General features: G+C 37.5%; 3 protein-coding genes across 4 annotated transcripts; 2 read left to right on the top strand and 1 right to left on the bottom strand.

The window, feature by feature from the left end:
* Positions 1-44,811: 44,811 nt before the first annotated feature.
* Positions 44,812-132,849, bottom strand: CDC73 (cell division cycle 73). The gene is made up of 17 exons (XM_087726226.1): positions 132,650-132,849; positions 125,098-125,203; positions 123,437-123,506; positions 121,732-121,794; positions 121,587-121,639; positions 120,877-120,965; positions 119,137-119,353; positions 113,318-113,416; positions 112,576-112,654; positions 106,907-106,971; positions 64,076-64,133; positions 60,074-60,109; positions 59,794-59,881; positions 53,550-53,711; positions 51,284-51,384; positions 47,472-47,613; positions 44,812-45,709 (listed from the first exon to the last, which is right to left on the bottom strand). Exons 1-17 carry the CDS (start codon positions 132,778-132,780, stop codon positions 45,673-45,675), a joined length of 1,596 nt encoding a protein of 531 aa, XP_087582352.1. The 5' UTR covers positions 132,781-132,849; the 3' UTR covers positions 44,812-45,672.
* On the top strand, positions 83,338-91,375 carry B3GALT2 (beta-1,3-galactosyltransferase 2). The gene is made up of 2 exons (XM_014076391.2): positions 83,338-84,031; positions 88,185-91,375. The coding sequence occupies exon 2, from the start codon at positions 88,313-88,315 to the stop codon at positions 89,582-89,584; it is 1,272 nt and encodes a 423-aa protein (XP_013931866.1). The 5' UTR covers positions 83,338-84,031; positions 88,185-88,312; the 3' UTR covers positions 89,585-91,375.
* A 316-nt stretch (positions 132,850-133,165) lies between the features above and the next one.
* On the top strand, positions 133,166-137,988 carry GLRX2 (glutaredoxin 2). 2 transcript variants are annotated; one of them, XM_087726225.1, is made up of 4 exons: positions 133,166-133,225; positions 134,640-134,703; positions 135,594-135,770; positions 136,996-137,988. In XM_087726225.1, exons 2-4 carry the CDS (start codon positions 134,641-134,643, stop codon positions 137,131-137,133), a joined length of 378 nt encoding a protein of 125 aa, XP_087582351.1. In that variant the 5' UTR covers positions 133,166-133,225; position 134,640; the 3' UTR covers positions 137,134-137,988. The 2 variants fall into 2 exon arrangements, with proteins under 2 accessions (XP_087582351.1, XP_087582350.1); XM_087726224.1 differs by lacking the exon at positions 133,166-133,225 and adding an exon at positions 133,322-133,407.
* Positions 137,989-144,179: the final 6,191 nt, after the last annotated feature.

Below are 144,179 nucleotides of genomic sequence, written 5' to 3'. Positions count from 1 at the left end.
TTCTCCAGATGTTGCTACGTTTTACCAGACCATAACAGAAGAAGATACGATGTAGTAGGACTTGCAGTTCAGTGATACCTGAACTACAATATTTTTTTGTTTGTTTGTTTGTTTGTCAAACATGTACAAGATAGCAGGTATAAGTATGAACACGAACATGAAGAAAGGAAATGAATACAAATAAATGGGGACAGTAGGACAGGAACGGTAGGCACACTGGTGCTCTTATGCCCGCCCCCTTTACGGATCTCTTAGGAATGGGGTGAGGTCCACGGTGGACAGTTTAAGGTTGAAGCTGTGAAGGTTTGAGGCTATCTCAGGAACCGCCTTCCTCTGACCAGACTCACTGCCTTGTTCATTCCAGAGGAAAGGTCCTACTTCAGCTGCCGTTGGCCAAAGAATTTCCCATTGGTGGAGTCCGGTACCAAAAACCTGACTTTTTCGGTTGGCCTGCGGTCCCGAGAGAGGGCTGCTACATTGGAGCTGGCTGACAAGGTAGAGAAGATTCTCATCCTCTGGCTGCTTGTCATCTTAGTTCTTAACTTTTAATCTTTCTATTTTAAGTTTGTTTTTTTGCCCTTTTTAACTTTTTATTATATTGCCCCAGAGTTGCTGTATTACTGAGATGGGTGGCATAGAAATTTATTAAATAAATAAAAACCACCCAAAGGGCCAGAGGAATTGTTGAAAGGGAGTGGGGGAAAGCAAACTTTATCATAGCATCTTGTGTAAACCCAGCATGGTAAAGGGATACATTGGCAGAAAGGATTGGAGGGGGTGAAATAGGGTGTTACTTTCTTCAGGAAGAAGTTAGAAAGAACTCTTCGTTTTCCATGCTAAACTCCAGTTCAGGTCATTGGCAAGAGTCCTAATTTTGCAACTATGAGCAAAGACCAACCTCCTCCCTCATGGACTTATAGATATACTTCCATAACATCAAAAGATTATAGCAACAATTGCAAAGGTCTCCATGATTGTTAATCACCATCAACCGCAGCCTTTAACAATTTGCTCCTCCCTTCCATGCTGGAGGTAGGGTGAAACAAACAACTTAAGCATCTGGTGTTATGTCTTTGAATAATGCACCAAAAAAGTCAGTCTTTTATTTTGTCACTTCCTTTCCTCTTAAGGAGGTCCATGGAAGAAAAGGGATGCTTAGGATGCAAATGTCTCTGAGTCAATCATTATCCCAAAAGCATGGGAAACCTTTGCCATATGAAGTTAATAATCAGACCAATAATCAAATTAGTGATTGTTTCTCTTTTTCTGCTCAGGACTCTTCAAAATAATTGCCCAGTTGTTTTACACAAAAAGGAAATCTGGACATATGGTGTAGGATACCAACATTTTGAAGATCTAATTTTAACAAAGAGGAGAGAAGTATGGTGCTACTTTCATCAGGAAGAGGTTAGTAAGAGTGTAGAAAGAACGATGCCATCCTTATTCCTAGTCTATGCCAGAAGGAAATAGTTATTTTTAATCTCAGTGGTCATGGCTAGCATTTTATCTGTGGTAAAGAAACTAAATTGAAAAAAAACACCCTTGTTTGGTTAATTGTAGTTGGTTGGAATTAGACTAATCAAATTGAAACCAATCCTTTGGACGTGTTAGTCCTTGCTTGAATTCTATGATTTCTTATGAAGTGGAAGCTTTATTAAATTCTACAGGATTTATTATTTATTAAATTCATATAAAGTTACTGATCAAGTCATGGATAATTTCTGTTTTAATTTTACTAGGAGCTAATCACAGCAGATTTGATTAGATTTGAGTCCTGATTACCCGCATACGTCCCTGAAGTTTTCTTGGTAAAATTTTGCAAGTGGTTTATCCTTGCCTCCCTGCTAGGGCTGAGAGAGAGTGACTGGATCAGGTGATCAGCTGGGTTTGTGAGTAAGATGGGAGGAGAACTCATTATTCAGTCTCTTGCCTAGTTGATACCTTAATGTATACACTACACTGGTTCTCTGGATAGAAACTGCATAGAAACTCTCTATCTCTGGATAAAAACCGCTCAGCTATAAAACACTAAAGTGATCGTTTTGAATCAGCTCAATACTGTTTTATACACTTCCATGTGTGTCTATATTTTATCTCAGGATAGTTTGTGCTAAGAGCAATCATTATGTTGGGAATGCATTGGCAGGGTAAGGCACAACTTTCTTTTTTAAAGGGATATCCAAAGGATTTTATATGATGGCAAATAATTGAGGACAAAAAGGATGGGATTAGCCGTTGCAATGAGATTTAAGTACTTGCCTTCCCTGGTACAACACTACCTAAACAAGGAGTGAAGAAAAGTATTATTAATTGCAAGAATAGAGAATAATATGCTTTTCTCTGATCGTAATTATACTTTTTTTTAAAATCTCTTGGCATGTTTTTGCTTTTCTGAATGTCAGGAACGCTACATGGATTAAAGGATTGTACATTTGTATGATAAAAAAGAATTGGATAAATTAAAAATGACAAAAGAGCAGCATGTTGTTACTAGATCTAGAGTGTCCTTCACATTTCATTTACTGAGAGGTTGGTAGTTTTGGAAGAAGATAAAAGAGAGAGAGAGAGAGAGAGAGAGAGAGGGAGGGAGGGAGGGAGGGAGGGAGGGAGGGAGGGAGGGAGGGAGGGACAAGGAGGGAGAGGGAGAGAATATTCTTACAAATCAAATAGCACCCCTTTGAGTACCTAAAACTCATCTATGGTTTTAACACCCTGCAAGGCACAAGTAAATAACACTGGGGAACATATTAACTACTTAATACTTAACTACTTAAAGAAGAATTGGATTAGATGCAATTGTGCATTCCTCCTTTTTTCCCCATTGTTCTAAGAAGGCCCTCCTTTCTTTATAAGGACCGTGAGACTTTCACTATAACAAAGAACAAAACAGATGCAAAACACAGGAAAAGTAAACTTTTCTTCTTTGATGTACAAAATGTGTCATTGTTAATTAGCAAACAACCGAGATAGTTTTTATTGTGGTTTGTAATGGGGAACAACACGATGCAGGGAAGAAAAAGGATGCGTTATTCCCACCAGAGACAATACCCCGGGAGCATCGTGATAATATTTTTCTTTCTTAGAGAACCCCAAAATTCAAGAGTTGCCTTTCTCACCTCTGCTTGCTTCATTTCTGTTGCTTGCTAGCATTTTGAACATACTGTTTGAAACAGGACATTTGGGGAATGACCTTAAAAATCAATTTTACTTAAATAGGCTGGCATTAGCTAGGGGATAATTTTTCAATTCAGTTTAGCGTGAACGCCAACCCAAAGTAAATCCCAGGGGAGATAAGAGAAACCTCAAGGATCCGTCTTTATAGGTCAGCCAAAGATAATACTAAAAATCCAGCAAACTGCTGCTTACATTAAGATAAGAACAAAGATATCATAATGTCAGAAGTAGACTCTCAAGATTATTAAAGTTAACTCTGATGAATTAACAGATGTTACCAAGGGAAAGTAGCCCATACTTGAAGAGATTGGATGTAATATAGTACCAACATTCCCCTGATTATGGCAAATGCATGTTTTTTATGGCTGACCTCAAGGTTTTGTGGTCTACTGAGACAAAAGTCATTGTATAATCAATGAAGCCCAACTATACATATTTTGGAATTCCCTTGACTGTTCCATTATTTATTAGATGTTTGCAATCTGGTTGTGAGAATCCCTGCCTATTCTGAACCTAGCTCTTAGATTCCGGCAGTTTTTACTCCATGAATTGTATGTATGTATGTATGTATGTATGTATGTATGTATGTATGTATGTATGTATGTATGTATGTATATGTATATGTATATGTATATGTATATGTATACGTATACGTATACGTATATTTATGGAATATACATGTGTGTGTGTGTGTGTGTGCATGTATGTATGTATGTATGTCTCTTGATTGCTGCTTTGCTTTTCGTACCTGTTTTACAGCCCATTTCTTCAACTGCAGTTCGAAACATGATGGTGTTGAATGAAGAGACTTATGATCCCTGCTGAAAGCTCCAACCATTGTACCATCCCTGTGATCAAGTAATCAAAGTTTAGGTGCTTGGCAGCATACCTGTCCTTAGCACAGCATTCCCCCCCCCACACACACAGACACACACATAGTAGCATTGACAAGTTAAGTCACTGGTGCAGTATGTGGGTTTCTTCCCTGGTCTGCCACTCATGAGAGACCTGGGCTTCCTCTCTACCCTAGAAGTCTGACTGGCTTTGGCTACTAGGCCCAATGGTGTGCCGAAACCTGCCCAGGCTAGAAGGCCTTGGACTGCTGAGCCCATTGGTACACAGGCCTCCTCCCTGCCCTGCCACTCATGAGAGACTGGGGCCTCCTCCCTGCCCTGCATGCATGTATGGGGCTGCTACAGCAGAAGGCCTTGGCCAGCATAGCCCACCAGTGCCCAGAAACTTGACACAAGCTTACAGTCAACTAGGCCAATCTGCATACTGGCCTTCTTCCTATTCCTGAGAGGCCAGGGACTTCTCCCAGTCCCACCTGGAAGGCCTTGGCTGGGTAGATCCACCCTGTGTAGGCCTTCTCTCTGCTCTACCATGCCTGGGTTCCCTTACCTTTCTCTTTTCCTGTAGCTGCTCCACACAATGCGGAGCACAGCTAGAAAACTAGCAAAAAACAGCATTCTTCAAGTTTAAGAGGGGTCTCTCCAGTCCTGAGGAAGACTGCTGTCACTAGCTTTCTAGTTGTGACTTGCTGGATGCACCTGTTAGCAGTTACAGAGAAAGGGAAAGGTAAGTTGACTTGTGAGTGGTGGGCGGGGGAGAAGGCCCAGGCCTCTTGGGTGTGAAGGAGCATGGAAAAGCTGGCCTCGTGACCCACAGTTTTCTGCATGCCAGTGGGCATTGGGCGGGCCAAGGCCTTCCCCACCTCCTGATCACCCTTAAAGATCTGCTTGGTTGCGTAACAACCTGTCTGGTTGCTTAATGGCTGTAATGGGGTTGCAGTTGGAGTGGAGTTGAGATTACAGTCATTAACCCAAACTGTCCCACAGCTTTCTGGGTGCAACAAATCATGTCCATAATTCCAAGCTCAGTGCAGCCATAGGTCAAGCACCACCTGTAATAGTTTCTGTATCACCTTTTTTGAAATTCCGTATCCCCCAACTTAAGTCCTTATGGAATTATGTTGAAACTGTTAGCATTCCTAAAGAGGAAGATGATAGCATTATGCATCCACTAACTACCAAAATGATAAGAATGAAGAAATTACATCATGCTAACAGATTAAAATCACTTAGTACTATTGTAATTAATATCCCACTTATCCACTCATGGAATTGAGAATGGGACAGGGCACAGGAAAGGGCAATCCTAAAATCTGCATTGGAATCCCTTGCTGGTTAAAAAGTAGTCCTCTATTGGATCAAAAAAGGAGAGAGTATCCTTCTCGGTTAAAAGCAGGCTTTCCTAATGACAGACCTAATGACATCGGTTTTCCCAGACCTTCAAGTCAGAGCAAGTTCAAATGCATTAGCACTTAACTGCAGAAGTCCCCAAACCACCGGATGTCATTTTTAATTAGGTCTGCTACTGTGTCACTTGTCTCTCCAGTTGAAAAGGGAGAACTTGAACTCCATTTCATGTACTTTTTTTCAGGTTTTATATTTTTGAACCAGGGGTGAAATTCAGCAGGTTCTTAACAGGTTCTGGAGAACCGGTAGCAGAAATGTTGAGTAGTTTGGAGAACTGGAAAATGCCACCTCTGGATGGCCCCAGAGTGGGGTGGGAATGGGGATTTTGCCGTATCCTTCCCCTGCCACACCCACCAAGTCATGCCCACAGAACCGGTAGTAAAAAAAAATTGAATTTCACCACTGTTTTGAACCCATAGGCCTTTGGTAGTGCAGCTGCCACAAGAACTATAAGATTATTACTTACCAGCTCCAGATTCAGAGGCAGAAATAATAAGTCTTAATCTTGGGGGACATTACTGGTGGAAATAATTTGTGAATATTCTCTGAGAAAACATCCAAGTTTATTTGAATTTTTTTCAACAGGCAAAATTTCTAACAAGGTCAATAAAACCCATGGGGCTCAGCCAAGGATTACTTTATAGACAAGAGTTAAATCACATATTAGAATTGTATAGAACACCATAGTAAAGTTAAAATTTGAAATAGAGATCAGATCAAGTGCTGGGGAAAGATTAGGGTGCTGTATTATAATACTTCATCTATTTTGTTTTGTAATTTAGAGCAGTGTTTTTCAACCTTGGCAACTTGAAGATGTCTGGACTTCAACTCCCAGAATTCCCCAGCCAGCGAATGCTGGCTGGGGAATTCTGGGAGTTGAAGTCCAGACATCTTCAAGTTGCCAAGGTTGAAAAACACTGATTTAGAGCATACAGGAGACTTTAGAATCTTTATCAAGAAAAGAAAGAGAAGTGGCACAGGGGATTTTATTCTGGGGATATTTTGTTTAATTATTTATTTTTATTCTGGGTAGCTCACAGGGTTAAAATATAGTTTGGCCAACCTTGCTTGATTTGATTCTTTTATATAGAAATGGACTGTTGTAAAACACTTCGAATGTGTAGGCGAAAGCAAAACTATGAAAACGGATGACTTTGAAGGGAAAAGGGGACTGGTAACATAAAACAGGCTGCTATCTTTTCTGGAAGTCTAAAGGTGATCTCTGGATGAGTGTAATAAAGAACAAATTTATGGTATTTATGGTATTCCAAGGGAAAATGGAAATTCAGAAACGTGAAGACACCAGAATGGCCTCCAGAGAAAGGTGACTCCCTCACCTTACGTAATGTACTATTCTTGGTATGAGGGTAATTTCTATTACTTTCAAAATTTTATCGTGTGTTCTTGAAAGGTATATAACCTGTGTAGACTTTGGGTCTTTTCAACATTTCTCTGGCCAGGAGCCCAATAATCACTGTAGGCCTGCTATAAACTATACTTTGTCACAATATCTCCAGGTGCTTTGGTTCCTTATTTAGTGAGCTTTTTTTCCAACCACAGTCCCTTCTGGGGGAAAAAAATCAGGTACCAACAATAGGGTGACCAGACGTACCGATTTCAGCGGGACAAGGACGGAGCCAAGGTGGTGCAGTGCTTAAATGCAGCACTGCAGGCTACTGCTAGATCAGCAGGTTAGCGGTTCAAATCTCACCGGCTCAGGGTTGACTCAGCCTTCCATCCTTCCGAGGTGGGTAAAATGAGGACCCAGATTGTTGGGGGCAATATGCTGACTCTCTGTAAACCGCTTAGAGAGGGCTGAAAGGCCTATGAAGCGGTATATAAGTCCACTGCTATTGCTATTGCTATTGCTATTCCCGCCTCCCTCCGCCTTTTGAAAAAGGCCCGATCATTTTCTGGCTTAAATGTGGAAAGCCCGGTGGATTTGCTTAAGGCAGTGTTTCCCAACCTTGTCAACTTGAAGATGTCCGGACTTCAACTCCCAGAATTCCCCAGCCAGCGAATGCTGGCTGGGGAATTCTGGGAGTTGAAGTCCGGACATCTTCAAGTTGACAAGGTTGGGAAACACTGCCTTAAGGAATCCTAACCGGGGCAAGACAAAAGAGACACCCTGTCTAAATTCCCTCTCTCTCTGTCTCTCAGTACTTTCCCTGAAGACATAATTAAAACGTTAAAGCAACAAAACGGACCTCCCTTCCCCTCCCCCCACCGTGCCGCTTTTTTACCTCATAAGGAAAAACATGGCCTAGTACCATAGAGCCGCAGGAAATGGCTAGAGGGGTCGCCAGTGTTACTTCCCGGATTTTCCGGAGGGGAGGGGCACGGAGGTTGGAGGACTCTCCAAAATGGTGGGGAAGCTCCAATTTGCTCAGTTCTGGTAAGTGAGGTGGGTTTTTTTTTCTTTTATTTCTTTAATGCATTTTAAAGTGATGTAGGTTTTTTAAAATGTGCAGCTGCTGTTTTTTTTTTACTCAAAACAATATGTGTAACACTCTGATGTGCCGTGGAAAAATCATTTAAAAAAAAAAAACCCTGAAAGAACAAAAGGGTTTTTTTTTTTTAAGGGTATTTTCCTGATCAAAACTATAATTGTTTCTGCGTGACGCCCTTAATCACAAATGGCTGTTGCTCCGTATAAAATTTTTAATCAAGGCCCCCCCCCCCCCCAAGTCAAAGGTGTCCCTCTTTACCAATCTGAAAATCTGGTCACCTTAACCCAGTGTTTCTCAACCTTGGCGACTTGAAGATGTCCGGACTTCAACTCCCAGAATTCCCCAGCCAGCAAATGCTGGCTGGGGAATTCTGGGAGTTGAAGTCCGGACATCTTCAAGTTGCCAAGGTTGAGAAACACTGCCTTAACCAACAATCTCTTAGAACAAATGGCATACTGGAAATTTTGAGAGCAACTTGTGGGCACATGCACAACGTTGTAGTTATAGTGATTGTCTTGGGCAATCACAAACTCTCCTGTACCAGAATCTAAGCAAATACTGTGATTGGGCTGTCGGCATCTGCCATTTTTTTTTTTTGAAGAATATCTTTGAGTCGATGTAGAGCACAGATACAGGGGTACCTATGTTATTAGTGAAATACAAATTGAAGAGATTGGAGATCTCCTTAACCGCATGTTTCCAATTCATGCTTTCTACTCATTTTTTTTAGAGAGAAAAAATATTTGCTGGAGCAAGATGTTTCACATTCCCCCAGTGAAGATGCTAACAGGAACATTACTGCCACTCTCTATGTGATGAAAATCCAGGCCTCAAACAATTATGAGAGCATTGAGTTTGGTAGTTCACTGATGGAAACACTGAATGGTTTTCAACTATCTAATTTAGGTAGATTAAGATTTATTGGCATTCACTGAGAGATGTGTAGTTTTGGTTTAAGTGCCAAGCCTAACTTCTAAGATTGAGGCCCTTAATTTATTTTATCCTTGAATTGCTCTGGCTTCTTTTTCCTCCAGAATCCGATTATAGTAACCCAAACTATATCATATATATTCAGAGTGCTCTTTACATATACTAAAATATATCAGAGTATGGCAACAATAATAATGAAAACACTGTATACAAGCCAGACCCAAAAAGTGAAATCCATTTGCAAGCAATGGTTTTACCTCCCATTGCATATTTATACGATAATATTCACCTACGCCATAAAAATTGATTGGCTGCAACTCTGGATGCAGATAGGTATCCATTGAAAGAATAAATTGCTGCTTATAAGCCTTCCTAAACATGGCTAGATTTGAATTGAGATTTGTATATTACAGTTCCCAGCATGCTTGGTGATCGTGTTAACAAGAGGTTACCTCAACAAGGCCACCATAAAATACTTAATCAGGTCTGAAAATCAGGCAGTTTGTTACAAGTTAGAAGAACACCAATTTTATACCCTTGCCTGTTTTTTCCAACTCTCACTGAGTTTTGATTTATAGTTGAGCACTTTGTGTTATAACATAAATAAGCCAATCACAGACACGTTCAGGCATCATGATGAATACACAGCATTTAAATGTATTGTAGGAACTTTAGATCATTATTTTCACTCCCAAAGAAAAAGGTAGTTTTCTTTGCCTCCAAATGAATAATTAATAGAATAAATTATTATTTATTTGAATGATTTATGAAAGCTATTAACCTCCTGAGTTGGAAGAACCCTTAAAATCACCAGTATAATCAAACGATAGATGAACAAGAAGGCTGAATACAACAGTTAAAATCAAATAGCCTTGTTATTTAGCTATCAAATTCGCTAGATGACCTTGAGCTAGTCACTATATATTTCAAGACTGTGGCAGGAATAAAATGATTGAGGTTTTCCGGAATCACATATTTTGCCTTGAAGGAAAATCAGGGCATAAATTTAAATAAGCTATCAACAATGTGTCTATAGAACCATGTTCAGCTATTATTATCCTTTGAGAAGCAATCTAGTAAGTTTTACAGCCAAGGGAAGCTTTCAGATGGAGTGATCCCAGGTCCAATATTATAAATACTAAGCCACTTTTCCTCTACATTTATCTCCACCGTGAGCTTTCAAGGTCCTTTTTAATGCAAACATTTGTGGTGAGGAAGAGAGCAGGGCCTTCCCATGTCCAATTGTCCATGTCCTCATTCATTAATTCTAAATTAATTCAGTCATTGAGAAACACTTGCGTTTTTTTTAAAAAAAATCTGTATATTTTCTCCTTCAATTTGATAGAAATAAACTCCCCCCCCCCTTTCCCCATAAAAAAGAAAACAATCCAAATAAATAGGATGCTATATTGTGATAACAACCTAAATCATGAGGCATGTATGAGAATCCAATATTTTCTTCCACATACATTTTTCTTGTATTTTGAGTTCTCGTGGTTTCATGAAATCCCAAGGGAAGATGTCCTGAGACATCTTGAGCCAGTTTGGTTTAGTGATTAAGGCACCAGACTAGAAAGCCAGAGACTATGAGTTCAAGTCCCACTTTAGTCATGAAAACTGGCTGGATGACCATGGGCCAGTTATTCTCTCTCAGCCTAATTCACCTCACAGGATTGTTATTGTGAAAATAGGAGGAGAAAGAGTTATGTGTAAAAATAATAAAGGCAGGACATAAATTAAATATATAAATTCTTCTCTTGGGGCCTTTCTGTTTTCACAACAAGAAGCATGGGAATCCAAAACCTATAGAATAATGGGGAAAAAATGTAACACATAACAGCCTTATTACTATAATGTACCGTAGGTTCACAATTGCAACTGAAATGAATTTGGAGGTAATTCTAAAGTAGTCCAGGAATGAGTGGGATGGGGAAACAGATACTTCTTTAGTGAGCAAAGGGAAACTGAGCAACTTTTGGGCAAGTGGATTACTTACTCATTTCTAACTGCAAAAAACACTACTCAATACCTGTTATAAGTGACCAATGGGGGGAAAAAAAGACTCATTTAACTTCACCTATGCTAGTATCTTGCCAAACAAACTGAGATTTGTTTCCTCGGGTTTCTGAATGGGGCTCCACGATGCTCCTAAATAGCTATTTTACTGTGTCAAGGTTGCTATCTGTTTTCACCGCATACTCATTTCCTCTACTGGTTCAAGGAAAGACGAGTATTTGCACAAAGAAGAAGATTGTACAGGTTTCTCAAGCTACTTTCTTTTTGCGTAGCAATTCATCCATAGTTTTATCTGACTCCTCCACTTTCTTATCTGCTCCATGTTGTAGTAATTTAATCCTCTTCAGGCCACATTAGTTTTAAAAACATGGGCATAGTGCCAGGCTGGTGCTTAATGGTCTGACAGCTGTAGAGAATCCCAACATTTCTAATCTTGGATATCTGGATTATTTATCTTCTCCCATTCCTATGAGTTCTTTCACTTCCTCTCATTTATTCTGGTTAAAGTGAATTTCCATAAAAATGATGTTCACCTCTTGTTTCTACATTAATAGCTGCCTGCTTCCATAGACATAGACATACACACACACAATATTAAAAGATCCAATCTTTTCTCCCCATTTTTCATATCACACATGTATTTTCATATCACGCATTTAGATGAATGCTTCAAAAGTTTCATCTGGTCAAAGGCTATAGGACCCTAATTCCCAAAGTGACTCCAAAATACTAGGAACACTGCAAACAAATAGTAAAAGTATACAATGCAAATATGTTACTTTATTTGAAATGTTTTCTCCCATCTAGAGCCAAAACAAAAAAATAAACAAAATTCTTGCCTATATTTTAAATGTAAAATGTTTTTTTAAACATCGTTATTCCATCGTTGCAAGATTAAAATGCTGTTTTTAAAATAATAAAGTCCAACTTCCCCCCTCTTAATATGTAAAACTTATTACATAACTTATTTTAATCCAGTTAATTAATTTTCCACTTCCTCCAGCATCACAAGTATAAATATAAACATCTGGAAATAGTAGGATCACCCTTAATTTGGCACTCTCCAGATGCATCATTACTCCCAACTAAAATAACCATATTAGCTGAAAATTCTGGAATTTTTACCTGTAGGAAAGAACTGAGAAAAAGAGCTCCAGGAGAGGAGAGGATAAATCCCAAACTTCTCATACCATCCGGATGAAGGAAGTGATTGGCAGGACCACCAAGGCATGAGCCCCATGGCCTTACCCAATCGAGGAAATCCATGTGTCCAGGATCTCTTGTGTAAAATGATTGTATCCTAGCTCACACCACCGAAATGACTGATTCTATTTTATTTAACCCAAGACAAGAGATATACAGGTCTTCTCATCCATTCTCATTTTCATTACCTAACATTATTTGATTGCTTTTATGGGTTTTTGAGTAACATAAGTCTAAATTGAAAAGGAACTTTCACATTCTCAGTATTTTTTGCTGACTTTAAGTCAATCTTCCCTGACCTGCTACATATTTCATTTATCGGAATTCCCAGCAGCTTGGCAGAAGGCTGAGATTTTATGACCTGTAGGACTGAAATCCAAAACATCTGGAGGGCTTCAGAAGGCTGATCAATATAATATAATATAATGCAATATAATTTATTCTTAAATAGAAACAGAAACAGTTGCACTGTCTGACCTTAGGAAGCAGAAATCATGCTTATTAATGTTTAATTGCAACCATGTTGAGCATCTTATACACAACTATTTCCTTTCTCCTAGGCAAAAATGCAGTGGCACTATGCTATATGAGTAATGCTTAAAAGATGGAGATCCTTTTAGCAAAAAATATCCTCACTTGAGATCCTCTAATGCTTGAGGCTGTGTGTGTATAAAAAGTGTACAAATACTTTTAGTCACAACTGCTGGCCATTTTATGTGTGATTACAAAACTAGATTATGAAACTCATGTAGTTTTTCAAGGCCTTGAACACAAATCTGAAGATGGGCTGATTTGTAAATAAATTATCAGTTTACATGTTTGCTATCTCAAATCGGTTAGAGGTGCTGGATATTTTCAAGGTGCTTTCCCCTGTGTCCCATTCACAACACCAACAAGAGCACCTAGGACAGTGTTTCTCAACCTTGGCAACTTGAAGATGTTGCATTCGCTGGCTGGGGAATTCTGGGAGTTGAAGTCCAGACATTTTCAAGTTGCCATGGTTGAGAAACACTGACCTAGGAGAAACTGTTTGCAGGTTTAAAAATCAGTGTTATTTTATTGTCCTCTTGGACGGTTGGCAATGGAATATACAAGGTGGCGCAGTGGTTAAATGCAGCACTGCAGGCTACTTCAGCTGACTGCAGTTCTGCAGTTCGGCTGTTCAAATCTCACTGGCTCAGGGTTGACTCAGCCTTCCATCTTTCTGAGGTGGGTAAAATGAGGACCCGGATTGTTGTTGGGGGGGCGATATGCTGACTCTGTAAACCGCTTAGAGAGGGCTGAAAGCCCTATGAAGCGGTATATAAGTCTAACTGCTATTGCTATTGCTATTGCTACAACTTGCTCTACAATAAAGGCATTTGGAACGAGAGAGAAAAATTAAATTCCTCCCAGTATCTTGTAAAGCAAATCGGTATTGTTTCTGGCTCAAATTTCAAATTTCTGAGTTAAGTAAGACAATGTGTGAGCGTGCAGGATATAAACAGAAGCAAATCTAATAAAGGAAAAGAGAAGAGTTTCCAAGCTGAATTAAGTAGAGATATAGCACACTAGAATTGCCTTTTCTATGTGATGGTTGATCATGAGGAAGTTTATGAAAAAGTAATTGCATATATATATATATATATATATATATATATATATATATATATATATATATATATATATATATATATATATATATATATATATATATATATATATATATATATATATATATATATATATATATATACTTAAAGTCACAACCCCTGGTATGCCCAAGTGTGGGAGGAAGGTCACACTTCCACTCTCTGTCATTAGGCTCGTCACAAGAGTCCATCCAGACAGAAACCCAATATTTTTACTGTTGCCTTTGTTATATTTGTGTTTTTATTTGTGCTGATAAATAAATAAAGGAAGACTAGTATAGATCTATTTCAAGCTATTTAGCTCTCATCAGCTAGCCATATCCTTACTGGGATTCGAACCTGTGCTCTATTGCCTCCCAGGCAGGGAGTTAACCATTTGAGCTATTTGAGCTATATATATATATATATATATATATATATATATATATATATATATATATATATATATATATATATATATATATATATATATATATATATATATATATATATATATATATATATATATATATATATATATATATATATATATATATATATATATATATATATATATATATATATATATATACTTTCCTCCTCTGGATCTTTCTATGAATATTGGGATGACGGACCTTTCATAATCTTAATCCAAGTCACTCAACAGCCTCTTTACATAAATATTTATCAAACATTAGTTTGTTTATATAGACAATCTACATTCCAATAAACAAAACATGAACGTGAGAGCCAGTGGCTGAAAAAAGCTGAGTGCCATGTAAGGACACTGACAGGGGATTCTGCTGGGAGTCAATTCTTCACTGCAGCCTAAGCTGCTTGTCTCCCATGCTGGAAGAAATCAAAAGTGTGTCTCCTGCTCAGTGTAAAGCTTGACTCAAGCATGAGCTTCTGAGGTTGGGGATTCTTCATTGGCTTAACAGGGCACTAAAGAATCAACTGGATTTGTTGTTGTTGTTGTTGTTGTTGTTGTTGTTAGTTTAATGGCAACCACCAACTAGCAGAGAACATAACTGCCTGGCACCCAATTTGAAATAGCTGCCCAGGGCAGAAATCAGCTGGTGGAAGGAAAGGGCCATGCCAGGCACAGTGGCTCATCCGAGATGGGTCTGCTGATAGATTTGAATGAAGAACTGAAAATCATCTGTTCTCAAGGGCTTAAGTCAGTTCAGGTTGGAAAATAGCATTGCAGAAATAGTTTGTTAGGGCTATCGTGTGTGTGTGTGTGTGTGTGTGTGTGTGTGTGTGTGTGTGTAACTTCTCAGTCAATTCCATAGTTTTGAAATTTCCAATACAGTAGGTTTTTTTTCATCCAAGCACTAACCCTGTCTGATTCTGCCTACCTTCTGAGATCAGCCAAAGTTTCTCTATGCTTTCACTAGACAAAAACCTCTTTTCTGTTCAACCACTAATAAATTGTCTTCCAAGTACGACATTGAAAATTACTCTCTAGCTTTGCTAATAGAAAGAGGTGCCCACTGGGGTTGGGGGGGGGGGGTTGAGGCGGGATAAGAAAGTGAAATAATGAAAGTAGTCTCACTTCACTGTAATGCAGGGTCCACCCTTCTATCGCTGTTGCACACATGTGTGTATGAAGGGTGGGGGGGGGGGTGAGGCTTCCACTGATGCTTTGGGTCCCGTGGATGTTTTTGACTGTTAAAATTTCCCCTCCTGTTTTCTCTGAAGTCAGGAGAGGCTGCACTGCAGGAGTGATAAGAAACAGATTGAAGACAAATGGCTTTTATATCTGGAAGCCTGGGAGTTACCACCCTTCGCTTTATTCCTAAACCTTCCATGAAACCTGTTTATCAACTCTTAAGAAATGCACTGGGTCTGCTAGCATAAAGCTGACTCTGACACATGGATGGAACATCTGGACTAATTGGTTCTGCTTCTTTCCGATCTCCTGGTCTTTCTAAATTGGGGCTGTTGAAGAAATATAGACAACTCAAGCACCACATACTCCTTCATGTCGTTATATTTGGTCTTCCCAAATCTACCATCCGACCGTGGATTTTGGTTGTTATTTTCTGAGTCGTGAGACGCCTGTTCCCAATGTGGGAGGCATGAAAGCAAGAAGTCAATGAAACTGGGACTAATTATCAAATGCAGATGGAATCAAGAATGGAACAATTGTCTCCAAGGCTCTTCTGGGAGCAAAGGAAGCTGTCGTGGTTCTGAAAAATGAAAGCCTAGTGGATGGGCAGCCAGGCTGACAAACAATCCTCTCAGCACTTTATGAGCTAAACAATTTCTACTTTTTTTAAAACAAAAATCTGCAACAGGCATTCATGTGGTTTTCATTACTTGCCAACTGCTGTGCAAATTGTCAACTGTTTGCCTGTCACCTTTTGCAGCTTAAACTTCAGTGGTCAGAATGAATATATATATATATATATATTGTTGTACCTCTGAAAATATATATATACATGTGTGTGTGTGTGTGTGTGTGTGTGTGGTGTTGTATTTGTGCTGATAAATAAATAAAGGGAGACTAGTATAGATCTATTTCAAGCTATTTAGCTCTCATCAGCTAGCCATACCCTTACTGGGATTCGAACCTGGGCTGTATTGCATCTTAGGCAAACGTCTTAGCCATTAAGCCGATCTCTAAGCCGATTGCAGCATTATCCACATGGTGGCACTTAAAATGGCCACCGCAGTGAGACCTTGCTGTCGGAGGTTTCAAAGTGGCCTCCGTGCCTTCCTACGAGGCTCTGGAGGCTCCGCTGCTCATCGAGGTCTCCGAAAGTCCAGTGGCTGAATTTAAGGAAGCCACGCAACCTCCACGAATCCAGAGGATCCCTCTGCTCCCTGAGACTAGCCCAGTCAGGGGATTCCCCTTGATCAGGAGGGCACCGTAGGCTGCCTCTCTATTACTCCTAACGATTTTAGAATTTCAGATGTCCAATTTTGTCAAGTTTAAGCTTTGTCCATAGACTGATACTAATTCAGAAGTAGAGCCAAGGAAATTACTTCTTCACTTAGACCAGGCAGAGTTAAATTGGGCCAAGAATTTTTAGTATTTTTAGTATTTTATTGTCACTTATAGGCCGCCCTTTTCCCTGAGGGGACTCAGGGCGGCTTACAACTCAAAGAAAGCAATAGCAAAAGCAGTTAGACTTATATACCGCTTCATAGGGCTTTCAGCCCTCTCTAAGCGGTTTACAGAGTCAGCATTTTGCCCCCAACAATCTGGGTCCTCATTTCACCCACCTCGGAAGGATGGAAGGCTGAGTCAACCTTGAGCCTGGTAGGATTTGAACTGCCAAACTGCAGCTAACAGTCAGCTGAAGTGGCCTGCAGTGCTGCCTTTAACCACTGCGCCACACTGAAGTGTGGCTTCAGAATCATTGACTCAGCCTCTCAACCAATCAGGCCATGAGAAAACCCACCCCTGAGCCACCCTGATGGATCCATGGAGAATAGGATCAGGTTTTGCAAACCCTTTTCAATAAAGTTGGGAGATTTAAAAAAAAAAACATTCTTGATATACTGAGTGGAGAAAAAAGAAACCTCATTACATTTCATGCAACTGGGAAGGGGGAAATTAACTACGTCGCATTTCTTACATGTTTTATTATTTTTATTTATTTATTTGTACCCCACTTGTATTGTTTTTACAAATAAGTCAAGGCAGCAAACAAATCCAACACAGCTTCATCCTCCTGTCTTTCCCACAACAACAACAACAACCTTGTGATGTGAATTGGGCTGAGAGAAGAGAGAGAGACTGGCCCAACGTCACCCAGCCGACTTTCACAGCTAAGGCAGGACTAGAACTCACTGCCTCCCACTTTCTAATCTGGTGCCTTAACCCTTAGGCCACACAGGCTCTCGTTCTTCTCCCTCAGTGGAAGACTGCCAAAGCCTATCAGATGAAACTTATTTTCCCATGTATACTTTTCAATGGATTTTTTGATCCTGACCCCAGTGGCAGAACTTGGCACGGGAATCTCCGTGGCAGCTGACTCCGTGTGTGCAAAAGTTGGAAATGGGTCGATATTGTTGGGGAGGGGGCAGGATTCTGATCAGGCAGCTCGGAGCGAGTGCTCTGGGGGTGACTGAGCGGTGCTTATGTCAGTGGTAAACTGACAAGTGATCATTTTAAAGTTGCCTGAAAAGAGTGTCATCTCGGAAGACCTTTCCTGCGAGACTGATGTAATATGACAGGAAAAGGAACTTTTGTCCTCTGACAGATTTCTTAGCAAAGTTTCCATATGAAATGAGCTTGCAAATGCTGATCCTCATCTCCCAAAGTCAGAGTTCAGAGACAGTTGCAAATAAATTCACCAGCCTTTCCTGGCCTCGCAAAGAGTTTCACTGAATAAACTAAACCAGTGTTTCTCAACCTTGGCAACTTGAAGATGTCCGGACTTCAACTGCCAGAATTCCCCAGCCAGCGAATGCTGGCTGGGGAATTCTGGGAGTTGAAGTCCGGACATCTTCAAGTTGCCAAGGTTGAGAAACACTGAACTAAACCATAATCAATATTTTTTAAACAAAGAAAAAAACAAGCAAAAGCCAGATCTGGATCTCTTACTGTCATCTAATGCAGACGTTTTAAGCAAATGCATACAAATCTTCACAAATGACTTTGCTGGTAAATTAGCAATAGCACTTAGACATATATACCGCTTCACAAGGCTTTACAGCCCTCTCTAAGCGGTTTACAGAGTCAGCATATTGCCCCCAACAATCTGGATCCTCATTTTACCCACCTCGGAAGGATGGAAGGCCGAATCAACCTTGAGCCAGTAAGAATCGAACTGCTGAGAGTCGGCAGAATTAGCCTGCGATGCTGCATTCTAACCACTGCGCCACCACAGGTCTTCAGAGAAAAAATCAGAGACAATTAATCTACTCCCAAGAAACTGAATTTGTCTTAAGTGTTTGTTTTGCTTCACATCCATAATCTACGTGCAGAGAAAACTAGTTTCTTTGCTTTTCTAGAATAATCTTATGTCATTGATAGGGATTATAGAGAAGAGCCGAGGTGGCGCAGTGGTTAGGGTGCAGTACTGCAGGCCACTTCCACTGACTGTTATCTGCAGTTCAGCGGTTCTAATCTCACTGGCTCAAGGTTGACTCAGCCTTCCATCCTTCCGAGGTGGGTGAAATGAGGACCCGGATTGTTGTTGGGGGCGATATGCTGACTCTGTAAACCGCTTAGAGAGGGCTGAAAACCCTATGAAGCGGTATATAAGTCTAACTGCTATTGCTATTGCTATTATAAGGAAATATGCTAGAAATATTGCTGGAGTAAATTCTCATGTTTCACTGCTAGTAGAATGAATGCCAGATAGAATGAAGCCTGCCATCGTTTGTCATTCCTCAGAGGAAAGGAAAAGAACAACAGTGACAACAAAGAAAGATTGCACTTCCTTAAAATTTAAGTGTGTAGCCAGTTAGATTGTACCCATAATTGACAATTTATAAAGCATGCAAAACAGAGGTGGGTTCCTACCAGTTCGCACCTATTTGGTAGAACCGGTTCGTCAAATCTACCGAACCGTTTAGAAGAGGCTCCACCAGTGGACCCGGAAAGCAGGCCACACCTACAGAAGAGGCTCCAACAATTTTTGAAACCCACCACTGCTAAAGGGTTAGAGGTGCAAGGATCTTGTAACTTGACAGCTTTAAGACTTGCATGCTTCAATGCCAGAGTTTCTGAATAGCTACTTGGACCGACCTAAGTACTAATTCATAATTTCATATCCGGTCACATGGGCGGCAAGCCACTCCCATCCGGTCACATGGGTGGCAAGCCACTCCCACAAAGGAGGCCACACCCACAGAGTGGGTTCCAACAATTTTTGAAACCCACCACTGATGCAAAATATAAAGATAAGGACAGAGGAACAACTTATCTGTTCTTACTTAGATAAGGCCGTGGTTAAAGAATATTGAGAAATCATGAATGTTAATATAATCATTTTTCTAATAGTCTCTGCAGCCTTTCAATATAATCCCCAGGAAAATATCAGGAGGAACATCTTTTTCTTTTTCTTTTTAGCTTTGGAAAAACAAGCTACCAGTAAGGTAGCAGAGTGATGGATCTGTGGCTAGGAGGGAAACAAGGGCAAAAATATCTTTAGAGATTCGCTAACGGAGTTCAAGTCAAGTTCAACTTTGTAGAACTTGTGTATATAAACCCAATGACTTTTTCCAAGATGCTTCCTTTAATGCTCCTTCGGACCAACCTTGCTTCTAAAACAGCTAAGGTAGGCTAGGGATTTCCATACAATTGGATGAATTCTCTGCAATATACCTGCAGGGTGGATGGAGGGAGGGAGGGAGGGAGGGAGGGAGGAAGGATATTCACACATATCTGATTATTAATCATATTGAACCCAAATAAAGCAGAATAGATGATCATGCAAAAAATGGAGACCCATGATTAAAACAACAGAGAAATACTTGAGAGACCGCCTGCTGCCAATTACCTCCAACAGACCGATTAGATCCCACAGATTAGGCCTCCTCCGAATTCCATCCACTGGCCAATGCCGATTGGCTACCACCCGGAGGAGGGCCTTCTCTGTGGCTGCTCCGGCCCTCTGGAACGAGCTCCCCGTGGAGATTCGGACCCTCACCACCCTCCAGGCTTTCCGCAAAGCCCTTAAAACCTGGCTGTTCCGACAGGCCTGGGGCTGATGAGTTCCTGTCCCCACTCGAATGGTGTGCCTGTTGAGTTGTTTTTAAAATTGTGGTATTGTTTGTCTATGTCTTTCCCCCCCCCCCTATTTGTATCCCTTATTCCCCCCACCCCTGACTTGAGTCCCTTCTGGGAAAAGGGCGGCATAGAAATATAATCAATTCAATTCAATTCAATTCAATTTTTCCAAGATGCTTCCTTTAATGCTCCTTCGTACCAACCTCACTTCTAAAACAGCTAAGGTTGGCTAGGGATTTCCATACAATTGGATGAATTCTCTGCAATATACCTGCAGGGTGGATGGATGGATGGATGGATGGATGGATGGATGGATGGAGGGAGGGAGGAAGGAAGGAAGGGAGGAAGGGAGGGAGGAAGGATATTCACACATATCTGATTATTAATCATATTGAACCCAAATAAAGCAGAATAGATGATCATGCAAAAAATGGAGACCCATGATTAAAACAACAGAGAAATATCAAGTTCAGCTATCCAGCTTCCGTTTGAAAAGCTCCAATGGAACAAAACGTTAATTGATAGACATACATGCCCATTGTGCTCTTTCCTTCCAGGATAGCAAATGCGGTATGGTATCTGTGGCATAGAATGTGGTGGCATAGAAAACGCGGTTATAAGTAGGGTAGAAAAAAGGGAGCAAGGAGTAGCATGCTCATTGTGTTGAGGCAATCAACCCCTTTTGCCGATGCACGAGTGTGTAGCTCCGTTTCTTACATTTGCAAAGGCAGATCAGAGGTTTGCCCTGAGGCCTTAACTTGAAAAAAGAATGTTAACAAGCATATTACAGTGATGTGTCCATGTGGAAGATAAGATAGGTAGATAATAATCAGAGAGCATTCCTGTCTGAATATTTCTTCCATCAGTCTAAAGACTGGTTGTAAGGTTCAGGTGTGTTGAGGGAAACTGAAATAGGCAGATAAGGATATGAATCTGGACTGTGTAAATGTCACATTTGCTGATGGATTCCCTAGAGCAGTGTTTCTCAACCTTGGCAACTCGAAGATGTCCGGACTTCAACTCCCAGAATTCCCCAGCCAGCGAATGCTGGCTGGGGAATTCTGGGAGTTGAAGTCCGGACATCTTCAAGTTGCCAAGGTTGAGAAACACTGCCCTAGAGATCTTCTCAACTAATAGATTTGCCTTAGAGACTTTCAAGTTCCCTCTATCTAACATGCAGATCAGTGGTGGGTTCCAGATCCCATTGCAACTGGTACGGTCACAACGGGGCCCGGCGTCCTCCACATGAATGCGTGTGGTGCGTGCGCACAAAGCGGGGGCGCATGTGTTGTACCTCCACAAGCCTCTGCGATGCTCCAGCTGCTTGGCAGAGCATCGTGCAGGTGCTGTATGCACCATGCGCATGCGCGGAAGTGCTGAAGGCTTTAAAGGACAGGTAAGGAGTTCAGGCGGGTGGGTGGGCCTAGTAAAAGTTCTGTCTTAATATGGAGTTTGCATCTTTTTTCTTAAAAAAAAGAAAAGAAAGAAATGGCAACTTTACTATCCTTGTCTAGTTTCCTGCCGTGCCACGTCCGTTGCCTTCTTTTAACCCCCTCAAATGAGATGATAGTCCTCCTCAGATAAAGTCTACCCTCTTTCAAAACATGTTTTGCAAATATTAAGAATCCTTGGCTGCCAAAAGTCACCGTTGCTGACACTCCAGATGGTTCATTTGTGTCTTTATGCATGAATGGGCATTTGTAGATTTGTTTTTAACAAGATGCACAGAATGTAGAAATGGGTCAGAATTTGCCCTGCTGGAGTGGAGTGGAATATAAAAGCTCGTTTTTATCACAGTTGTAATGGATTCAATGACAATCCCGCTTCCCTCCCAGTGTATTTTGGTGATAGGGTTGTATCAGATGTGGGTCTAGTGAGAAACAGAGCAGCCCAAGTGGGTGAGGAATCCCAGATTAACTTTGGCTTTTGGCTTTGTGTGTGTTTCTTGTCTCTCCAGGCCACTTGGCAGATGCTGGCCCACCCACTTCTCCTGGCCTTAATGTGCAGGCAAGTTTGTTATGCCTCCCAGTTCAATGTGCCAGGCAGGGAGAGACTTCACTGTTATGCTCTCACCACAGGCAGACTTAGCGGCAGAGAGATGATCCATGGGAACAGATTTCATTTCTTCTGCAACTAGCCAAAAAGCGGAGCACATTGGCAATGCTGCAAAGGACCAGCACTTGGAGACAAATACAGCATGTCCAGCTGATAGTTTATCTGAATATGGAGTCTGCTCTTGTACTCAGGGCTCAAGTCCCCATTTGAGCAAGGACTTTAATCTTCAAAATTCTGCCATCGTAGTATCACCTCCTCTCAAGGAGTACCTTTCCCAGACCTTAGCCTCCATCCCTTTTCTACAGCAATATACTGTTAAAGCAGCCGTAAAGTGAGATTTTGACATTAAGTGTGAAACCTACTGGGTCAGGCTGGACAGCCTCTTAGAACCCCTTTACTTCTATATTAAAAGCCACATAGACAAGAGTTGGAACTTGCAATAGAAACAGGAAGCCTGTGCCTAACCACAAGATGTCAAAATCTATGTTAAAAGTCCAAGGTTCAATTAAAGTTCGTTAATGACACGTACTCCACAAGCAAAAGGAGAAGTCAGACCCTCATCTCCTTATAAGGCTTCTCTCCCCAAGGTAACCATTAAGAAATGAGTTAAGTATTTCCGTGTTGCAATGCTTTTGAGAATGTATAAGAATGTGTGCTTCGATAAATAAGGTTGTTCAGAACTTGCAATGCTAAGCCATGGGCTAGTTTTCTGAACCTGGCTGCCAAATAAACTTTTCCTGTATCCTGAGAAGTCCAACGCCTGTCATTTTCTGCAACACTGTGAGAAGGAATATTTCTCCACCTTAGAAAATGTCCATCCTATTTATCAATAGATGTTCCACCTAAGATCGATTGTGCTTTCTGTGACAAGTGTCTGCAGCAGCTGAGAGAATCTGTAGACTTCTGAAGAGAGGCATGGGATATGTGGAAGCGCATGTGAAAAAGGGCTCTTGTTGAGGATGAGAATGAAGCTTCATATAGTTCATTTTCTTTAGCAACCTGTCTCAGCAACATGTCTCCATCCTGCTAAATGCCACAGCCTTTCCCCGTTATTTGCATCCTAGCAACTGGTAAACAGGGGGAATGTTGCCTATAACATTTTGTCATCTATACCTGTATTTTACACATCAGTTACACAGCAACGTTTTCTTCTGCTTTCCCCCCAACTTGTCACATTCAATTTGATGAAAAAGAAATAGCTTCTTTAAAAAAAAAAAAATGGAGAAAAACTATTAGCCTTTCAGAAGGTATTGAAGACCTGACTATTTGCCCAGGTCTTTGGGTCAGGTGGTGAGATGATGTTATTGATGGGCTTCTTCTGCGAATGGGGTTATTGTTTACTTTTGGGGCACCCAAAGTTTGATGACATGGGTTTCTCAGTTTTTTTAACCGTAAGTTGCTCAAAGTTATATGGGTGAGATGAGTGGCTGTATCAGCTAAAAGAAAATAGCAATAGTAATAGCATTTAGTCTTATATACTATTCCACAGCACTTTACGGTGTTCTCTGTGTGGTTTACAATGTAATCTTATTTGCATATTGTTCCCAACAATCTGGGTCTTCATTTTACCCATCTCAGAAGAATAAAAGGCTGAGTCAACCCTTCAGCCCCATCAGGATCGACCTCCAGGCTGTGGGTAGAGTTTGCCTGCAATGCTGCACTTAACCACTGCTCCACCAGGCAACTAAAGAATAATAATAATAAGTAAATATATATTTTGAGTGCTTGGTATATGGGTTTCTTGCAGTTACCTTGGTTATAGGATGAGAATTGTCTTAGAATAGCCTATATTCACCACAGGCCATCTTCCTTTATAGGAAAGGGAAGGTGGGAATAATTTCCTTGGGGTTGTTACTCTTCCTAAAAATAAGAATCAGAGATAACTATAGTGGCTAAATGTAATGGAGTAATGGAGATCAATATTAAACTTTCCACCACTTCATAACTCTAAAAATAACATATAAATAACACAACCAGGCAAAATTCTAAAGCTCTCTGAAATTGGGACAGAAAAAAACTCTTTTATTTAGTAGGTAGCAGGGTGGGGGGTGGGGGGGAACCTTTCCAGAAATTCCAGACAGATCCAAGCCCAACTTTGGGGTGGAGACGCCGACATCTCTTCCGATTGCTAAAAAGATACAGATTTCCCCCATTTGAACTTAACTCCTGGTGACAACCTGGATGTGGCAATGCAATTTTTTTTTAGCAATACAGAAGTGCTTTATTATTACCTTCTTCTGGGAGATTTTTTTATTTACTTTTAACGTCTTAAAAGTAGACTAATCCAACAAAAACCTTGAAATTCTGCCTCCCATTTCACAAGAATTACTTTCGCCCCAGATAGGGAAAGAAGTTAATGAAAGAACCTTTTTTTTGGTTATATCTAAATGGCCAAACTATCATTTTTTTTCTGTGAAAGAGTCATTAATGCTCATTTATACAAATATTTACTAGCTATCTTGGAGACAACTAGTTACCTGACAGGATCTACCAAACCAGGTGACAAAAGGACCAACTACAATACTGAGATACTGATGATAACATCTTTAGAGAAAGCTGAAGTTTTGTCTTAAAAAAAGCAAGAACAGTTGTTTTATGCCCAATATCTCTTGAGATAAGGGTATCAGAAAGTGTATGTTTCAATCACAAGTATTAGGGCCAAACATTCTAATTGTTATTGATGTTGAGAAAAACACTGAGTTATGTTCCTTCTCTTGACATATATCTAACATATATTATCAGTTAAGTTCTGAGTGCTCCCTGTCACTTACTCTCTCTCTCACATATACACACACTTTATTAGCTCTTCATATCTCCGAGTGAAAATATTTGGAAAGTCCCCTTGCCTCTCACTTGTTTGCATATGCTAATTCCTTTGAAGATTGGACGTTTAAACAATTATAGTCTAATAAAAATGGAGGTATAAGGGTAACATGTATAAATATCTGAGTTAAAATACTATGGCAGAAGATATAAGATTGTTTTGTTATTGGAAAGATACAGGTTGATAGATGGAAGAATGTAACTTAAAACTAGTTAAACTTAGTGAAATTTAGTGATAATAGATATAATTAAATAATTGATAATGATAATAATGTATACAGTGTGTAGTGTTATGATAAGTAATAATTGGATATGAATATTGAATGGTACCCCTGAAAGGAAGATTAGAAATCCTTTTGGATTATATACAAAAGTTAATAAAAAAGAATTAAGTGAGATACAGTTAAGTTTTGATTATTAGGGGGGAAATGTTATGATACAGGATATAGTCAAATAAAGGAGGGATAATGATGACAACCTATATACATATATATGAGTATAATGTAAGGAAACTAGATGAAAATTGCCAACAGCGATTTGGAAAGGAGGATTAGAAAAAATTGTTATTAAATATTATGGATGCTTAGCTAGAATAGGACATAGGGATTCAGTGTTATTGGAGGATTTTAGAAATATTAAATGAAATGCCAGTATGTGGTTATGTATTAAATCTTGGTATATTTTATGATGAAGGACGTTTAAATAATTATAGTCAAATAAAAATGGAGGTTTAAGGGTAACATGTATAAATATTTGAGTTAAAATACTTGAGTTAATATGAATTATGCTTGATGACTGTGGAAGAGATGCACGAAAACCTTCTGTAACCAGCTGATACACTTTCTACAGTATGTAAAGAAGGAAGATTTTATGTGTTGTGTTTGTTTTAAAAATAAAAATAAATTCTATTTTAAAAAAAAGATTGGGGCCCTTTATCATCTCTTGATACGGCAAGCTAATGTTGACAACAAGATGCTTATCAGTGTTTTTTGATTACAGCATGCACATAACTGCTCTTTCATAGGAAATAAATTTTGTGTAAATCAGGTGCACGGGAAGCAAAGATGATATGATCCTGCACTTAAACTGTCAAAAGCTATTTTCATTTTTTTAAATATCCACACAAATAGCACTAGATAGCTGGGAGGCACACCTAAGCCCTGTTTTAGTGAAAGATGCTTTCCCACAATTTGAATATATGACTCTTCCTTCAAGAAACAAACTTCTCCCAAACTTGCTAGAATTTGCACATCCAGCATTTTGTGAGTGGAATTTTTTAGCTAGATGGGAACCATAAAAATAAGAGGGCCCTATTGGGGATGGCCAATCCTCTTACTTGGCTTCTCAGTTTTCCCAACTGTAATTTCAACCCCATCTTCATCCATGGTTTGTCAAACTAATGAAATTTGCAGATAGGTTTATCAAATAGTTATGTATATATACATTTTCTCTGGAGCTCAAAAGGGAAGCTTTACTTTTGCAAGGTTTGAATGAATTACCCTTTTGAAACTGCTTCGCATAGCTAACCGACTCAGTAAATGGCATTGCCCCACTTTACCACACCTGGAAGTTGCAGTAGCCAGAAGAGAGTGGTGTACATTTTCTGCATTTGGAAATCCCTGACAAGGCCTTGAATTATGCAAAATTTTCTATGTGAGGAAAGTCTGTTGTTCGCCTGGTATGAAGTTGCTCGTCAAGGCAAAATGTAGCTTCCATTTTGTGGCATTCTGTATGCAAATTCCTTGTATACATTTCATTTTGAAAACAATTCCCCCCCCCTCCCAGCATATTTTGTGACTTTAAGCATTTTTTATGTGCATTTGTTTCATCAATGCATTTTTATGCATGAAAGAATACTTACACACTGCAAAACTCTGAAAAATACAGCTCAACCTCGTTTGAGTTTGCACATTGATTCAGAAGTGTGAACTGAGGAAAGAGAGGGAGGGAGGGAGAGGGAAGCATGCAAATTTCTTCCATTTTTGAACCACCTTAGAGAGAGGGTGCTAAATGAATATCTCACATGTAACAGCCGCAAAATAAAGTCAGGAACACAAACATCATCTGCATTTTTTCATGCATCTTCCAGGATTTCTGTTAAAATAAATGTATTTCAAGTTGGGCATCCCACCTATCATTTCTTTTATCAAAGCCAGCTTTGCCATCAAGAATACTCCAAGCTGCACAAAGTATGCAAATATCTGTATTACTGCACAAAATGTATTTTCTACAAAAGATCCCTCCATAAACACAAACACACAAATATGTGACAGAGAAGGTGATTATCGGCACAACTGCCCTCACTTTTTCATCTTTTGCCTCCAGGAGTTGTGAACGCTCCAACACTGGAAGTTTTTAAGAAGAGATTGGATAACCACTTGTCTGAATTGGTGTTACACTTGTCTGTAATTCCTGCCTAAACAGGGAGTTGGAATAGAAGACTTCCAAGGTCCCTTCCAACTCTGTTTTTTGTTAATTTTATTGCAGCCTTGATGTGACAGAGGAAGAAAGGCCAAGAATTCACATCTATTCTCCTGTTCATTTCTAACCAAGTGGGTGGAAGGAAAATCTGTTTAGGGTTCCGTGAATTATTCTTAAGTACAATTAACTCCCACAGATTCTAAACAGAATTACAAGAGATAATGAAATAGTATAAATACATCTCCTACTTTTTAAGGGTGGAAGTCAAGCAGGAAGCAATCTGTTTTTACTGAGAATATGAGAAGTGAGGTTCCCCCCCCCCAGTTGAAATGCTCTCCACCCATCCATGAATTGGTAGAAAACTATACCTGCATGAAATTTGCTTGCACTTTTGCCAATAGTTATCTTGCCTATATTCCTTTTGTTTCAAGTTACTGCCAGTCACCTGTCTTTCTCCAAGTGTAATGAGTGGCATTTTGCCAACACTGTAACCAATTCTCACATTTAGAACCATAAGCACAATTGTGACTTTACTGATTGACCATTTCACTTGACCATCTAATTGCCCATCCCAATTGTAATTAATAAATGGGGACAACCTGTGTTCTATTTTTCAATGATCTATTAAGTAAAGATACATCTCTCATGTTTAGATATTTTCTTTTATCTTCATGATCTTCACTTTGCTGATTGCCGCTGATGTTTATCTTCTAATCAGATTTCAACAATAACCTTCAATTTAAAAATTGACGTAAGATATTCAGCTATGTAAAACTAATGAAATGTTGAAAATTCTTACCTAATAACTTCAGTCTTGTCTAATCCTATTATGATTGTAAGTAGACAATCACTGTATATAACAAGATAGGCAAGGACACTACATTATCACTGTAGCATATAATAGAAATTTGAAAGCCTACTAGAGTTTCCCTCGGTCCCTTTTGTCATAAAGTGAATCAAGGGAAGTTTATTATGAGTTTCTTTCTTATGTTCCCTCCTTTCCGAGAACTGAATTCTCATTTACCTTTTCTTACTGGTTGTTCTACTCTTGTATTTTGCCAACATTTCCCTTACACTCTTCTACAAGCGTGTACAAACGGACCTATCCAATAAGATGCAGTTCAGTGGTGAGAAAAGTAAGATCCTGCACTTGGGCAGGAAAAACCAAATACACAGGGGCAGAATAAATAGGCACTGCCTGGTCAACAATCGTACCTGTGGAGGGAGGGATATACATTAGGCTAGACACGATGTGTTAGATCTCAATGCAATGTGACTTCACATGTATACTGTTTTTCTCTAATTTTTCTCTTTAAAAATAGGATAAGCCAAATACATTAACATATAGTGGAAATACACCGAGGGGAGGAGGAGTAGGAAAGAAGAAAGATGGGGAGAGAGGGATGGGAGAGAGGGTGGGGGGAAGGCGAAAGGGAAGGGGGGGAGCGGATCTGGAGAGAGGAGTGGTAGAGGGCGAGGGGAAGTAGGGTAGAGGGGGATGATGGAGGGAAGATAGAAAGTTGGAGGGTGGTGGAAGAAAGAGGTGTATGGAGGACGGAAGAGGTATATTGGGCTTTTATTTTCTGGGGCATTGTCGACAAGAGGAATTGATGCAATTACTGTTTAATACTGTATGGGGTATACATGTGAGTGTATGAAAATGAAAATAAAATATACTAAAACTAAAAAAAAAACTAAAAAAACAATAGTACCTGTGAAAGAGATCTAGATGTCCTGATGGACCATTGCTTAAGTGCAAATCAGCAGTGGGCTGAAAAAGTGGAAGAGCATCAAGATTGTGGGAAGTGATAGTACTGCTCTATACTGCAGTAGTGAGGCCATATTTGGGAAACTGTGTCCAGTTCTGGTCACCATGATACAAAAACAGATACCGAGAAAGAAATAATGCAGAGAAGAGCATCAAAGATGATAAGGGCTCCAGAGGCTGAATCATATGATGAATGGTTTAAGGGAACTAGCTATGTTTGTTTAACCTAACAAAGAGAAGGCGGCTAAGGGAAGACATGTTAACCATCTCCAATATTTGACAGGTGTCACAAGGAAGAAAAGGTTGATCCACAGCACTTGATGGTAGAACAACAAGCAAATGGATGGAAACTCATCAGAAGGAGATCCAACTTGGAAAAAAGGAGGAATTTCCCGACAGTGAGAAAGATTAATCAATGGAATAGTTTGCCTCCTGGAGTTATGGATGCCCGATTGCTTTGTTTTCAAGAAAAGATTAAGCAACCATTTGTCCAGGATACTATAAAGACTCCCGCCTTGGCCAGCGGGTTGAACTAAAAGATCTTTAGGGTCCCTTCCAGTCCTGCAATTCTATGATTTGTGTTTTCTTTTTCAACATTGTCTTATTTTTTGCTCTTCTCTTATTTCTCTTTGCAAAAATGTTTAATGAAATATAATAAAAATCACAAAAGAATCTGACAGTCAATCTACCCCAGCAGGAATGTGATATACTCCTTTTGAAACTTGCCTTTCTGCATTGTAGCCTTTTGTTCCTCTCCTTCATATTTACTGTCTTTCTGTTCATTAAATCTAAATATCCTAAGGTTTATTCAATGGCTAAGAAACATTTTGGATTTTCATTGGCCTATTTCTTTTTGCCACTAGGTAATTTGATTCCTATTATTTATTAGAGAACAAGTATGTGGTTAATAATCAGCATCTGATAGCTGTGGAAGCATTAAATAGTGCCAGACAGAGAATTTCTGCATTTTTTTGGCTAATGGTTCTCATTCAATTTTAGACAAGACAATTTGCTGTAGAATTTTTTTCAAGGGGGAAAAGAGCTTCAGAGAAATCCTCGTGGGTATTATTAACTGTCTTGTAATTGAATTACAAGATGGCCAAAGAACATGTGTTAATGTCCATCTTTCATTACATACCTATCTCTCGGCAAGGCGACTCCCTCCTCAGTTCCTGGTGTTAATTAAATCTCCAGGGACACTATCAAACATACAGTCCTTTCATTGGCCTTGTTCCCTTGCGGTGCTATTGTTATAATTAAAGGAGAGCCCCAGCTTTCAAAATTGCTGAAGCATTCCTCCTTCTGAAAACCATGTATGGTCAGCTTATTCATTAAATACAATTTTGCTCATCTCGTTTATTGTTTTTCAAAACAATTCTGTGCCTTGATTTCCACAGGGATAATTGTCAGCATCGTGTGTACAGGATTGAAATCTCAGCCAGCCAGCCAGATAAATAAATGCCAGATTCTGAAGTCAGACGGGTTAGCACTGACATTCAATGATCCCACCATCTGTGATCAGGACTCATAAAGATATAAAAAACCAGCCAAGTTCAAATCTTTTTAAATTTTAAATTTCATTCCTACCCAAAGCTCCTAACAAAGGCTTACTAAAAATGATTGTTAAAGTTCCTCTCGCCATCAATTTCACAACTTCACAGTTGTAAGGGAGACATACAAATGTATGTTTTAAAGATGTCCAGGTTTCAAACTATCTGGCATGTGAATTCAGGTAGTTTCAGCAAAGGCGTTCAGACATGCCACGGGGAATACACAGCAGGGATTGTTTGCAAGCTTCCTCTCATACAATGGTAATTGCATTATGGTGAGGGCAATGGGAGAAAAAAGCCACCTGAGTTGCTATTATATCATACGTGTGCTGACAGTAATGAATTTGGATTGAAATGTCTCTTTCACTGATAGCTATTCATCCTTTTTCTTCTCATATAAAGAGGCGAAAGGATACCATTTGGTGAATTAAGCCCCAAAGGTATACAACCACCTCAGCAGGAGCGAAATTAATCTCACACATCCATTATCCACCAGTCATCTCTGGCTTCCTATTTATTAACAGTAAATTACATCAACCAGCCTGATACAATACTCCCTTGATCTCCATAATTAACTATAAAGTGAATCCTCCCTCCCAATATATTCCTCCCGTATTATTAGGCTCCCCAAAAGCTCAGTTGAAAAACATAAACACACATACGGATCCCAGATTATTCCTCAACCCTTTTTTGAACCATTTGGTACCCTGAAAATGTCTGAAGATCCCCATAAGTTTTTAAACCCTGCTCAGACTGGTTGAGAAAAACTTGAGTATTGATAAAACTCCTCACTTTACTTGCGTGTTCCCTGGAGAAAGCTGGAGGAAACCCTACAATATATCAGCATGAAATTATTCCAATTATTCCAGGGATATATTTCTTTCCCAATGAAATAGCTAGCTCCATTCATGAGGCATAGGGCAAATCCACTTTTCATTTCATGGGGCAGTGGCAGTAACATGACATTTGAACACCCTTGAGAATAACGGTTTATTCAGGCTCAGAAAATTGTATGAGTATAAAATATAGAAAGGACTGTTCTCTTCTAATCCCAACCGAAAACATGTTTTCATCACCTGGCAACAGATGTGATGACAAGACAATTACAGAAACTATTGCAGGGAATATTCAGGAGAGGGACCATGTAGTGAGACACTTGAACTTTTTCAGTTGGAAGGCAGGAAATTGCACAGGACACTATTTCTATGCTATGGAAACAAGGGTGACTTTTTACTACATTTTACTGCTGATTTCCTTTTATGCTTTTGCTTCATTACTTCCTGACCAACAGGATTTGCCTCGGATGTAGTTTAATTCAGCCACATGCCATGGGTGAAATGCCTTGCAATCTTCTTTGTGTTGTTACTACACTTAACCTCTGTGGAGAACATGCTGTTATGCTGTTATTATGTTCTTATTTTTCATGTGTAGTCAGTCCATAACACCTGATAGAATGGTTTGCTCAAACCCAGATTGGATCAAACATTAGCCAGCATTAGTTTTCTTGAAACATTCTCTGTGAGGAGTTTATTTGTAATCTTTAAGCGTGTCTTCATGTTCAGCTCATGCATATTTTGTGTTTTGCCAATTTATAACATATAGGAATCAGCTCGGCATAGTGTTGCCTTGAACTTGGTACCCAACAGCCTATTAAGATTTGTAATGTTTTTGGAAAGGCAAAGGCTAAAAAATAAACATCTATTCTCAAAGGAGGTGAACAGAGGAGTCAGTCCAAAGTCTTCTCTGCCTTCCAGTCAAGTAAAAAGAGATAAGGAACAAATGAATTGTGCTTTAATGCTTAGATTTATTTGGTTATATATTGAGTTTAGGGACATTCATTATTTATTTTTGTCCCTTATCACTCCCTTTTAATTGTAAGCCGCCAAAAGTCTTTAGGATTCAGGCAGACACACACAAACACACACACACACACATGCACACACACCCTGTTTTCCTGAAAATAAGACCTCCCCGGATAATAAGCCCAATCAGGCTGTTGAGCACATGTGCTAAAAGAAGCCCTACCCCCAAAATAAGCCCTCCCTGAAAACATTTAAGCGCATGTGCAGCTCGTCCTCTGCATTTCCACTGGTTGGTTGCACAAGCAAAATGAGGTGAGGCGAGGCCGGAGGAGGAAAGGGAGGGGGGAACATGCATCATGCACCCCACATGGCTGATCCCGCAACCCCAGCCACTGCGCTCTTTCTATCCCGCTAATGGCGGCCACAAAAAGAGCAGCGGGCAGCCACAAGGTGACCATGCTCACCACCTCCTGCACCTCATAAATAATAAGACCGCCCCCAAAATAAGGCCAAGCGTTTACTTCCGGAGCCAAAAGAAAACAAGACCCTGTTTTATTTCCAGGGAAACACGGTATATAGATAATTAAGCACCACAACACAAATCATATTTCTCTGGAACACCTTAATTACAACTTTTCGCTCAGTCAGCTATACTGAATTCCTGAAATTAGCTTTATTCCTGATTTCCCAAAAATTATTAGTTATCTTCAGAGTTTCAGTTGCTCTTCATAGCTAAGAGCTATTTGTGAAAAATGAAGAAACGACTGGATGTAGCGTGTGCATCCCTGAATTTTAATTCTGAGGGGAACTATGGATATTCAAAGCTTTTTCCTTCCCCACAAAACTCAGAAAGAATGTATCACTGATTCATTTCATTCATTCATTCCTTTTATCCCATCTTTCTATCTCAAAGATACTCAAGACTGTTAATCGTAAGCCACATTAAGATCTTTGGAAAGTTGCATTCATTTTTTTTTTTTTTAGTGTGACTAATATGTTGTTCCAGTCCAGCAGTATCTGATAGATATATAGTGCTTTAAATTTTGGTCCATTGATTGTGATACTCTTGGGGAAAAGGTTATTTTGTTTTAGTTTTATTTTACACAATTGTTACCTCCCCCCCCCAATATTGTTTTATATTGATGTTTAATTTAGATAGGAATTATATACCACTTAGAATGCTAAATACCAAGCCCGTAGAACAAAAAATCACTAGCTAACAAATGTTAGAGATGCTTGGAAAGCATCATCTAAAGCGATGGGCCTTTGGACAAGGAATTGACTTCCAGATCAGCAAGATCAGCCAAGTAGCTGCGTACTCAAATGCTACATAACATTTGTTATCTCCACAAAGAGGAAAGTCTTTCAAATTGTGGTTATTCCTTCCATATGTATGTGGGTCCTAAGATCAGTATTAAATGTACCTCAAATAACTGGAGAAATTTCACATGCAAATTCGCTGCTCCATCCTTAGCAAGACTGTGTTCTCCAACCTGTAAATTTTGGATGGCACGGTGCCTATCAGCATTGGGTTCTTGATAATCAGAGCCCAGGTGACATGGGTGAGACACATCATTAAAATGGATGATCACCATATTCCTCGCCAGTTGGTCTTTTGTTTACTTTGGTCAAGGAAGAGACCATGAGGTTGTCAATGCAAGTGCTAGAAAGATGCTGTGAAAGAAACCTTGTGCCACTGTGACATCCATCCAAGGGAAGGAGAAGCTGTGGGTGCTGACAGAACCTGCTGGTAAGCCAAGTCCTATGAAGTCTCTACTACAGTGTTTCTCAACCTTGGCGACTTTAAGTCCTGTGGACTTCAACTCCCAGAATTCCCCAGCCAGCGAGAGCTGGCTGGGGGATTCTGGGAGTTGAAGTCCACAGGACTTAAAGTCGCCAAGGTTGAGAAACACTGCTCTACTAGTTCTGAAGACAGACTGTGACAAAAACTGTTAGAAAACCATGAGTAGTGTCACAAAATATAACACTACAACAGTAACTACGGAATTCAAATGCCCCCATTGTGCTAGAGTCCAGACTTCCATGTTGGGATTCTAGAACCACTTCCGTGTCCGCAGATGAACTGCACAATAGCATGCCTTCTTCAAATCCAAAGGATTACCATGAATACTTCAGTTCCTAGAGAAAATGTGGAGTGAATATTCACCCAACACAAATAGGATTATCACCAGATGTACCGCTATCACTTGCATTAATTGGCTCAGTTGAAGAATTAACAGAAACACCCAGCTTAGCAGAAGGCAAGGACTAGAAAGAGGCTGCCATTCCAAATAATGCTGCAGTATCAATTAAAGGTTTTATGACTTCCACTATTGCACAAGAAAAGCAATTACGATGAGCTGCCTCTAAAAGCACAGCATTAATTTACTTTTCCCTTGAAAATGCTATTCCATGGGACAGCTCTTGCATTTAAAATTGCAAAAAATAATTTAGCTGATCCTGAATTGGTGGGTGAGGATACTACTTTAAATAGTTTTTCATATGGTTTTTGTACCAGATATGCATGGCTTTGCTAAATGACTATTAGTAAGAGATAGTCAACTAATAAATATGATTGGAAGATCCTGATAAGTATACTCATAACTAAAACTATGCCATTAAATAAAAAAAACCACCCTACTGCAGGGTTAAGCTTAAATACTGAACACTCTATGATTTCCGTGCTCAACAAGACAGCTGAGTAAATCTAAATAATATTTAAATAAGCTTTGACACTGAACAAGAATGAATTCTTTTTCCCATCAACCCCCCAAGAAAAGAAAACCAGCACCTTCCTTGAAAGTTGTGTGGGTGAGAAAAATATATGTGCCTATCCTACTTCACTGGCTGTATTTACATATACTTATTTATGGAAATAACTCAATTTCCAGGTTCCTGAATTACTAAATGGTTAGCGAATTAATCCCATTACTTAGTTCAAACTACATTGAATTCTATACTAACTAAATAAAATAAATCAATCTATCTCTCCCTCCCTCCATATACATATATATATATATATTATTTATCAGCACAAATAAAACATATATATGTGTGTGTGTGTGTGTGTGTTTGTGCGTGTGTATGAATGTATATATGTATGTGTGTATATATATATATGTATGTGTGTGTGTGTGTGTGTATGTGTGTGTGTGTATATATATATATATATATATATATATATATATATATATATATATATATATGTATACACACACACACATACACACACACACACACACACACACACACACACACACACACACATATATATATATATATATTGCACAGGTATTGCCTGTGTGATTAAATTGAATGTTCTTTTACTAATGCAACATTGGATGAAGCTTTCTATAACTATGAATTTTGACTGACGCAGGTTCTAGGGTTCTAATTTTTCAGAAATTGTTTCCGCTAAAGACCCTTAAAATTTTAAGAACCCAGAAGCAGGATTGATATTTCTGTTAAATATCTGAAATGACTTTTTATCCTTCCTGAGCTACAATGTACCAACCCCATTAGATAAACCAGATCAAGAAACCAGTTGCACGGGATAGCTAAAACTACTTTGATTTTTATTGAGATTGGCTACTATAACAGAAGCTTGCAATTCTGTGTTATATCTCCTTTCCCCTATAATTTAGTGCAGCTGCTCCCACCTTTTGGGCATCAGGGACGGGTTCCGTGGAGAAAGGTTTTTCCATGGACCAGAGGTGTGCGTGGTTTTCTGGGCTTTCTGTATCTTGAAGACGGGGCTTTGCTGTTTGCGTGGACTGGTTTCTGGAATGCCGCAGACAGGTGCCAATCCCTGGACCTGGTGTTGGGGAATCAGGGAAGTTCTGTTTGAGCAGCTTCTGAAAGTTCTCTGAATATTTTAGTTTTAACACATATTGGCCCATTACCCTAACAAATGTTATATCCCTTGTTGCTTTGGCAATAAAGCTTGTATCCTCTACAAGATCCTCTACACCAGGGCCCCCCAAACTCTTCACATCATTGATGACTTCCTGAAGTTTCAGATTGTTCATTATTTGAAAATAATAAATACTATTTTAACTATTACTAATACTATTACTAATTAATAAAACAAATAATACAAATAGACAAACATCTACCACATAACAGGCTTAAGGATCCTTGATCAGAAAGACAAAGTCTGGATAGTGAATATTGCAGCCTCTAGAGACAGCAAAACGGAGGGAAATGAACGAGTGAAAACGGGTGCAAAGACCTGTAAATAGAATGACTGTGGCAAAAGAAAGCAAAGGTAGCACCAATAGGAATTAGGTGCCTTGGGTGCAATCCCAAAACATCTGGAGCATCACTTGAACACCGTCAACATTGAGAAATTCACCATCAATCAGTTGCAAAAGACAATTTTACTTGGAACAGTTTACATCTTCCGATGGTGCCTTTAACATCATCAAACAACAACATCTGCTCATCACAGGTGCTACAGAAGAGCTCAGTGGGTGGATAATTCAGACACAGCAATGTTTCAAGTTATGATGGCCTTGAAAAGTCCGCTTTATGGCGCATAAAGCACTGCTAGCCACTGAAAAATGTGCTGTGCCTTCGCAGTCAAACGACTGGATTTTGGGTGCTTAACAACATGCTTCCATTTACAACTGGTTGCCAAACACTCCAGAATCATTTTGCAAAAGGATTTCCCCTCTGTGCCTGGAGGAAATCCCTCGGTGGGCCAAAGGAACATTTGAGAGCGAAATGGCTGCCAGGGGCTGATATTTTCTCTGCTTAATGACCTGGGATCAGTTAATGATTTAATGATCACAACTAGGAGTGCCCAGATTCTGTTTGTTGAGAAAAGCAGTTAGGTGGGTCTCTCACATAATGACTTTTGTTCAAGGATTGAGATTCCAGTATCAATTGTAGTCATCAGTACAGGACTATCTGTCCATAAACTTTAAATCCCAAAAGAAGTTACATGAAACCACAATTGCCTCAAGCTACTGCAATCATTTTTTTTGGATATTTTGTTTCTCAAACAACTTTATTTCACATTTTTCATACCATGCTCTTATTTCTTTTCGGCTATTCCACCTCAGCCTCTTGAGGTCTTGAGTTATTGCAAATTTTAAAGGAGACTTCAGGGTTTCAATCACAGTAAACCTCAAGATGTTAACATTCTAGCAGGACGTCAAAGCTAGGGGTAAATCCACACATTTCCTTGAACGCTCAGCCACATTGACAGCTGCAATCTTGGTCGTATTAAGCTCATTTAAGCACCATTGATTTCAATGGGAGAGGTTAGAAGAGGTTTGTGTTAACTTATTAAAAGAAAGTAACATATGTTCTGATCCCCACCTAGCCCGTTCAAAAACTACAGCCAAACAGAACTTCAAAGGAAATATTTTTATCAGTCCCGGCTTTTGCTGGTTGTGAGCCCAAAATAAACATAGATAAATTCTCTGGCAAAAAGTTAAACAGCAAATGCAAAAACAAACTCTTACAGCAAACCACGTTGGTTTCTTTGAATCATGAACGAACAGGGAACTTTGACTAGAACAGGAACGGAATGGAATAGAAAGGAATGTTGACTTCTGCAACTAGGGTGTGGCACCATCAGTCTTTTATCCACAGGAGGAGATCCTTAACGAGCCACAGCTGCTCGTTATCCTCTCCTGTGAGCATCCTGAAACCACTCACAGGAGGTTTCTGTGTCAGAGTCTGATAGCAGCTCCAAAGGGCCCCTACCGAGCCACAACAAACATCTATCTCCAAAATAGCAGTAAATTATGATGTGATTTATATTTTTAATACACACACACAACACCCAGCTAATGTTATTTCATATCAAGTTGCACTAAAAATAAATGGAAGAAACGAGGAGTAACTGAAATGCAAGCTATTGAAGATGAACAGAGCAGTGATTTTTCTGGTGCTGGATTGTGATATTCTAAAACACAAGCAACTATAAGAGCTGGATTTGTGCACCTTATGTTTCCATTTTTAAAAAAAAAAAACTTCTCTTTTGACTGAATCTTATCTTTTGTGCTTTTATTTTCTATATGGCTTTTATTATATTGTTTAATTTAATGCAGTGCTTATTATACTACTGTCACTGGCTTCATAGCAGCCACTTTAGAAATTGTGCAGAGGGATTTTTAAGTTGCAGGATGAAAGGCAGAATGTATACGTACTGAATATCTTAACCTAACAAAAGGAAAGGTATCTCTTCTGTTTATTGGAATAACCAGTGAAGGCTTTTAGCTGATACAAAAAACACCCAGTGAAAATGAAGTCTTGCAATTGCATATTCCCCTTGGAATATGATTAATTTCTCTTCCATTTATGGATTAAAATATTATTTGAACTAATTTGTAAGCATTATTTTGATGAATTTAAACTACCGTATCACGGAACTATTGCTTGGCGAACAGTTGTTTTTACCGTATTGATTGACTGTATATATGTTCTATTTCTTTACAATTTCTTTACAACTTGTTATAGGAGGAAAACCAACATTATAAAATGTGAACAGAGGATTCACTTCTGTTTCTGGTTCTGGCTACTTTTGGAGTAACATTGTCTTTTGAGGCAAAGTAAACAGCCAGGGGAGGGGAAAAAATTCTAATCACCGCTGATGGCTGCAATTTTTAATGAAATCTGCAGTGTTCATTATAAGGGCATTAGAATAGCCGGAATTTGACATCTACCAAATCTGATTTACATGGTATAATTTGCACCATTGACAATTGCCACTAGCATACTGGGTGAACTTTAACCCTGCTAGGCCAACAATTCCTCCAAGCAGGGGTATTTAATTTTTCATGAACACATTGCCTTAATAAAGTGCTTGGCATTAGTTATAGCTTCTGAATTAAAATGAGCACAGCCCCACATTAAATTTTAAAATCACCATCTAAGCCATTAATTTTAGGCAGCTTCTGTTTTGTGTACAGAGAGAGTTAGCGAGTGGAGAAATATTTCACTGGGCAAGAGCCTGGGAAGCTGTGCCATAAAATTTGGTTTTCGGTTGCAACAGAGAACAATCCTTGTGTTTTATGCATTGGTTGAACTGGAGAGGGATATCAAAGGCAAAATGGCTATTTGCGTGAACTGACAATGACATCATTCTTGAACCCATGTTTGCAATTCTTCATTCCTTATGGACTTGTAGCGATTTCAATGTATATACATTCTACATTCCTACAAGAATATAAAAAAATAAGAATAAAGACAGGTGTCTAAACTCAAAAGATTTCTTGACACGGATAAATGCTGTTTGGAGACTATATAGTTCAACTGATTACATGTCATCAAGTCAGCACCACCTCTTAGCGACTACATAGATTACCCCCATGGTGATTGATTCCCTAACCTGACCCCCATCAGATCTTTCAACAGAAGCTCAAGCGAAGCCCAAGACCTGGTACAGAAGTCTTCCCAAACTCTGCAAATAAACATCGCTTGACTCATCTATGGGAAATCCTTGGGTGACAATGGCAATTTGGAGTAAAGATTGCGGTCACTAAGCAGTTAGGTCACAAAGCACGTTGTGTGATCTCATCCCCTAGTGATGACAATTCCCGCCGTCCCAATTGCTACGGCTATTTGTTATTTATTACATTTATTTGCCGCCTATCTAGCCATGGGGCTACTCTAGGTGGTTTACAGTAACAAAAAAAAAGAAGAAAAATGAAGAGTGTAAACAAAAATAATAATACAACAATAATGACCAAGGAGCATAATGAGAACAATGCATCAATATGATAAGCAAAAAGATGGCTGGGTGAAGATCTGGGGCTGGAGCGGGTGGGTGTGGAAGGTGGAAGGTCTACCATCAATCTAGCCAGCCACAGCCAGCATGGGATTCTTTCCTCTGGTCCCAATTGGCAGAGCCAGCTCTTTCGGCTCTTGCAGGACTCCAGGATGGCACATTTTACCATTCTGCATAACATCCGGATGCACATTTGCACCTTGGGTTGTAACCCAGCATTGGTTGGGGTGCACATTTTGTTACATACTGTTTTGGAGCTGGCCTTTCCTCCCTCCCTTCCGTGCGTTATATACCCGTAGGTAGTAGAAACCACAGGCCGATCTCCTAATTTTGGCGAAGTAAATTTAATACGATCTGTGTGTTCTACTAAACTGATCAATATTTCTGTAGAGAAATTAATTCATTTACATTGAATACATAAAATACCTTTCAGGTAAACCTCTAAAATATCCATAAAACTGAATTCCATAGCACACACACCCCCTTTTTTTCCTCTTTCACCTAGTGGAACGTTGGAAAGAAATGATGTGGAGAAAATTGTGTGTCCTGACTACTGATCAGCTGGGTAACTTTCCAAAAAAGAGAAAATGGCAACAAAAGTGGTATGATGGGAGAAGTGAGCAAAGCAACAGCCAAATTTAAAAAAAAAAATGAGACTTGAGACTATGGAGAAAAACACAGCCAGGGGCTTGGAAAGTGGCTGGCAGTTCCAGCTTACCTACCTCTCCAAATCCTGGTGATGTTACGCACAGTGAGGAATTTCAGCTTGCCTTCTGCTTCCAGTTGTTCATATACACACCAATATATCAGATGCGTCACAAGGGGAAAGCAGAAAGACCACACACACACACACACACACAACTTAGTAAACAGAAGATGCTTCCCATTATAGTTATCGCTGGGCAAGAGTTAAAAAAAGAATTCTAGAAATGTTTTGTGTGTTTCCCCCCCTTTGTCGAATTTTTACAGAACAGTGATCCCTACAGAGATTTCTGTGAGAATCAGTTGCATCACACCACTTACAATTTAGAAGTGTAACAAAACCAGGTGTGTAAAATTGAACATTTAAGATTGGAAATTTGTCCTGATCTCAACTACTGATAGGTGTATTATCAATCTATAAGCTGAAATTTAAATAAAAACGGGCCTTGTTGGATGGGATTTTTATGTCATTGATAAGTCATATTAGAATTTGGAATATTTTTAAATTGGAGAGGACAAGTGGGAACTTTATGGGTTCATATGAAGGAAAGGCTTGAATGTGGATTTTGTATGTTTCTTCTTTTGGAACCAGAACCAGAAAAGATTGAAAGACTAAAAGAACTTCAGATAACTCAGCCAAATGAGTCCGACTGGGAACTCCTGTCCAGGGCACAAAATGAAAACTCTTCTATGGAAATATGAAGGGTCTCAAAGCTCTGGGATTGGCCTGGGGGTGGCTGAGAGAGTAAGAGAGACGATTCTATCTCCGTACCACTTGTGTACTTCCTTCGTAGTTCTATTTAATTCCTGTTAATTTTAATGTTTCCAATTGTTTATATTAGTCTCTTTATTGTATTGTAAGATGCCAATCAAGCACAGTAATCCCACGGTCATTGAACCGAGTTTTGGTGCTTTTGGCAGTGTGGGCAGCTGGAAAATGAAATCAGCATCCCCATAATGCTCATCTGCGGAAGGAAGCATGAAGTGCTCCAAAATCTCCTGGTAGATGGCTGCGTTGACCCTGGTCTTAATGAAACACAGAGGTCCTGTTGCTCCTTGGTCCAAAGTCTTCTTTTCTGATGAGAGAAACTTTTGCCAAAAGCACCAAAACCTGGTTCAGTGACTGTGGGATTACTGTGCTTGATTGGCCAGCAAACTCACCTGACCTGAACCCCATAGAGAATCTATGGGGCATTGCCAAGAGACAGATGAGAGACATGAGACCGAACAATGCAGAAGAGCTGAAGGCCGCTGTTGAAGCATCCTGGTCTTCCGTAATACCTCAGCAGTGTCACAAGGTGATCGCTTTCGTACCACACCGCATTGAGGCAGTAATTGCTGCAAAAGGGGCCCAAACCAAGAACTGAATACATATGCATGCTTTTACTTTTCAGAAGTCCGATATTGTTCTTTGTACAATCCGTGTTGTATTGATTGCATGTAATATTCTCATTTTCTGAAATGGTGGATTTGGGGTTTTATTAGCTGTACGCCATAATCATCACAATTATGACACATCACGGCTTGAACTATCCTGCTTTGCATGTAATGAGTCTTATCTCATATATTAGTTTCACCTTTTAAATTGCTTTACTGAAATAAATGAACTTTTGCACGATATTCTAATTTTTCGAGTTTCACTTGTAAGTGCTATTGCTATTTGTGTGAAGAACCTCTCCCACCTTATTTTACTTTTTAATGATTTTTTAATAATGAAGAACAATTTCCAACAAATGTAGAACTACGTTAACACATTTAACCTATGATAACCTACCTGCATGAATAACTGGCTTACTGCATCAAAGGATTGGTATTGATTGCAACTGCACAACATTATTTCATATCACATGGGCCACTACACACACACACACACACACACACACACATTTCAGTGCGTGGCAAAGGCTATCACTCATTCTCAAAGAGAGAGAGAGAAATTAAAGGAAGAATGTATAATAGCCTGATCTGAATCAGCTATTTGTTTTATACTAACTGAAATAATAGGAAAATAGGGGCTATGAACAAATTCAATTGTAAGCAGGCTTCTCCCATCATAATTTATGTCAAGAGAAAAAGTCCCCTCTTGTGCACGCGCAGACATTTATTTGCTATGGGAGGGTACGTATGGTCCTACCGGATTAAATTAAGGGTTCATCCATTGTGGCATTCAGATTCTAACTAGGAGCCATCAGGTATCTCTTTAAGAAATTCATACAGCATAAAGCTTTCTAGTTCTCAGAGTCAGAACAAGCTTGAATTATGTCTCTCCTTAGCTACAATAGTTAATTGAACTATGCTATCACCTCATCTTCTAATACTGATTCCTGTGTACTTATTACAGCGTGCATTATATGCAACAAGGCTTTGCACCTGAGTAGTTTTGAATAGAGACTTAGGAGTTACACCTGCCACTTCTTTCTCAAAAACAGTGAGATTAAATGACTCATGGGTGTGTACTGTTTACCCTATTCATCCTGCTCACAAGCTACAGAAGTAGAAGTGATTCTTAGATGGATCTGCCTTTCCAATGAAGTAACACACTACTTCACACGGTAAGATCCAACAGCACTCTGAAAAATAACATCTTTAAACTATAGCCTTTTGAATTTCTATCCACAGGAGTGACAGTTTTTCAAATTACAGTTGTATGAAATGTTAAAACCATCACATTATAGTTTTTTCCACATTGTACAACTGTTTTTATTGTACTCCAACATTTAAAGATAAGAGCAATTTTAGTTCTTCATAGTGCTAAAAAAGTGTTGGAAGATTCAGTATTAAATTTGATTTCTGAAGCCCCCTTTTATATTGAAGACATGTTGCATTCCTGTTGTAGTACACCTATCTAGTTTTGTAGTGATTTACTTTCAAAAATACTATTACTGTGGATTCTCATAACAGAAAAACCTTCCTGAAAAGCTGAAAACTTTATTCTTGCCGTAACTACAATAAAATTGAAATCACAGTCTCAGTGTACCAGAAATAAATATGAAAAAAATTCAGAATATCCTAAAAATCATTAGAAGGAAAAAATTTAAAAAGTTCACATTTCATTAGGAAATGTTACATGATAAACCATTGAGAGAATGATCTAAAGCAAAACTAAAGAAGAATATATAGAATATTTTACTTTAGTCAGATGCTCAGCATAAAAACATGGTTCAACCCCCCCCCCCCAACTCCAAATTATTTCACCCCCCCCTCCAAATCCAGGTCAAAGTAAACAATTAGGTTAATTCTGTCTGTGGACTCGTATGCAGCATTCTGCAACTATATTATAAAATACAAACACACAGAAATAACATTTTCTTACTCTCTTGTGCTCCTTCCTTGATCAAGTAAAACATGTTCTTTGGTTACTGATTTTTTTTAATGGAAATGCTGAGCAGTCGTTATTGTAATGGGCGAGAATCTACATTTTCCCTGCAATTGAGATATTACATTGAGCAAGATCCTGCCTTATAACCAGATTTACAACCTGAGAAGGAAAGTTCCTGCTGCATCTTCTTTTTATACCAGTGCTAAATCTGGAAAGAAACATGTTGATAATGATTGGGTGTACAGTAAAATGTGCTCCTTCTATGGAGTCACGTCTGGTTCTCATAGAGTTAAAATAATGTAGTAATACCAATGGTAAAAACCAGTTAACTTCTGGGATTAGAAGAATAGATTTTGCCAATTCTGATTTTTAAAAATCCCAGTTGCCCCAAATAGAATGTGTATACAGCATTTCATATATACTTCAAAATGGGGGTCATAAGACGACACAATTTAAAAAAAATATTTGCATGGAAAATGTTGCACTTCAAATGTACTCATAATGACTCTTTTTACAGTTTTGGTAAATTATCATCATAAGAAAAGTTTTCTTTTTCCCTTTCCCTTTTTTTTCAAAGACAGAAAGAATATACAATATACATATACAGGTTGACAATCTGTTTAAGCTAAAGCAATCTTCCCTTAGCTCAGTTCCTAGAGTTCTTTAGACTAGAAGATAATACCAATAAAAACAAAATGTTTTTCACGAATGAAACAATAAATCAAAGAACCAAGAACTATGCTTAGAAGCGAAGTAGTTTAGAACATCCATCTCTATTTCTATATATACATACACATATAAGTTTGTAACCTTCCATGAAAATCAACCTATATTCTATTGAACAAAAAAGTAATTGTAAAAAGTTTGCTAATTTAACAAAATGGGAAAGAAATGGCTGCTATCAAAATATACAATTTGAATTGCAGGCTAAAAGGCTTATTATGTTATTAAAAAATAGTTTTAAGCAAAATCCCTTGCTTGTTATAGAGAAGAACTCTTGGCTTTCATTGTAACGTGGTGATCCAACAACGTTTTATAAAAGGTTGAATTATGACTTCTTCTTTCTCTCTAATAATCTTCTTCACAAATGCTGACAGGGGATTTTCTTTCCTTTCTGGATCACAAGAGTTTTCAAAATGAAATGGCAGTCTAGAATTCAGAATCTTAAGTGGGATTTATGCTTGACCATATACCTGCAACGTAAAGGAGAGAAAATCCATATTACCAGTCGCTGCTGCCTACATAAGTTTGCAAATTGAAGCATGAATTTTCAAAAGGTAAAAAATGATCTATACAATTCAAAACACAATTCAATTAAAATGATAAAATCAAGAAAGTATGTCCATTTGTGCGAGGAAAGAAGCAATATAATTACATTTAAGTATCATCCATTTTGAAAACCAGTTTTGTATAGTGACTAAGGCATCAGGCTAGAAACCAAGAGTGTCTACCAGTCCCTTTCTCTCAGCCCTAAGAAAACAAGCAAACAGCTTCTGAAAAACCTTGCAAAGAAAATTATAGGGACTCATCCAAGCTGAGAATCGGACACAATTGAAAAGAAGAAAAAAAAAATCTTCATGCTTCCTAGCATATTGTTTAGAAATGCTTTGTTGAACTTTCTACAACAGAAGACTTTTATTTCCCAACAAATTTATTTTTAATTTCCATTTAACTTCATAACTTCTATTGTTTTTATTGGTGGTCTACTTATTTAATAATATCTGTACAGTACTTCAACCAATAATCTCAAAGTGGTTAATAAACTAGAGACTGACTACAACTACCTGGCACAAAAACAATGTACCCATTTGTCACTTAAATGAAATTGCACCTGGGTCTCTAGGAAGGGAAATCTAGTATTCAACTTACAATCACCTTTGTGAGACCAATCTTAATGGCTAAACAAATTCATCAAAGAGATATAGATAGACTGGGATTCTCTGGATTAAAATTATTTTTGGGAAAGGACGGGGAACTAGTATTATGTTTTCCAAAACTAGTCAAACTAGTGTACATTTGTTTTTATCATGACATTTTTTTATATTAAGGGGGAAAACATAGGAGAGTTTTGTATATAGAGTATGATGGAGTGGAGATCCACTATTTTTAAAAATGGAAACTCAATATAATGCACTTGTAAGTAACCTGATAAAGCAGGCAGCATTCTAGAGCAGTCCTTATGCTATACTAACTTATTAATGAAATGTATACACATAGTGAATTAATTCATAATATGTATTGCAAATGACATTAAAAAAGGACTAAGGGAGAAAATCAATTTTAAAGTAGACTGTTAGAAGTTACAAAATATTCAAAAATATTGAAATTTATTTCTTTATTACGTAACTCATCTCGCTCTGCAAAATAACTCTGGGAGGTTAATATATTATATAAAATATATAATAATTTATATAATTTAAATTTATACAGGATTAAAAAATCCAATGTGTCATTTTTATTTTATATATGTATAAAGTCACCTGACACCATAATGAATCTGGGTTGCAATAAAACACAGTTTATAAAGACTTTTCTTATCTGAATAGTGATTCCTGATCTTTAGATAACAATACAGTTGTATTAAGGGACGCAGTAGCTCAGTGGCTAAGATGCTGAGCTTGTCGATCAGAAGGTTGGTAGTTCAGTGTTTTGAATCCCTAGCGCCGTGTAACGGAGTGAGCTCCCGTTACTTGTCCCAGCTTCTGCCAACCTAGCAGTCCAAAAACACGTAAAAAATACCAGTAGAAAAATAGGAAACACCCTTGGTGGGAAGGTAACAGTGTTCTGTGCACCGTTTAGTCATGCTGGCCACATGACCACGGGGACGTCTTCAGACAGTGCTGGTTCTTCGGGTTAGAAACAGAAATGAGCAATGCCCCTAGAGCCGGAAACGACTAGCGCGCATGCGCGAGGGAACCGTACAGTTGTATCTTTCCCTTTCAAATGGATCTTTACCTGTCCAATGTTTCCCAGAAACGCAGGAAGACTGGTCTGTCCAAGTGCCGTTTATGATAACTGAGTTCTAAAAGTGTCACATCCCATTTCTGGACGTTTGGATCTAGGCGAACCTCATCATACTTAAGATGAAAGGCTTTAACTGTATGAGAGAGAAGGCAGAAAAATGAACCAATAATTTCCCAAACCCAAATATATTTTTAAGAATTACGACAGAGTAAATAGGACACCGTGCTGGTATCACTTGAGAATGCAACCAGACTTGAATAGAAGTTCCATTTATGTAACATGGACATTTCTGGCTATCTCAATGTCTGTGACTTCCATTTCACTTGAATCCTGATAGTTCATTGTAGCCCACAGAGGAATACTTTACACATGGTTCCAAAGGCCAGCTTGATGTAAAGGGTGACACAGAGGAATAAGATATTCAAAGCTTAAGCTTACCTACTTAATGGTTAAGCTATTAATTTCTGAGAAGATAAAATTTGTCTCCAACAGATTAAAAATAAAACAAAAGGCCCCTACTCTTTGTGAAATAGTCCCAACTCCAATTCCTACATCTGGGTTTTTAGAATTGTCTGTTTGCTTCTTACGGGATTATTCTTTGTGGCTTATTTTTATTTCATCTTTTCATAAAGCAGAATTCCTTTGTTTTTTGGGTTGTCTTTTATCATGACATTTGTTACAGGCAGTTGAGATTTTTACCTGGAAGTAGAAGTTACATGCTCACCTGCTCAACTGTGGACAACATTTTAGTCAATCAAATTCTAAACATTTTTATTAACTGAATTATTAATTGATGAATCAAACATAATCAGAGGTTGTTTGCCTCTGCTGCTTTAGATGAACATCTTAACTACCAAGGGAAACATAGGAATTGATCATGTAATTTCTTCATCTTCATTGATGATCAATTACATGATCAATTCCTATGTTTCCCTTGGTAATTAAGATGTTCATCTAAGAGCAGGAGGAGCAAGGTCCACTCTTAACTATGCAAATTTACTGTATTTTTTCGGAGTATAAGATGCACCAAGATTTTAAAGAAGCAAATTTAAAAAAGTTTTTGCACTCTGAAGACCTCCCCCAAAAGGGCCATGAATAGTCTTTAGGAGGCTTGTAGAATGCTTCGGGGAGGGGGGGGGGAGCAAAAAACGGCATATTTTTTTGTCAAAAAAGGGCATGCATAGCCTTTAGGAGGCTTATAGAGTGTTCCTGGTGGTGGTAGTGGGGAATTGAGCAAAAAAAATGGCCCATTTTTTGCTCATTTCTGCCCTCCCCAGCCCCCAGGAGCACTCTGAAAGCCTCCTAAAGGCTATGCACAGTCATTTTAGTGAAGGGGGGGGGTGTTGGGAGGCAAAAAATGCTGTATTCAGTGTATAAGACGCACCCAAATTTTCAGCCTCTTTTTTGAGGGAAAAAGGTGCGTCTTATACTCCAAAAATACGGTATTAACTGACTTTGAGTTAGTTACTTTCTCTCAGCCCAACTTGCTTCATAGGATTGTTTTAATAAAATTTTGGGATACATGCTACGAATGCAACCTTGAGCATCTAAGAAATTTTAAAAAAAACTAACACTAATATACATCAACAGTATAAAGACTCCTAATTTGCATGGCTATATTTCACATTCTCATATAACCAATTGAGAACTATTGGTACAGAAAACAGCAACGTCAATCAAGAAACATTTGAATAATATGGTTATAATCCAAAGGTGGAGGAAGAAATAGTCAAAGATTGCCAGGCTCTTCCTTCCCGTAATGGGAGTGTTCTGAGTAGAATGGTGCTTACAGAGCTCCCACAACTGACATTTGTGAGATGGATCCAACCCAAATGGGAAAATGTATTAAATGGCAAAACGCACTACAGTATATTACTTGTGAATTCAAACCATCAAGACGAAGTATTTCATTATATATACTGTACATATACTGTGTACACACACACACACACACACACACACACACACACCACCTGGGAGCATTATATCTGGTAGCAGATATAGGAAAAGTGGTTTTTTTTCCATTCAAAATTTAAATTAAATATATCAACTTTATGTATTAAGAATATTCTAAGTGATTTTGTTAAAAGTCTAATCTCATATTCTAGACACCAGTTTTCCTTTAAAAAGGAAGTACATTAAATATACTTACAGTATATTACCTATATCTAAATGGCGAATGTATGCACTTAACAAATAAATCTACGAATATCAAAAAGATATTCTCAGTACGGAACGTTTTGTGAATAAGAATCCATCCACAAAAGTGATCTTCAAGTTCAATGGACTTGCATTAACATGTGATTGTGACTAGACCTTTAAAATGGCATTCAAATAAAACATTTATGTTGGTTAAAATGCCAAAATATAAAAGTTTCCATTCCAAATGTTAACTTCCTCACAAACATCTGTGGACTAATGGGATAAAATAAATTATTTTTATAGGAGCACACAGTGCAGAGTCCACAAATGGAGGGATTAAAGATCAAAAGCTGCAGACCTCTGGCCTAGGAGAGGATTTTGGCTACCATAAATGCTGATGTGAGATACTGCAGATGAGATCTACTGAAAGAGTTGTACCATGCATTTAGACTTCTTGCATCTCATTGTAATCCTTGCAAAGTTAAAAGTCTATAAAAGCAGATTTTCATAGTTAAGAATTTAATGCTCATGTTTAAATCGTATTTCCTGGGATGAGTAGAAGATTGTATAGAACTAAGAAAGTTTGTTGGGATTCAGAATGCCCTTTGATATTGTAATTCAGTTTCAAATGACTCCGAGAAATAAAGGAGAAGGCAGGTAACAAGGTAGAGACTTGCATTTTGTGAAGAAATATGAAAAGGGTATATTATAATTAATAACAATGTCAACTGTTGGGTTAAAAAAATGAAAACCTGAAGCTTCAAGGTTAGATTTGATGATTGTCTTATGACTGATGTAGAGTTGGGGTTCTTCATGATTGCTCATGAATCCTTTCTACCTATTGTATAATTCTTTGGCCATCTACAGTTGAGGGTCTTCCATGTTTGATTCTTTTAGGGTATTTCAATAAAGAAATTTTGTTTGAGATCTCCACTGCTTTGGTTCCTCTTTCAGGGGATTGCTTTTTTTAAATGATTTCCTCTTCTTTTTCTTATTTTTTAAAGATGTCAGTCTACAATAAATCTTGTAATTTGATATAGGTAAACATGCTTTAAAACCCTTCATATTAGAAAGAAGCAGTTTATCTTTATTAACATTTGATTTCATTTTTGAAGGTCAAGAGCTACACATTTCTAGCAGCAAACCTACGAACTGGTTTGGAGATAATATTTACATTATTATCATTTCAACCTTCTGTGTTCCTGTTTCCAAGAATGATTTCTTGCGTTATGATAAGCAGTGGGAAAACCCCACAGAGGTTACTTACATCTTGGTTCTTTTTCCAGTTCTTAGCCTGACTTCTCAATTCTCAATCTGACTGGTTCTATTGCATTCAATAGCTAGGTTAAAATTCAAGGTCAGTCATAGATGCTTCCCAGATGGCTCTGGGCCAGTCTCTCTGAGCCCAATTTACCTCACAATGTTTTTAAAGGAGGGTCATGTACACTTCCTTGCACTCATAGAAGTAAGGTACAATATAAACACAATAAATAAATTAATAGAAGCTGGACTGCAAGCTGGGTTTGCTAACTAACTGAATATTTAATGAGACCACATCAGCTTTGACAGTAGCACCAGACTTTAACATCAAGACATAATAAAATAAAGATAATTTATGAATGAATACACTGCATAAAATTACATCTAAGTAAAAACCTTACTTTTTGCAAAAATATCCACAGGTGATCCGTCAGGTAGTAACCATGGCCAGCCCTTGAATTGCCAGGCGGGACCCTGGACAAACACAGCCACAACCCGATCCCTAAAATACAGATATAAAGAGAGAGAGAGAGTGAAGCACTCAGGTTTCAGTCACAAAAAACTTCAGTAATGGATTAAGAGAAAGAACAAAACTATTACCCTAGAAACATTAAAAAAATTTTTGTTACTGTTTCAAACAAAAATGTTTTGTTCATAATTAAGTGTACTTATTCAAAGGTATCCTCGTTTTTTGTTACATTTGAGAATATTAAAGATTAAACTACTGGCTCAATACCTTCTTTGAAACCAGAAAACAAACAAAAAACCTCCCACAGATAAATTTATAATCTTAATTCAGATGATAAATAAATTGTTTTCTTTTTTTTGTGAATCACTTTGAAATATTTTTCCTTGATGGCTAGAATAAAAATATTATAGGTAAATCATTACGAAAAGAAAGTATTGAGTAGTGAAATGATGAGCAGAAAACTACTTTTTTGGAGCTACTGGAAAAACGCAATGCAATGTATTCTGTAATTTGGGGAAAGAGAACTCAACTTTCCTTTTGCCAGTTAGCTGAGAATTGCAGTTCAGGGACAGGTTCTACTAACTCAAAGAAAGCCAAAAAATGCCATATTACTTGTAAATATTTTTCCCCATATATTTAAGCTAGATTCCTATAAAGCTCAGAGTTTAACTCTGCAATTCTTTACCATGCTTTTAACTTAGCCATGTTCCAGTTGATGTTCACCAAGGTTCCAAGTATAAGAAATCAGTATTATAGGAAGTTCTTCACTTACAACCATAATTAGGAATGGAAACTAAGTGGTGTAAGTGAATGGTGCCCAATTTTATGACTCTTTTTTATCATTAAGTGAATCATACAGTGAATAAGCATATTTGGCTTCCCTCATTGACTTTGTCAGAAGCCCACTGGGAAGGTCACAAATGGTGATCACATGATTCTGGGTCACTGGGTCATAAATCTCTGCTGAAGATGTTACCTAACCTGATAATGAAACATCTGGAAACCAATCCACAAGCCTGGAGTCTTGTGGCCTGCCAGCTGCCAGCGGAGCTGGCGGCAGACTCGGATGATGAGAAGGTTGGGGAAGAACTTGGCTCAGTTCTGGAGCCTCTGGAAGGCTCTGGTGGATGCTCAGCATCTGGAGACAGAGATAGAGCCAGGGCCATCCGGTATTTCCCAGCCCCCAGAGAGGCTGCTGCCTTTGGAGTCAGGAATGAGTGAGGGGGAGGAACAGCTGGGGCCTGTTCCAGAGACGCAGAGCAAACAGGAAAGGTGAACAACAGAGGACAAGGAGTCAACTCAGGAAACAAAAGAAACGTGGATGCTGGATGGCCCCTCCCTGCCTCGGGAATAAATAGAAGGAAGGGGAGTGGGTCTTAGCAGACAATAGCAATAGCACTTAGACTTAGATACCACTTCACAGTGTTTTTACAGCCCTCTCTAAGCAGTTTTGCAAGGTCAGCATATTTCCCCCAGCAATCTGAGTCCTCATTTTACCCACCCCGGAAGGATGGAAGGCTGAGCCAACCTTGAGCCAAGGGGAATCGAACTGCCGAACTGCAGTTAGCAGTCAGCTGAAGTAGCCTGCTGTGCTGCACTATAACCACTGGGCCATCTTGGCTCAGACAACCGTTGGCTTTTCTGGAGATGTTGCTCATTGTGTTTCGTGGGACGAAGACGGCCTTGCCAGGACCGAGGTCTGTTCATTGGAACTGACTTAACTTGCATCCCAGCCTTGGAATTATCGTGACAAGCTGATAAGACCAATGGCTTCAGGGCTTTTGCCTGGACTTTAAGGCCTTTAATTCAAAAGCGGCTTTTCCCTGTGTGGAGTCTGATTCTTGTTTCTGCGAAGGCCGGGACACAACACGGAGAACGAGCATTCACCATCATCCTACACTCGAGCCACAGATATTCACCACTATTGCTTGTGTCGTAAACACATGCTCTTTGCCAAATGCCCGAATTTTGGTCACGTGACCACAGGGATGCTGTGATGGTCATTTATGTGAGGACTGAATTCAAATGACCTTTCAGCACCATTGTAACTGTGAACAAATTATGCCTGTAAGGAGGTAGCAGATGGCTCTGTATCAAAAGTAAAACAATGACTAAGAATACATTACTTGCAACTGTGTTGATTTTAGATTTGGTTGCGGAAGACAACACCAATTGCAACAAAACGCTCTCTCTCTTACCAGTCTTGAGGCATGAGTTTAAGGGGCTGATCAACTACACGATACGGCACCGTGACACTGACTGTGGTTCCACCAGGCTGCATTTGGTCTTTCCTTCTTTGTATTAAAGTCTCGTTCTCTCGCTGACAGCCTTGCTTTTTCTTTTCATCGGATGGCACAAACCTTAAAAATAGAGATGGTGAAAGAATTAATACTGTAGACTGGCACTGACTTTATATAGTCAAAGTAAAAACAGAGAGTAGTTCAGGAGGCGGATTGTACTGATCTATAAAACGATTTTGATTTCTGATTTTTTTAATAAAAAAAAATATCCCTTGATCAGTATTGAAGAAATCAAGTAACATCATTCCAATTATCTATAAGTGGCGATGTTGAGTCTCCTGGAGCATAAACCATTAAGAAGTTAAACAGGTAGGCTTCGACTTACAGCCATCCATTTAGCAACCCTTCAAAGTTGCAACAGCATTAAAAAAAGTGGAATATGGTTTATGGAAATAGAATGAATATGATTCTACTAAGATCATTATTAATATAAATCTTAATTATATGTGTGCTATGAAGAAAAATACAACCTCCTACTGCCAAACATATATTTATATAAGTGCAACAATGCTAATGATTAAACACTACATTTAAACAATGAAACGCATTGCATTTGTTTGCTTTTGACAGTAATAAATAGCTTCTCCTTAGAGACAGTCAATAGTAACATAATCATAACTAAATGCCCTGTTAATTTCCATCAGTTTAACTAAAGAAATTGAATTTATCAGCTAATGCTTGTGGTCTGCTGCGGAAGTTTCCAAACAAATATGAAGTTAAAATAAGAAAACCACACACTCTAGACTGACAAGCATTTTCAATATGAAATAAATAAAATAGGTTTTGATAGACCGGTATAATACAAATAAAATCATGCTACTGAAATAGGAAAACAAAAACCTAAAATGTTGTAAGATCATTTTAACATGTATTTATATTTAGGGAGCAAGCATGCCATCATATGAGAAGAAACCTCTTTTTGAAAGACTTCCTTTTTTCCTAATCACCTTCAAGATATCTTAGTATTTCCATGGCAATGCAACTGAAAGGCTTCTTTGTGCAAATAATGGAAGGGAGAGCAAATGAGAGTTCAGCAAGTGGTTTCATATTTTGTTAGTTTCTCTGTTTTGCACAAACTCTTTTAAATGTTTGTAAAAGATTGCTGGTGAAACTGGAAAAAACAGTAGAAGGAATATTGAACATAAGTAAAGAGTATAAGAAAGGAGTTCATTGGTGAATGGAAGTTAATTACAAAAAGCCCAGCAAGACAAAATTCAAATTGTTTAAAAAGACTCTTCCTTCACCAGCTTACTAATAATTAAGGACTCAAAATTCTATCAGTTTTCAACCTTCTATATTTTATTCCTAATCCTGACAGTAAAACCCCCAGATAGAATTCTTTATAATTCTTGTTCCCTTGTTGGAGCCCTACTGTGAAGATCCAACAATTATCCAATGAAACATTTAATGCTTTCAATGAAAAATTGTTATTTCTTCCTTTAATTATTCTTTGCCAAATACACAGAATAATAGGCACAGGTTATAGGAATGAAATGGAAAATAGCAAGAGAGATTAGGAAGGGATGTCGGATCCACAATAAAATAGAATGTGGACTTAAATAAATGAATGAAAATTACTTGAACAGACGATCAATCATGATTATACTGCACACCAACTTCTCTTCCAACAGAGTAAGATTCCTCAATATCTCAAATCTTTAATAACAAAATATGGTACACTTATAGGATGATAGAGGGACAGTTTAACAGTAAACAATCAATACAGCTTCATGAGATGCAAAAAAAAAGTGTAAAAAAGATTAACAGCAAATTCTGCTTGAACTTTTGAGTTGCTTACTTTCCAACAACCAATATCTGTTATAGATACTGAAAAACATCTAAAAGGCAAAATATGATTGATTACTTTACTGTTTCTAAAGAGATAAAACATCAAACTAATGATGGAGGCAAGGGGCCAGATCCCTCTATATTGAGGCAAAATAATAATGAGAAGGAGTGATTTAGAGTAGAAAAGGGCCAAGGATGAACATTTAACTCTTTTCCACAGCTGCTTTTCCCTAACAATTCATTCTGCCATGTCCCATACTCTGCTGAACTAAAATTCAAACCCATGTTTGTTACCAAGGTATCAGCCAAAAACCCAGATAAAAGAAAAATACATAATAAAGTATACTTAAGCTTCCTGTAGAACTTTCATATCCTACAATTTTAAACCTTATAAAGGTTTTTTAAAAACTGATAAATCAACAATTCTGTTGCTCATCTAAATAAATAAAATAAAGCACAAATAGAAAAAAATGATGTGGTACAGAAAGTAGTAATTATAAAATGACACTGTATAGTACTTCGTTACCATTTATTTTATTCAGATCGCTAGACTACACTATTGGAGAACTATTACTGTTAGGTAAGCTCCCCGTTGGGAGAGCGAGTACATTCAGAGAAGCCTTGTGAGAGTTGTGTTGGAGAACACACAAACCAGCATAAAGAGACACTGCAGTTTAAATAGGCTTTTCCTTTTGTGGAAATAGAGGTATCAGAGTCCATCAAACAAGTCATACACGGATAAGACAGTCAGTCATCAACGTCTTTCAGTTAAGGGATAATCCAAATAACATAGTCCAGTATCCATATAATCAGTCCGGTACACAAAGTTTGCTAGCAGTTGCAAAACTTACAATAGCTCACGGCACTCAGATCAGATCAGCCAGTATCTAACAAAACAGAGAGCTAACAGTCATTCTGGCTCCCTCTTATGGCCGATTGAGGAAAATCAGCAACCAATCACATTTTACGGTATGCTTTAAAGAAACAGGTATAGCATTGTTACATGATTTATTGCCAACCCAACCATTAGAAATATATTCCTAACAATTACATCATTGATGGTGGAAATGTCTGTGCGTCTTATAGAGCGAATATTCCGGATTTGGGGGGGGCGCGAGGTTGGTGTGGTGCCGATCAGCTGTTCTAGGCGACGGGAATTGCCACCGCTGCCCATTCGCGGCAATTGGCAGCGAAAGGGTGGTGGCGAACGGGCTGCGGTGGTAAACAGGCCATGGCGGCGGCAAACGGGCAGAAGAAGCAGATTTTTTCCTTGTTTTTCTCCTCTACAGCTAATGTGCGTCTTATACTCCAGTACGTCTTATAGTCCAAAAATATGGTATATCTATTCTTCTTTTAAAAACCTGGAAAAAATGAGCAATCTCAAGTTTTGAATGAATTGGGGTGGGGGGAAAGAAACAGGACCAGGGAACACCTTCACTATTCTCTCCGATTATATGCGATTCCTGAAACACATATAAGGAATAATTGAGGCGGGATATGTCTGTACTGAAGAAAGTTTTCGTTTGATTATAATTCCTGTTTTTACAAAGTCAGAATTTCCCTTCACCAGCTAATTAGAGCTTCAAGCCATTACAATTCAAGCAAGGTCACCAGTCACTGTTGCAACTGAAAAGGTAAAAGGATAGTTGTCTTATTTTTTCTTTTAATTAATGTGTTGGCATTCATGGTGGGAGATTTATCTATAACGTGGCATTGTAACAATAAATATGGACTGTTACACCACATTGTCAACATTAAATTAATATCTTGCTTGTCCTCCAAAACTCAGTCAATGAACTTGTACGCCTCCCTCAATTTTACATTCACAATTCCATAGGTCAGCCAATACAATTTTTTGGCACATCGTATTGTAATTTAGATCTGAAAATCATAGAGCATCAGCACAGAATATATGGAGCACTTATTTGTGTTGTTGGATTTATCACTAGCTCACTGAGATGATTTAGGGAGAAAGCATTTGCATAATGCTGGTAAAGCAGGTAAGAATGAAGACCTGACTATATTCAGTACTGGAGTGCTACATATTCAATTTTTAGAGTCTCAGGAACGTCCCTCACGTATACCACTTCAATGCTGGCCTTGCATGGTTTATTAATAATGGTTAAATATGCATAGCATGTTCTTTGAAAAATAAGGAGAAATCAGTTCAAATCTAATGGCTCCTGTGCTTAATAAGGGAACTATCTGCTAAACATAGAAAAACATTATGCAGCCAAGAAACAACTGACTGTCCAAGAAGAGGACACCCTAGAGAACAATTGACTTCAAAAATAAATCCTTATTTCTGTTCAATTCTGAGTGCATTTCTTCATTTGTTTTGTTGAGATGCAATTTTCATTTACAATAAAACAGTTGTTATAAAATGGCATCTACTTCATTTGCATTTATGTATTGATTTAGCAGCTGTCTCTCATGAGTGGCTGTGGGTGGATTACAATAAAATAAAGTGAGAAAGTGGCAAAAAAGTGACAAGCAACAGGGAGAAAGCAGGACTATTTAACTCATTTTTTTGCATCTGTCTTTACACAAAGGGATAAAACAGTCCAACCTATCAAAAACAGCACCACAAAAATCAGATTAGGAACACAAACTGAAATAGGGAAGAAAATGGTAAGTGAGCACCTGTCTACCCTAGACGAGTTCAAATCACCAGGACCGGATGGATTACAACCCAGGGTTCTGAAGAAACTGGCAGACGAGATCTCAGAACCACTGAACTATATCTTTCAGAGATCCCGGAGCACCGGGGAACTACCAGAGGACTGGAAAAGAGCTGATGTGGTTCCCATCTTCAAAAAAGGAAGAAATATAGATCCAGGAAACTATAGACCTATCAGCCTGACCTCAATACCAGGAAAGATTCTGGAAAAGATAATCAAGCAACGAATTAGCCAACACCTAGAAGTAAACAAAGTAATAGCCAAAGGCCAACATGGGTTTGTCAAAAACAGATCATGCCAGACTAATCTTATTGCGTTCTTTGACAAAGTGACAAAATCAGTGGACCAGAGGAATGCCATCGATATAGTTTACTTGGACTTCAGTAAGGCATTTGATGAGGTAGACCATATCCTACTACTAGATAAAGTAGAAGAATGTGGGTTAGACAGCATCACCACCAGGTGGATTCATAACTGGCTGACCAACTGCACTCAACATGGAGGGAAGCATGCAGTGGAGTACCCCAAGGCTCTGTTTTAGGCCCAGTACTCTTCAACATTTTCAACAATGATTTGGATGAGGGGATAAATGGGGAACTTATCAAATCTGCAGATGACACCAAGCTGGCAGGAATAGCCAACACTCCAGAAGACAGGCTTAAGATACAGAAGGATCTTGACAAACTTGAACATTGGGCACTATCTAATAAAATGAAATTCAATGGTGAAAAGAGTAAGCTTCTACATTTAGGCAAGAAAAATGAAATGCACAGGTATAGTATAGGTGGTACCTTACTCAATAGTAGTAACTGTGAAAGGGATCTTGGAGTCCTAGTGGACAACCATTTAAATATGAGCCAGCCATGTGCATCAGCTGCCAAAAAAGCCAACACAATTCTAAGCTACATTCAGTTTTGGTCACCATGATGTAGAAAAGATGTGGAGACTCTAGAAAGAGTGCAGAGAAGAACAACCAAGAGGATTAGGGGACTGGAGACTAAAACATATGAAGAACGGTTGCAGGAACTGGGTCTGTCTCGTTTAATGAAAAGAAGGACTAGGGGAGGCATAGCAGTGTTCCAATATCTCAGGGGCTGCCACAAAGAAGAGCTTCATAAATATGAAGAAAGGCAAAGGATGAATTCTATCATATTCCTGGGGCCACAGGCTTGGATTGGATTTCCAGGCCTTGCAAAAGGCCAGCTGAGTGGAGGCTGACTTAATCTCAAATGGAATGATGTTTTATAAGGCGGGCACCACAGCAGAAAAGGTCCTCCTGCAGGGCCTCGCCAGCTGAAGTTCCTTAGCTGATGGTTAAAAATAAGGAGAAACAATCCTGTAAGTAGCCCAAGTGCCAAGCCATGGAAACTTTGATCAGCACCTTGATTTCTACTGAGAAGCATACTGGAAGCCAATGAAGAGGATGGCACAGTGGTATTGCATATGCTGAAAAACGGATATCTCTGCAACCTTATGTACAATATGTTGCAATAATCTAAACTAGAGATTACAAGGAAGGGCCTGAGTGGACCCCGAGCAAAGCCTCTAATCTAGGAATGTTGCAAGTGACGCACAACCCAAAACTCCACAAAGGCCATACTAGTTAAGGCTGCCAACATGCTTCATTTATCCTTGAAAAGAGACTTTACCCTGTGTATTTTTTAGTTACTTACTTGAGATCCTGCAAAAGGTCTTTTGCGTTAAGCATAGTAATTAATGAAGTGGTAGCTGCTGGAATAATGATAATTGGTGTTCGAGATCCTATAGAAAGATACATATTTTTAAAGCAAATAAAAGGCAATTTTCATCATCATCACAAACTTTTCAAGCTCTGGCTGAACATTTATACTAAAATACGAATTTAAATGCTTATTAATAAATTTATGACAAATCCATAATGGAAGATGTCAATTTGGTAAGATGAAAACAGCTGTAAAATTGAAAACAACTCACCTTTTTTTTGATTTGGAGGAGGTCTTGCTTGAGAAACTACAGGGGGGGGGGGAAAAGCACAGAATAGATGCATTAAGTTTTGAATTAATGAAATTTCCCTCTTTGTTAATGCTCTCTGCACTTTCAAAGCATATAATTCCAGTGCTTAATATTTCAGAGACAAAAAGGAGCATGGGTATTAAATGCCTTGGATCCCTGAAGGCTTCGGTGTGGAAGAGTTGCAAGTAAAAAACATATTACTAACAAAAATAACAATATTGTGTTGTTAGATTAACTAAATTACCTGAAAAATTAGCAATCACCCTTTAAATCTATTTTGTATATAAGAATATAAGAATATCCTTTCTTTTCAACTACCAAATGCAAGGGACCTTTGCTTCAGTCAGGACTCAACTATCAGTTTTGATTCTTGCATCTCATTTGGCTAAATTACTAACAATGGATGAATATGATAAAAGGGATCTTAAGATGGGGTTTCAGAACTATAAGAACAGTACAGGTAGTCCTTAACTTACAACCATTCAAAAATACACTGGCACCAGAAAAAAGTAACTTACGACCAGTACTTAACCTTATGACAACTGCAGCATCTCCACAATCATGGGATCAAAATTTGGATCAGTGTCAATGGGCATGCATTTATTATTGTTCAAGCATCCTGATTGTCATGTGATCACCATTTGTGATCACCTTTCCAAGTGGCTTCTTTGGCAAGCAAAGTCAATGGAGCAAGCCAGGTTCACTTAATGACGTGATTCGCTAAACAACCATGGCAAAAAAAGGTAGCAAAATCAGGCACAACTCACTTTACAAATGCCCTTGCTTAGCAATGGAAATTCTGGTCCTAATTGTGATGTAATTCAAGGATTACCTGTGTCTTCTTTTGTTTCAAAATGTTCAAGCTAATGACCAAAAAGCAATGTGTGTTAAGTGAACATTTGAATAGTCCTTGCTGAGTAAGCAGAGGCTGCTTCAGATACATTAGGAAAGATACAATTCAATCAGTTTTAAAAGAGTAAATTAAGGGAACAAATTAGGCAAACAAAGAGGAGTTTAGCAGCAAAATTTAGTCCTATGATAACCAATAGGGAATAAGAATAAGAAAGAATAATAAAAAAAAACTTTTTACTAGTTGTGTCTTAAGAAACAGATGTGAAGACTGACTGAACTCTGCAGACAAAACTTACTAGAAAACTGTAAAAAAAGGATCGAAAGGACAAAACTGAAGCTTGAGATTGACAGAAACATCACCAAGATGCCTTTTTACTTTGAACAAATTTAGCACCAAGGACAAATAAACTGTAATCAAAAATAGTGAAGAAATTTGTTGATTGTCTGGCTGAGCTTTGATGGGCTCGGTGATTGGAAGGGGGCAAATGCACCCTCAGTTTTCTAACTGTATCTCATTGTTTCATTAGATCAGTGTTTCTCAACCTTGGGAACTTGAAGATGTCCGGACTTCAACTCCCAGAATTCTAGGAATTGAAGTCCGGACATCTTCAAGTTCCCAAGGTTGAGAAACACTGCATTAGATAACTTTAGTAGTAGTAGTAGTAGTAGTAGTAGTAGTAGTAGTAGTAGTAGTAGTAGTAGTAGTAGTAGTAGTAGTAGTATACAAGTTGATACATATTAATTTAAGCAAAAACATTGGAGAAATTAAAGCATGGAGTTCTGATTAGCAAGCTAGCAAAGTATGGGTCTGACAAAATGGCAATTAAATGAATGCACGGATTAATCAACAGTTTGACATCTAGCAGGAGTGAAGTATCAAAAAAGATGCCACAGATTTCAGCCCTGGCCCCTCTATTATTGCAGTGGTAGGACAAAGTTAATTAAATTTATGGTTGACCCAAACTGATGATAGGTGACTCTAGAAAATAAAAAATAATATAAAAATGAATGTAATAAGCTTGAAAAATAGACTAGAAGTATTGGGATTGTGTGCTGGCCTTTCCAATACAATGTAATAATTTTACATCCAAGGTTTGTGGATCAGATCATACTGACTTCAAATACTTTGTGGCCTACCAGACTGTGTTAAAATTCATATTTAAAAATGATAGGGAATAAATAGATGAAAATACTAAGTAAATGTAAGCATCTTTTTCCCCTAGAGAACCCCTGAGGGAAAGCTCCAGGTGCCTTCTGGCGTTTTATTTCTTTGTGTCCCACATTATGGAAGGTGGATCTTGATATGGGCTTGCTTTTGTCCTGATGAAGCCTTCTGCAGAGCTGTCCGTTAATATGTGTGAAATCGCATTTGGCAGTGTGACCTCATGTGCGGCAGTTATCCAAAAATTATCCAGATGCATTTCAGTTCTTGCTATTTCCACTCTCTTCATATCATTGCTTGTCAGTTCCAAGCACATTCTTATTCTCAACAGCCCTGGTGAGATAACTATGACAGGCAGGATGACCTTTCTAAGCACTGGCACAAAACTGCAGAGATAACAAAACCAGTAAAAAACCCCAACATTATTATGCTACTTCAAATACATCAATATTCCGCTCTGAAATCAGCTTTAGAAGAAAGTTTAGCAACACATTCTAAATACTTTAGAATGGAAGCATAAATATTTTTTAGTGATGGCTATTTAACCAGCAGTTTTTTTTTCTTTATTACTGGAAAAAATCCTGCAAGTACTTTTATTTATGAAAGTTGAAGAGAGAGTGTTTTGCTTTTTGTTTTTAATTGGGGCTGTGCCATTGAGACATTATAGAACTCATATAGAACTCTATTTTATTTTGTTTTTTAGCCTTTATATTAGATTACTTTTTAATAATCAATTAAAGGCATATTCTACACAAATGATGATAAACCTGAAGCCAGATAGTCATTATTCAGCCTTTGAAGTACTTATACGATATTCATTATTAAAGTATATAATGTATTACATACATCAAGCACTATCTTCTGAAATGCACCACAAGAAATGAAATACAGTGGGATCATATAAATATTACTAGTATTGAGAGGTGATTAAGCTTTTTCCAGAATATGATCACATTATACTTTTTGCTAGGTTAACACACCACTTCTTAAAATCCCGGATACTGCAGGCTAACAAACAATAATATGATATGGTAGAGAACCCTACCGTGTTTCCCGAAAATAAGACTGGGTCTTATTTTCTTTTGACCCCTGAAAAAAATGGCTAGGTCCTTTTTTGGGGGGGGGGGAGGAACCGCCCCCTTGTGCCTCCTTGCCTGACAATGTTACCAAGAGCTTGGTCAATCTCCAAGAAGTGTGGCAATTGTGGCTGCAAAAGCGGCAGGAGCCCCCATGTGCCTCCGCAAAGCAGCTGGTCCGCTGTGGACTCCTGCAGCTGGCTCCAAGAAGCACGGGCCTTTTGTAGCTCCAATCTGCAGGCGCCCTCCCTCTCTTGGATCCTGCCCTTCATCTACTGTCACCCAACACAGCTGTGGGTGGGGGAGGATGGGTGGTTGGGAGCCGCTTATCGCTCCTCTCTTGCTCTTTGCCAAACCTTGCCTGTCTTCTCCCTGACCCCAAAAACCTTGTGTTGTGGCTGCCTTGGGGGAGAGGAGAGACGTGTGTGTGTGAGAAAGAGAGAGAGAGAGTGCTGATCCAACCTTGGAGTTATCCATGGCTGGTGGCTCTCTCTCTCTCCCACTCCCACACACAGACACAGACAGGTCGCTAACCCCCCCTCCCCCCCTCACAAGGCAGCCACATTCGTCCACTAACCTGCTTTTTAGCTCTGGTTCTCCGCTGCATGTGCAAGACTAGAAAAGTAGTCTGTGCGACTATGGTAAAAAAAATATATCAGAAATTCAGACCTTCCAACTTCTCACCCTCCCCCCCCACCCTCAAAAAAAAAAATCTTGCAAAGTTGGAAGGTTTTCTGCCATAGTTTTTTTTTTTCCCCACAGCAAGTCAGAGTGACTTTGAAGATTGGTTTGCATTTCTGACATAGTGGTTTTTTTTAAATAAAGAGTTTATCTTTCACACTAGAAGAGCATAGATGAGCCTATTCCTTTTACCTGGCCTTGCCACAGGCTGCGCTGCTGGGGTCTGGGTCTTTCGCGCTGAAGCTCCCTCCTATGTAGAAAGAGAAGACACATGTATACGTTAACAAAGGTACTTCACAAGAGCATCATATTAAAAATAATTTAAAAAAAGATCCAATATTTTTTCAGCAACCCATTTATTAAATCTAGTTTGAAAGCCAGAAATATATTGCTTTTGATTGGTAGAAAAGTAGGCTAAAGAAATTCAAAAACTGTGAAGATGATTAATGAAATATTGTATGGTACTACTCTTTTTAACTAGAGATGGATAATATCCACATCAGTTTTATGAAATTTATGTATTTGTATCCCTCCTTTATTATCTTTATAAATACCTCAAGGTGGCAAACACATCCAACACAGCTTCCTCCTATTCCCCATAACAACAGCCCTGTGAGGTATGCTGGGCTGAGAGAAAGTGACTAGCTCAAAATTACTCAGCCGGTTTTCATGGCTAAGACCATGAAATAATTTTATTCTCAACTAGTGCTAGAATTTTTTTTTTAAAAAAACCACCACCCTCTTTATTTTTTGTATTAAAATGTTTAAGAACAGGATTGCCCCATGTATTTACTATCACAACTGCTAAGTGTTTTAGGGTATAATCCAGCATTGAAAAGCTTCTGTCTGACAAGCTATAATTAGTTATTCGATGGAAATCCAAGGGAGGAAAGAAGGAACCGGATAGAAAGGTTGGAGATCTGTAAAGGCGGAGGGACAGCAGAGCTGACGGCCATACATACATTTTGGCATAAAGCAAGGACAAAACTTGGGATGATGATATACCGTCCCTAAAAAGCATTTTCAGACTCTTCCCACTTTGCCTCTGTGGTAAATGGGATACATTCCAACACGGAACCTCTGGCTTTAATGTAGGATAATCCATCAAGATGTCTACATCTATTCGATGGTCACAACACTCAAACCCAAGAAAATCCTTGGTTTTGCTCTAAATCTTTCATGTAATTTATTAGAAAATGAAGAAAATTTTTAATATATAGGGGGAGAGTCTAAATTGGTTTCTAAATGTGATAAATAAAATTAGGGGCTATAAAGAAATACATAAGAGATCAGATTTTCTATGAGAATTACTAGGTGATCAATTCCTTTATACTTCTTTGCTGTGTATCTTTAAAATAAACTGTAAGCTTATTAAAATTACTTAAGCTTATTTAGAAAACATGATGTATATTTTAGGCAAATTTGTATTAAGGAACCAGAAAAAATAAATTAAACCATATTAAAAGCATTTGTAACTTTAATGAGGGAAGAGAGAAGAGAGAAGCTAAGTTTGTAACTGATGTAAAGAAGATTGGAAGTCACTTCTTTATACAACTTTATTTTTCTATTTCTTAATTACTTTTTCTTAATTTCCCACCTTACATTTTCCTTTTTTATTGTTCTTTAATCTTACTTGATATTGCTCACGTTTATCTTTTATCTGTGTGAACACTTATAATTCAAATTATATATAAACAAACATTTGCGCGATATACATTTAGCATTTGGTGAGAAAATGCTCTTTCATTAAATTATACAGTAATTATTTTCTTCTTACTTATGTTATGCCAAGTGGTCCAAAGCTTATGGGATCACAGGGCCACTTGAAGAATGCATTTTAGTGCCAAAGTCAATAAACAGAAGAAAGAATACAAATATATATATGGTATATATGGTATAATTCATTGAATTCTTTTCTAAAAAATTCAAGTCACTGATAGAATGGCATCTAATCGATTTTATTTTCTTTCCCCTCCTCCAATTTATCCCCAAAAGCTAAGAGATTGTGGAGGGTGGGGTATTCAGGAAGATCAGGAGCAGGGATGAGGATAAAACCCATTGTTCAAGTTTAAGTGTGTGGTCCACAAGGTCTCTTCCCCATAAAACAGCATTAAAAGCAGGAAAAGAGAAGGTCCTTAGTTATGACAACCTTGAAGGAGATTTACAGAGATAACTAGATTAGCCTGTTAGGTATTGCCATGGTTTAAATTGTATCAAAAGCTATGAAGACAAGCGATGCAAGAAAAGCTAATGTCACATTCCAAGTTTGAAGAAAAGCACCTAATGTTATCTCTCACATTCCCTAAATTTCTTTAAACAGTGATTACAGCATGTTTTATTATTTGCATAGATTATGTAGCAATATAGTTTCAGATAGACTGTTTGAGAAATAGTGTTTGGAAACATGCATGCATGCATATTCCCTAAGTATTATGCTTTAGCAGTTGCCAATGTGCTCCATTTCTTGTCATTTCAACCAGCTGCAAATTTCTTATTTGTGCATGGCAAATACAGACAGGAATTCTGCCTGCCTGCCTGTTTAATTTGTATGCTGCTGTAATCTCCAAGGTATTTATCTTCAAAAAAATTGCAAATACAAATTGGTTATTCCCCAAACACCTTCTGGAAATGTTCCTTTTTAAACAATTTCCAGAATGTCCTCCAATCCTACACCAGTCTAACACAATAAGGGGGATATCCATAAAATAGAGGGCAACACCAAAAACAGAGCAGGAATTATGGCACATGTGCTTATATGTCTATGAAGGTTCTCACCCATTCATAACCAGGTACCGCATTTTGCACAAAGCAATTTCCAAGCAAATATTGCTACATACGGAATGCGTTGCAGCCATCCTCAGTAGTCACAAAGTAATATAAGAGCTAACATTGCCAGCTCCAAGAAGGGTTGCTAGTGATGCACCAATCAATACTGGATAAAGGCTTCCTCACCTACAACCACCATCTATCAGCAGCATGATGTAGAGGAATGGGAAAAGAAATTTGGCAAAAGCCGTTAAAGAAAACAAAAGACAACTCAGTCCTGGCAAAGAGAGAGGGATGAGAAAGAAACTCAAAATAACCTTGATTTTGTTGGGTATAAAAGGAGGCAGAGGAGAAACTGCCATTGTACTCAGTAACAATAAAGTAGCATTACTGTAAGCTTAGCAGAATGTGCTTCTTCTTCTAGCCTATCTTGAAGAACTGATCCTGCTAAGACTCTCTCCAACCTCTCCTAATGGTTTCATGCATATGACTGTAGAAAGAGTGCAGAGAAGAGCAAGAAAGGGGATTAGGGGACCGGAGGCTAAAACATATGAAGAACGGTTGCAGGAACTGGGTACGTCTACTTTAATGCAAAGAAGGACCAGGGGAGACATGATGGGAGTCTTCCAATATCTCAGGGGTTGCCACAAAGAAGAGGGAGTCAAACTATTCTCCAAGGCACCAGAAGGCATCATAGGTGGTACCTTGCTCAATAGTAGTAACTGAGAGGGATCTTGGAGTCCTAGTGGACAACCATTTAAATAGGAGCCAGCCGTGGGCAGCAGCTGCCAAAAAAGCCAACACAGTTCTAGGCTGCATCAACAGAGGGAGAGAATCAAGATCATGTGAAGGGTTAATACCACTTTATAAGGCCTTGGGAAGGCCACACTTGGAATATTTGCATCCAGTTTTGGTCGCCACAATGTAGAAAAGATGTGGAGACTCTAGAAAGAGTGCAGAGAAGAGCAACAAAGAGGATTAGGGGACTGGAGGCTAAAAGATAGGAAGAACGGTTGCAGGAACTGGGTATGTCTAGTTTAGTGAAAAGAAGGACTAGGGGAGACATGATAGCAGTCTTCCAATATCTCAGGGGTTGCCACAAAGAAGAGGGAGTCAAGCTGTTCTCCAAAGCACCTGAAGGCAGGACAAGAAGCAATGGGTGGAAACTAATCAAGGAGAGAAGCAACTTAGAACTGAGAAGGAAATTTCCTGACAGTTAGAACAATTAATCAGTGGAACAGAAGTTGTGAATGCCGCAAAACTGGAAGTCTCTTTAAGAAGATGTTGCATAGCCATTTGTCTGAAACGGTATAGGGTTTCCTGCCTAGGCAGGGGGTTGGACTAGAAGACCCCCAAGGTCCCTTCCAACTCTGTTATTCTAATCTACATATTATGAAGTGGGTAGAAGGACAATCCCTGGGGCATGTGTCACAAAGGGGACCCGTGAGCATAACTTCTATTCAAACCACACCCCTATCAATGGCTCAGGGAAGGAGCAAAATCATCATGAAACAATACTTCGATCCCCAAGTCTTGCAGAGGCCCAGAAGGTTAGCATGGTCTATTGCTGTTGAAGTCTTCCAAGAGCTAGAACAGAACCACAAGGAGTACACAGCCCCATTTAGGTTCTGATGTAAACTCTAGCCTTAACCTGATAGCAAAGGATCTAAAAAAATCTAATTACGTAGAGTGCTCTGCAACTGATGCCCCACCGCATTTTCAACAGCCTTACCCCCAAACGAAAACTTGGGAGACTGGCATCTCATAAGGCCAGGTTGAGGAAAGAGGTACATTGCTTGAAGGAAACATAGGAAAGCTTCCTTCAAGTCTATTGACATAACTTCTTTCTCTAATAAGACACAGTTTATTACCGGTCCATTTCCTGATGGGTGGATATGGTTTAAACCACAGATCTTATCCATTTCATCAGTGTCTGCAGGCCAAGGGGAACCTCATTTAATAGATGCTGCCATAGTTATTAATTCATTTAGAATCAAAACTCTGACAATGATTTCTACTTGTAAAGTGTATGTAAAAAGACAGCATCCCCTGAGGAAATTTGAAGCCTTATCAGTACCACCGGATGGTTACCATCTGACATAATTATGATGGAGATGCTTCTCTAGCCTTATCACTACACTCTGGACTGAATAGATGCTCAATCAGGTTCATTTTTCATTCTCTCCCATTAGTGCTCCAGATGTCATTCTGTGGCTTTATTCTCACAATTTCTCAGAAATCAAAATGATCTTCAGAATTAGCTGTCAGAGGCAACTAAGAGGCAATTGTATCAAGCGCTTGAACTGATTTCCAGTCCCAGAAGATAACCAGGCACTCGTCAGAACTGCCCACTAGGTTACTGAGAGAAGTGGCTTTGGATTTACGTGTGAATCCGAGTACATCTTAGAAGGAGTAAAACTCACCTAGGTCAATAACTGATATGTCAAAACATATTCAATATCCTGCACCAGGAGGTCAGAGATAAAGACGTCTGGCTTGTCTCTAATTAGATGTGCTAGATCTGAGATTACCTGGGACAAAACCATAGTTGTCATGGGGGTTGTGAAACATAATTCCAAAATGATATCCTAGGTCAGTGATGGCGAACCTTTTTTGTCTCCTGTGTCAAAAGCAGGGGGAGCACGGGGGGGGGGGGTCATGCACGGGCGTGCCATATCCATAATGCTACGTATGCGACTCCCCCACATGCATGCACACACGACCAGCGACACCCCCAGCTTTTGGCACAGTTTGAAAGCCTCTGGAGCCTGGGGAGGGCGAAAACAGCCTCCCCCGCCCTCCGGAGGCCCCAGGAGCTTCCCTGAAGCCTCCGCAGGGCGAAAAATGGACCTACGGGAAACCCGGAAGTTTGGGAATGGTAACTTCCGGTTTGTCCGTAGGGCCGATTTTTGACCTCCAGAGCCTTCAGGCGGCTTCCCTGAAGGCTCCGGAAGGCAAATAACAGATTTACAGACAAACCGGAAGTCACTTCCAGTTTTCTTGTAGGGCCAGTTTTCGTCCTCCAGAACCTTCAGGGAAGCCTCCTGAAGGCATCAGAAGGCGCCGGAGGGTGAAAAACAGACCTACGGGGAACCCGGAAGTTTGGGAATTGTGACTTCCGGTTTGTCCGTAGGGCCTTTTTCCCCTGTAGGCTTTCCTGAAGGCTCCGGAGGGCAAAAACCAGCCTTACGAACAAACCAGAAGTGACTTCTAGTTTGTCCATAGTTTTTAGGTTTTAGGTTTTTTTAGGTTTTATTGGGATTTATATGCCGCCCTTTTCCCTGAGGGGACTCAGGGCGGCTTACAACCACAGGGGAGGGGAAGTGCAAGGTCAAAACAAAACAATTGGTGAACAAAAGAAAATTAATAAAACACAACTTTCATTCAGCAATCAAACACTCGGGCGGGTGATTGGAAACCTATTCCCAGGCCTGCTGGGAGAGCCAGATCTTGAGGGCTGCGCGGAAGGTCTGGATCGTGGTGAGGGTGCGGATCTCCATGGGGAGCTCGTTCCATAGGGTCGGGGCAGCAACAGAGAAGGCTCTCCTCCGTGTGGTCGCCAGTCGGCATTGACTGGCTGATGGGATTCGGAGGAGGCCTAGCCTGTGCGATCTAATTGGTCGGTTTAGGGAGGTAATCGGCAGAAGGCGGTCTCTCAAGTACCCAGATCCACTACCATGGAGTGCTTTAAAGATGGTCATTAGTATCCTGAAGCGCACCCGGAGACCAACAGGTAGCCAGTGCAGCTCGCGGAGGACAGGTGTAACGTGGGCGAACCGAGGTGCGCCCACTATCACTCGCGCGGCTGCATTTTGGACTAGCTGTAGTCGCCGGATGCACTTCAGGGGCAACCCCATGTAGAGCCCATTGCAGTATTCCAGTCTAGAGATCACGAGGGCTCGAGTGACTGTTGTGAGGGCCCCCCAATCTAGGTAGGGCCGCAACTGGCGGACCAGGCGAACCTGGGCAAATGCCCCCCTGGTCACAGCTGACAGCTGGTGGTCAAAAGTCAGCTGTGGATCCAGGAGGACTCCTAAGTTGCGGACCCTATCTGAGGGGTATAAAATTTGACCCCCCAGCCTAAGCGTTGGTATATTAGCCAAATTATTGGGGGGGAAACACAACAGCCACTCGGTTTTATCCGGGTTGAGCACCAGTTTGTTAGCACTCATCCAGTTCTTAACGGCCTCCAGACCCTGGTTCATCACGTCCACCGCTTCATTGAGTTGGCACGGGGCGGACAGATACAATTGCGTATCGTCCGCGTATTGGTGGTATTTTATCCCGTGCCTCCGAATGATCTCGCCCAGCGGTTTCATGTATATGTTAAATAGTAGGGGGGATAAGACCGAACCCTGGGGTACCCCACATGTTAGGGGCCTCAGGGACGATCTCTGCCCCCCGACTAACACCGACTGCGACCTGTCCGAGAGGTAGGAGGAGAACCACCGCAGAACAGTGCCTCCCACTCCCACCTCCCGCAGTCGTCGCAGAAGGATACCATGGTCGATGGTATCGAAAGCCGCTGAGAGGTCAAGGAGAACCAGGATGGACGCATAGCCTCCATCTCTGGCCCTCCAGAGATCATCGGTCAATGCGACCAAAGCGGTTTCTGTGCTGTAACCAGGTCTGAAGCCGGACTGGAAGGGGTCAAGATAGCTAGCTTCCTCCAAGGCCCGTCGAAGCTGAAAGGCCACCACCTTCTCAACAACCTTCCCGATAAAGGGAAGGTTGGAGACAGGACGAAAGTTGTTTAAGATGGCTGGATCTAACGATGGTTTCTTAAGGAGGGGTCTCACCACCGCCGTTTTAAGTACGGCGGGGAAGTGCCCCTCCCGAAGGGAGGCGGTGACAACCGCCTGGATCCAGCCATGTGTCACCTCCCTGCTGTTAGCCACCAGCCAGGAGGGACACGGGTCCAGAATACAAGTGGAGGCACTTACAGCTCGGATGGCCTTGTCCACATCCCCAGAGGCAACTTCCTGGAACTCAACCCAGAGTTGATGTGGCAGATGATCCTCCTGTGTCTCAGCTGGATCTACTGCGGTGGAGTCCAAGTCCGATCGAAACCGAGCTACTTTGTCCGCCAAGAATTGAGCATAATCCTCAGCCCTACCCTGCAAGGGGTCTCCCGCATCCCTCCTATTAAGGAGGGAGCGGGTTATCCTGAACAGGGCGGCTGGGCGTGACTCGGCGGACGCCTTCAGAGAAGCCTCCTGAAGGTCCCTGCAGTCTCGGGAGGATGAAAAATGGCCTCAAAAGAAGGCCGAAGTCAGCTGGCTAGTGCACACATGCGTGCTGGCCAGCTGACAGGGCAACACCTCCCATGCTCTGATAAATGTCTCTGCGTGCCACTGTGATATGGATGCCATAGGTTCGCCATCACAGTCCTAGGTGCATGAGGGAACACTACTACTAGCCTGATAACATTTGTTTAAGAAAATATATTACAAGGAATTTCTACTTCAGTTGCATATAAATCCAATATATCAACTAATAACTAACAATATTTTCCAAATTCTTTAAAGTCAACTTTGCCAATGTAACTTCAAGTTAAGAAAATAAATCTGCATCAATAATAGGAGGTTCAACATGGACGTTCTCCCAGCATTTGTGTATAATTAAAAATTATAGTTTTAAAATGATTTTGTATGTCTTTTAAATTTTAAATAGGATCCACCCGGAGTTGGTTGAAAGATGGGAGGCTTTATTATTGTAATAAATGTAACAAATGTAACAAACAAATGTTTATTCCTCTTAAAAAGTGTTAAGACTTCATGATGGAGTTCATGGAAAAGTAATACAGGCATCCAAAATCGAATCTCACTTCTTCTCTTCTTGGTTCAGATGCAGAAGAAGCGACATAGAATTCAACCAGACTGTTTTCTTGCTATCATTAGGGATTCAGTGTCAGTTTCTGGCAATGTTCACAGCAATCTAGCTCTTTCTCCATGGTACTAGTAGAGTTATGGAAGGGATGAGGAATAGAAGCCTGAGGCTGTTCTTTCGGCCAATGCTGCATGAACTGAATGAGGTGACATCTAAGTGCTCCTATGCTAGAAAGAAGCTTATGCCAGTAGCAAGGAGGAAGAGAGTTGCAATCAGGAAAGAGTTGTCTAGAGAAATAACAGGAAATTAAGCATGATGCTTTTAGTCTCCTTCAAGAACACAAAAGTAGAACGTGTTTCTACTTCAAAACAGGATGGAAAAACTTAACCAGGGATACCAATAAAAGCCGACTGTGATTCAGTACAAAGAAAAACCAGAAAAAGGACCGGGCTGGGAGGGGGGGGGAGTTGAAAATAAAATGAATGACTAAAAACAAGAGAAAGCTCTTCAACATTTTATAACACTACACTTTCTAAAAGCATAAACTATTTTATATATACAAGCTGTTCAGAAATATTTCTCTGTAATGTGAAATCAGGAGAAAACTTCAACAGGCTCTTCCAAATACTTCCTTCATTATTAACAGAACACATTATCACACTAAAGATTTAGCCACTACTTTTTATATGCCCTGAAAAGTTGTGCCTTATAAAAGTTTGCCCTTAGTTTTAATCAGAATGGAAAACAGATATTTGAACAATACTACAAATACAGGATATGTCCAGAATATGGTTGCAAAATACATATTATAACAAATTTACATTGAAAATGAAAAGATGTTTTTACTACTAAAATGTGAGAAATCTGTTATCTCCCTAGAGACTCATGGATTTTTCAACTTGGTGAAACAGTTAGCATTTTGGCTGCTTCTTTCATAAACCCTACCTATATTTATATTATCCTTGATCTTTACTCACAGGGCACTGCTGTTTAGACTGCGTAGGCTGCTTTGGGAGATATTTATCCATCCGAAATCTATGACTGTGTCCTGATGTCAATTATATTATGATTAAGAGACAGGAAGCAAATGTGCGCAAACTCACTCTTCTTCTCTTCGTATTTTAATTAATACCGATTGTAATATGGAGAAAAAACCCAACTTGCTAAGTGCTTTCTAGTTACCACAGCATATTATAATGCTAGGTAAGATAAAAAATCAGGATATTTCATTTGCTTTAATGGTTTGAAGAGGAATTACAAATTAACAATCCTTAATAATACTTAAATGTTTATTTGTGCAAGGTTAAGATAAAAATATACATAAAACAAACAATTTCAAGACAGAAATATATATATTTGAGGACTTACAAAACAACAAGGCTATCCCATGCCAAAACATAGTTTTGCTTTCTTTGATTTAGCACACAGGAGGGAAATCTTAATTAATGGAGGGAAGGCAGGGACTTGAAAATCTCCAAATAAAAGATTTAATTGATCCTTGATCTATTCAACTCCACAGCATGAATCTTTATAGTAAATACAGCTGTATTTGTTTGCAGTGTATCAACAAATGAGATTCTGAACAATGCATTCAGATTGCTGGAAAAAAAAAATTAAAGGCAACAGTGACACTTGTGGCCATCTTTAGATTCTCCCTGTGTTTATATGCTGGGAAGGGAATCTACGGTTTTGTAATGAAACCAGCATGTTCTTAGAAGAAAGTTTATACAAATCTTGTAATCATTTTGTACCATAATCAAACGATACCCAAACATCCTAGAATCCTGTTTACTTTTTAAACTCCCATAAAAGATATATTAAACTGTAAACCAGACAAAGGTTGCAACATTGATTTCAATACATGCATTTTCATAACCAGGTTTTGGAGAAACAAACATATATGCAAAGATCAACCTGAGTCAGTATTTTGCTACAGTGATGATGTTTGGGGCAATGAGGCTGTCTGTGTTCTAGCTCCCTCTCAGGGAATCCATAAAACCCATAGAAGCTTACTTGACAACTTTGCCCCAGCCATTTTCTCTCTGCCCAACGCAACTCACAGGGTTGTCTATGTGTGGAAAAGGGAATGCAATGGCTTAGGTTCTGATGAGCATATAGAACAATAAATAATTACATGCAAGTATTGTGTTTATATTAATTTATAAAAGATTCCAAATTGTACAGTTTTATGAAAGGGTACAGTGTTCAACTATGAAAACTATAAGTTGTGGCTGGGAAATCAATCTCAGTGTAAGGTCAACACTGCTCACTGGAAAAGCAAGATATGTGTCTGATACAATTACACAGAATCCTGAATTTTTATTTATCAGTACTGTACCTATGCAAAATGCGAAGCTCACTGTTTCTTGGCTCCTTCTGCCAGCTGGAACATCTACTAGAGTAATTAGAAGTTAACCAAGAGGCAAAAGTTTTATACTGTATTTGAATGAAGATTTGTAGCATGTTGCTCTCAAAATGATATAGTCTCCTTTGTTTTCACTATATATTTTAAGATACATTGCTCTTGCCCGGTTAGAATGCTCTTACGTTCTACTGTTCTACAGCTGCTTCCTATCTTATTAAAACCAAGAAATATACTGGGTTAAAGGAGGTCCCCTTCTCTAGAAGGACATGATGTTTGCATGTTAGCTTTAACATGCTTTTCTTCTATCCCAGAGGTACAGAATACTTCTGAGCAGTTCTTATTCTGCAGCTTTCTTTTCTACAAGACCTAGCCTCAATAACTCTGGCCAGTAATTCCTGATCTTCCTTGGAGCAAGGTCAGGTCAGCACTAACCCTATTTGTATATCTATCAAAATCTGGGCATTTTGCAAAACTGGATAAGCAATAGATTGAAATGAAAATTATACCAGGTAATTTTTATATTCCTTATAGCAGAAAATTAGTTGTTTCTTGGATATATATGTGCCAGTTGCTATTGAACCAAGCTTGGTTAAAGGACTTGGTGAAAAGATTCCTCTTAGCAACCATTTTGTTTTCCTGTGGTTTCTGTGGCAAAGGTTCGCCTGGCTGGCTGGAGCATATTAAAGTTATTGGATATATTTACCTGCAACTATCCATCTCATGTGGGGCGGCCCAGCACCTGGCTCAGGTTGTGGCTCCCAGGATTTTAGGCAGTCAATACCTCCCCTTTGGCTATCAGCAGCATATAGTTTTTTATTATTTGAAGTTTCTGGATGTTGTAATATTTTAATAGGTGGCTGTGTGAAGGAATTTGGATCTGCTCTAGGAGATTCTATGTTGATGATCTGCACAGATCTCCATAGGCCAGAGAAGCTATATACATAAACAAGACTCTTCTCAAAGCGATGGCAACTACTTTGGTAAAAGAAAATCAATTAGACGTCTGGCTATTTTATGAAATTCTAGAATGTCTAGAAATTCCTAATGTTGCCATTAGAATTTCAAGCTATCCAGTCTTTTAATCAGATTAAAAGTTGTTAATTGGATTTCTTTTTCTCAGAAGTCATCTGTGCATTGTCTTGCAGTAGGTGGAACAAACTGTTGATCTGGGCAGTATTCCCTCAGAAATACTGGTGTCTAAAGTTCAGATTTATTCTTTAACACTCTTGTGGAAACTTTTGCTTAGGAGTTCCTCTGAGCACAACACGTGTTTTATAAATATTGAAAACATATGCAGAAAGGGCCTCATTTTAAACCACCACCTGGGAACTGAGCATTGCCTATATGTAAGTAAAATTCACTCTTGGCCTCTACAAGATGGAAGCCACCCAGCCTGCTATAAACCAATCAACTATTTTTCCGCTAAATAGTGACTGAATTAAAGATAATTGTTTTTTACTCCTCATCATCCTGAATTGGATGAATTATTTCTATAATGATTTGTTTAGGCTTTAGATAGTACTTGTGATTTAAATGTCTCCCTTGATTACATGTGCATTGGGATCTGTCTCTCACGGATGTTGTGATTTTACAGAGGGTCTTTTGACTGGTTCTCAGTGAAGTTTTACAAAAGAACTCTCTTAAGGAATTCCCTCTGATGTTAAGTGTGGACAAGAAGTCAAAGAGAGAACCAAATGACTGTGCTATCTGCAAACCTTGCCTTGTTAGAAAGTCGGTTATGTTTTATTTTTTAGGTTTATCAGGGTAGTATCAGCACTACTGTCCAGGAATAACTGCAGCTGCTGAGCAGATTGCGGCTGGGGGTTCTTAGGGGAGAAATCTCCTCCATTGAAGAGGAGAGATCTATAAGCTGTTGGCTTTTGACCTCCGCTTGTAAATCCTACTTTAAAGCATCACATCCATTAGAAGGATCTGAGGGAATAGGAATACTCAACAGGAGTTGGCTGCCTGCTCCTTAGGTCACTGTCAATTTTCAATTGTTTCGTGGATTTGGATATAGCTTATGTTACAATACGTATACCATGTCTTCCTTCTTTATCCCATGATGATTAGCAACGTCCTTGAGTTTTGAGGCTCAAGAGTCAATATCAAGGCTTCCAATAAGGAAGCAGAGGTACAGGTAGTCCTTGACTTACAACCACAGTGGAGCCAAAATGTCTGTTGTTAAGCCAAACATTTGTTAGGTGTGTGATGCCACATTTTGCAACCATTTTTGTTACAGTTGTTAAGTGAATCATGTGGTTGTTAAGTGCAACTGTCATAAATACATGTCACTTACCAAGCAGCTCAAATATTGATCACATGACCATGGGGATGCGGCAATGGTTGCAAGGAGAAAACTGTTCATAAGTCACTTTTTTCAGTGTTGTAACTTCACTTTTACAAGTTGTAATTTGTAACTTCAAACAATAACGAAACAAATGGTTATAAGTTGAGGACTTCTTGCATTTAAAACAATAGGTTAAAAATATAGTGATAAAGAAGCATTTTTTTCAGAGGAATTCTTTATGTGGTTGCTGCCTCTTTGCCTTTTTAGCTTCCCCACCCCACCCCACCCCCACTGCTATGTATGTACCAATTCACTTCAGCATTATTCAGATCAACTGTACATCTGGTATATTATAATGCATGGGCCCCACAAGAGCTTTGAGTAAGACTTAACAATAGATATAAAAAATAACAATAGATATAAGTTAAGTTTTATTTAATTATTTAATTAATATGAAATAGTTAGGTTTTACTCTACTGTCATATAACAACTCTTTTCTTTTATCATATTAAAAAACTTGGAGGTCTTGGGATCTCATATTATGTAACAGATATAAACAATAAGCCTAAGTGTTACCAAAGTTACTGTTCATGGAAGTCATGGATATTTTTGCTAGTATATTTTCAACAAATTGAAATGTATGGATACAGTTTGAACTACTAGTTCACATTATTGTTTTCCTATGGATAGCATATGTCTACTTGTTTATACTTTTTAACTGCATCCGTATTACTTTATAAGTAATCAAGGTGGGAGACATACATAATATTTCTTCTTCCTCCTATTTTCCATACAACAGTAACTCTGCGAAATGAATTGGGTCAAGAGAAGTTACTAACTCAAAGTCACTCAGATACTTTCATGCCTAAGGTGGGACTTACTCACAATCTCCTGATTTCTAAACCATTCACTTAACCACTACACCAAACTAATTACTTTTATGTTGAAACAATTAACTCGTGGGTCTTTTTAAGAGTAGAATGGTATTGAAATTGCACTGCAAATAAAGTAATAGACATCAGATTTGCTAAACTGAATACTTTGCAAGTTGGTGATTCATTTCCCCCCCCCAAAAAAAGACTGTTTATATACAGTTTTTCAATCATACATTTTCCAATCCCTTTATATAATAAAAACATGAATTGCAAGCATGTTCCAATAAAGGTCTCTCTGATCTCAGTAGGGAAGAATTTCACACATAATTCCACCCTTGAGCAAAGGAACAAGCTCAACTCATTTTGTGCCCAATTCTCTATGCAGGTTCTGAATCCTACTCAGATAACAGTTGCTCAGAAGGAGACGGTGGCTCATGCCAAGCGATTCTTCCAGCAGCTGAGCTAGAATCATAATATGAACAAACTTGACTCCTCTTGCCAACATAAATCCCCCCCAAAACAACAACAACGAACCCTACATCCCCCTCACCATAAATCTGAATACAGAGCAGAATAAGAAGTCATGCCCAGATCAGAAGTTAGTTATTCCTACTCCTGCCAAGTATTTTTTTAAAAAATTAATTTACTAGGGTGGAATTTATTGTAGTTTATAGCTTTCATTCACAACAGTCTTGGTATCTAATTAATATTACAACACATTACTAATCCACACAGTACAGAATAGCTGTACTTATGCAATGATCCACACTGACAGGAGGAAATACTAATCCATTCAAGGTGTGTTTCAGTAGAAAGCCTGCATTAGGTCCACCTCTTCAATCTCTTTGGTCGCATTTATGACTATGCAGTCATTTTACAGATTTTGTTTTCTTCCTACTTGCTCTAGAGTTGTATTAAACATTAAAATAACAGTTTGCCTATTTAAGGATACAAACATAAATGCCAAAGAGTATTATTTTAATACTACAGTTTGAATTTTCAATAAAAATGTGGTATATATAGACATATACTAGGAAATTTCATTCAGAAATCTACTTAATGAAACCTCAGAGCTATTGTAAATTTTGAGCAATAAATATCCTGACTACTGTTTGAGATAGCTGAGTATCCCTAAACAGGATACATTGTGTTTTGGCTACTAGCAAGAATGAACTTTTGACTGTATTCTAAACTATTGCTAGGAAATGCACTTCATGGAAGTTAAATCTTGAGTTTCTAGCACTTTACCAAACTTCATACAAGAAACTCTATCAGTCTGTGAATTCAAAAAAGAAAGTAGGCCAATCTACGCATCTCCATGGTTTTCATACAATCTGTGATAAAGATATAAACATGAGAATAGTGTGTTTCTCAACAAGAGTATAATTAAATAATAAAAATGTGTGGCTTATTTAAATGCCTAATCTTATTTAGATATCATCTAAGTATTCTTTATCAATATTCCCTTCAAATATTTATTAGTGAAGAAAATTAACTTTTGATTCATATATATATGATAAAGGAGGAGAACCTGTGGCTTAGTGGCTAACACAACTGCCTAATATGTAATACAGCACAGGTTCCAATCCCAGTAAGGGTATGGCTAGCTGATGAGAGCTAAATAGCTTGAAATAGATCTATACTAGTCTCCCTTTATTTATTTATCAGCACAAATATAACACACATATATACATACATATATATAAAACTGTGTCTCATAATTTGTACAGTATTCATTTTTTAAAAATAAAGGCTTTCATAATGAAGACGTATATTACAAATGTACAGGATCTCCGCTATACATTTGGGATAATGACTAATCTCAAGGATTGTTAAAAGCATGAAAAACCTGTTCCACAACCTTTGCCACTTTACAGTTCTCAACATTATTCTCTGTTAATAGGATACTAGGGTGAATTAGAACTTGAACTGAAGGGAAGGGAAATGAAAAACTAGAAATACACACATTATTTTGATTTAAATACCTGAAATTAACACTATAATTTGTTACCATTACTGCAAAATATAAGGAAGAATTAACCATTTATTGATTCACGTGTTGAGGAGGAGGGTTTATTCTGAATAAAAAGCTAGATCTATACGAAACAAGATTACACTAACCTTACATTTGTAGTACTTGGATATAAATAGCAACCCTCTTCACCACAATTCTGCATATTGGATTATTACCAAATTCATTTCATTACTAACCTTAACAATACAAGTTTGTCATTATTAATAGGGCTCTACTGTTTATTCCTGTCTTTGCCAATATCAGAAACAAAGTGTGTTTGACCTTTCTTTAGAAGGTATTGAAATGAATCTGCAGAGAGCCTCTGTTCCTTGGAGGACTGTAAAGGCTAAAAGGACAGAGAAGAGTATGCACAACAAATACAACAGATAGGTTCCATGGTCAGGTTGATAGTTCCTCTGTAGGCACAGACAAATAATACATCAGTAAAGAACAATGTCATTCCAAAAAGGGAAAAATAAACTTTGGGAAAAGAACAATTGGAGTTATCATCTGTGAATCAAATATATTTTACTGGGGATGTCACACTCTGGGTACAGTATATGACAAAAGATATAGGAAATTGTGTTTGCTGCAAGCATACAAACTGTAACTTATTTGCTTAACATGATTGCAGATAATCTTACACCTTAATAGTCAAATAGCAATGGGGTGTACTCTATAGTTAGGTTGCATATTAGCATCATTAATGTGGAAAAACAGGTGAATTAGGTTATTATGGAACAAACTAAGTACGAAAGAACAGAAATGTATCAGACGTGATAGAAGAAAATGGGGCAGAACCACTTCATAAATGAATTCTGGGTAAAGGTGCATGTCAGAACAAATTTTTCTTAGGTTTGTCAACATGACAAAATAGCCAAAGATCAGAATAGCCCAAAGAAACATGAAAAAAACTATAAACCTAAAAAAAAAAAACTTTTCAGAAGAGTTACCATGGACATGTTTTATGCTTTATACAAACTTAAGTCTACGAACCAAGATGCAAGAGCTCCAAGTAATTTGTCAGTCCATTCCTATTGGACCAGCTGAACAAAACTGGGGGAAAATATTCTTTGTTTTAGAACAATGTGTTATCAGGCTGACTGGATCACATTGAGTAAATGGGTAAATTAGTGTCACATCTATAGTATTGTTGTCGATGCTGTTTGTTTGTTTTTATGATCAACAAAGTTATTTTAGGACAGGATGTGATATAATTTGTTGAGCCAACTATTGGCAACAAAAGCATTCCTATGAAATTTTAGACGGATACACGCGAGTACAGCCTCCCCATCTCTCATAGTTCCATATTCATTTTCTCAATATGATAGACCTTGGAGAAATGAATTGAAAATGGAGCTTGTGGAGAATTGACACATAATGGATTCAGATTTTTTAGATCCATTTCAGATAAATGAACATCTATTTTGAATTATCTCACTTTGTTTTGTGGTCTGATGAAATCCAGCATACATTCAATACCAATTAAATAATTAATTTTCTTTGCTGTATACACACACACACACACACACACACACACATATCTATATATCTCCATGAAGTTATATTTCACAAAGATCCTAAATATACCAATTTAGCATTTACATTTACCTTTCTAGTCCTAGCAATTGTTAATTCTGAAGCTTACACATGTATATTTCTCTAATTTTTAACATGAATTATTTATTATATTTATATTCCACTTCTCATCCAGGAGCTAATTTCTTCCTCCTAATTTTTTCTACAACAACAAACTTGTAAGGTTTGTAAGGGCTGAGAATAACTGGTCCAAAATCACTCAGTGAATTTCTGGGGGTGGGGTAGACTTATTCTAAGTACATTCTTAGTCAACCTCCTTAACCACCACACTGGCATTCCTAATGCACAACAGGCATAACACATAAAGCAGAAGTAGAGGAAAATATAGATTACTATGTTTCTAATGCTGTTCTCTGCAAGTAGTTAAAACAAAGTCATTTAAAAAAAAAAGTGATCAGGAGAGGGGAAAGGAAATTATAAATCTGTTACTTAAATCTCTCTACAGGATACACTGATCAAAAGCATTATTCAATATTCAAAAGTTTCAGACATATACTTTTTCTTTTAAAAAAAAAGTGGCTTTTGAAAAAGTTCTCAATTTGTAATCTTTTAAAGCTTTGAGGAATGTCAGTAAATGGGTAAACAATATTCTGGCAACCACTGTTTATTTGGATTTGCAAAATGTTTTTGACAAATTCATTCACAAAAGACTCCTAAAGTCATAGACAATTACATTTTTTTTTTGGCTCAGAAAGAAAATGAATGAGGATCTAATTGCTCGATTAACGATTAATTGCGATTAACTCTAACATTTACAAATGTTTAACATGATAAAACTCTTTCTCCTTCAAACTACATTACAAACCATGGCTCATCCTATGAAATTGAATTGGTAGAAGATTTTGGAAAACCATGTTTTTTAAAAGATATATATTTACACAATGCACAGTTAAAATTATTTATTTTATTATCAAGATTAATAACTAACAAAAAGGAAATAGAAATAAATTCATAGAAAATAAAGTTATAAGCATCGCCTGTCAAGGAAGTTATATCTCCCTTTCAATGTCAATATTTCCTTTTAATCTCAGTTGAGATGAAGGAATCTAGTGGAAACCACAATGCTTACAGCACAAATGAGTCATTGTTGCAATGGCATTATGATAGAAATGACATCATTTGCCCCCACCCTCTGAGATGTGCATAAAAACAATGATGCTTTTATATTCAAACTTGGCTAATGGAATTCTTCAAGTGTTTTTTAACCACATGCGATTAAAATGTTTCACTAAATAAACCTTTGGCCTCTTTTTTTTTTAAAGAAATGGGTATCAAATTATTACTCTGATGATGTAATTGTTTTATATATTTAAAATATGGTGTTAAAACTGGCAGAACCTGTTTGGGCTAACATTTTCAAAACAAGGCTTATGTCTAGCATAAGCCAATAAATTTATCTCAAGTTAATTTGTAAAAATCCCACGGTAGCTTCTTAAAAATGGCAAAGGTCAATATACTAAAGAGTTTGCATTTATATAATGCAGAAATCTGTCTGGATCCAGAAAAACTAATATCTGACATTGAGACATGTGTAGGAAGTGGTAGTTATTATAGCATTAAAGAGAAAGGGAGGCAATTGGGGAAAACGCACCGATCCCATCCATCCCCATTATCTCTCGTTTTATTCATTCACTGCTATGCTGCATGCGTGCATCCTCTGTCGAAGGGAAGCAGAAGCAGTGAGCTCTCTCTCTGGCTGCTCTTAGATTCAGCCCGAATGAATGCAAACCGTCACGTGGGGCATAGCCAAGCAATGACGTGAAATTCTGCTCTGTCAGAAGACAGCATCTGTCAAAAGCCCACATTTCAACTGCTGCCCTTCCTGTGCAGCAGCCGAGGAACCACGGAGGATTGGATTCTTCTGCACAAAACCTCCCGTTAAATCCCTTTTCTTCCTCGCGTCTTTCATCTCATCCTTTCTGGTTACTGCCTAGCAACAATGAAGAAAGTGGGCTAGATCTTTATGATCAAATGCCGGGGAACAGCTCCCGATTCTAGCTAGCCCTTGCTGCTTTGCCTCCCATCGCCACTAGAAATATGGATCCTGAAGAGAGAACACAGCACCGCATTGTCCACGAAGGGAACCACCAACTGTAAAAGCTTCAATGCTTCTATTGTCAGCAGCAGCAGCAGCAGACAATGTCTGGGAGGATGGGAACTAGAAGTGCTGCTTCCGTCCCTTGAGAAATGACCACAGAGAATTCAAGGCAAGGCGGCTGGTGAGCAGGGAAGGAAGCAGACAGAGGGACACAGTGGATGCCTTGAAAAGCAGCCTTGGGAAGCAGGCTGTTGGGGGGGGAGGGAGACGAAAGCATGGCTGATAGCATCTTTTCCGCTGAAGGGATGGTGTGCCAAAACTACTTGCACTGAGCTTAATCTTTCCATGCTACAAATGGCCTGAACAAGGAAGGTATGTCAAATCACTGTACCGTATTTCATTCAAGTGCATGATTTCTTAACGGAATAGAGCGCATTGTCATTCACTCACCAAGAAGTCAGAGTTAATGCTTCCGTGGGTGATTAACTGTGTTAATGTATACATTTATATAATGTATCAAGGCTTTTTTGTATGCACAGCTAATAAAAATGTGACTGGATTGAAATGTGCTTGTTAAAAAAAACCCATCACTTGTAGTCCAGTGCTAAGACTGGGAAGATTAGAAAAATGGAAAAGAAAGGGGAGGAAAGACTATTAGCAATAATAGAGTTATACAAAAACATCTCCTTCACCCTATCCATCTTTTAAAAAATCAGCTAATGAAAGTAGGAACAATTTTACTCTTACTAGTGTTTGGGTAACACTAGTAACACAGCTATTATGTGATACCATCAAAACACACTTAGGCAGTCCGGCAAGTTCAATAGCATCTTCAACCTTTCAAGGTTTGATTTAGTCCCTTAGCCCCTAAGACCCAGTGCCATCTGATTATTATTAGCAGCCACACCTAACACATAATCCTCCGAAAGGGCTCTAAAAAGGATGGTTTTGGAATTGAGCTTCAGGATCAATTGGGTAGGTAGTAATCTCAATAGCCATCAGAATTCTCAGAAGGAAGCATCAATATACTATTTCCTTCAAGATGGGGGCACATACCACATCATCCCAAGTTCTGAGTAGCATGTAATGCTTTGAGCTGCATAGTAACAAAAGATGTTATTAAACAACTACATTGCCAGCATTCCTAGTCATTTAAACTTGATGGTTTTGTCTGAAATGCTTATTGGAAAAAACACAGGTTACTTATCTGCAATAAAAATTTAAGAGCTCAATCCATTGCAATTTTAATACTGCTTTACTGCCTGAGTCCTTCTCTTCCAAAACCCCAGCCAACAACTAATACTAAATGATTAATGATTGTTAAGCATAAATGGCTTTTCATTGCCTTAGGCAAAACTCATAATAATTTTTTTTAAATAGAGAAATCTGGTTTTGAGAAAATAATAGGAGAAAATCTGAGGTAAATTATAAGAATAGAATAAACAGCCTGAAAACATGTATTTTGAAATATCTATCATGTATAATGTTTAAAAATCTTCAGTCAAAATAGGTTGTTTTACATTCCATGGATTTTTGTTTAAACTATTAGGATTTTAAAAGGACTAATGAAGATTCCTCCATCTGGTAAGTCTTAATGCAGGTATGTCAAAACTAAGATCAGGCCCTATTTAATACATTAAAAAATTTGCCCTGTCTGATACATAAAATTTCATTCTTCCTACTTTTCCCCTCAAATATTCTGATTACTGTCTGGAGCTCTCAAGAGATAAAAATAAATTATGGACAACTTAAATAGGCATGCCTATAACCAAAACAAAACAACGTCGTTTTAGTATTCAATCTGAGCTGAGCACCTGAAACTCGAGGAGGCATTTGACATAGCTCTTTAATGTAGGCCACGATCCAAAGTGGCCCATTTATGATCAGAGATCAAGCACCGGCTTCTTCCACAGTCCTGCTCTTGTTTATCTCAGTGCCATGTAGTTTCCTGACCCTCAAGAGTGGCTTTTAGGGATGCTTGAAACTGAGAAAGATCCAGAGAACATATGATAGCACACATAGTGTTTTGGATCCTAAACTATGAACATTTTGCATTCTGCAGAGAAACCAACTTTAAAATTTATATACATCTATGTATCTTGACACCTTATATTAACTACATTGTAAGCATATTAAATCTTACAATAAGTGCCCTCAAAATTATGTAACATAATACATGCAAAAACATTAAATAACTGATATAATTGCTAAATTTTCTTACAAAATCAATATTGTTGTTTTCAGCTAAGATTATGTTAAATATTTTATGTATTCTTTGATTGGGTATAATGTAATAGTAAAATTAACACTGTACTCATCTTATTATAATATAATTGGGTGACCTATGCTTTAAAGAACAAAAGACTGTCCTTTTCTGGACACTATTAAGTGTACTACAAATGTAGATGTAATGAACAACTGCCATGTTTAAATACTCAAATACAGGAGACCTAGTTCAAATAAAATCTAGTTCTAAAAAGACACAGCTTACAGGAAGTCCTCACGGTGTCCTCCACATAGCTGCACCAGTTAATTGTATCTCAAGTAGTTAATACATATTTGCATATACAAACAAATCATCTAAAATGATGATTTTAATTTTATTAATTTTTAATTAAAAGTGTAAACTATAAGTTAGACATTATTAAAATGTTAGAATTTATCCAGGGTTTATATTGTGGATGTTTAAACTTGAAATCTTTCAAGTTCAAAGGAGCAACTTTAGTAGGATATTTATTGTTCCAGAGAAAACAGTTTTGAGAATTTTAATTTATAGCTCAAGGATGGTGTAAGTTTTACAAAGATGTACAGCATCCTACAATTCAAAGCTAAGCCTACTACTTGCTCCTCCTAGTGGTAGTTAGCATGATGAACTGGAGCTTTTGTTCTGAATGACAGAAAATGCTTCTTTTGAGACCCCAAAAGATTTGCTACGTGTTCCATACCGTACTGAATTTTCCTTAATGTCTATTGGAAAAATTAAATTAAATTTAAATTAAAAACTAAAAGACTGTATTCCCATTTATTTCAAACTGTTTTTGCTACTGTATATTTAAGTTCCTGTTTGATGAAACACCCTATTTAAGGACAATTTAACATTATAATCCCTCTCAATCACATTCTTTTTAAAATGAGAAACTGACATTGAATATGCTATTCATGCAAAACAGTACTCCTTTAAATTAAAAAAAAAAACCAATAGATGCTTTAAGAGGTAGTGAAGTCAGTAATTATAGTATAAATATACATTTTAAAAAGTATCTTATTAAAATATTCATATGACTTTTACTCCTGCTCAGAGCCCCAGCATTTAAAACAATGCACGGAATCACAAATCAATTTATATTATATTCAAAATGGCTCAGTTGAGGATAATGTCATGAGTTTTAGTATCGAGTATCATAAAACTTCCACATTACCTTTATTCTAGAATACAAAAATGAAGTAACAGTAAGACATGTTTTATAAATCTACCAAAAATATTTAAATATTGCTTTAAGTCTCTTATTCATCATAGATAAGTACAGCTTTTCAATGAAGACTGATTTATTTCTAGAAAATGCTACTAGTGGGCATAGGGAGTGGGTCTGTATGTGCGAGTACATAGCTGAAATCCCAAATAAATTACAACAGCTTTTAGAAGCTAAGGGGATATTTAATGTGATTTTTTTGAGTATAATCATATAAAGAAAAGAATATCAAGTTCTATTGTAATTTTTAAAGCACATTTAAAAGGATCAAAATCAGTTATGAATCAAAATGTTGAATATTTGTTAATTCTGGAGGATATCTAAGTGAGTTGTTTGCATCCTGAAAATTAATTTTAAAAAGTGCATCTTCTCACTGACTTTCTGAACGCAGGAGGGCCCAATGGAAACAAGCCAAGCAACATTCTGTGACTAACAGAGCTCTGCTATAATCAATCATTTATGACCTCTATCAATGTACGACAATTTCCCAAGAAATTGGGACTAGATACTGTGAATCATGCTAGGTAATGCATTCAAATTAGCTTTAATTAGTTTCCATAATCCTGCCCCTGGGTACCAAATTCTTTACATTTGATCTTTACTGAGAGAGTCCTTAGTTTGCAGTATGTTGAAACATGGTTTTACTCAAGTCATTAATCATCTTGCTCCAAGCGAGCCTATTTTAAAACAAACACCCCAATAAGTAAGTATATGGGATTGTAGCAACTCTGTGACCAGGAAGTACTTTAAAAAAAGGTAACAGCTGTACTGAAGAACTTCAGTGGAAAAGGCAGACGGGATTCTTGAGGATAGAAAGTTTTAAAACCATGGGAACATAATCCTGTTTTGTATCGGTGCCGTGTATTGGTTTCGCATAATTGTTAAAACAGATTGCACAAATCAAAAATTCAAGAACATCAAACTGGGCAAGTATTGTGGATGGATTTGAAGAATAATTTGAAAATACCTCTTCTTTTTGATATGTCCCTTCTAAAAAGAGCTTTGAAAGCAACCTTTGAAAACTTAATCACTTAAATCTCCTTTGGTTTTTGCAGAGCTTGCCGGTCACCAGCCATCTGCCTACAAAAGGCTCAAGATGGATCCCATGAAATAGCAGAGGGTCCCCAAGCCAAGAAAACGCTTCCTTCGATCCTTCTCATATCCCTTATTGGATACTTACAACATGCTTCAGTGGAGGAGGCGCCATTGCTGCTTTGCCAAGATGACCTGGAATACCAAACGCTCCCTCTTCCGCACACACTTCATTGGCCTACTCTCCCTTGTGTTCCTTTTTGCTACGTTTCTCTTTTTTAACCACCACGATTGGCTGCCTGGGAGAGTTGGATACAAAGAAAACCCTGTGGCATATACTACACGGGGATTTAGATCCACAAGAAGTGAAACCAACCACAGCTCTTTAAGGACCATTTGGAAAGACGCCATTCCTCAAACCCTGAGGCCACAGGTGATGACGGCTAATTCCAACGACACAGGAGTGTCACCTCAAGGAGTCACTGGTTTGGAGAACACGCTCAGTGCCAATGGGAGTATATACAATGCAAAAGGAACTGGCCGTCCAGCTTCGTATCATTTCAAATACATCATCAATGAGCCTGAAAAATGCCAGGAATCAAGTCCATTCCTAATACTTCTGATAGCCGCAGAACCAGACCAGGCGGAACCTCGGCAAGCCATCAGGCAAACCTGGGGAAACGAAAGCTTGGCGCCTGGGATTCAAATACTTCGGATTTTTTTGCTAGGTTTAAGTATTAAACTAAATGGATACCTTCAGCAAGCCATCCTGGAGGAAAGCAGGCAATACCACGATATCATCCAACAAGAATACGTGGATACTTATTACAACTTAACAATTAAAACGCTCATGGGGATGAACTGGGTGGCCACCCACTGCCCAAATGTGGCATATGTTATGAAAACTGACAGCGACATGTTTGTAAATACGGAGTATTTGATACACAAGCTTTTGAAACCGGAGCTGCCTCCCCGGCAAAAATACTTTACTGGCTACCTAATGAGGGGCTATGCACCTAACAGGAACAAAGACAGCAAGTGGTACATGCCACCTGATCTGTATCCAAGCGAACGCTACCCTGTATTCTGCTCTGGGACTGGCTACGTGTTTTCTGGAGATTTAGCGGAAAAGATTTTCAAGGTTTCACTGAGTATCAGGCGGTTGCATTTAGAGGATGTGTATGTAGGCATCTGCCTGGCCAAACTGAGAATTGACCCAATGCCCCCACCCAATGAGTTTGTCTTCAATCACTGGCGGGTTTCTTATTCCAGTTGTAAATATAGTCATCTAATTACCTCCCATCAGTTCCAGCCTAGCGAACTGATCAAATACTGGAATCACTTGCAACAGAATAAGCACAATGCCTGTGCCAACACGGCAAAAGAAAAAGCGGGAAAGTATCGTCATCGTAAACTGCACTAAAAAGGACTTAAAATACTGCAAAGTGTAAAAAGAGAAATCCAATTGAAAGCATGTACAGTGGCGGGGGGGGGTGATGTGCTTAAGAGGGAGATATTTAAGAGGAAGCACTTAATGTGTGAAAATTATTTTTTTAATTTAAAAAAAATTATCTAATTCTTTAAAATATTACAAAAGGAATATTAATCAAGAGGTTTTCAATGGCAGGAAAAAGAGAAAAGGCAGTATCAAGATATTTGTGTTGATGTGCAATAATAAGCATGCACAGCTTGGTGGTACAATTGCTATTTTATGTGCCAATAAAATTCACTACGCAAATATTCTATATTAATTTAATTTTTAAAAGTTTTTTTTTTAAATGACCGTGAAAAACACAACTGAAAAAATACAAATCAAATTTCTCCCACTGACTGAAATTTCAGCTGAGTATACATAATTTTCATACACGATTTTATGTGGCACCAATGCTATCAGAGGTTTTAAAGAATTCCCTTGCTCCAATAGAGATAATATCTTGGAACAAGAACACTGACAACTATGTAAAATATAAAATCTCATACAGATCATAGCTTGCCTCATTAAAATATTCTTAATGACCTGTTTTCTTGTAATACAAGTCCTTTCAATAGTAAAAACACATTGACTTCCATGTAAGATACACCATTATTTCTTGACAAATTTTACCTAATATTTTAGTGATCTATCAAAATAGAAAGGAATTACTTTTAGAGACTACAGTGAGAATATACTAAATCCAAAAGTTGTATTTATAAGTTTTATTTGGAAAATATGTAACAATCTACATGTTAAAAAATATTTAGGTATGTATCAGGTTTCCTGTGATGCCATCTATTTTTTCAGTTCACCTAACAGCACCCACCCAAGAAGAATTACTCTAGTAACTAGAGTATATAAAAGATCCTATATCCCACTCTTTGTTATAGAGATAGCTTAATATTCTACTAACAATGTTTTCCATAAAGACGCTCAAACTGAACAGAAAATGGTTTGTAAAACTATCAATTAAATCCTGACATTTGGTGAATAAGCAGATTTTAAAATTTATCAATGACACATGGAGATTCTATTAAGGTTCTTTAACAGAACTTTTCTGCGTCTTCAAATTGGCAAAATTCATTAATATAAATACTAAATTGTTGAGATCACTGCTTCATTGTTTATAACTACACTTCAATCTTAAAAGATATTATGATTTCAAACTCCAAAGATCTCACTCAAACAAAACAAGAGCCAGTCCTTCTGAACACTCATGGAAAGCAGATAGTAGATTTGCAAAATAGGTGAATATTCTCCAAAGGTTTCTCTTCACCCAATGATCTAGGCTACCACCAATATGAATAGTTTCCAACTTCTCTCTTTCATTCTGGCATGTTAGAAGTTTTATTGTATCAAAATAATCTTGTTTTGGCTAGGAACTGACTAGGTGTTGCTATTTAGCTATTCTCAAATTGTAGTTCCTATAGTTCCTTTCCATTGGCAATGGTGGCCAGAGTTAATAGTAATAGAGGTCAAAAACAACCAGAAGGACATGATAGACAACATTCTTGACTTAGAAATGTATTTAATGAAGTAGCAGATAAATGAAAACTGGAAAACAGAAAAAGTCATATTTATCCCATTCAATAACTTTCTGAAGAACTGACATTATACCTATCCTATTTCTAATGTGGAATTGCAAAATTCCACTGACTGTTTTTGCCCATGATAAATCTAATTAACTATGTATGCAGTATTCTTATTACCTACAAGCATTAAAAACTACTTCATACCCAACTTGGGGAAAAATGCTTCATTGGTTTATTAAGTGCTTGTACTGGCTGAAATATGAGCTCATTAAAAGGAAATCAAGCCATAGAAAGTTGGGGGGAAAGTATGGAACATCCATTGTTCCATTACTGATATGGTGGGTTCACAGGGAAATGCATCATCTTCCATGTTGCTTGTCCCCATCCTCCATTAAACAAACTACTTTCAGATGATAGTCTTAATAAGCCAAGGTGGCACAGTGGTTAATGGCTTACGTTTCTCACTCATAATAAAAAAATGTACTAGAAAACCAGGAAAGTCAGTTTTCTTTAAATCATAAAACAAAATCTCTCTGAAATCAGATTTGTGGTCATAGATACCACTTCACTGAAATCTGATTTTTATATTTCTACAATTAACTAAGCCACATTTTGTAAGCATCAAAACAAAACAAACTCTTCAGAATTAAAATGGGCAATTATTAAACCAATTTACTGATAGCAATATCAAAAAATATTTCATTTGATAGACTCCTTCTGACAACAAAAACTGTTAGACGTGTATAGTTCCCATAATGTTTTGTCTTAATCTTAAAGAACAATCCTAAATGTGAAACAAACTTTTAAAATATGGGGGAAACCAGCTGAGGTTTATTTTCAACTAGCAGAAAGAAGTGAAAAAATATCACTGTATTTCTGGCTTGCTGGGAATTGCTTCCCTTTATTCTTAATAGATTGGAGCTAGAGAAAGTCAGCATTGATTGTACAAGTTGCACTGAAATTAACGACACTTGTTACAAAAGAAATCCCAATTGCTCCAGTGCAAACTAAATAAAATTAAAGCAGTTGGGTTAACATATAATGGCTTCAATAGACACTAAATTTTCCAACTATGATTCCAATGACTATATAGCAAGTATGCATTTTAAGCCTAATATATTTTTGTTTTATGGAATGATATATTATGAAATAAAATTAGTTAATATTTTTGCCATGGCAAACAAACAATTGTAAGTCTGAACTGTTAAAAGTAGAAATGAGCAAGCCATAGTCCATAAGTGGCTTCCCTACACCCAATCACACCACTGAACAAGGCTTAGAATGGCTGCATTTCAACTGAATGATTTCAGAACTTTGTAACTTTTTGTCACCTGGTTTGATGATAAGGATGGGTATGATTTAATAAGAATTCATTTCCTAAAGTCATTTATAAAATTAACCCAGTTACTGGAATGTCAAGTCAAAATGTCAAGTCCAACTCTTAGTGATCCATTGACATCTATCATTTTACAAAGCAGGATAGCAATAGCAATAGCAGTTAGACTTATATACCGCTTCATAGGGCTTTCAGCCCTCTCTAAGCGGTTTACAGAGTCAGCATATCGCCCCCACAGTCTGGGTCCTCATTTCACCCACCTCGGAAGGATGAAAGGCTGAGTCAACCTTGAGCCGGTGAGATTTGAACCGCTGAACTGCAGATAACAGTCAGCTGAAGTGGCCTGCAGTACTGCACCCTAACCACTGCGCCACCTCGGATAGCTGAATTATCCTAGCTATAAATAGAAAGACTGTCCTAATGCTTCAAGAACACAGGTATCTTGATAATACATGTAGGGTTGACCAAAGATTTTGAAGGCGGCTCTTGACCAACTGTGTTAAACATAAGCAAAGCTCTACTCCAAAAAGCCTCAAAGCTACAGTGCATTTTGAAAGTAGTGATGGCCTCTTTGAAGACTGTCCACAATATTCTGGGGTTGCTGTACCTAAGGAGGTATTATACTTTTGTGACGGTCCCAATAGAAGAGCTGCATGTATACACATAGGCAGAAAATTAGATAGTCTTGAAATGAACAATGTAAATCTTGAAAGAATGATGGTGCTCTGATGCATTGAGAAAGGTGCTTCACTCATTATCAACACACTTTGCAAACCACTTCTGCATAAGCCTAATATCCAGCCAGGAAGCCACATAGTTTATATACTAACCATGAGCCAAGGCTGCTTTTAGTCCCTATTAATAATAATGCAGTAATGGTATAACAATCTACATGTTAAAAATATTTAGGTTAGATTGTTGTATCGTGCAATGTATGTTATATGTAGCGATGGGCAACCTAGATTAAGATCATAGTAAATACATCACGGAAACCATCTTAACATCTTCCATTAAAACATATATTCACAATTTGGAATCCTACTATAGGATACACCCAAATTTATCCTACCTTTTCTTCTTTATCACCAATTCTCCATTTTTTGTTACTGCAAATTAAGGTTTTTACACAAGGATTTTTTCCAATTTATAACAGGGAGGAATTTGAAAAGAGGCTTTTTCCCCATCATTTTTATATAGTCTTTTCCAGCATGAACTCTTCTAGTAATTTACATGGAACTGTTATTTTATTCATTGTGAAGTAGCCTTCATAACTACCTTGCTGCTAAATTATCATTTTATAATCTTTCAGTTTACTGTTATTAGTTATAGTAATATTGGGCAATATTCTTGAAAAAATCTTAGATATATATTAGATTGTAGGTGGCTGAAAAAAGAAAGCTGTTTTTATTTCATTTATAAAAGCCACTCTTTATTTCATTAGAGCAATTATGTTATCAGGGGAAAAAAGCTACAGATAAACAGAAGCAATAATGTTCTTAAATTAATTGGAATATGGAATTACGAAATGTCATTTCTACATAGTATCTCTTAGTGTAGTTAGCGATAAAGTAACTTAAACTTTAAGGCCACCAGAATCTGATTTCTGCTCAGGAAGATTCTTTCAATCCATTAACACTGAGTTTTTACCTAGTAGCTAACATCACAAATAGTTTTCACATGAGGAATACTTTGTGATGGCTGAGAGCCAATATGACATAAGTTTTAACGGGTGAAAAAATTATGCAAAAAAGTGAAATGGTTTTTAATGGAGCACGTCATATCATTTTAAAAATTGTATGGTATTCTTACTCTGCAATGGAACAGTAATTATTTTCACAAACCCTTAAGAAAACAGGGCAAGAGTTGTTTTTTAACTCATTCAAGGCAGAATGGAGGTATCTCCAATTCATTACTGGCATTCTCCCTAGAACTTTGGCCCCAACATATCTTGCATAAAAGGGACACCTTGTTCTTTATATTCAACCATTTAGTTGTTTCTTTGTGACCTGATAAGCAAGAGTAGTTGTTTATTCATACATGCATACAATTTATAAGCCATCTGACTTCCAACAACTCTTGTATCAACTACTATTTTACCCAATCTGGAGAAGCTGTGAGAAGATAGCTCTAGCTATTTTATTAGCTTAAGGACTAATTTTCTTTTAGAGCATCACTATAATCAATAAACTGACAGTGATCCATATCCTTTATCCCAATATTCAGCAATAATACACAATAATACATTGATAAAGGACAACAGTTTTCCATGCCATTTTCTATTCCTTTTGTATAAAATCCCATGTGTTATGCTGGATGTAATCTGCCAGATTTTCTTCACTGAAGAATTCATTACATTCTGTCTCAAAATTGGAATTTAAAGGAGTCTGTTAAAGCTGACAATTTCTACCCCCAATATAAAGAACAATTTATCTCCTTCAATAAAATGTAAAAACCAACCAACCTATGAATACTATAAAAGCAGATTCTATAGGCAAACATCCTTTTCAGTGGCACGTTTTTCCACTAAAGCAACAATAAATAGTTTCAATAAGCATTGCACATCTATTTTATTTAAAATAAGGAAGGCTGGGGAGGGGGAGCAAGGGATAAAATATATGTTGTGATGCCAACCTTGCTCCTTATATACTTGTATGCAATACCACAATGCAAGTATGAAATAGCAGAGCTTCTGTTGTACAAGTGTTTCATCTTTTGGTATCATCATGGCTAACTGTGGACACTTATGCACAGGACTGAAAATGTTGCTTCTGCCCCCTCTAGTGATGTTACGATATTATTACTACATTCTTTGAAGATTTAGGAAACATTCTGATCCTTTGCACATAAATCAGACATTTCTCCATCTAGAAGATTCACCAAAATTAGAGCAAGGTAGAACACCAGCATCTGACTAACAGTCAGGAATAAACTATCATAAAGACAAAAAACAAACCAAGATACTAACAAATGTGCCAGTTTAAAGGGTTCTTCACCATGAAGCATGGCTTATGACATGTTTAGAGTTTACCAAGCTGAGAGTCTATCATACCTTGTAATTTTGACCAAGAGTGTTTTGATAATCACATCTGATATTTTTCTCTGCTTTGTTCCACTGGGCTACACTCAATCACCATCAACCATAAATAAGTCATGATTACTAGTTTTTAAACATGTAGCTTTAAAGAAAAGAATGGTTTGGTCAGTGCATTAACCAAAACTTTAAAAGCACACAAATATTTTGTATACATGTGAGCACTAAAGGAAAAATAACTGATCTTATCTGGCAAATATTGTCTTTATTTCATTTCTAATTGTTCATTTCCTTGTTTCTCCCATTTATCCAATCATGGGGGCAAATTAATTTGTATCTTAGGACAATGTTCCATGTAGTTAATGACATGTTCTATAAACCCAAAGGTTTATGATTATGGAGTGGGTATTTTGGGGGTGTGGGTATTTAATGTGCTTATCCCTTAATAAGAGATTATGAAAACTTTCAGTAACATAAAATCCTGAAAAGATATATATCTATTTATATGTAAAAGATCCAAATTTGTACTTTAAATGCATCATGAAAAACAGGAAAGGTAACTCTGACCTGTTTCAGATTTGGAAGAAATATTGGCCCAATAAAAAATAACCTGTTTAAATTTTTTAGGAAGTTTCTACCTTCTCTTGTGGTGATCCTTTTTCTAACTTTAAGTCAGTATCTGTCTGTGATAGGAAGAACACACTGTGAAGAAAATGCCCAAGCTTCTCCTCCTCCCACTGTTGCCTAAGAGCTTGCTCTTCCTTTTTCAATTTAAACAGACTCTGCCTGATGGGGAAGAATGGGGAAGAAAGAAAGAAAAGTAGTGGTTGGTACGGAAGATGGAGAAAAATGAAAAAAAGGAAAGGAAAGGAAAAGAAAAGAATTCAGAAATGAGTTGAAGACACCAGAACTGAGTAGTGGAGAAACAGACCAAAATATTACCTGTGGGGCTAACAGAAGTGACAAAGCTGTAACAATTGAAATGATGATATGAAATAGTAGCAGCTTTCCCATAGGGAGAAGGCTTGGAGAAAAGTAAGACAGGCCATCCTGAGAAATAGAGGTACAGCCCCAATACCACCCACCAGTTAGAATTTCCTACAATTACACAAAGTACCACAGTCATTGCTAGAAATCTGAGCGCCAAAGAACCTAGAACAGTGATGGTGAACCATTTTCGACTCAGGTGCCAAAAGCACTCACGTGCCCCACCCCCCTGCCGTGCCCCTTGCGCATGTGACCTTGGGAGGGTTGAAGCCAGGACGGGCTTTTCAAGGTAAGCCAGATCTCTCCTTAGTTTGTTCTAAGACCGAAGTTCCGGAAGGAGGCATTTTTTTTGGGGGGGGGGGGGTCCGCTACCTCAGAAGGCTTGAGCTCCTCTGCTTCTTGGGGGAAATAATTAGGATGACTTGGAGATGGCCCCAAATCAGCCTATCAGCGGGGGAAATGCCTTGAAAGAAGCCAGTTGAATAAGGTGGCTATTTCTATCCAAAACTCACAAGTTTCCAATGTTGAGGAGGAAGAAGCTGTAGCCCCCAGCAAAAAGAAAAAAATAAACAAAAACCCAGGGCAAGATCTCTTATAAAAAGCAGGACCCCTGGTCGGCTCCCTTCTACAAAGAACTATCCAAAGTGTGGCTCTTTCCAACGAAGCTTCCCAAGAGTCCTAAAGTGAAACCTGGGGAATTGATTCCAGATCAAAACGAATGGAAACAATGCTTACACCCTCCCACCCCGTGGACTCTGCCAAACGTCCCTGTGTTGCAAGCAGGAGAGGAAGTGGGGGGGAGACCCGCTGCTAAAGCAAAGAAAGTGCAGCGTCCTTCGTACGTTGAGCTCCAGAGACTCCAGCAGGCCCACAGTCTATTTCAAAAACTGGGGTGGGGGAGGGAGGTGGGAAGAAGGGTGTTTTCTTGTTTGCTATTCCGGCAGACCCAGGACAAGAGACGCTCCCCCCGCAAACCTTCCTCACCAGCTGCTCGGCCAACCGCTCGGGCCGAAGGTGCAGAGCCCACAGTGTTAGGCTTCTGGAGGGAATGGCTGGCTGGCTCTTCTTGGGGAGGTGTGTGGGTGCTTATTTTTTGAAAGGGGAACATTTGACGTCTGGGAAAGCAGAAAAAATAAGGGGAACCGGAGGATGGGAGCCCCTCCAGCTCAGACCGTGCCAAGCTGGAGCTCTCTGCAGCAACGTAGGTCTCCAAGAAGGCCAAAGCTGTGCTGAGATTGATGTGCAATTTCTGGTTTGTGTGTTGGGCCATTTTTCACCTTCTGGAGGCTTTCCTGAAGCCTCCGGAGGCTGAAAAATGGCCCAAAATGAAGACCAAAATCAGCTGGTCAGCGGGCGCATGCCTGCTGGAGCTGACAGGGCAACGCCTTGCGTGCCCTAAGAAATGCTCCGTGTGCCATAGGTTCGTCACCATGGGCCTAGAAGAAGCAAAGAACAGCAGCTATGGAGTTGCTGCTGCCATCAGCACAAAGAGCAAGTCACAACGGCCTATGACACTCCTATTAATCCTTCACTCAGCAATTGATCCATGGAGACAATGCAAGTGACTGTGGAAACAGAAAGTTGTGAGAGAACTCATAATGGCTTAGAAGTAGAACTAAAACAGATTAAAAAGGATAAAGACCTCCGGGATTACTGCCTTCTTCAATGCTCTTGTATATTTCATTGCTAGCTTTCTAAATTTTCAGGGTTTTTTGTGAGCAAAAACAGACAAAGGGAAAGATGGAAGGGGCAGCATGTAGGATGCCCTCAGGTGGGAGAAGGTGAGGGAACTCTTCCGCATTTGGGTCACAATCCCATGGGCTGACTACATTAATTTGGGGAACAACCATTTGTAGTATTCCCATTGAAGAGCTATTCTTAGGTAAAGGTAGAAAACACATCTCTGGTCCCTAAAAGTTTCGCTACTGAAATGCTGTATGGATGCTTAAACAAGTAAAATAAAATGTCATATATTTTTTTGAATCTGCATTGCATCCTTAAAACAAGCACAAACCTGTGCAGTTGCTCATTCCAGTGAAGGGAAGGTCAACTTCTATTTCCATGTCAAAATATCAGACAGCTTTGCAATTACCTTGATTGCAGTCATATTTAACAACACTCTGAGTAGGTATAATACTAGAGGAGGAAACTGTCATGAAAGCATAATGGTAGGTTGATAATACTAAAATAAATCTACATAGAAATCAGTCAATGAATATTAAACTACAAAGGAAACAAGAATATACTAAATGTTGAAGTACATTTTCATTTAAAGGGGAAATGTTAATTGTGGCCCTTAGTGAAGAACAACTCAGAGAGATGTAAACTAACCCTTTTCACAGCTAAATAAAAGGTTCTGAACAAATTACCATATTGTCATCATGTGCTCGTGATGCTATCCCATGGCAACAGTTTTAAGAAGCCTCTTGTAAGTATTTAATATCTAATAGTTTCACAACAAAGCCAACTAAACGATGGTAGGGACAAAATAGAACCGAGATTGTGTAACTCAGAATTGCGGCATATTAAAACTATTTCCCTGGGTTACAGTGGGACTTAAGCCTTATGAACAGAACAATTCATGAATACTGATAACATGTAATCCCGCTAAATTTAAAAACTCTTAATTTATTAAATTTATAGGCTGCACTAATTTGTATGGCATTGGGTGGTTTAGAGAATACTTCAATAATAAGAATGCAGACTAAATAAACTCAAAGAACATCTGGAAATAAAATAAATTAAAAAAGAAATTAGCAACCGAAATGCCTCACAGAGGATCTCCCTCCATTCTAATCAAGAGTCCGGGGACAAAGCCAAGTTTTGAGGGCTCCCAGTATTAGCAATATTACCTTAGATTACCCCAGATTACGGAGCTAATTGGAGGTTGAAGAGGGGAGCTTGAGAAATCACAGGTATTCCAGATGGCACCAGGACAAAGAAATACAGCAAAGTGTATCTCCAATTAGGGCTGCAATCTGGGGTAACCTAAGATAATATTCCTTCTAAAAGGTAATGCTCAAAAAGTCCTCGTTCAGTTGGGGGGGGGGGGGCTCTACTTTCTGACCTTGTGGACTGTCTTCCAAAATGGTTTTTAAGATGGTCAACTTTCAACAGCAGCATCTGTAGCCTCCAGTGCAGCAGCCAGCTTCCAGATGCAAAAAAAAGAGGGGAGGGCACACTCTTGATCATCCACCTCCTGCACTGAATGCTCCTCTCTTCTGGAACCGAGCAATGTAGAAACTTTGATAAGAACCAGATCTAATTCTTTAATCTGGCAGCTATCCATCTTCTCAGGGCCAAAGAATGCCTTCCCCATCATCTTGTCCATCTTCTTGTCACTCTTCCACTTTTTAATGGCTTTAGCAGCAGAACTTTTGTATTTCCCCATAGCTCCTCTTGCTGATCTATCACCACCAGAGCTTCCTCTCAGTCCACAAATCACTCACATTACAAGGACCTGCCTCTTTTCATGGCTTCTCACTAAAAACAAAGTTCTTGCTCTCTTCCATTTCTTCGCACGTTTTCAAACCCTCCATTTTCACAATCTAAATAAACAAAATAACTAAACTAGCTTAATAGTTTTCAAAGAAGCTGAAATATTACTGTTGTTCTTGTCCTAAAAAATTGACTCTTCTATACCAGACTCAGATTCTGTTACCTGCCAATCTTCTCTTTAGAAATACCTGGCTTTTTTCTTCTTTCCTTGTCACTTATTCTTTATTTTTTTCCTTTCAATTGGCGCTTTTAAAGCTTCCCCCCCCCCCCCCGTTTTTATACACCAAATGATTCCTATCCTTCTACTGATTTCTCTTTTGGATTTCAACACTATTTAACTGCCAAGGGTTTTGCTACTAGATTCAACTCTGACCTTTTTCTCAGGGAGGCATGTCAGAATCCAGAAAACAAAGCAAAACGCACCTTACATTTATCTCAGGGTACTTATATACACAACTGTGTGAAAAAGTCTTGCACACTTTACTGTTTATGACATTTTTTGAACAGGCCATTGATTTTATGATATTTTATGCTAACTGCTATGCAAATATTGTTATATTTAAATAAATACTGGTGGTTTTTAAGTGAAAAGCATACGCTTTTTGCAATTTAGTGCTGTTTGGATGGAAATTGCGAATTTTCTTGCATGCTTACAATGCCTGTGAAAACAGATTAAGTGATGCATATCCAGTGGAATACGTGTTGAAATTACTAAGGCCGATGCTAGTGTTTTGTTAACGTTTTTATTGTTTGTGGTCCTGAAAAGGACTGTTTAGGTAAAGAAACATGGTTAGTAATATGAAATTGGCCAGCCCTTTTTGCTTATCACCAGGTGGCATCGCTTCGGCATAGACTGTATAAGCCTTTGCACGTGATCTTTGGTGACAATGTGGTGCCAGGCTGCAATAATGGATTCAATCAGCTCCTGCTCGGTCTTTGGATGCTTCTTGCTTATTTCGTAACCAATCTTGGCCCACAAGTTCTCAATTGGGTTCAAATCCAGGCTCTGAGCTGGCCAATCCAGGAGTCGACCACCATGCTTCTTCATTCACTGATGGACAGACTTGACTCGATGCCAAGAAGCATTGCCATCGTGGAAGTAAAAGTCCTTCCCTACAAGTTGCTGAAGGAAGCATGGTCTTTTCCAGGACTTCAACATACTGCTTGGAATTCATGATTCCCTGTACGATTCGTATCCGACCTATACCAGAAGCAGTGATACAGCCCTAGATCACCACATGCAATGGATGCTTCACAGATTGATTCAGGTAGTACGGCCTAAATTCTTCAGCTGGAAATCTTCTGACATACTTGTTGCACTGATTCCCAGTCAAGTAGAAATTGCTCTCATTACTGAAGATGATCTTGGCCCACTGTTCATTGGTAGACTTGGCTTACTTCTTGGCCCACGCACATCGACGAGAATGGTGAGCGTCTGTGAGCAAAGGTTTACTTCGAGCCCTGCAGCCTTTTAACCCCTCTGGCAAGCAGTCTGCAATGTACTGTGCTTCTCCACACTTTTACATCACGTTTCACCCCAAATTCTTGTAACCTGAGGTGAGCTTCCTGTCAGCCATTGAAATGCGTTGCAGAGCCCGATCTTGCCGTTTTGTCGATGTTCTTGGTCTTCCAGAGCGGAGCCTGTCATCAAGTGAACCAGTTATTTGGTATTTTTCAACCATTCTGCTCTCACCGTGTTGTGATGGCCTTTCAATCTCTTGTCTATTTTTGTACAGGAGTAACCCTCTTCATGAAGTACAATAATGCGATGCCGCTGCTCAGTACGGGTGAAAGCAAAGGCCTCCATCCTTGCCTGCAGCCAGAGCTAAATTAAATTTCTCAATGCTTTTCATGCCTATTTATAGTCAGAGAGTATGACATCATTGATTGGCTCATAGATTTAGCCTCTATGCCTTTTGATTGGTCAGCCAAAGCTCGCTGCTGATTGGCTACTTTCGATCCTAACATTATCAAAAATTCAAGTTGTGTTTGTTTTAGCACATAAGCTCACTCAAAACCTTAAAAAGACTTTGGTTATATTAATACAAATTATGCCTCTCAATCCGACCTCAGAAATTTTCAGCAAAATACTAATTCTGCATGGTTTCTATGAGTGAAAAGTTGATTAAACATGTAAATACAGCTTAAAACTGAAAGCGTGCAGGACTTTTTCCCACAGCTATAGGATGGATTCTTGTGCTCATAAACTCTTAATACAGAAACGGATGGCACATTTTCTTCTTTGGTTATTTCTCTCAGTACTCTGAATATCAGTGTCACCATCAGCAAAGGATACAGATATGCCAACATATCTGAAGAATAAGAGCCTGAATGCCCTGAAATAATCCATTTGAACTGCAACTGAAACCTACCAAAACTCATTGTTATTCTACCAAGGCCAGATATGGTGGTCACTATTTGTATTTGCTTAAAAGTATACTACTAATTACAGAAATAATATTCTATTTGAAATCAATTATTTACCATACATAATTTAACTACAAATATAAGCACAGTGATAGTGTGTCAATCCAACATTTAACAATAGTTGTGAATAACTCCCATTAAACTGAGGAGCCAAAATGCATGAAAAGCTTTAAATAGAAACACCCCCCATTTACTCATTCATCAAGAGTGAGAACAATCAAAATTTTCCTTTTATATTTACAGTGAAAACTAATAATCATTGCAGTTATATGTTTATGATATTTTAGTTTGCTACAGCATAAATGGAATACAGTTTTTAATACTCCTTTGTAGAAATATAGAATATGTGTCCTAGTCGTTCCTGACTCCAGGGGGCAGTGCTCATCTCCATTTCAAAGCCAAAGGGTCAGCGCTGTCCGAAGATGTCTCCATGGTCATGTGGCCAGCATGACTAAAGGCCGAAGGCACATGGAACGGTGTTACCTGATTTTTCTACTTGCATTTTTACATGCTTTCGAACTGCTAGGTTGGCAGAAGCTGTTATAAGCTCACTCCATTACGTGGCACTAGGGATTCGAACTGCCGAACTAGCAACCTTTCTGTTCAACAAGCTCAGTGTCTTAGCTACTGAGCCACCACATAGAGAAGTGGAAAATGCCATTCTTAGATTTTGTTGATACAGTTTAGGATTGCATTTGCTTTTCTCGGATCATAATTTGGTTCATGTTCATTAAAAGATCATGATGATTTTCATGTGTACTACCCTATAATATGTACATATTCCCCATCCTATACTTATACTTTTGATTTTTTTCCTATCCAAACATAATTGTACAGTATTTTGCATTTGCTTCTGTTGAAATTCATCTTGCTGGTTTTGGCTGAATGTTTCAACTTTTCAGGACTGTCCTGAATTTTGCTACTGTTAGCTAAGTTGGAATTGTTATTCTACCCATCTTTGAGTCTTCTGAAAATTTCATCATCATATTCTTAATGTTTCAACCCAATAATTTAGTAATATGACACCATTTAATATTTTACTTTTGCCTTAATAAATAGCCATTCACTCACTGGATATGATAGTTCAATTAGCTTTGTTTCTATCTAAATTTAGGATTGTAAATCTATGAATTTACTGTTCCCATACAATCATGCAAATCTAATCTTTAACATATAAGTGACCCATTCTTTAGAAGTAACAGCATCATAATGGAGATATTTATAACTATATTTTGACAACTATGAAAGGCAGTTTTACTACATTATATTTTACTGCTCTTTTTAGAATGTTTATCACAATTGTATGCAATCAATATATATATATGTGTGTGCGCGTGTTTAAACCCTAACTCTGCACTTTATTTAATTTTATCTCAACTCTGCCATATTTGGTTGTTTGAAAATATAGGGTACAATACTTAAAATATGATAAAATATTGACTGATAAAGAGCAGCTAAACTTTTCTAAGTTTAAACTTTCTGGAAAGCTACAACAATACATACTTGTACCAATGTAAAAAGGTCAGACTGTTTCTAATTTTCAGTGCATTTCCAGACAAGCTAGAGAAATGCTTCTTTGAGTTAATGTTTGCAGACAATATCAAGATGCTGATTTGTGCATCTGGTTACTTAAAATTCTCTAGACTCATGTATTTTACATACTGTATGCTAATATTATAAATACATAATACTTCGGAGCAACTTATATTCTGAAGCAATATCTTTAATACCATCAAACACCTTCCTATCTCAAGTCCTTTGGAAAGAATTAATAGGTGGATACAAATTTGGTTTAAATATATGGCTCATTGTGAGACCATCCATCGAAAAATAATAAATGCCCAGGCAGCACTTCAAGAAAGCCAATTCCAACGAGCTTAGAACCCATTGACAAATATCCTTTGATCAAGTTGAAGGCAGGACGGGAACATCTTAAAAACAAGATATCGGAAATATAATCACACGCCACTCCAGTGATAGGGAAAAGTGTTGGGGGCACTTAGGAAATTCTATGGATGAGCAGGAAGCTTTTGGCTGAACTAAGAGGTACAGTAGTAATAAGCAATGGGTAAGAAATGGAAAATGTTGCCATGGAAGCAGGCCACGAAATACCTAATAATCACAGAAAGTAAATTAGAAACAATAAGTACTAAAGGAACCCGTGCTCACAAAGAAGTTAGAATCAACAAAAAAGGCTTTCTTGACTAGGTCAATAGTGAGGGGGAAAAAGATGGGCCTGGTGCTGCAGCATTTGCCAAGATGGCCAGGGGTTAATGTGGGGAAGTCACAATGACCCACTTCCTACCTTGCTTCAGCCTTTTTACCACAAAGGGGAACTATATTCTACTGGACCAAGCAAAAATCAGGAAAAAGGAAACAATGGTAATCCAAGATAAACAAAGAGATATTGCAAACCACCGAAATATCTTAAAAGTTTCCAGGGTCAAATCATTTACACCTGAGAAGTTTTGAAGGATGTTGTGGACATCATTCTTGAGCTCCTTTCTCTGAACCTTGAGATATCACCAAAGACAAACTTACTTCCATAAAATTAGAGAAGCAAATGCCTTTATTTTTCAAAAGGAGAAAAACAGTAACTGATCAACTTGATGCCAGTACTGGGCAAAATGCTATATTAGATTACCAATAGACCAACGCCAAAAGAGGTGGTATGCAACATTTTAAAAAGAATAGAGTGCTTGGCAGAATGTCACTTGACAGAATGCAGCATGTCAGGCAAGCTTAATCTCCTTTTTGACATAACAACCCATTTCGTTTACTGCAGGAATTTCTGAACTTTATCAAAGCATCTGACAAACGAGATGGAAAAATGTGGGCTGGATTATGCTACCATTTAATGAACACAGAATCAGTGGAACAACTACATTCAACATCAACGGCTCTGTGACAAATTGGAAGGAAGTAATAAATAACAAATCATGTTCAAATTATTTATAAATGATACTGATTAGAAAATGATTCTAAAATATGTGAACAATCTGTAAAAATATAAGGATAGCAAACACCGTGGGAGGAGAGTCTGATGGTGTAGAAGGATTTTGAAAAGCAGGACACTGAGCAAAATCTAGGAAGATTAAGAGATATTTAAACAGATCCTGGATATGATCTGTCAGAGACAATGCAGTAGTGAATTTTGGTCCTGAGCAGACCATTTCCAAGGGCCCTTCAATCCTTACATTCTACAGAATAAGATTTCAAGACTTATTTGCAAAATTGAAACTAGACAATCATTTTCTATACTTATTACTTATAATAAGCACACAAAAAATCCCATAAATTCAGTAAAATGAGTGATTTGCAATTATGAAGTGACATTTGTTAGCTACTTCACAGAGAGAGTTCCTAAATCTTTAGAGAATTATGAATATGAATTATAGTAACCACTGCCAACTTAATATAACATAAATTACAATTCATATTTCCTTCAGCCTGCATAACAGTTGTAATCTATATATGTGAATGGGTCAAGTTTGAGAAAACAGAATGATCAGATATAATCCTACCCTTTTTTCTTGTTTTTCATTAACAGAATCTAAGCAATCCTCCCCACACATGTATCTAGCCTATGGTTATCACTAGTATGAAAATGTTTCAAAAAAAAAAACACATTTTATTCAGGATATCTAAGAATGTTTTGATTGGAATTCCACATAGTATGTAAGTTAGGTCACAACCTTGGTTATTTCTTTAATTTTAGTTGCTTTTTCTAAATGTCTACAGGTATGAACTACAGGAAGACTGGGAATGAGATAAAAGTCTATTTTACAAGACAGGAAAGTTAAGCGAGTTAACACTAATTGGTTCTGAGACAGTCACATTCCAGGCATTATTTTATGTTCAAATTAGTGAAAGTCATCCAAAAATAAATGCACAGATTTTTAGACTGGGTAGTGGTGTCTATTCATCAGTTACGTAGGTATACAGATGGCAAAACTCTTTAATGAGGATTTTATATTAGTTCTGTATCATCTGTCCTACTCGCATGGAGATCAAAATAGCATTTGTTTGTGAACACTAAGCCCACTTCCATAAAAGCAGAGATCTTAAAACAAAAACTCAGACTAAAACATCATTTTCAGAATGTTCTGATTTCAACTGTTCAGGAAATTGACAACATGAGCACAAATTTTCCTTCAGAAAGAATGTTCATTTATGTGCAACCTGATAATTTGTTCCATGCCAGAAAATATTGTAAATACCATACTATTAAAAATTCTACCATTCTAGGAAAAAAATGGTTCCCCAATGAACTGCAGAATTCAAGAATGTCAAAGGAGGAATATATATCCTTAGCTCTATACAAGCCTGTCTTAGGATAATTTATGTTTGTTGCCATGCAACACAGACGTTTCTCACTGTAGAAAGCAATACTGAACATCTGTAAGCAACATGGTGAACATTTCTTCACACAGCATTGCAACCCAATATGGTTTACTTACCGTTACAGACTTCAAAGTCATCCCATGGTAGGTGCCCATAGTGTCAATTTTGAAGCCTTCCGTCTCTATGAAAAACAAAAATATCCCAAGGTTTTAATGAGAATTCTCATATGTAAATCCTACAGCAACTAAGACAAATCAGAATAAAAGAAACTGATCCAGTGTGAACTTTGGTTTTGTTTTCAAGGAGAAAAGGCCACATAGAGAAACAATATATTAACAAGTCCTATTCTTGCAGAAGAATAAATAGCTGCTAAAGAATGCAGTAATCCAGCCATACCAGTGGTGAGTTCTGGATCCCGTTCCAACCGGTATGAACGTATGCAGCATGCATGGACACACGTGCTCCACGCACATGTATCTTAACACCTCCGTGATGCTCCAGCTGCTCAGCGGAGTGTTGTGCAGGCGCTGTATGCGCTGTGCGTGGGAGCGCAGAAGACTTAAAAGACCGGTAAGAAGCTCGGGTGGACCCTCCGGAGCACCAAACCGGAACAGTGCTCCGTGAAGGCTCCAGTATGCCCGTACTGGGGCGTATGCCTGCAACCCACTACTGAGCCATACATATACATACACAAACTTACAAACACATGCTCACCCACAGCACATACTGTGTGTATCTTGGGTTTTGGAAGAGTAGTAGAGAGCAAATTTACCAGCTTGACTTCTGATCAATGTTTTGCAATCAATCACTTATCATGGAAAACATCTTGTGAAAGTCTCCAAGTTATGTTCTTAGATTCTAAATCTGCTCTGTATGCCATAAACTATGATTTAGACATCATAATGGATAGGTTCATACATTTTCTGTAATCAACTAAAAAAAAGGTATGTTTCAAACCTTGTGTCAATTAACATAGTAGTAGTGTTGTTCTAGGCCCAACCTTCCTTGATTAACAGCAACATATGTCATGCTGCACTGCCTGTACCACAATGTTACAAATAAGGCAATATTTTACAACAGGTACAGCCAATTTCCTTAGTATACATATTTCCTAGGAAATGAGACGTTTTCCTGGAAAATAAGTATCTCATTTCCCAACAGGAAAAATGCCTAAAAGTAATACTTGTAGTACAGAATGACTTCTTCCCAATTTCTGCTACCCTTTCTATAATGTAACGATGACCTATAGTACTACTCTGTAAAACATGGTTGTGACTTACTAGAAGTATACACCAGCTTAAACAACAAAAAAACTAAACAAAAATGAACACCACAATCTCAATCCAAATCAAGAAAAAACAGATGTCAGTATTTTAGAAATTTAGGGGTATGTAAAATATTATGTCACGGAAGAGTCTGCCCCCCCCCCCCAAATATATTTCTTTACCCCATCTATAATTAAACTATTTATACCCCAATCTGCCGCTCTTGGCTAAAATTTAGTTTAGTTCCTATAATATTATTGTTAACTGCAAAAGGCAGCTGTGCATCAATGGTGGTTGTATATTACAAAAATGGTACCCATATTCTATGTTATTTCAGCTTGCAGGCTTTTTCTAGACTTAGAAAAGGTTAAAGAAGATATCGGACAATGGACTGAGGATATTAAGTTTCAGAATGACTTGAGCCAAGCTATTTATCAGCCACTCCAGAAGACATACAGGCTCATATATCCAGCTGGACTTGGAAATAAATGTCTTCTTCAAATTACTAATCTAATAAACTAACCATTACATGGCTCGAATATTATATGAATGAACATTTTATCTGTATCTGGATTTAAGAAAATAGATTCTTAAAGTCTCTGGAGTATTGCTCTGGTGTTAGAACTGACATTTTAAAAAAAACTCTGTCTCACAATGAAACAGTAAAGTGTTCCATAGAGTTGTATAATGAGGCTGTGTAATAAGGCTGGGATGATCTTCATGGGGATGCTTTATTTGACAAAATTTCAAGCAAATGAACTTTTGCTCCAGAAGCCAGTTTCTGGAGCAAAATGATCACCTTACTTTTAAAAGCAAAGCAAAATGGTTATTCTCTGCTGCAACCTCCTCAGGCCTTATCACTGCCATAAGAGATAAGGATTTTGTTAACTTTGCATCCTGAAGAACTTGCCGAGGTGAACCAAAGCCATTTCCCACAATCTACTAATCTAGGACGATAATAATAATTTTTAGGGCTCTTTTAAGAATTTAACCAGTTAATAAAAACAATGCTAACTAATATTAATTAGTACCCCTTTTGAGGAGGTTTTAGAGAATGGTTTATCAAAGAAAATGCAGAATAGTTCTAAGAAATATGAAAACTTGCAATTATATAAGTACGACCTAACAGGGAATTTCTTATTTGGATCTTTTTTCTTCAAAGTCAGCATAGCTATTATGCCTAAAAACTACACACCTTTGGAGTACATATTTGATATACAACTCTATAATGTTTCACAAAAACTGTTCAGTCATAAAAATGTGGATTATCTACCTGGCAGAATCCTTATCAAAGAAAATATGATAGAATCCTTATATATACAACGGTTATAAATTATATACTGAATGTATACAGGCCAATTTTTATTATTCCATCAAAAAACATGAAACAAGTCAGAATGAGGCTGTGGAAACTCAACACTACTGATCTTTGATAGCTGACGCCACCGTAATAGAAAGCCAGCTTCATGCTACTCTCATGCCAATTATTCCTTTCCTTACTTCTATGAAGATAAAGCTGCTTTCATGTGTACAGAGAAATATAGACTTTCTTCTAACGAGAGTAAAACTCCATCTTCACACATTGAGACAGAAAAATCTTAGCTTGCTGACAAGGATCTAACAGAAAAATTATTTTAATGAATCTTAAATATACTGCTTCGTTCCATTTAGCACATGCAAATATATGTCCATGTGACATCAGATTGATATTCAATAGCTGACTAGAAGCAATATGGAGCTTTTTATTTCGTTATCCTTTTTTTTCTTCTATCTATTTTTGCATTCATTATATTTTGTACTTGAGCTTCACCACATGACTTTTCATAAAATGAACAATTAAATAAAACCATAGATGAGTGCTTGAATTGGCTTTGAAGATAAAAACAAAATTTAAAACCGTTAAGAAAACTATCAGAATTAATTTATATGAGAGGATGAAATAAAAATTACTGATAATATAGTATTGAAAAGATACAGAAGTACTAAGACAGTAACAGCAGCAGCAATACTGACAACGAGGGCAGTAAAACAAGAGATGATAGTTGTGAGTCTGTACTGTTTTTACAATTAATCCCATTTCCTTTTGGCATGCCACAGAATGAAAATTCTTTTTATCAGGTAGTAACTACTCCAACCGCCCAATTTTAAAAATGTGGTTTTTTTTTAAAAAAATGATGATCTATATTTCTTAACAATTTCTGCCTGAAAAAACTATGAGTGTTTATTAACAAAATGTGAAGCTATGTCTCTGCTTCGGTAACTTGGCACCGAAAAAAATTCTAGAACGTGTGAGAATATTTCCTTTAATAAAGCTAGTGGAGAGAAAAATCTGTTGACCAAAACTAGCATCAATTATTTTCTTCTAACTTAAAGAAATTAAACATCACTGCCTTATCAGGAAGGTTATTATTTTTCAGCTTCAAATGAATTACATGGTCCTAAAGTCATAATAACCCTAAGGACAAAGGCAAAATATACTGAAAGTAGCATATACTGGTAACAGTTTAACTACGCATTAATTGGATGACCTCTAAAGGAGATGGAGGGAGGTTATGGAAGAAAAAGGTTGGGATTACAATCTATATTAACTCCGTTTTTTAAACAATCACTTAACATGCTGTGGTGATCCACCAATAATGCCTTGCAGACAGTTATGTACCATATTTTTGGAGTATAAGACACACCTTTTTTCCTCAAAAGAGGCTGAAAATCTGGGTGGATCTTATACATCAAATATAGCATTTTTTGCCTCCTGAAGCCCCACCCCTTCTCAAAAATGGTTGTGTGTAGCCTTAAGGGAGGCTTTCAGAGACCTCCTAGGGACTGGGGAGAGCAGAAATGAGCAAAAATGGGAAATTTCTGCTCCCCCCAGCCCCCAGAAGCACCCTATAAGCCTCCAAAAGGCTATGCACACAATTTTTTTGACAAAAAACAGGTCTGTTTTTGTGAAAAATGGGCCATTCTTTGCTCATTTTTGGCCTCCCCAAACCCCCCAGGAGCACTCTGTAAGCCCCCCCCCCCAAGGCTATTCATGCCTTTCATTTGGAAAAAAAAACGGCCCCATTTTCGTGAAAAATGGACCTTTTGGGGGAGGTTTATAGAGTGCAAAAAAAATTTTTTTTTCCTTTCGGAAAGCTCTTTAATTACAGAGATTGATGATAATTACATTGATCAAGTGCTGCGCCAAACAAGTCTTAGCTCTGCAGGTTGTCAGTGATTTCCTTCTCCAGCACATGGATAAATACACCTGGAAACATCTACCTACTTACCTACCCGCTCTCTCTCTCTCTCTCTCCCTACCTACCTACGGTATTTCTCTTTCTCTCTCTATTCCTCTATCTACCTACTTACTCTCTCTCCCTACCTACCTATTGTATTTCTCTCTCTTTCTCCCTACCTACCTACTCTCTCTCTCCCTACTTAACTACTGTATTTCTCTCTCTCTCGCTCTCTCCCTCTATCTACCTACTTACTCTCTCTCCATAACTACCTACTGTATTTTTCTCTCTCTCCACCTACCTACCTTCTCTCTCTCTCTCCCTACCTATCTACTGTATTTCTCTCTATCTACCTACTTACTCTCTCTCCCTACCTATTGTATTTCTCTCTCTCTCTCTCTCTCTCTCTCTACCTACCTACCTGCTCTCTCTCCTTACTTACCTATTGTATTTCTCTCTCTCTCTCTCCATCTACCTACCTTCTCTCTCTCTCCCTACCTATCTACTGTATTTCTCTCTCTCTCCCTCCCTCCCTCTACCTACCTACCTATTTTTTAAAATTTTCAAAATCTTGGTGCATCTTATACTCTGAAAAATACGGTATATAAAATATAAACTAAAATTAACAGTTTTATGAATTACTATGCTTTGAGAATCAAGGTGAAGTAGATTCTAAAATAACTAATATTTTAAAATATTTTAAATAGTGCTTGTCTGAATTAGTAAATAGAATTGAGTAGGAAAGGACTTAAAAAAATTACAAATTGTTGCAAAATTTATCAAACTTCCATAAGCCTCTCAAGAAATCATTGCAATATAGAACAGCTAGTTGGTCACATCTCATATATACACAAATACACTAGGAAAATAACAATGGATGAACTTGAACAATTCAATGATTATTCTTTCGGAAAATCAGTTTGTTATATGCAAGTGATATAAAGGCAGGATTCTGTTGAATAATAATTTAAAACATCCCAGATATATCACTAACCAAAAAGTAAAAACATAAAAGAATACTCCAGGTTTTCTGCTTCATATTTCCAAAAAAAAAGCTATGGTTGCTCACTGTTTTAGCAGAGGTGAAGTAGAAAGCTGATTTTGGATTGTATCTAAATCAACACTCTATAAAGCACAAATTTGGGAGAACACAGCAAACTATGTATAATGAAAATAGAAACAAAATGATTTAGATGGCGTTTAGTTTTTTAATTCCTTCAATATTATTTTTAAGAGTCAAAACTGGCAACTGCAAGAATTTCAAAATGTGTACGTTTCTTTCATTGTGGTATGCTCTCTTACCTTCCTTTCCTTTAAATCTTTCCTGATCATATCTGTTATAGGCAGCTGGAATAGGTTGCTTGTTTCTTAAAGTTGGATCCTGAAAATAAAGGGAAAGGGGATTTTGTATCATTTACATTTGTTTTCAAACAATTTGTGGCTCAATAGTATAGATAACAGATAAAATATTTAATATATAGATACCTTCAAAGAAAGTTAACTTTCAATCTTATTTACTATGTAAATATCACATTAACATGGGCCATAAGTCTCCTCGTTCAATGTCTTTGTAATTTGGATTGCTGAATAAGTGGTCACTAACTGAAGTCTCTCTCTCTGTACACACACATACACACACACTCTTCAGCAGAAGAATTTCTAATTAGACATAATTGAATTTAGGTGTGCAAATTATATATAAACTTTGAAGAATGTAGGTACCCATTGTAATGACTCAATACATTTCAGTTCCTACATCCTTAGGAAAAGCATTTAGTTTAAAATATCATGTATTCAGTATTTATTTCCAAGTAAAGTGATTATTTCTATTGACTTAATTTGTATAAAAAATACCAAAGACAGTTGCCATGACAAAACACATAGTAAAGTGCTAAATAATGTGTATAGTTTACAATTAAGTATACCTACATAGGCTTTTTTTCTTTGACAAAAGAAAAATGAAGGCAAAAAAAGGAAGAAAGAATTATTCCCATTTTTATTTTTTCTTTAAAAAGTAAGATTTTATTTTCTACTGCAGTATTACCATTGGGGCGGTATTTGGTGCTGGTCGTTGCTCAGGTGCACGGCCTTCTTCTCTAGCTTTGACTGACTGAAGAATTGCAAATATATTCTTGGCAAAGTTCTAAAATATGGAAATAAATGATAAATGAATAAAACACAGAAACCACCAGTTACATAAGAGTGTTGTAAACTATAAAATGAATACTCTTAATCAATTAGAATATAGCTGTAAGACTTAACATACTTAAACATGCAACTGATATAGAAAATAAAACTGTATTCATATGTGTATTTCATGGATAAAACGCAAGATGCTAAGTTTCATTCCTGGGTTTACTATTATACTGGGGAAAGTAGAATAATTTCACAAATCCCATGGCTCAAGTGGAGCACAATTTTCACAGCAGACATATGTCAGCTACTTAAAATACACTGAATATATTCTTAAACTGAACCTAATCTTCCCACTTTAGATCCTAATTTCTATATGTTAATAGTTATGGTTAAAATATAGGTATGACGCAAGCCAATAAACTAGTGAGACAAAGATCATCAATACAGAATATAAACACACACATACAGACACACACACACATCTAAATTTCTATCTAGCCATCCATCCATCCATCTTTCTATCTTCTGTATTGATGATCCTTGTCTCACTGGTCCATTGGCTTATGTACAATTGTGTACTTCTCTGGTGTTATACACACACACACAGAGACACACACACACACACACGTAAGGTGGTGAAATAATTTTAAATGTAGCTGAGAGTGAAGATGTTCTACTTTTAGCAAATATAATATAAGAAATGCCTTTCTGTTGAATTCATCCAATGGTTTTTAACCTTCTCTACACCACGGACCCCCCTTTAAATACCTTCTTGGGCTATGGGCCACCAAGACTTAAGATTTGTGATAATATTATGGCCCCCAGGGGTCCCAGACCACAGGTTGAGAATTCACTAGACTGTATTTCTTATATTTACTGAAATTAGAATATCCCCAGCTACATTTAAAAAGGAAGATATGACAGTGGGAAAAAGTCCTCTTCTGCATACATGTCATAATTTCAACAAGGTTAAGACTGTTCGATTTGGGTCTTTTTTTTCTTTTGAACAGAGTAGAACCTACTGTCAATCATTTAAAGAGTGTAACAAGATAAAGTAGATTATCAATATGCAGTTCCATATTATGAAATTAGTTTATAAACTAAGTATAATGCTTAGTTTAAAAATAGATATTCTATTCTTTTTTCCAAAAAAAGAAAAAGGGTCCCAACTCACTCTCTCTCTCTCTCTCTCCATACATACATACATACACACACGTACACACATACATACATGTAAAAGGCAAGAAAAAAGTAAACCTTGAGAGCAAGTTAAGAACATGTAACTTTTAGAGTGAGGGAAAAAAGTTATTTTAATTACGCTGAAAGAGAAGCTGAATAAGTGAAATGCATTATTCCTTTTAAGAGAAGCTTAAAAATGACAAATTAGCATTTTATAAAAGGCACATATTTAACCAATTTGCATCAAATCTCAATATGCACCACTTCTTGAATGGCATATGTACACAACAGATGTCCTCCATTACTGTTAATTCTAAGTAATAATGAATGTATTCAGCAGCTGAGCTCCATAAAAACATTTGTAATATACTAAACGGCTCTATCTTATTCATTATCATTATGAAAACATTAAAAGCATAACAAGTAGATGCATACTATGAGTTTATATAAACATTAGGGGATCTCGTGTTTGGGAATCTTGACTACTTAGCATTTGGATTGCTTGTACTACTTTATATCTTAACTTTCAATTGTCCTCTTCTTCAAAGTTAGGTAAACAGAAGTAAATTAATTATAATCTGCTATGAACATATATGTAAGATTAAATGATTGATAAATTTTCATGAGAACTTTTTTGATAAGAGTATTATGAAAAATAGAACTAATTTGTGATGTCAAAATGTAAAGTTGCTTGCTATGCCAAAAAATTATTTCAACTTCTCAAAAAAGTAAACAAGAATCGCATACTGAATCATTTACTTCAAACCATGAAGTAATTTCCAGTAGTTGGAATTAATAGCAGTGGCAGAGGAATGAGTAAGCACTGAATTATAAAGCTTACTGTAATACAAAAGCTGTGTTTCATTAAACAGATTCCAAAGTAACAAGATACCATATTTGAAAACTCTCTGGGCTAATACAACTGTTAACTGCATTTTTCAAACAAAGAACAAATCCTAAGACAAGCCTTACTTTTCAGAAGCAATTTTTTTTCTTCTAATTTAATTACATTTAAACTAATTTAGTGGCCCCAATATTAACTGCATAAAGGACTAACTATTCTAAGCAAATAAACTTGCTAAAAAGGCTGCTCCGACTTTAATCTAAATGTTGTTAATATACTGAACCATTTATAATTCATTTATTTGTTTGTTAAAGGTTAATGTCAAACTGACTAAAAAAAAGTAGATAAAATGCATCCAGGAAACCATACAAAACTTTAAAAAATAAATGTTATCATGGCTCATCCACCATTCTGTCCCAAGGATTGGGAGAACAGCCAGGTTTCCAATGCCTTTCTGAACATCATCAAGAAGGGAGCAATATGAAACTCTGAAGACAATGTTGCTCCAGAGAATTAATGCTAGGGTCTATAATTGTTTCTCTTCCTGAAATTTAAACATTAGCGATTAGAGATGAACAATATTTTATAGAACTGAAGTTTTCAAAATGCCTTCTCAAAAAGTGGGATGGAAACTCCTGGTTGCTAGGAAAGGGCAGAAATCATGGAAAAACAAGCCAGTGTAATTCTTACAATCGGGACATATTACATTGAATTCATTCCCCAAGCAAACCCTTCATTCTCATAATCTAAAGGGCCTTTTAAAGTTTCAGAAACAGCTTGTAAAATATTCTAGGTATCTGTGAGGAAGGGATAAAGGGAAAAAAATAAGCAAATTTATTTCCGTGATATTTAACATTTTGGTATTCAAAATATGAATGCTTCAAGAGTCTTTTGTCAGTGCATGCTGTGCTTTCTAGTTGCAAAAATGATTTCTTGGCCGCTCCTGGAAATCACAGTATGACATGAGCTTCTAAATGACAACAGAGAGGCCAGCTTTAATGTGAATCACTTCCACTGGGTTTTTTTTTTACTTTCTCACATAATCTACTCTTTGAAATGCCTTCCTACTTTCAAGATATGTATGTTATTGTCACCAAAGGAAAAACAGAAACTTCATGCTCATAGTACATCAAATATAACTCTTTTGATTCCAGCTATCCCTTGCAAAGCAACAACCAAACTGAACTTTTACTTCAGCGATGACAATGATGCATTTCACAAGTTACATAAAATCAAATCTCTATAATTTTTAATTAAGGATTTTGATTACAATAGTAAAAACCAATATAAAATAAACTTTAAAAAAGCAAAGAAAATAGACTGAAAGAATAAAAAGTGGAAGCAAAAAAGAAAGAAGAAAATAAATATATAAAGAACTAAAGGAAAAGGAGAGGTTAAGAGACAGTGAAAGTATCATAAATGTGAAATAAAAAAAAGGAATTAATTCCATCAGCACTGTACTTAAAACAATCAGGAAGACCCTGCACAGAAATTAATGTTCATATCCTTCTCATTTACTGTATACAATTAAGACTTGTTTTTAGTAACAACAGAACTTTAAATTTATCTGGTCAAAAGTGAAGCTAGCTGAAAGTAATGGGGAAAATTTCTAGTAAATGTTCTTAAAGCCAGAAGCTTATTTTAGAGCCACTTGAGTTCAAGTGATGGATTGAAAATATAATAATGGATTCCTTGACTTTCTAGTTGTTGTTAGATAATTAATTCTTTTCACAGATGGCAATGAAAGTGGTAATTAAAAATATCTTCCATTCAAAAAAAAAGCTCGGATGCTCATTCCTTTCTATGAAGAGCAATTTAAAACATATTTAAATAGTATTAATTTATGTAAAATTTGTTAAGCAGTAATCAGAAATACAAAAGCATAGTACAGCTGGTAAAAGAGCTCTGATTTTCAAACATTTAAGTTTTGTAGTTTGATAGTATGCATATTTATTCAAATGATTTTTGAGAATTAAATCTATGTACCTAAAACACAACCATTTTGAAAAGTAGACTAGAGCATATTTTTGTTTATTAGTCTGTTTTGTAATATAATTTTTTTCATCAACAGGGTAATATAAATCCTTCTGACTTTGCAGAAGTAGACTCTGGGACCTTTTCTCTCTATAGCAGACTCTCCTATCTGAAAAGTATTACTGCACAACCCTGAAATATTGAGAACTCTAATCACAATCCCAGTGAACAACCATCGGCTTCCATCAGTGTGCTTTCACTGTTTCAGAAATGAACTCATATTTATGGTTCAAATGACTGAAAGACAGCGACACAGATCTGAACACGTGATAAAGGGGCAACAAAGACAAGAAAACTTTAATTCATTGCTGCCATCTAGTAATTGACTGGATTTTTGCAGTTCACATCTGATAGCTCTATTGAATGGTAAAAATGATTTAGATGAATTATTTTAAACTCCCTTTTTACAAAATTCTAATGTAAAACGTGTGAAACTTAAACACATACAGAAACTTGCAATATGAATGAGTTGGCAGCAGGAACAGACTTAGTATTTTAAAACCTTGGAATGACAATAATCACATATATTGCTGGTTAAAAATCTTCACAAATATGTAACAAGGCTACCATCTAGTGGTCTGACAGAAAATAAATGTAAAAAAAAATATCAAGCAGATAACAGAATACAGAACAACTCTTACAAGCAATGCACTTCTCCAAGTGTAGCCTTGAATCAGGGTTACAGGAAACACAAAGCACTTATCCAAGTGTATCTTACATAAACCACGATTGATGATCAAGCAATGTTGTACGAACCAAGGAACGCACAAAGGAACGTTGACTCCTGCTACTAGGGCGTGGCAGCATCCATCCTTTTATCTCCAAACCTGCCCCTAACAAGCCCCAGCTGCATAATGAATCTTGTATCCCCAAAAGACTCACAGCAGACATCTGCTGAGTCACAACAGCTTAGTATTTAAAAAATTCAAATAAGATTTCAGGATAGGTAGTAGGTAATAGGTACACAATCTTGCAGCTGGATGTGAGATATAGTAACATCACAATGGGAAATGGGGAGTTTGACAAATTTATTTTTGAAAAAATCAGCATTTTAAACTTAGTGACTAAATAATAAAATCTAACAAGGACCACACTTCCCTCCACAAATGTATTTAAAGTGTCACTAATATAAATACTGCGGATTGCCTGTGTGAAGTTTCTTTATTAAAAAACCTCAAGTTATAAAGAAAAGTTACTAGCATATTCCCAAATTAATAACATTATAACAGATAGCATTATAAAATAAATGGATTTTAAGCCATTATTAATTTTCATTCACAAGGCAATGATACATGTCTTTAAACAGGATGCAAATTTAATCTAGGATAATCCAAAAATAAACCACATGGACTACTGTTTATTTTTCTATCACCCATCAAAATATGAAAAATACAAATTCCAAATCCTAGACAGTTTATATTATACATGCAATTTAATGATATATCAAATTAGATTCTGAATATTTTTCAGAAATTAAAAACTTTATTTTCATCCAGTTTTGTAATCTAGAGCTATAGCATTTCTCAAAGTCGAGCTTTCTTAGTTTCATTACACATTATTTTGCATAAATTTTCTCTCCTACATTAACATGCATTGTGTTCTTCCTAAACAGTGAGGAAAGAGCATCTGCTTGATATCAGATTAAAAAAAATATAATAAATCAATATTACCTTGCCTGTGCTCTGCAAGATGGTAGTTCTTGTCCTCCATACCCTTTCCCTGCTGACAATATCTCTAGTAACATCAACTTCTGCATCAACAAAACTTCTCTGTTTAAGAGCAGTTATATCGTCATCTAAGTCAGTCTTAATTGTGGCCCTTTTCTTGGCCATAATTTTGGCCTTGATAGCTGCGATTTTTTCCACAGACATGGCTTCAGATAAGGATCTAGAAAAAAATGGTTAGAAACTGGAAGAGTTAGAAATTGGCATTGGCTGTTCAATCATTCTAATAAACAAAATTCTTCTTGGTAAACTGTTAATCACCAAGTTTTATAATAGAATTTCAATTCTATCAGTAGGCAGTTCCAAAGATAAATCTGCAAAAGAGCTGTCTTTCCTCCCAAGATTATCCTTTATAAATAAAATCCTTTATAAATAAAATCCTTTTATTCATTATTGTGAAGAAATTGTATTGTACTGTATTGTAAACAAGTATTGTGAAGAAAACTTAACTAAGAAAATGAAATAGAAGGGTATTTTATGATTGTTATCTCAATTCCATCATTAAGTCTAAAGATGTAAATAGTCAGCATCCCATTCCTGCTGTTGCTCAGTGAGAACAGAAGTGGAAACCAGAAATTTTGTGATTGTTTTCAAGTGATGCAAAAAGCCTGGTTTAGCTAATATTTTTATAATAATGAGAAAATATTCTAATATTAGGTAAAACAATTTCAACAGACGTTGAACAGTATTCTCCTACACTTAGAAATTTTTTTTTGAACATAGTCAATATCTGTCTTCATTCAGTTTCCTAAGGACTGTAATTACTTTGGGGCTGTTTAACCAGGGTTTGAAATAATAGTTTTAACCACTGGCAAATGGCAATTTGTAAAATATATGGTTCATTCCTTCTACTTTATTCAACTAGATTCACACTGCACAGCCAATATCAAAAACGTCAGGCTACTCTTTTAAATGAAAAATACCTTTTTATCAGGACATCTGTTAGCGGTATTTCTAATTGCATATTCTAAAATGATATAAATTATCATTTTTAAAGTTATTTTTGATATTTACCATGTTTTTAATCCCAAGATATGCTGAATTTTAAGAACTTGTCATTTTTGCAAGGACAAATTTGAGAAAAATCTAGTAGCTATACTATTGTTAAGGTACCGTATTTTTCACACTATAAGACACACTCCCCCCCACCCAAAAGTGGGTAGAAATGTCTGCATGTCTTATACAGTGAATATTGCGACGGGGAGGGGAGAGGGATTGGTGCAACGGCAGCATTCGCTGGCGCCACCTGTCACCGCTGCTGTGTTCGCCACCATCAGGGAACACTGGAACCTTCCCTGCCAATCCTCGCCGCCTAGAAACAGCTGATCGGCAGTATTCTGGGAAGCCGATCCAACCGCCGATCAGCTGCTTGGCAGCGAAGGCTCCAGTCTTCCCCGGCAGCAGCAGCAGCTCAGTTCATCTGTGGTGGGTGCAACAGAGTGGAGCCCTGAGGAGCCACGTGCTGGCGCTGCGATAACGTGCTGAACCTGACCAGGCTGTTTGCTGCAAGGACACTAGCCAGATGGATACCCAATGGATGCTGGGAGGCAGAGGCAGATTTCTTTTTTCTTGTTTTCCTCCTCTAAAGCTCATGTGTGTCTTATGGTCCGGTGCGTCTTATAGTGTGAAAAATACAGTAATTCTTAAATTAAATTAATCTTAAAGTACAAAGAAATCAAAACCTGCCTGATCTGCTCAGTCTGCACAATGCCTTCCTTGTGTCCTTCCAGCCGAGCTGCCAACCGTTCTTTGTCAAGCCGCACACACTCTTCATCCTTATAAAGAGAATATTACTCATAAGATTTTCTTTATTTTTTTACTAGAATAACTAAGAGTCGACAAACATGAAACTGGAGCATTTAAATTAATGACTATCCACAGGATGGTCTTCCTCCTTACTTTTTAATAGCCAGTTTATATGAACTATTTACAAATAAAAATCAAGTTAAATTTCAATTGTTCAATCTACCCAGAAAAAGTTCAGAAAGCCTCTTACAAAATATTGATCTCACACTGTGCAATTGAACCGGGTAGGAATTACAGTACTGGCAGTACTAGTTCGGTGGCTCTAATCATTTTTCATTGATCAACAGAGCTAATCTATCCACACTGGTGTCAAACTGAAGAGAGAAAGAAAAAAAAAATAAACACTGCATTACAGAAGAATTCAATGAAACTAATTCTAGTCCTTTAATCAAACAGTGAATTTCAAGTATTGCTATTTACAGTTCTTAAGTTGTAGTTCAAAAGGGATGAGTTGCCTTCATATTTACATACAGTAATTACATACACATCCTATAGAAGATAATAATGGAAGAAAAAAGATCTGAAAAGTTTTAAAACCATTGAACAAGCTTCATCTTATTCCATAAAAACCTTGCATGAAACCAATTTACCTCTATTCTTGGTTTCTTAGCTTCTGCTAATATTTCATCAGCTGCCCTTTTAACTGCAAGAAAAAGAGAAAATAATAAGCATTAGAGAGAAGCTTTTTAAAAAAATTCCACTAATAAAATATTTAATTATTAAATTAAACTGTACCTTGAGTAGAACGTTGGAGACCTATTTCCAATGGTGCACTTCTATCTATACTTGATGATGTTGCTAAAAAATTATAAGTACAGAAAAAATGAATGTTTTAGAATGTTCAAAATTAAAACCAACAGGTGAATAGAAAAAAGTGAAGCAGTAACCAGGCTATATTAAAATATTAGAACATGAATTCCCTACATGATAAGGAAGGTTGCCTATTTGCCTATGGAAGCATCCCTTACTATCCATGTTAATTGTAGCACAATGTTCATGCTTGATGTTTCCAACAATTCATGTTTGATGTTTCCAACATCTAGCAGAATATCTCCATTAGGCTTTTCCAAATACTGAACAAGGCTGAAGGTATTATGAGATTATTTCGATGACAGAGAACTGGATTTAAGCAAGTGGTTCCCGACCTTTTTTGGGTCATGCCACAGCTAAATATTTTTTAAATCCTGATGCTCCCCTGTGACATATAATTCTTATTTTGCTCAAAAAGTGAACTCCACTCATGCGGAGGAAACCTAAGAGGCCATTAACTGGGTTTAAATACAATTCAAATTGCCCCCATTAAAAATCAAATTGCACCGTGGGGAGCCTGGGCCCCACATTGGGAACCACTGCTTTAAGCATTTTTCTAATATCAGCAGAACTGTCTTGGTACCCACCTACCAGGCTCCATTTCCATTTCATAGTTAAAAAAAATGAATAAATAAAAAGAACGGGGAATCTAGCACATTACAGAGAACGTGTCCACATTAAATATAATTGTTAGTTACCAAAAGAAATATTTCTGAGTGCCACATAGTTCCTTCTGTTATTTTTTAGAACTACAATAATAGGAAATAATAAGAAACAGGAATCTAATGTTCTGCCTGGTAATGTCCCCACTAAAATGATAAGAGGGCATCCTGGGAAGTCAAGGGAAGATAAGGGGAAAGAGCCAATATGGAGTAATGGTCAAGGTATTTGACTAATAACAGTGTGACCAGAGTTCTGATCTACCACGAGTCACAGAAACTTCCTCAGTGCCTTTGAGGGAGTCATTTTCTCTTAGCTCAACCTACCTAGAGGACTCTTCTTATGATGAAAACAAGAGGAAACACTACAGGTGCCACCTTGTTCTTGTACAAAATGTGGGATATAAATCAATCTCATTCATTTATCTCCTAGTAAATGTGCCTATTTGACCTGATAGTACCAATATAATGAAAGCTGTACATTGGAAACTCCTGAGTAAAAACTATTTCTAATACTTGATTAACCAAAACATATCTATAGCAAGAAATTAAATAGTTTTTCTCATCAAGCACCTCTAATATGTGATGCTGGCTGGGGATGGATAAGAGGGAAATAATTTTTCTTTTCTTTTTTCCCTGAACATTTATATTTTATTACTGGTTTTTTCATACTGAATGTTTCCAGTAGTTTCTTCTTTGGGTTTTAAATCAGGCCCTCAGAAACATTCAGTGAAAGAGAAAAGAACTATTCAGAACTTGTTTTTCTTTTTTTAACACCAGTTAGTTATATATTTGACACCAGATTCAAATAGTCTTATCTAATCAAGTAAAACACTTGATTTGGTATTTTAATTTCTGACAAAGGGACTAAAATTATTCTGCCTTTTAATATAAGACAAAATGTTTCATTACTCATGAGCTCATGGTCATATTTTTAGGAAGAATACTAAAATAATAAGCAGTTGACTTACATGTTTCTCCATTAAGATATGCAAGAAGATCTTTTCTGTCCGGTCTTCTTACTACAGGAATGTTTTCAGTCTGAAAGGAATAAACAATTGGCTTAATTCAGTAATGTAAAAGTCCCAAAATTGGTATTTTACTGTGAACCCACTTAACATACTTAAATCCTAGCCAGACTTTCAAAGCTAATATAACAAAGCAAAAATACAATGCTCAAGACATATTAGTAAAATACATTTATATTATCATATTTTGTCAGCAGAACAAGCTGAATGTAATCACATTCATCAAACAATTTGCAGACACTAGTGTTTCTGTATTGTTTAGGTAAACATTACAAAATTTCATTTTAAAATATATTCAAACGATACTAGACCAAAGAAGTAATTAACTAATTTCTTCTGCCCTACCCCCACTCCCATCTAAGGTTCGTAGATGAACTTAAAATCACCTGCAGTCACGGCTTGAACTAGGTTACCATATGCTGGAGCTGCTATTCAACTGAGACAGAAAAATACAGTAGTTTCAACAAATCTATGAGAACCTTGCAGATCCCTGTGCTGAGGTAGTTGCTGAACAGCCTCTTTCAAGTGCAATTTGTGTGTTAAACGTGTGCATGCTGGCAGAAACTTGTGGTGATTGCCCATTTCTGAGAATTATAGTGAACAAAGGTTTGTGGGGTGCTGCTTATCGAAGCAGCGGCAGCTATTTTATGAAAAAATCTACTAATAAAAATCAGATTGGTCCCCGCCATCTTGGTCTTCCTAAAAACCGACTTTTTTCAGAGGGCCTACAGTAAGTGACAAGATGGCTAGTTTGATTGTTTTTATGATCTTAAAACAAAACACAATTCAGTTCTTACCATGAACATTTCTTGTGCTGCTTGTAATGACTATACAAGATTTATTTAAATATTGTTTTTTTTAGAGTGTTCAGTACAATTATTTTAAGAAAGTTTAAATACCAAATATTCATTTAAATTAGAGAGTGAGTGTTCTTTACATGGAAAAATGTTGCCATTTTTTAAAACTTATTTGAAATATTTTTGTCACTTTTTATTCTTTTGTGTTATTGCCCCCCCCTTCTTTTAAGTTTAATGTTTGTTATGAAATATAATAAAGGTGTTTGTAAAAAAAGTTGAAACAATCTGTTTTATTTCTTTTTTGGTTTTGATTGAGCTTTAATGGTAGTTAATATAATGCTGACAAGTCATCTTGGGCAGGAGTATTTATTGAGCAGTATATATTTCCAAAGCTGGTTCAAATCTTTTATATGTAATTAAAATAAATTTGAAGATTATTTATAAACCTAAAGATGTACTAAAATGTGCAATATAGTTTCAATTACATTTTTGTATGCTTTCAAATGACCGCATGTGACAGGTAGCGGCCTCTCTGGTCAGAAGATTGAGTTACGGTTATTACTGTACTCCCGCTTTAAAGTCTTTTCCAGAAGAATTAAAAAATAATAACTGAAACAATTCCTAAACATATAATCATAAAATCGTTTGATACAAATTGCTTCCAATAAAAAGAATGTATTGTAAGGCCATGATTTGTGATAGTTCAATTCCTTAGCACAGAAATTCGTATTCAGATACTTAATGAATAACTGGGGAAATGGGAAACACCATTAAAAAAAAAGTCAAGCTCTCAAGAAATGTACTTACTGCCGCACGACGGACATAAACAGGATGTGAGAGATGTACATTATTCAACAGGAACAAAATTGAATCCAACGTATAGTACTCCCTTGGCTGGCCTTCTTTTCCTGTCCTGTAGAGAAGAAAATGAAAATTGGTTTAGAAAACTGAAATAAAAGGAACAGATGCCATCTAAGTTTCTGACCATAAAAACAAGAAATATGAACTAATAAATAACTATCCCTACCAGTCAATATTTGGTTTTTTCTGTGGAAGAATGAAGGAAAATTATTCTTACGATTTCACTCGAAAAGTATATTTTCTTGCAATTTCTCTTTTTTCAGCAAACTCAAGAACTTTTATTCCATGAGACAAGGGCCTTAGGAATTCCTCCTCTTTATTGGATAAAATGGCTAATTACAGTTCAAATATCTGGGGGTTTGCAAACCTCCAATTTGGGAGCCAAAGCTGGCTTTCTTAAAGAAAGGTAAGCTAGTGTCCACTTTAAATAGCAATAAAATCTAAATCAGATTTCAATTATTATTAAATGACTTTTCCTCCTACCTTGCGGTTCCAGGCAGCTCAAAATTACTATTTTTGTAGCAAGCCTCGATTGTTACTATGTTGCATACAGAATACTTACATTATCATATTGCTAGTATCCTGCTGCATTAAAATATTATTCCCAATTGGATTTGAAAAATGTCCCTGAAAAATAGCTTCAAAAAATTGCTTATCACTTATACAGCTAAGTAATAAAACAGACTAAATACAATTACCGGTAATTAATATAACGAGACCAGGTATCTATAAATATTCACTATATCTGTGCCTTGATGAGACAAATCTCCACAGTTGTCTAGAAAGTTAAAAAACCTATTGGTCAAATGAATTTGATTGGTAATCAGGATATTAGATATGGATTATGAATAAAAATCTATTGTCTTTTTGGACATAATGATTCAGGGAAGTCCTCTATAGAATTATATACTACAGTATTTGATATGTGACAATTGATCCACCACACAAAACTCCTAATCAAAGTGATATTATTAGCCCTTCTTAAGAGCAAAAGTACATAGTATAAAAATCTTATAAATCTTGACATACAAGTTACATTCAGAAGCATTTTTAGCACTGTATAGTGTACAAGGATGAAATAGATTAAAGTGGACACTTTTTGTTATGTATTTTTTTCTGTATTACTAGCTCTTCTACACTTTCTCCCCAAAGAGATAATGATAGCAAGGATTCTAGAGGTATAAATACACTTTAGACAGGGATAAAAATGTGGAGGAAACATTTCGAGGAAAATTTACAGGTAATGGAAGTATTAAGCATCTCCTTACTTTTCTACCAGCTTTTTTTATATATAGTTATCTACTAGAAAATGTTGACCTGCATAATAACCTATGCACTGAGTGAATCTAAGCTGCATAAAATACTGAAAATGAGTTCATTGAGTAACATAAACTATTGTAGTAGTGAATGTTATGTGGTTGCAGTAAGGTTAATTAATTTACTTTTTTTGTTCTTTACAGCCTAGTCAATTTTACAAATTCAAAGTAAACAAATTTGCCATGATTCAACAAAACTACATTAATAATAAAAAGAAAGTTGTATGCATAATATTTTCTATGACATTTTCCAATATTGTGTGTTGATTTACTTTTTAGATTAACTTTTCAAATATCAACAGAAAATTGTTGGCACTGTGCATCCAGAGCATCCAGTGAAACTTTTAATGCAAATTGATTCTCTGCAGAATATACAGAGGATTTAAAGAAATCTGATTTTTTTAAAAAAACTTACATATATGCTCTTCTTAAAAACATTAATTTAAATATAATTAATAAATTTACTTTTGTTACATTAACTTAAATTAGTTGACATTTGCTAAAACAAAATAAAAAAGTAAATTGTATGAAAGGGTATCAGCACTATTCTATTATTCTGTAGTTGTATTCTGAAACACTGGATTTTTAAATCATTTCAGAATCAATACAATGAAAATAAAGAATTATGAGTTACCAAAAATATGTAAAGAAACCAATTGTTTCTGCTCAGTCGACAGCACGGGTGTCAAACTCGCGTATCACACTGCCACCATGTGACGTTTTGCGATGTTTTTTTCCTTCACGGATCTGGGGTGGGTGCAGCCTGTGAATGATGCATCCTGCCCACGGACACCCCTGGTCTACCTTAGTCCTCATTCATTGACCATTCAAAGTTATAACAGCACTGAATGAGTAAGCTTGACTGGTCCTCATAGTTACAGCTGCTGCAGTGTCCGTGCAATCATATGACTGTGATTTGGATGTTTGGCAGCTGGCTGGCATTAATGACAGTTGAAGCATCCGGTGGGTTACATGATTGCCATTTGGAACCTTCACTGCCAGCTTCTGTCAAGCGAAGTTAATTAGGAAGGCAGAAGAAATTTGCAAATGGCAATCATATGACAATCATGCCTTACAACTGTGCAGGATTTGCCTAGCAATGGCAATTAGAACTTTTGCAAAAAGTCAAAAATCAGTGAAAATATATGATGTTATACTTTAAAGCCAAGTCACTTAGTAATGGAGCTGTGAGTCCCAATCACCATTGTTGATTGAGAAGTATCTTTAGAGCAGGCAACCCATGTTCCTGGTCCATTAAACAATGCCATCTTGCTGGATCTAGGAGTTGTGCATTCTCTCTGATCCTTTCCGTCCCATGGAAAAGCATTTGTCTGGCAATCCAGACGGCTTCAATCCTATTCATCTTTTGCAAGGCATTTGGCCCAGGCAGTTAGGTAAGCTCTGCTATTAACATGGTATTTTTGACTGGGAAATTGGTTTCTTTTTTAAAAAAGAAAATCTTGGGTATCATGGGCTGTGTCCAGATACTATAATTGCTGTTTTAATCCCTGCACAACACTCAGAATCACTATTGTGTGATTGGCAGCCCTGTGGATATTTAAATAAAGAAGCAAGGAGGAAAGTCTTCTCTGGGGTCCTAAGCAAAACAGGGATCAACTGGATTTTTGTTCAGAGAAAACATTGAATACATTTACAGCAATCATCAGGAGAAAGGGATATAAGGCTTTTTCAAAGTTAATTTCAAAGTTAAGACAAAGCAGAAAATTATCTCAATTCATTCTGGATACAGTCTAACCTGTTTTCTATCAGCTTCAAAAATAATAGTATAGCCTTATATCCCTTTCAAGGGTTGTTTTTGTGTGTGGATTGAAAAAAATAACATTTTTGCCTTGGGTGCGCTGAGTTTGGATTTTGAGTGTTATATTACACTTACAATTTTGCCCATACTTGGGTGATGGTCTGGCTCAATAAATTATAGATATCTGAAAGATTTGGTACTACCAAATAAGCTTTTGAACTCCACTAACATTCTTAATTATTATTGTGAGTTTTGATTCAGTAAGCACATTTAAAAAATGAACAAGTTCATTTTCGAAGAAAAATTTAAAAAATGTGAAAATCATATTAAATTTAAAGAGAATTTTTAAAACTCCATTTAGATTATTAAAATCATTTTTTAAAACTTTATCTTTTACCCCCACTGGTGGATGAACTAATTAATTTTAAGAGGAACCTGGAACATGACATTGTCCAGTCTGAATTTCACAAGGACCATGGAGCACTTGGTCTCTGGGGCAATTTAGGTTTAAAGGAAACAGCAGAAAAGAATCTTTATTTCTTACTGCCATGTGTTCTTTACTCATTTACTGTATATTTTTCAGAAAAAGACATATATTACACAAGATGAAATTAAAAGACATATTACATTGGACAGTTTTTAAAATCAAGTCTTACTTTACTAAATCAGTTCTTCACTCACAGCTATTTATTTGTTTACTTAGTTTCCCTTTGTTTTCATTTGGGGAAAGCCTAGGCCAAGAAAGGAAAAACACTGGAAAAGAAATCAAGTGATATTATCTAGAATATCTATTTCTTTACTCATATTCAAGTCACAATCATATGTCAATATTTTAAGAACACAATAGATTAAAAATATAAGCTATTTATAAAGGTTTTTTCGCATGAAGCATCAATTCATAATTTATTAAATTGAACTAATTGAAATAACATGTTAACACTAAACCATCATTTATGAACAGCAATACTAAAGCTAAGCCATTTTTTTTAATTTTAGGGGAGGGGAGAGGGAGAGAGAGAATATAAGGTGATGGAGACTTACAAATACTGATTATAAAAATCAAATAATCATGTCATTGATTTATGATTAGCATCAGATTCCTCAGATTATAATTTGCAGCATCAATAGGAAAAGTGGTTGAAGTCATTCTATTTTGAGATTTATATATGAAAAAATAGGTCTAAAATACTTCAGTCTTCAGCCAAATTTTATATGGCAAATCCATTTCTACATGGAATCCACACCAACTCTAATCTAGACTTTTCACTAGCACAGAAATAAATTCAACAAACTTTTCCTTTATCTATGGCTTTAGCATACATTTATGACTGCTTAACTATTTACAGAAGGGGGAAAACCAAGGTTTAACTATAAATTTTTAATCTATAAAAGTTTTATTTGTCCTCAGAATTATTAGCAAGATTGTCTATAAACATCGGAATGTACATTCAATTAAAACAGAGCAACTTCTGCTGAAAAGTTACTTTCTGGGTTACATCAATAACACCGGATCACTTCAAGATTAACTTCAAGAAAAAGCTTGTGGTTTTGTTTTTGTTTGTTTTTCTATTTTCACTTGTTTTAAAAAACGCAGATTTTTTTAAAAATAATATAATTACATTTGCAAATATAAGTACAAGTAAATGTATACTTGAATGTGTCAACATTTTATTGGCTAAACTTAATTTCTTCTAAATTTACCATGACTTAAATTATATTCATTTGAAATGACTCAAATTCAGTTAAATATTTAATTAAGCACAAGCAAAGAATTTCTCTTCAAAATAGCTGCATATTTAGGAAGGGTTACAGCTTCAAAGACTGTCCCTGGTTATCTGAGTGTTTATGTCCATGTGTAGTTTACTCTTCACTGGCAGTTCCAGCAGAAATGCTGTCTGTACATGCATATGCATAGGCAACTGGAACAATGTTTGAAACTGCCATATAAGTAAAGTCCACAGTCTCCCATGAACTGTGCTTATTCTAATAAAAATATTTTTACTGGATGTTCTCAAGGTTAACATTATCTGACATATCCTACCAAGTTATTTGACAGAGAAATAGAAAAAAAAATGTTTAAAGTGAGTCTTGGAATGCAAACTCAAGAAAAATACTACACAAAAGAAAAAAATGTTTGAGAAAGAGTACTGAGCATTTAAGAATCTTTTAATCTTGTCTTTTAATTAATCTAATATCAACCAATGCCGTGAAAAATATAACAGGTTACAAAGATAAATTCAGAAAGGGAAGGTATTTGAGAATACAGAAAAAAAGATAGTGCCTGCTCCCTGCAGTCAAGTAAATCACAAATATGTATACTAGTATGGAGATTCCTGGATTATCCTATATAAAGTGAAGTCTTTATAAAGTTTTAAGGCTTTACCATGAATTATTGAAAAATTCTTGTCTGTAGGTTCCTGACTCTTCCTGGATACCTTTGTGTGACTCCTTTGGATTTAAAGAGTTGGATCTGTATTTTTAGGCTTTTTCAACTTTGGGATTCATAATTTTATAATTAGCTACTTATAATGTTCTACTTTCAACATTAAAACACAAAACTAATTGAAGGTATAATAGAAGCAAGATATTAAATTCCCAGAGCTTACTGAAAGCAAACAAATCATGAAACAGATGCATGTAAACGTTTGTAAAGCACTCAAATATACAACTGCTGTCCTTTTAAGAAAAATATGTAATAGGTTCTAAAGATCACCTATTTTAGAACGACTAGATTTTTTTAAAAAAAAGATGGACATTTCCAGAAATCACAACCCTGCTGAAATGCATCAATGAAAAATGTTGTTAAATGTTCTAAAAAGAAAAAAAAGGCTAATACCTTGCTCTTATATTCTATTGCAGAGTCTTGGTTGACTATCATCAAGAGAGACAGATAACCTTTAACTGAATCTATCAAACCTTTACGAATTGTCCCTAATGTTCAAAGTATGAAAACAAACAGTAATGTCAAGTTTACTGGTAAATGACCTTCCCAATAATAGCCAACAAAAAAAGTTTTATTAAACCAAAGTGTTGGTTTCCTTCTACAAACAGTGAAGTTCTTAACAGCCAGATAGCACAGGTCCTTATAAAATGAATGTAACATTCAGATCACCTCAATTGTTTCTTATCCAGATCACATCTGAAAAGTTGTATCAACAACAAAATAAATAAATAAATGGTGGTTTGTATTCCACTGTACGGTCTGCTCTTTCAAAGGTTCCATAAAAGTATCTGGGGGCTTTAAAAGAAATAGACACCAGTCTCTGTTGCTTCTTTCCCAGATCCTCATCCATATTTTCAAGGGGGTGGTAGGGAAGGGACAGCCATTCCTATCGCAATGCACACAAGGAAACCTACAAGAACCCCCATTTACCCACTGGGCCAAGCAACGTGGTTTTTTTTTTCAAGCTCTGAACTTTTGCGTCTTTTACATTCTGCTACAAAACTCCCAGATCATCAAGAATACAAAAAAATTCTGCCCCAAGTTGACTAGATTGACTTCCAAATTATGTTTTTTTCAAGCTCTGAACTTTTGCATCTTTTACATTCTGCTACAAAACTCCCAGATAACCAAGAATACTATCTATCATCTGTCTATCTCTCTATCATCTCTCTCTCTCTCTCATCTATCTATCTATCTATCTATCTATCTATCTATCTATCTATCATCTATCTATCTATCTATCTATCATCTATCTATCTATCTATCTCTATATCTATGTCTGTCTGTCTGTCTGTCTGTCTGTCTGTCTGTCTGTCTGTCTATCTATCATCTATCTATCTATCTATCTATCTATCTATCTATCTATCTATCTATCTATCTATCTATCTATCTATCTATTCTGCTCCAAGTTGACTAGGATTTACTTCCAAATTGAACCCCCCCCCCAACTGCAGGGTGCTAACTTTTATCTGCTCCCACTGATTCCCTTCCTGACGCTCTGACACCTGAACAAGACCAAGGAAATCACGCTCTCTTTTTGACCAGGATTTATAGGGACCCCCCACTCCCACCCCCCCACACCCCCAATCCCCGCCACACACACCCCACGTGTCTCCCAAGCGCTCCGCACGAAGGTTGCTGCAACTCTCCACACATCCCTTTTCGGGGGAGCCGCTTCCTGGTGAGCCTGGAGGGAAGCAGGTGCGGCCGCCCCCCTAAAGACCCCCCCCTAAAGACCCCCAATCCCACCTCCGACGACCTGAGAGCCCCAGGCGGCAGGGCGTTAATCGCGGCTGGGCAACCCATCCCGCTGGGCGTCCCCGGAGGGCTCGGGAGCGAGCTCTCCTTCTCGAGGGGGGAGGAAGCATCGGCCGAGCAGGGGGTGAAGCCCCTCAGGAGGGAGGTGGCCGCTCGGCCCCTTCCCCTCACGGCGGCGGCTCCCCTCACAGACAACGGCGGCGCTTGTGGCGGCGGACTCACCCCCAGATGACATAGTTGGTCTTGACGTTCTTGGGCCAGGAGAACTCGCCGAAAATCACCTCGTCGCCTTTGACCACGATCTCCTTCTTCTGCGTGTTGTACTGGCGCAGCACGCTCAGGACGTCCGCCATCGCCTCAGCCCGCGCCGCCCGCCCGCCGGCCTCGAGACCCCGGAGACCCCCTTCCGCCCGCTCCCCTCGCGACGCCGCCGCCTCCTCTTCCTCCTCCTCGCCTCCCGCCCCGAACGGCCGCCTCGCCGCCCGGCTGTCAGGCGACGCAAACCGACCAACCGCCCGAACGACGGAGCCGACCACCTCAGCCGCCTCAGCCGACGACCACGCACGCGCAGAAGGAGGGGATACAGCCGGAAGGACCCCTACCCGGTCCGCCTACGCCCGCGCCTGCGCTCAGGGGGAGAGGAAGAAAAAAAAAGCAACAACACATCCCTTGACCCCGCCCACGACTGGGATAGGAAAGGCCGAGCTGTCTCTTTCAGCGCTCCCGCTTCTGCCTCTCTTCAACCTCTCGGCGTGATTGACGTGAGGGAGAGCCTATCGCAACGCTCGGAGGGGGAAGGTGGGCGTTTCTTTTTTTCCAATCGAACAGGCAATGGGGTAGACAGCCCCCTCGGGGTGGTTGAGGGCCCTTGGAAGAGAAAGCAGAGCTTGTCTTCCGGAGGCGGGGCGGGGCGTGGCCCGGGCGGCTGTTCTCATTCGGCCGATGGCTTCGAGGGCGCTGCGGAGGCTTCGGGTGCTCAGGTTGGTCGGAGGCGGGATGTGCGCGGAAGGAAAGGCGGCTTTGGCTCCATCACAGGGCTTGTTGAGATGCTATGAATTCTATTTTGCGAGTGAAGGCAGTTTAGTCCAGTGGTCTCCAACCTTGGCCACTTTAAGACCTGTGGACTTCAACTCCCAGAGTTCCTCAGCCAGCTTTGCTGGCTGAGGAACTCTGGGAGTTGAAGTCCACAGGTCTTAAAGTGGCCAAGGTTGGAGACCACTGGTTTAGTTTGTAAAGAGATTTAGCTGCATCTATTTTTGTAACATTCACCTTGGGTTACCCTGGAAGGTTTGTTCTTAGCTACCAGTTAACACTCTCATTTTATAGGTGTTTATTCCTAACTAAATAAACTAAACTATATAAACTCAATAAACTAAACTAAACTATATAAACTCAATAAACTAAACTAAACTATATAAATAAAATCTGGGCTGTATGCAAGTTAATATATTCGGCCAGGATTTAGTTTTGAACCCCTGGAGTCTTTCTTGCCATGCACAGGAAACAAAGTCTTGGGCATTCAGTGCAGTTGCTCAACCGCTGATTTGCAGCTGTTTGGCCATTCTCAAGAACTGGTTAACGACGGTGGGTTTTTTGGGATCGTCCTTATTGAAATCCTTCCCACAAAGGTGCTTTTGAAGGGGGATATTTATCTTAGCTTACAGAACATCCTGGCTGCGGAGGTGATATGCTTAGTTTCCCCGGCTTCATATTTTTATGTTTGAGTCCCAAGAGAGCTTTGGAAGTTTGTTTTTCAGAGTGACTTTGAGGATGGGGGTCTCTGGCATTTTTTAATGATCTATAGTGCTTTATTTGACTTGAATTTATGAGTTAATCATTGTTTAATCTTTCTATCACAAAGTGGCTATCTCTTTGGTATTCAACTTTTAGAGTTAGAACTGCTTATGTGTTAAAACGTTTAGGCTGTGTGCCTGTGTACTTGACTGTAAATCTAATTTAATTGATATTTCTTTAGTTCTGTAGAAGGCTTGGTTTTTAAGTAAATGTATATTTTTAAAAAGTAACTCCTGGTAATCTTAAGATTTTAATCAAAATTATTTTTTTGTACATGTCCAAAAAGATTACGCCACTTTGCTGGCTACTTTTATGAAATTTACAATGTAACTGGGTTGTAAGGCTGCTCTTTAAATACAGGATTATATTATAAGCAGTCTGTAATATTCATTGCAATGCCTTTTTTTCCCCCTTTTAGAATGGGGAACAATGCATCTGCTGCTACAGCGATATCTAATACTGCTATAACAAACCAAATACAAGTGAGTAAACGGGGTTGGTGTAAATGCTGCTTCTTGTGGGACAAGGACTTTACTTTTTCTAAAGTATAAATTCTGAGTCATGTTTTTGAAGTCAAACACATATTGTTTATAGCTAAGAAGTCTCTCCCAACGTTGTTCCAGCTGTTGGTTTTTCAGTTTTTCACTCTTTCCTGTTTCAAAAAGGCAGGAAATTGTACTGTCAGTTTTGGTTTTTTTAAGTCATAATTAACTCCCACCCCACCCCAGGGCAGTATAGAGCATTTGAGAGCCACATTTGGTCCTAAAACAGCCGCTCATCATGCACCAATGCCTTTTAACAGTACTGGAAGTGTGTCCTAGTCAAAGCAATTCAATCTATCTAAAAAGGTTTGTGTTAATTTGTACCAAGAAGCCTTTGGACACAAACTTCTTGGAAGTAGCAGAAATACAATAGATTCTTAACTATTTTAATTGGGAGTGTTAGCAATCCTATTCAAACTAAATAATGAAACTTTGAAAAGTGGAAAACCATGTTGGCAATACAATAGTACTTTGATCATGCCCTCCCTTTTAAATGAAAACATGCTAGCTGATTCATTTGTTAGTATAGGCTGAACTGGAACATTTTAATTATTTGAGGGGTGTGTGTAATATTGAAGGCTATAGTTATGCATTTTTCTTTAACACACAAGTATGTAGAATGTGTTTCTTTAAGCAGTTGCTTTTTCTCCATTATACAAACATTATATTTAGAGCCAGACATGTTTGTTGAATAGGTTACAATCGTCTGGATAAAACCCTAAACACTGAAGTTTATTTGGATTTCAAATTGATTTTTAATCTAGCCACTAACTCTTCCTGTTTCCCTTATGGATACTTCTCATCGTATCAATTTTTATTTCAACCCACAGGATGCTATATCAGATAATTGTGTTGTGATCTTCTCAAAAAGCAATTGTTCCTACTGCAAAATGGCCAAGAGACTATTTCAAGAAATGAATGTCAATTATAAAGCCATAGAACTTGATAGATATGAAAATGGAAGTCAGTTTCAAGATATTCTGCATCAAATGACGGGCAGCCGGACAGTGAGTACTATTTTTTTTTCAGATTTCAGAACAACTACCACTTTTAGTTTGGATGAGAGGACAAAGCCTGCAGAGAGCATCCTGTGGTTTTCTAATTCTGGACAAACTCTACTCCATTTATAAGAGAAATCAGCAAGTGCAACTGGAGTAGTTCAGAGTTAGCCCAGAATTTTAGTGAATTTTACCTTACCATATCATTCAAAGTGATCCATAATGCAATAGCTACTACTCCTATAGTTTTTTTAAAAAAATAAAAATAAAAATATATATGCAACCCATACATTTATGCAACCTTGTAATAGATGTTGCCTTGAACAAATTGCTCAGATGTGACAATAAGAGAGCTTTATGTTTTATTTCTAGCTTTGAAGATATTATATATGACTGGGCACTCTGAGAAATAAATATATTTTACTGAAGAAAGATTTTGTGTGATAAATTTGTTTTGGTCCTGCTTTTACCAGATATTAAAATCGGTGTTACGTATTTAGGAGTTCTTTACATTTGGTATATGAGTGCAGCATTTTGATGTTTTAGCATAGTGATTTTTTCTTTACATAAGACTACAATCTCTGGTCTTGGAAAAACTAGTGAGGAGTTGTTATTATTGTCATTGTTTTCAGAATGAATATTTATTTTTTGCTTATATATGTCCTTGTTCACCTTACGTTTGGATTATAGCTCTCCATCTGAACTTGACAATTTGAATCAAGCTTGTGAATTTAACCTTTCAATTTTAGATCATTGGTGAATACTATCTTTAAATAAAAATTAAAGTGCTAAATTGAAAAAAAAAGTTATCTCTACTTGGTATTTCACTTGAATTCCAAAGGGAATCTGGATTTTTTTTTTTTAAAGAACACTCACTGCTAGAGTTAGATTGGATTGAATAAGATGCTGCTCTTGGATGTTGAAGTAAAGTCTTACTTATATCAGTAGCTTCTTGCAGGTTTCAAGGTTTTTTACCAAGTCGGATTTCTCCAATTTTTGTAACAGAGCATCTCCCTTGATTCCTTAATAACATAAGTTCAAACCATATGCTATAGTGCCGTGTTCCCAAACTTGGCAACTTTAAGACTTGTGGACTTCAACTCAGAGCTGGCTGGAGAATTCTGGGAGTTGAAGTCCACAAGTCTTAAAGCTGCCAAGTTTGGGAACCACTGCATATAGTGCATTTCATCCATGTTTGAACCATATGCTTTTAACATTTATTTATATTCAACAGGTTCCCAGAATATTTATCAATGGAAACTTTGTCGGAGGTGCTACAGATACTCAGCAACTTCACAGGGAAGGTAAACTCCTTCCATTAGTTCACCAATGCCAGATCCAGAGAGAGAGAAACTCAGTACATTCATACTGAGTTTTCCTTGATTTTTTGAATAAAATAAACCCAAATTTCACTTTACCGACATACCTGTACAAAAATGCTTCAACAACTTTGAATTGTCCCAAAATATATTGGCTAATTTTAGTAAATATTCAGGTTGCAACCACACAGGGATTCCTGGGAGAAAACTTAGCCACCTTGTTACATTAAGTCAGTTCTAAGTCTTTAAGAACTATGCCACCTGCACTCAAACCCGGAGCAATACTCCCAGGATGAGTTTGGGAGACGTATGAGCACCTGCACAATATTCAGCTGCCGTCCATGAGAATTTGCTCATTGCGGTTTCTGCAACTCTGTACTGAACTTTATAGCTCTATTGTCCCTGCATGCTGCCTTTCTCTCAAGAAACTGGACACTGGCAAGTTTGGTGTATCGAACAGAAAAAAATGAAGAGAGACTTGAACCAACACAAAATCAGCAGACGGAGGGCTGGAAATAAGATACTGGGAACAGTCATTGGCAAAGGAGAAACTGAACTCAGCTTAATTCTTCTCTTCAACATATCTCTTCATCATTTGCTTCCTACGCCTCGGAGCTTGAACTTCTGGTTAGTCCCAGCACATGAATCTTTATGCAGTCTGATACAAGGAAGGCTTTTTGCCTCTCTCTAAAGTTATATAGAAAGGGAATGCCAGCACATTGGCAAAACGTAGCTCTGGAGAAAGCAGAGAATATAGATTGAATAAGCCATTTTGGATGAGATATATATATATATATAGACTAGTTTTATATATGCTGAAGTTCTACTTCAATTGTACCTCTACTTCGCTTGAACCAGTGGTGGGTTGCAAATCCCCTTCCAACCGAAACGGTTGGAACGGGGCCAGCGTTGTCCTCATGGACGTGTGCAGTGCATGCGCACAAGTGCGCATGCATCTTAGCGCCTCCGCAATGCTCCAGCTGCTCCGTGGAGTGTCGCGCAGGTGCTGTATGCACTATGTGCCTGTGCAGAAACTCAGAAATCTTTAAACACCGGTAAGGAGCTCGGGCGGGCGGGTGGACCTTCCGGAGCACCATACCGGAATGGTATCCGGCGCTCCGGGCTGCCTCCGGTACGCGCGTACCAGGGCGTATTGCTTGCAACCCACCACTGGCTTGAACCTACATGTATACAACTGTAGTTTTTACTGTCAACCTTCCTAGTCTTTTGCTTAGCAAGTACGATTCGGTAAAATCCATGTTCATTCTCAGTAAAGCACCATCACTGCCCTTTTCCCAGTTTAAATATGTCCAAGCTAATCTATCCTTGCCTGATTAATATTGTGGTTTATTTAGGCAGTGTGTCAGAATCGCCCTTTTAACAACACATAACATGAAGGATTTTTTGGAATTAGGTATCTAATTCTAATTAGGAAAAAAGGACCTCATTAGCTATATGTAGCAGATGCTAGTAAATGACTTACAGATGGGTGAATATTTTCAAAAATGTTGTCTGAAGTGAGACACATTTTTGTGAGATATTTATATGTCTAGATTGCTAGATGACACATTTCATTATCAAAACAGCTTGAAAATGCAACCTCTGTGTGGCTTGCAATTGAAGTTTATAAAATACAACTTTATGGGTATATGACAAAAACAGATTGTGACTTAATGAATGTTCTTTCTCTTTGTGTAATATATTTGCATTAAACAGTACCAAATATTTTTCAGGATTTTACATTCATGTGTTACGATTAACTGCATTATAAACTGCATGCTCATGTTCCAAAAAAATGTGGTTTTTTTTAATCTTCACTTTTCAAGTATTGTATCCTAAAACAGATTTACAAATTAAAAAACAATGATGGATATAAGGGATAGTACTTTAATGGCCAAATTAACGTTTAATTAAAGAGAATACATCTAACCTTGTTTATATCTATAAACCATGTCTGGATTTTGTGCTGAGATTAAAAAAAATATTTTGGGATGTATTGATTAGGCAATTTTTTTTAAATAGAAGAGTGATGAGACATAGAAAGCTCACAACCTACCTATCCATCCATCCATTCATATATATCCACCTAAAGCAATTAAATGCTGAAGAACTTAGAAGCAAATGCTAAGAGCAAAAGCATCCATGTGAAATTGAAGCACACATACAGCATTCATAGAACTTCAGTTCCAGCTCACCTTTTTAACCACACATTACACTAGTAAATAATGATTGTGGCATCATTAAAAGTAATTTAAATGATGAGGTATATAGAATTTATTTTGCACTTGTTCTACAAAGCATAAAACAGGAATATTTCATTTACACTTGTTTCTGAAAACAATCATTCAAAACAATGGTAATCAACAAACCCCATCTTCTCTAATGATGTTTATTAATTGTTTTCTTAGTTAAAAACTTGCTACTCTTTAAACAAAAACCCAAGACTGTTTATTTTAAAATGAAAATCACATATCAAATATTCAATGTTTATTGTAACATTTTGGCAGTAAAGGCATTGTTTTGCTTTTTAAAAAATATGCAATTATGAGCCTCAGAAGAATATGATTCTAATGGGAAGAACATAGATTGAATCCTTTTTCTTCTAATAATGTTTTCCATACAGTCACTCATTAAAATTCTGATACCCAAGGGTAAAAAGAACAGAAGTGAAAGAGTAGAAAGAATATTGTGATCTGGACCAAAATATCATCTGGTAATTCAAACAATCCTTTAATTGTCAAAATTATTCTCAGGGCTGTACTGTATCTAGGTCACATTGCTCCCACAAATTACCTGCTTTTGCCCTTTGGAGTCATAAACAGCATCTTGCAACTGGTTATACAAGCCAAACATTGAAATTTATTTCCATTGTACAAGTTTAAAGAAGGAAGTTAATTAGCTGACTGGCATTCTTTTTATTTTAAAAGGTATGTCTTTAATATACAAAAATTCATAGACAATTGCATATCTGCATTATTTCTTAATATCAGAATTAAGTTTTGCAAAATTCTTTGTAATTTTTATCAATCAAACAAGTCAAAATAGCCATACTAAATTTAAAATTGTACACTTCACAATATTTCTGCTTCAACATTTCTTCAAAAACTCACTGAAGCTAAAGATGTACAATTTTTTCAAAATGTTAACAATGTAGAGTATAGCTTGCCACTTAAAGATAATACATATTGCCTATAGCACAAACAATAGATGATACTGTGCTATCGTGATAAATCTACAATATTGTCTAAAATAGTATTTTCAAAATGTTACATTTTTAAAATCCTTGTCACACAAAGAATTATTTCAGTAACTATACGAGCCTTTTCCAACATAGTATGTACCCTCCAGTCTCAGAATGGATCAACTTAATGCAAAAAGTAAAGTTATTCTGGGCAAAATTTACACATCTACAGATACCAATGTCTTTCATTTCTTATGATCATGTTTAAGGTTTTCTAAAGGCACACAACTTGATCAAAGTAAAATTCTTTCCCCATCACAACCAAAAATTAAATCTCACTGTGTTACAAAAAGTCCACCCATTAATCTTTTAACAGTACAATGCGAGTATCTGGATATAAATATTAGGCAACATTTCAACTGAACTATATATTGTACAAATATGTACAGATGGCCAGTTAAACTCAAGGGTTGCATATTCCATACTAATGTACTATATAGTAATTTTTCACTGAAGAATTAAAACATTGGATGTTATTTTGCTGTTAAGAGTTATTCAACTTAAAGTACAAATGCAAGATCAGTTTATTTCTTAAGGTAGCATTTTTTAACCATTCTCTGCCACTCCAGCATAGAATTCATATATTCTTCCTTGGCATTATCTGTTTACATTAAGTTATTGGTCTTCTTTTTGAGATGGTAGTTTACAATGTAGGTGAACGTTGCCTTTATATTCAAGCTTAACTTCATGCAATTTGGTACAATATAGTTAGATCGTATATTTTTAGTACAATGGAAACAAACGCTTGGCATGGGTTAGTTATCAAGTATTCTTGATTGCCTATTCAACATACATTACACAAATGCCTACCAAACAGGGTGCTCAATTTCTCATAATTATTACATATTTTGTATAGATTGCAGTGTGAAATATTTTATATTGTATTCAACAAAACAAGATAAAGGTAGTTGACTTATGACTCAAAAATTTTACTGCTAAGCAAGGTAGTTATTAAGTTAATTTTTCCCCATTTCATTATATCTCTTGCCACAGTCGTTAAGTCAGTCACTGCAAGTTAGTAACACAGTTGTTACAGTAAGTGAATCTGGCTTTCCCACCGACTATCAGAAATTCACAAACGGTGATCATATGACTGTGGGACACTGTAACCATCATAAATTCATCCAATTACCAAGTATGCAAATTTTGATTATGTGATCATGGGGATGCAGCAACGGTTGTAAGGTGAACAACAGCCATAAGTCACTTTTTTCTGTGCCACTGGAATGTCAAATGGTCATTAAAATGAGTGGTTATAAGTGAAGGACTGCTTCTACCAGTTTTGTAATGTTTGTGAGTTTTTGGCATATATAATAAAATTGTATATATCAATAGAATCCCTATATACCTGTAAAAGATCACCAGATCAGGGTATTATTTTCGACCTATTGTGAAAATGACACTGATTCGTTGATACAGAATTCAAAACCAGGCCTATAATCACACCTTTTGCATCAAAAACAGAAATAATACTCATGGTAAGCACTAAACGAATCCAACTTTCGTGATTCATTTAAATTGAATTGTGATTTAGAGAATGTACCAGAACATACATCGCATAACCCCTTGGCACTCTTTGACAATATAAATCATATTTCATTTGCATTAAGCTAAAGGTACAATGTATAATTTAACTAAATGGCATTGAAGACTAATTCAAAAACGAGAACAGCAGCTATTGGGGGGGGGAGTTATTTACAAGAGGCACTCCTGAAAGAGACAGCAGTGATCACTAAAACAAACAAGGTCAAATGGAATTAAGCTGAAGTGGGCAGGAAGTACATTTTTAGTATTTTTTAGTATTTTATTAAGGATTTATATGCCGCCCTTTTCCCTGAGGGGACTCAGGGCGGCTTACAACAATGAAGGGAAGGGAGTGCAAGACAAGACTTGAAAAAAAGAATCGTGATTAAAAGAAATTAAACCATAAAAATACAACATTCACTCAACATTCGGGCGGGGTGAGAAATAATCCTATCCCCAGGCCTGACGGGATAGCCAGATCTTGAGGGCTGTGCGGAAGGCCTGGACTGTGGTGAGGGTACGGATCTCCACGGGGAGGTTGTTCCATAATGTCGGAGCTGCAACAGAGAAGGCTCTCCTCCGCGTAGTCGCCAGTCGGCACTGACTGGCGGATGGAATTCGGAGGAGGCCTACTCTGTGCGATCTGGTGGGACGCAGGGAGGTGATTGGCAGGAGGCGGTCTCTCAAATAGTCAGATCCACTACCTTTGAATGTCACAGGTGAGTTAGATGACTTTCAGATTAAGTTAAAACTTTTATCGTAAGTAAAATTAAGCAAACGCAGAGTAGTGTTAAAGTGGTAGTGAAAGACTAGGAGAGCAGTGAAGACAACTGGGCAATTTGGACCCAACATTCTCTCTTGTAGAGAGATGGGAAGTTGAATGGTGGTGGAAGCAAACAAGACAATTATGGACCAATATTGAATAGGACCTTACATGGATTAGTACACAGGATACACAAGGATATATGAGGACACATTCTTGTATTTTTGCAAAACTATCCATATTTCCTTTAATGAAACACACAGACTTTTTAAATTAATTCAGTCTTATAAAAATTAAAATGCTAAGAGATCGATAGATAGATCAATCGATAGATATTCATTCTATAATCTATCAATTTGGATGGAATGGTCTCTGACATTGAAAGAATAACACATACAAATGGACTCCTTTCCTCTCCAATTCTGCTCTAGATAGTTGAAGAACTGTCTAAAGCAAATCGGGGTTTAGTCAAAAGGGACAAAGAGAAGGGGGAAGTCATATATCACATTGGCTATAACCTTAAATTAACTGAAAAAGTATTTCATTGCAATTAAATCCTACAATCACACCCATTTGTAACACAGAATGGATTCAGTTTTGAAACATGCAATATTTTTAAGGTCCCATTTCATCTTGCACTCTTTTTCATAGACAAGAAGGCTCTTCTGTCCTTCCAATACCCAGAGAATCTCTTTTCTTTCCTATTACTAACATCTATTGCCAAGAATGATTTAAATAAAGTGGGCTATTTACCATGGATACATGTAAGTTAACCCTTTCCTCTCCCCCTCCCCTCCTTGGCCTCTTCTCTCTTTCAGTAAACATGTTATGTTCAAATGTAGCAGACTCCACTTTCCTCTTTATCTCCCCCTGCCATCATTTAAGAGGGTCTCTTAATCTGCACTGAAACAGAAGTAAAATATGGGAAGGCATCGTATGGGTAAATGGGAAAACGAAGTCACCTATCTGTTATTATATATCTCTAGATAATTCTATCCACAGCACAGAGAAGAATGAAAACCGTTAGGATAAGGGAATAAAATTGACACCTCATTTATTATAGCTGCTATTCTATTACTTACTTATTCCATCACTGCTTCTGCAATATGGTTTGAAAAAACCCCAATTTTAATAGTAAAACCAGCATATCTGTACAAAAAGCTAATGCCTACATTTTACTACCTTTATAACCATTTGATATCACAACACTTGCTTATTGAAAAAGTAATTTAAAGTAGATTGAACAAATTCAGAGTGAATTGTATTTTAGCAGGCAAGTCAGTATAACTATTACTCAGTGGCATATAATCAACATTTTAAAAAAATGAAACAAATGTATAAAGGATAAAGAATTGTTTTATACATTAGAACCTAAATACGTTAGTTCTAGTTATGTGTATATATATATATATATATATATATATATATATATATATATATATATATATATATATATATATATATATATATATATATATATATATATATATATATATATATATATATATATATATTCATTCATGAGAAAAATAAATCAGGATGAAAAAAAGCTTTAGATCGTATGCAAAGAT

Source organism: Thamnophis sirtalis, unplaced genomic scaffold, assembly GCF_051295495.1.
Source record: "Thamnophis sirtalis isolate CommonGarterSnake01/CBP01778 unplaced genomic scaffold, rThaSir2_p1.2 scaffold_12, whole genome shotgun sequence".
NCBI classification, from domain to species: domain Eukaryota; kingdom Metazoa; phylum Chordata; class Lepidosauria; order Squamata; family Natricidae; genus Thamnophis; species Thamnophis sirtalis.
Note: the sequence above shows the minus strand (reverse complement) of the source record. Positions and strands in the feature narration are given on the sequence as shown.

What these genes read in the sequence shown, in the direction of transcription:
- B3GALT2 (XM_014076391.2), top strand. Translation starts at nt 88,313, where the DNA reads ATGCTTCAGTGGAGGAGGCGCCATTGCTGCTTTGCCAAGATGACCTGG.
- CDC73 (XM_087726226.1), bottom strand. Translation starts at nt 132,780, where the DNA reads ATGGCGGACGTCCTGAGCGTGCTGCGCCAGTACAACACGCAGAAGAAG. An exon ending in GTGCAGACTGAGCAGATCAG is followed by an intron (nt 119,354 to 120,876) that starts GCAGGTTTTGAT and finishes ATTTTTTTCTAG; the next exon opens with ATCCTTATCTGAAGCCATGT. An exon ending in GCAGCCTGTGGCAAGGCCAG is followed by an intron (nt 60,110 to 64,075) that starts GTAAAAGGAATA and finishes CCCCCCCTGTAG; the next exon opens with TTTCTCAAGCAAGACCTCCT.
- GLRX2 (XM_087726224.1), top strand. Translation starts at nt 133,370, where the DNA reads ATGGCTTCGAGGGCGCTGCGGAGGCTTCGGGTGCTCAG. An exon ending in CTATAACAAACCAAATACAA is followed by an intron (nt 134,704 to 135,593) that starts GTGAGTAAACGG and finishes TTCAACCCACAG; the next exon opens with GATGCTATATCAGATAATTG. An exon ending in AAATGACGGGCAGCCGGACA is followed by an intron (nt 135,771 to 136,995) that starts GTGAGTACTATT and finishes TATATTCAACAG; the next exon opens with GTTCCCAGAATATTTATCAA.